Source organism: Mustela lutreola, chromosome 1 (assembly GCF_030435805.1).
Source record: "Mustela lutreola isolate mMusLut2 chromosome 1, mMusLut2.pri, whole genome shotgun sequence".
NCBI classification, from domain to species: Eukaryota; Metazoa; Chordata; class Mammalia; order Carnivora; family Mustelidae; genus Mustela; species Mustela lutreola.
Window position 1 is genome coordinate 258,642 of NC_081290.1, and position 143,149 is coordinate 401,790.

A 143,149-nucleotide genomic window follows, 5' to 3' on the forward strand; every position below is an offset into this window, starting at 1 on the left:
GATCAAACCAACTTATATCCAGGAGCCCCACACGCATCACATCTCAACCACAGACCATCATGTGTGCAAGTTGCTTTTCTTCGCTTCCTCATTTATGTTTTCCATATTAGTAACTTCTATGTGAACTGCATTGGCCCACATCTAGGATGTCACAAGGCCTCGTGGTTTAGAAAACTTGCAAAGATCCACTTTTCAAATCACTCAAATACTTGAAAGAAACTGTTGTGAGTTTTGTCTTTTGAGGTGGCATTTGGGTCAATGTCATGGCAAAGGCAGAGAAAGAACCTAGGAGTCTGCTTTCCCACCCCTGTGTCTACGGCCATATAATCTCCTGGTGACTTGGTGTTTACGTATGAGTTTTTTTCTTAGGTATTGTTTCAGGATATAAAGCTGATTCAGGTTGCAAAATAGTAACTGATAGACCCACACAAACTCCTAACTGTCGCTATATAGTTCACTTTTAAGCTGCCTGAGAATAGAGCTATGCAAATTAGATACACATCTCAAAACTATCCATTCTTAAGTAAGCTTTAGACCCAAAGTGGGGCTTGAACTCATGACCTTGCGGCCAAGAGTTGCCATACTCTACAGACTGAGCCAACCAGGTGCCCCCAGTTCATTCTCATTTATTGCTCTACAGGTGGTGCGAACTCAGTAAAAAAAAACCTTAAGGGTTTTGGAGTCCTTCGTTCAGTCCACAAAGGTGTACTGGGTGGCCACTAGGTGCCAAGCACGATGCCCGGAACTTTCGCGAGTGCACAAGGCGCGACAAAGGCCGTCTGCGCAGACGAGGCCAGCCTGAGGGCAACGGTCCCAGCGCCCACAGACCCCCGGCGCCCGCAGACGGCCCGGCCCCCGCGGGCTCGGGGCGCGGGGAGAGCCGCCCCGGGGCCTTTCGGGCACAGCCGCGCGGAGGAAGCTGCACTTGAGCCGAGACAAGCTGCCGCGGGCCCGGGGTTCTGCGTCCGTCAGGTCCCCGCCGTGGCCGTCGGACACGTCCCTGCCTCGGAGCCCGAGTCGGAGCGAGACGCGAGCGGCGCCCGCACCTGGCCGGGCCGCGGGAACCCGACGGAACGCGACGGCGGCCTCGGGGCAGTGCTGTTCGCAGCCGCGCAGCGCCCGGGGCGTCGAGGGGGCGTCGAGGGGGCGCGGAGGGGTCTGCGCGGCAGCGGGAGGGGACGGCGCGGGGGGGGGGGCGGGCACAGGCTCCGAATCCGGGAGGCGGGCGCTGCCCTAGGCCGGGCTGCGCGTCCGGAGAGCGTCGAGGCCCCGCGCCGTTCGCAGCCGCGCCGGAGGCCCTGGAGGCCGGTCTCTCCGCGGCGGGGCGAGAGGGCGAGAGCGGGCGGGAGGAGCCGCCGGGAGCCGCTCTCGGTCGAGGACGCGGGTCGACGTGTCTTCAGCCCGACGGGGCGGCGGCGGCGACAGCGGGGCGTCCGAGGACTCGGCGCCGCACCTCGTGCTCCGGGGTCCGTGCCCCGCGCTCGCTCTGCGGCGCTCCCGCGCGCTTGGCCCCCGGCCAAGCCCGCACCCTCCGAACGCGTGGGGGGGTCGTAAGGGGGCGGGACGGGCCGCGAGGGCAAGCGTGCCAGGAAGTGGGAGCGAGCGGAGGGGGCGGGGCGGCGAGGAGGGGGGAGGGGTGCGCGGTGCAGTGGGAGGGGTGCGGGGCAGGAGTGGGAGGGGTGCAGGGCGCAGTGGGAGGGGTGCGGGGCAGGAGTGGGAGGGGTGCAGGGCGCAGTGGGAGGGGTGCAGGGCGCAGTGGGAGGGGTGCGGGGCAGGAGTGGGAGGGGTGCAGGGCGCAGTGGGAGGGGTGCGGGGCGCAGTGGGAGGGGTGAGGCGCGCGAGAGAAAAGGGCGCCGCGGCGGGGCGGGAGGCGCGCGCGGTCTGGGCTGCGGGGCAGGGGTGCGGCCAGGTGAGCCCGAGATGCTGCTGCGCTGGAGACCGGGGCTGCAGCTGCTGCTGCTCCTGGGGCCGCTCGGCCCTTTCTCCCCGGGCGCCCTGGCAGGACCCGCGCAGGCCGAGGACGCGGTGGAGCTGGACTTGGCCACCGAGCGGCCGGTGCAGCGGGTGAGTCCCGCCTTCCTGTCCTTCACCATCGACGCCAACCTGGCCACGGACCCGCGGTTCCTCGCCTTCCTGGGGTAAGCGCCGGCCTGCGCGCCCCTTGGCCTGCCTTCCTGACATCCGCGCCCGCGAAGCTCGGGCTCCCTCCGTCTCTCTCCCTCCTCCACCCTCCCTGTCCCGGGTCTGCCGCCCCCAAACGGCTGTCCCGCCTGCGTTCGCCCAGCAGGTGCTGCCGGAGCGCCCGCCCGAGGGCCCGGTTTTCCGGGCAGTTTGGAAAGGAAACTTTCCACCTGCCCCAGAAATACGCCTGGAGGAGCGGACCCAGGCAAGTGCGCCTGACGGGCTGTGGGCCGGTTAGGACAGGTGCAGGACAGGTTAGATCGCGGCCCAGGCTTCCCTCTCGTAAACTGTTAGGAAGGTTTTAAAAAAAAAAAAAAAAAAAAAGCTGAAAAAGGTCTCAAGGGAAATAAGTGTGTGTGTGTGTGTGTGTGTGTGTGTGTATAAACTATGATTTTACATATGTTAAAATAAACTTCTGAAGAGCAGTTTTAGGTTCGCAGCAAAGCTGTACAAGGAGAGATTCCCAGTATTATACTTTTTTTTTTGTTGTTTAATCTAAGTATTAACTAAATGAGACTTAGGAGACGATTGCAGTGAACTCCTGGGCCTGAATAAAAAGATATTTTTCCAACATGAGGCTGCAGAACCAGCTGTGGTTTTGTTTCCTCGCCCAGGAAAGACGGACTGGTGCTTGTTCACTGGCCGTTGCCCCATGAGTACGAGCTGATCCCAGGACTGGATGCTGCTGCAGGGACGGGCCCAGGTCATCTAGGTCATGAGAGCCTCCAGAGATGGCCACACCTCAACCAGCCCAAACAGCCCAGAATCTCCTCTTTGGCAAACACCTGTGTGCTCTCCTGCCTGCGCCCTCCCTGCCAGGGGCCATTGCTAATTTTGCTCATTAATTCTGTAAAGAAAAGCAGGTAGCCTAGTGGTGAGGACACTGGAGGTCAGACCACACCAGCTTGATTCCCATCTCCACCAAGATGGGTGGCTTGGTTGTTACAAGTGGCTTGGCAGGGCCCCACTCCAGAGTGGGAGAATCAGGGCCCAGACCTCAGAGGTGTTCAACGGAGGCCTGAGCAGATTTCCTCAGATGGCATGGTTCTGGTGTCCCATGGTGGCAAACAGATGTGGTTTTTCTCTTTTCCACATTTGCTATTAGCACAGAACTTAAATGCCAGTGATAGAACATTCTAGAATTGGAAAGGAGCATCTTTTCAGTCTGCCTTCTTCCCGGAAGTAAGTAATCAACTACCCAATCAAAAATGCCCTGTGCTGGGGCGCCCAGGTGGCTCAGTTGGTTAAGCAGCTGCCTTCAGCTTGGGTCATGATTCTGGGGTCCTGGGATCGAGCCCCACATGGGGCTCCCTGCTCAGCAGAGAGCCTGCTTCTCTCTCTCCCCCTCTCCCTGACACTCTGCTTACTTGTGCTCTCTAACTCTCTGTCAAATAAATAAAATACTTAAAAAAAAATGCCCTATGCCTGACCGCGGGCGTGTTCATCCTCCACTTGCTTCAAGCTCGGACTGAACCTCCGCCTCACCATTCTCAGCCTGCGGCCACGTTTCTCTTTCCCAGAGCCAATGAAGTCAGTGGACAAGAACTTCCTCTTCTTCTTCCACCAAACCTGCACACATACCACGGCTGCGTCTAGCTTTCTTCCTTTCTCTGTCCTCAGGCCAGTGTCTCTACTCTCTGTCCTCTCCTGCCTCCCCGAGGACTTTGTTCTCTCCTTCGTCTTTAACCTCTCTGTTTGGACTGAGTCCTTCCTCATGATGTGGAAACCCCCTCAAGTGCTTCCCGTCTCCGCACTGTGCCTGTGTGGGAACTGCCCTCTCTTCTCCCCTTAGCGGCCTTCCTCACCACCCCTCCTTCCTCGATCTGCGACACGATGTTCCTGTCGTTGTGTCATAAAGTCCGTCTCTCCAGCATCACCAGTGACCTTTTATTGCAAAATCCATTGAACACCTTTCTGTCTGGTGCCCGTTGTGGGTTGCCTTCCTGGGTGCTGCCCCCACAATTCACACACGGAAGTCCTCACCCCTCTACCTCAGTGTGTGAGCTTAATTGGAAATAGTGCCATTGCAGATACGATTACTTAAGAACTAGTTGTAGTGAGGGGCGCCTGGGTGGCTCAGTGGGTTAAGCATCTGCCTTCAGCTCAGGTCATGATTTCAGGGTCCTGGGATGGAATCCTGTGTCAGGCTCCCTGCTGAGCTCCTCTGCCTGTAGCTCCCTCTACTTTTGCTCTCTCTCTGTCAACTAAATAAATAAAATCTTTAAAAAAAAAAAAAGTACTATGGAGTATTATGCCTCCATCAGAAAGGATGAATACCCAACTTTTGTAGCAACATGGACGGGACTGGAGGAGATGATGCTGAGTGAAATCAGTCAAGCAGAGAGAGTCAATTATCACATGGTTTCACTTATGTGTGGAGCATAAGGAATAACACGGAGGACGTGGGGAGATGGAGAGGAGAAGGGAGTTGGGGTAAATCGGAGGGGGAGACAAACCATGAGAGACTGTGGACTCGGAGAAACAAACTGAGGGTTCTGAAGTGGCGGGGGGTGGGAGGTTGGGGGAACCAGGTGGTGGGTATTGGAAAGGGCACGGATGGCATGGAGCACTGGGTGTGGTGCAAAAACAAAGAATTCTGGGACACTGAAAAGAAATTTAGCTGTAGTGGAATGGAGGTGGCCCTCATCCCTTCTGACTGACGTCCTTACAAAAAGAGGACATGTGGAGACGCCTATGCGCAGAGAGAAGGGGTGTGGAGACTGGAGCGGTGGGTGCCGGGGCTGCAGGGAGCCACGGGAAGCTGGGAGGAACCTGGGACAGGTCCTTCCCCCGGAAGTGCAGAGGTGGCCTGGCCTTGCCCACACTCGGTCTCAGATTTCCGGCCTCCACTCCCATGAGAGAGTAGGTTTCCCTGTTGAAGGCGCCACTCTGTGGCATTCGGTTCTGGAGTGTCTCGGAAGCGTTTGGCGAGGCTGACCATGAAACTTTCTCATCCCTTCGGGTCTGGGTCACTTCAGCTTCTGGGGGTTCCCCACCTCTCTCACACCTCGTCACCTTTCTCTAGCTTGTCCTCGATGTTTGGTGTCCCTCAGACGCCTGGCTTGGGCTTTCTCTCCACGTCACATAATCTCCTGAGGGGTTTCTCCCGCTTCCTGGCCGTGAATTGCTGCCCTGTGCGCTCCGAGCTGTTCCGGGGCTGGCTCTGGGCAAGAAGGGAGACGGGTTTGGGTTCGATTTTTTTCTTCTTTTCTTTTCTTCTTTTCCCTGATTTTTCTGGTTTCTGTGGTATGACCCTCCTACCCTGGGTGCTTTCAAACCGCCTGCAGTTTAACAGCTCCTCCTCAGAGCCTCACAACTGGCTGTCAGCCCGCAGCAGCCGGTGCCAGAAGGCGGCCTGCTTCGGGGCCGGGAGAAGCAGCTTATTTTCACACAGAAGGTAACACTGAAACACCCGCAGACTTTGCTTTGCCCTCACAAACTGCTCCGGGAGCAGCGTACCTGCGGCTGCTTTGATGCGGGTCTTTTTGTGTATTTCCACATGGTCCTGGTGGCGTGGATCCCCCCACCTCCCCCTCCCCTCACCTCCCCCTCTCCCTCCCCCCACCTCCCCCTCCACCTCCCCCCACCTCCCCCCACCTCCCCAGCCGCCCGCGGGTGCTGGAAGCCTGTACCTTTGATCAGTTCTCTATGACATGTCTAAGCTCTGGTTTCTGTCAGAGGGCATCGCCGTTGTATTCTCAAAACAAGAAAACGCTCCCTTGCAAAGGAGACAAACAAAACGGCCTTGAACACCGACACCTCTGAAACACGTGCTTTCCCTTACGTGGCAGGAGCCGGAGCACTGGGTTTGGGTTGTGTTCAGAGACAGACAAGCTTTGTCTGGGCCCACTTGCCCTTCCGTCAGGGCGGACTCGCTTGTTCATCCACTTCAGGAATATTCATTGAGCACCGGCTGTGTGCCCGGCTCTCGCCTAGGTGCTGAGGAGACTCTGCTCGCCGGAGGATGAGCACTTCGGTGGTGGCGGGGGGCGGACAGAGAGGGAACGAAGCGTGGTAAGGAGCGGACTTGAGGGAACGCTGAGTGATCGGAGGGACGTCGGAGCGGGGTGGTGCGACTGGGAGTGGGCCCAGCTGCTGCGGTCACTGCCTCTGGGAGGCGGGTTCCGGGGCTCTGGGGTCTGACCCAGGCTGGGCGCAGACACTGTCCCGAGTAGCACAGCCCCTGTGCGTGGTGCCAGTCTTCCTTCCGTTTCCAGAGAGCATCCGTCTCTGTGGCTGCACAGAACGTCTCCATGAGCTTCCTCTGTCTTCACACGCAGTCACGGTGCCAAGGACGCCTCGGAGCCTGACCAAGGGCAGGGGCCAGAGCCAGCCTGCGGGGACTCGGGGGGGGGGGAGCGCCTCGTATCCGCTGAGGGGCCGGGGGTTACCGGTCAGCTTAGACGAGGACTCCTCATTCTGCGTGTCTGACGTGTCCCTCAGCTCGGGCAGTACACACGCCAGGGCCAGAGGGCAGTGAGTTTTGGGGGTTGCTTTAACACGTCCAGTCCGACAAAACGGAGCCCTCCCCCGGCCCTCATCCCCGTCTCCCGGCCGTCACCTGTTCTTCACCTCAGCGAGTGTCACCGGCCTCCGGGGGGAACCTCGCCTCTTCTGTAACCCCGGTTAGACACCCAGTCCCGGGTTCCTGCCTCCGCAGGTGTCTTGAATGCACCCCCTCTCTCCTGCCCACAGCTGTCACCTGTCTCAGCCCGTCCCCTCCTGTGCACGTCAACGCGACCCCAGTCTGGGTCCTTCCGTCACTTGTCCGCACGGCAGGCGGACACTCTCCTCCAGAACAGAAGCCTGGCGAGGCCCTTTCACTGCCCCAAGTGCTTCCGGAGCTGCCCGTCGCCCTCACCTGAGGCCGGCCCTGGAGGCTCCGCCGTCCGCCCTCTCCGGCCGCCTCGGGCCCTTCTGCAGCCCCAGCTGCAGCTCCTGGTCGTCAGGGCCGTTCTCCCCCACCCCCGCCTTCTCTCCCTCACCTAGAACCTTCCTTCCGTCTCACCTCGATGGCTTCGACCAGGATATGATTTATTCCTTTTGAATACCGGACAGTGGAGCTACTTCCCCCCAAAACCTCTACGCAGCCCCTACCTCCAGCCCAGAGCTCGGGTTAGGGCCCCTTCATGCGTTCTCCTGGCACCGCTCCGGGACGGCCTGTGCACCTGTGTAAACATGTGTGTTTGCGGGGGGCGCCTGCGGGGCTCAGTCGGTTAAGCACCTGCTCTTGATTCGAGTGCAGGTCATGATCTCAGGGTCACGGGATCGAACACCACCCCCTTCCCAAACCGGGTTCCGTGCTGAGCAGAGAGTCTGCTTGGGACTCTCTCTCCCTCTGGCCCTCCCCCACTTGTGCAAGTTCTCTTTCTCTCTTTCCCTCAAATAAATACATAATACTTGTCAAATTAGGAATCAGAATATTATCTAACTCTCATTCATTTGACTGAAATTCAGAAGGATGGTTTTCCTTGAAAGCCAGAGTTAGGGAGAAAAGGAAGAATCTTAAATCATTTATGAATTTATCTGAGAACATAAACTTTTTTTTACATTTTAAAAAGACTTATTTTATTTCATAATTTTTAAAGATTATTTATTTCCTGGGCGCCTGGGTGGCTCAGTGGGTTAAGCCTCTGCCTTCAGCTCAGGTCATGATCTCAGGGTCCTGGGATCGAGCCCCACATCGGGCTCTCTGCTCAGCGGGGAGCCTGCTTCTTCCTCTCTCTGCCTGCCTCTCTGCCTACTTGTGATCTCTGTCTGTCAAATAAGTAAATAAAATCTTTTTTTAAAAAAGATTATTTATTTACTTACTTGAGTGAGAGAGAGAGATTGAGCAGGAGTGGGCTCCCCGCTGAGCAAGGACACCCCCCCCATGCAGGGCTCCATCCCAGGAGCCTGAGATCGTGACCTGAGCCGAAGGCAGGCACTTAACCAACAGAGCCACCCAGGTGCCCCAAGATCTATTTATTTTAGAGAGAGCATGAGCGCACGTTGGGGGTGAAGAGGGAGAGCATCCACAAATGCTTCCTTTCCCGCTGAGCATGGAGCCTGACGTGGCTCCAGCCCAGGACGCCGAGATCATGACCCAAGTCAAAATCAAGAGTCTGATGCTTAACCTACTGTGCCTCACAGGGGCCCTGGGAACATAACATTTTTGAAGACAATCTACTTTTCAAGAAACAGAGTCTTCTTCAGTTTCTTTCATGAGTGTTCTGTAGATCCTCGAGTACAGATCCTTTCTCTCTTTGGTAGGTTTATTCCCAGGCATCTTATGGTTCTTGGTGCTATAGTAAATGGAATCGATTCTCTAATTTCCCTTTCTGTATTTTCATTGTTAGTGTGTAAGAAAGCCACTGATTTCTGTACATTGACTTTGTATCCTGCCACGTTGCTGAATTGCTGTATGAGTTCTAGTAGTTTGGGGGTGGAGTCTTTTGGGTTTTCCATATAAAGAATCATGTCATCTGCGAAGAGAGAGAGTTTGACTTCTTCATTGCCAATTTGGATACCTTTTATTTCTCTTTGTTGTCTGATTGCTGTTGCTAGGACTTCTAATACCATGTTGAACAAGAGTGGTGAGAGTGGGCATCCTTGTCGTGTTCCTGATCTCAACGGGAAGGACGCAAGCTTTTTCCCATTGAGGATGATATTTGCTGTGGGTCTTTCATACATAGATTTGATGAAGTTCGGGAATGTTCCCTCTATCCCCATACTTTGAAGCATTTTAATCAGGAACAGATGCTGGATTTTGTCAAATGCTTTTTCTGCATCAATTGAGAGGACCATGTGGTTCTTCTCTCTTCTCTTACTGATCTGTTCTGTCACACTGATTGATTTGTGAATGCTGAACCAAACTTGCATCCCAGGGATAAATCCCACCTGGTCATGGTGGATAATCTTCTTAATGTACTATTGGATCTTGGAACACTAGAAAAATAAAATTAAGTTAAACAAGTAAAATAAACACAGAGTCCTCTTTCCTACAGTGCCCATTCTTTCAATCTCTTTCCCTCCATCACTCATAAAAGGGTTATGAGTGTTTTGAAAGTTCTGAACATTGTCCTACTTGTCAAACTAAAGTATAAGTTCTTGCCAGAGTCAGAGCTCCAAGTCGCCCGCAGGCACCTAGACGTGTGACCTTGCACTGAGAAAGATTCAGACTGAGAAGACTTCCCTGGTATAGCGTTAGGACTTCTCCCTCCAGGCCCCATACAGCTACATGTTAAGAGATAGATCCACCTCAAGAGTGAACATGTTTGACTGGATTGTCCTGGAAAACATGCCTTTGGTTTCTTGCTTGTCTCCTAACAGTTCTCCGAAGCTTCGCACTTTGGCAAGAGGTTTGTCTCCGGCATACCTGCGATTTGGTGGCACCAAGACGGACTTTCTCATTTTTGATCCCCAAAAAGAACCGACCTTTGAAGAGAGGAGTTACTGGCAGTCTCAAGTCAACCACGGTGAACTTTTAAAGATTCACAATATGTTCTAATTCACTTGAGTCAGTCTTGAGCGTTCTCAGAGCAGTGTTCTGGCTGACATCTAACAATTAGTAAGAAATCCAGGACTGCCCAAGGAGGCACTCTCACAAAAGGGGGGATCAGGGGGGCAGGTTTCCTCCTCCCAGTGTTTTCAGGAACATGAGACTCACACAAAAAATTGTCCTGGGCGTACCTGAGAGTTAATCGTGCTGTAAATAGAACAATGATTGTAGCTGAAGGACACAGCTGCTTGGTGGGAGTGTGGGGACAGAAATGTGTCACACTGAAAAGAGTATTTTCAGCTGAAGACACGAGCAATGGATTGAAACCCATTTATTCCAAAAATAGAATGTGAATGGAAGGTACAAGAAGAGGGTGTGGAGATACGCTCTGCTTCTTAGAACGAATTTTACGATTTGATTTGTCGGGCAGTGATTGTCAAACTTTGTGGACTATCATAGTCCCTTGGGGTGTGTTCAAGTATTTGGGTTCTGTGTTCCAGCCTTAGGTTATGAGTTTAGCAAGCTCCTCGGGTGATTCTGATATTTGGAAGCCTGTTGGCTCCCCCTGAGAACCTGCTTTAGGGAGCAACGAGGATTTGCCCTACATCTTTCATAAGTGCCATGCAGACATCAAGTGGAAGTTCAATCATTATTGTAGCAATTATGAAAAGTATGCTGTATATATAGTTGAATTATAATGATGTATGCACATATATTAGTGGATAATATTTCAATATTTCATATATTACATATTCTCCTCAGTTAGGAAGTGTCCAGAACAGTTAATCGGTAATTGGGCTAAACTTGATAGAAGAGTAATTAGAAAAAGTGAAAAAAAATGGGAGAAATCTCTTAAAACGACATATTGGAAAAATTTACGTTAGACTGGACCATTCCCATCGGTCATGTGTGTTTGTAGGGTCTCTTCAGTTCGGACATTTTCCTCATCCTGTGTGTATATGTGGTGGGTGGTGGGGGATGTCAAGTGCTTCTGAAACATCTTTTTGAGCACAAGGATGGACGAGGCACAGGCTGCCAGAGGCCAGAAAGTGCAGCTTTCCAGAAAGGAAGTTGTTGGCGGGTCAGCCTGCCCTGGCAGCCAGCGCCCAGCAGCTCTGCTGCCTTGTGATAAAGAAGCACGATCTGCCTGACAGCATAGTGGTTGACTTGTCCAGTTGTCCATGTTGTGGTCTCAGAAGCGTTGAGGATACCATATTTGAAGGGGAAAAAAAATCAGTATTTCCTGTCCCACCATTATGGCAAGAGGAAATTATCATGAAGCAGATAGAGTCCAGCAAAACAAATTTCTGTGTATTTTGAAAGTGAATCTTAAGAGAATTAAACTATGTTTTCTTTTGTGGGGTTGTCTAGAAATTTTAAGTTTCTGAGGAGCTTTCTGAATTGTTAAATAATTTGAAGTTATGTCCAGTGTATCTGTGTCCAGGATATGTTTAATGTTTCTTATGAAAACTGCCCTTTGGGGTGTGTGTGCGCGCACGTGCGTGCGTGCGTGCGTGTGGTGATCAATTAGCCAGCAAATTTGACGTGTGTAACAGAGTATATCTTTCTCTGACCTCATACCTAAAAACCAGAAACGTAATTATCCTGCTTTGGTCACATAAATAGGTAATAAAATAAATGTATGGGATTGCAGCCTTACCCCTGTGAAAAGAGATTCTCTACACTGTTTCTCCCACTTGTAGATCCTTGCGAGTCTGGATCCATCCCATCTGATGTAGAGGCGAGGCTGCAGATGGAGTGGCCCCTCCAGGAACAATTGCTGCTCAGAGAACAGTTTCAGGAAAAGTTCAAGAACAGCACTTACTCAAGTAAGAGATGACGTCCCCGCCCCCAAAATACATGGGTAGCTTGAACTCGGGCTTGAACCACGTAAGCCCTGTAGCAGTTGTGTCAAGAGTTAATGGGAAATCTTGAACCCAAAATTTCTGATTTTTTTGTTTCTTCCTCTGACTTTGCCTATTAGCCATGAAGTAAAATCTAGAAATCATACATTCACGAGCTGATAATGACCTTTACTGCTCTGAGCAACTAGGAAGCCAGAGGAAGACACGGATACATTCCACGTGTGAGAATAAAATACAAAAGTATGAAGAGCAAATAATGGGGTGCTTGACTACTTCAGTCAGTAGAGCCTGTGACTTTTGATCTCCGGGTTGGGGGTTCGAGCCCCATGCTGAGTGTACAGATTACTTAAAAGTAAAAATAAATCTTGAGGGGAAAAAAGAGCAAGTTGTGAAAACCATTCACACATCGTCATCCATTCCATGTCTTCTCCCAAAGCAACCCCTGTTACGAGTTGCTGTACCATTAGGCAGTGGAAGCCCCAGTCAAAGCGGACAGTGCTGGCCATCAAGCATCTCTCTCTTTTTCTTTCCACTGTGGCTTTGCAGACATAGACCTAGCTTGATGACCCACGAATTTATTTCCATTCACTGAAACAGTTATCGAGTCTTCAGAATGGGATAATGTTGTCATGTAGGGCTTTAAAACACCTGAAACAAGCGATCCTTATTTACCTATGAAAAATATTTCTATCTGCAAGTTGCTGTTTTAAACCCAACTAAGGGATGATGTTCCCCAGATCTCAGTTAAGGGAATAACCTGCTCAGATACCCTACAACTGTCTTTTAATTTTTGAAAAATAAATGACCTTGTAGCTAATCTGAGTCACTCGGCATCTCTAAGAGCACATTGTTGGAAGTAGATTATTTGTCTTTGTAAGGTTTTACTGTATACTATCTGGATTTAAGCATATCCAGTGGGTTTTTTAAAATATTTTTTATTTATAAAGTACAGAAAAGATGTGACACCTAGGAAATCAGAAAATGGTTTACATGTTAATAGATAATGCAGTCCTCTAAATGATTTATTGTATTTTAAAGGGGGAAAGGTGAACCACTCTGACACTTTAATAACATGATCTATGATTGAATGGAAGTTTGCAGAATGCAGGGCTGTCTCCATCCCATGAAGGGAATGACAAGAATACAAGAGACCCATAGCAGTAAGCCGTCACCTATAATAAATCATTACAATACAGGTCTGCTAAGAGAGGACTGCCTGGTGTTAGGTAATCTATTGATTTCTACTTTATTTTGCATCATGTTAAATGTTATACCAGTTTATCAGTTTCCTACCTTACACAGTCTTTCTGGAATCAAGATGGTAGGTTTCCACATCTTACCCTGCCGCTGGGACTAGGACCTTCATAGTTCCTACACCAGAAGAAAATTCCTTCACTAACTATGTAAGTAGGTCATTATAACTGCAGCCATCCTGTTGGCTAAAGTATGTATTTATTTTTTTTAAATTATTTTATGTTAGTCACCATATAGTACATCATTATGACTAAAATACTTAACAAATATGGATAGTTTATTTATATTTGGAAACGTTTGACTCCTGGTTTGAAGTTCTTCATCTAAAAATACATGTCTTAGAAACATAGATAGGAATGTCCTTTGTTTATTGTAGACACCAACTCATTATAGGGAGAAGTATCTCAGAAGCCCGTAGGTGTTCCTACACATTGTTCTGCCCTGACGGCGGAGGTTGGTAATGCCTGAGGAGCTTGAGCTGGCATTGTCCAATGGAGGAGATTGCAGAGGTCTGTGGTGGCAAGGACAGTCACTGTCCTCAAATGTGTCTATCATGGCACTGACTAATTGCTTAGTCAGTGGCCCACACCCTTAAATCAGGTGTCCTAGAAGATATAGGTAAATTTTCTAATTATACGACCCATTGGATGATGGGTTTCTCTTAAGTAGAAGATGACAAAAACATTTGTCACGAGACTAACCTGTGTAAGCCTGTTTAGGTAGGAAAAGGAAGCAGTGTTACAGATGTAATTCTGGGTGTGACTGCAGGAAGACACTTCCTTATTCAGATACTTAATGAGCTCGTTCTTTGCTCTCCTTCTTCCCCACCTGTCTTCCACATGACCTGACTCCTCCGCCTCCATCAGCCGCTCCCCACTGAAAGTGGACACGTTCAAGTAAACAGACATGGCATAACCCCAAGGACAGAATCGGTGCCACTTTCAGTTTGTCCGTTAGATTATCCTTGTCCCGGGGTCTTTCCGTCCTCTTGTACAATAAGGGTGATGACTGGGAGTTGGAAGATCAGCTGTGAGTTTTCTTTTCTTTTTGATTTTATTTTTTATTTGTCAGAGAGAAGGAGAGAGAGAAACAAGCGGGGGAGTGGCAGGCAGAGGGAGAGGGAGAAGCAGGCAGGCTCCCCACTGAGCAGGGAGCCCAGTGCGGGACTCGATCCCAGAACCCTGGGATCATGACCTGAACCAAAGGCAGATGCTTAACGGACTGAGCCACCCAGGTGCCCCTTAGCTGTGAGTTTTCATATTGTTCTTATTTTGAGGACAGAGTAGGCTGACTGGGTTTTTGTTTGTTTTTTTTTTAAAGAGTAGATTCCAACTCAGTAATATTTAGCCCTTATTCTAGATGTTATTATTCTGCTGTAGGAAGAATATAATAGTTTTTTAAGCCATATACATTCCAAGTGTGTTCGGAAAAATGAAATAGACAAAGAGTCAAGTATGAGTTGAATAAATACTCTGAAATGCAAGCATTCTAGGTTTTTTGAAAATGTCACAGAGGGACTAGGTAGTGATAGTCCCTAATATCTGTGAAGGTTTTTATGGTTCACAGTGAGTTTTGATCCATGTCATTTCAACCTCGGTTTTGTGAGTAGACACCTCCCGGTGCTAGTTCCAGGATCGTGGACCCGCGGTTGAGGTGGAGCAGACAGCCACAGTCACAGAGTGACACCGTCACACAGTGACACTGTCACTGTGTCTGTAAGTGGGGAGTGTGTCCTGGAGCTCAGGCCTTGGGATTCCTGGTCCGGGAGACTTCCTGCAGCGCAGTTTTGCAGGATGGATGTCCAACCTGGAGCTGTGACAGGACAGTCGAGTCACCCTTTACAGCAGGCTCTAGTGACGACGCTCCCACCAAATATCTCGGTGGCCTCGGGCAAAGCACCTCCTTTCCTTGGGGGGTCAGTTTCCTCGAGGGAAAATGAGGGTGGCAGTTTGGGGAGAGCTCAGCAGTCCCAAGGCTCTGTGCCTTCCCAGCCATGGCTCAGGATCCAGTAGAAGGCTGGGCCACAGGACTGGAGAGCTTTTCCACCCTGCCGTCTGTAACTGCGTGATCACAGACAGGCTCTGCGGATGTGGGTGACAAAGCACACACCTAACACACCTCAAACGCCTCGCGAGGGATGTTCCTGCCCGCCAGCCTCCACTGGCAATATTACACCGAGGGTCACTCTACGGCGCTTGCCCAGTAACTCACTTAGAATGTTTTAAACGAGGAGAGCTCAAGAGTGGATCTCCAGTCAACAAATAACTCCAAATATACGTGAAAATCACAGGCTTATTGTGCGTATGATACCCAACCTGAAGATGATATTCAAACGGACATCGCTGCCACTCTCAAGAAGTGACTTCAGAGTAGCCAGTGGTTAGAAAAGCTGAGCTCAAAAGTTCCCAAACCTTTATGGCACTTAAGTGACTCCAATTTTTAAAAATTTTTTTAATTTTAAATTTATCTTACCTAGCCCCATGTAAATACCTAAGAGTTTCTGTTATTAAGTTGTCAGGTCCAAGAACCTACTAGTAATAGTTCTTGTGTCCAACAAAGCCGATGTTTCCCTTGCGCATCTAAAGGATCCAGTGGTGCCTGTGTGAATAAGCTGCTTGGTTGAGTTTGAATTTGAGAAAAACTAATTTTTTTACTGTAAGTATTTCTCAAATATTGCATAGACATAGAGTAAAAATTATTCCTCGTTTATCTGAAGCCCAAACTTAACTGTTGTCTGTATTTTCATTTGCTAAATCTGACAGCTGTGTGCGAAATTTCATGAGGCTTGCCAGGATGTCTTGGCACGTTGTTTAGAATCCACAGATCTGTTGCCCTAGGCCAATTTTTTAATGTCAAATTTTACTTATTTAAGATTAATAAACCTAATACCTGAATTTTCCAAAAAAATGTTTTAAATACGGTTAAACTTACCAAAATATTTTGTGACTGAGTTTGTGAGCAGAGATGTTTCAGTTATGAACAGTGTGGCTTACGTTGACTAATGACTGACTGTCTGGCCTGGGCTTGAGTTCCCCTGAGGTCATTTGAACAAAACCTGAGGGCCAGACCGAAGTTTCTGATACTTTACGTGGTTCAGCATGGAAAGTTGAATCAACAGCTGAGGTAAATGAAGTCCTATTGATTTTTAACTATTTAATTTGCCTGTCCAAATTTGCCTCATATTTATAATTATAGTCATCACTCATTAGGACTGTAATTCCTTCAGTTTAACAACCAAAATAGTAATTCGCTGGAGAACAAACCTAGAGGCCTTCAATATTGTAGTGCTGACCCAGCCATTAAATTGCAATATTTTTCTTCTAGAAAGTTCCGTGGATATGCTGTATTCTTTTGCAAACTGCTCAGGACTGGACTTGATCTTTGGGCTAAACGCTTTACTACGAACAGCGGATTTGCAGTGGAACAGTTCTAACGCTCAGTTGCTCCTGGACTATTGCTCTTCCAAGAATTATAACATTTCTTGGGAACTAGGCAATGGTGAGTGTCCCCAGGAACATTTTATTAGCAAGGAGATTCCCCTTTGGCTTAGTTGTTCCTATTTATGACATTCTTTCTAACATTAGCAAACACACTTTTGGCTTGGCACACTTGCAGCCGTGCTCAACAACGCAGTTTTCGGAATTGCTTATGGCGGGACAGTCCTTAACATGTCCCAGAACCTGTTGGGAATCCTACTTTATGTCGCGCTTGAGCTGAAGAGAACTGGTTGGACGCAGACACTCCCCCAGCTCCTGGGCTCACTTGAGTTTCAGGATCACTTAGCCCTGTGACGGTTGGCAGGCTACACTCAGCAGCACTGGGCCCTTACCTCTCCATTTCTTTCTCTGTTTCTCATGTGTCAGTTAAATCTCAGCAACTCCCTCCCAACCACCACGCTGTGCTCAAGCTACAAGTTCCTAGTACAGAATGGGTCAAGCTCCCGATGGTTCCCTTCTCCACTTTTTGCGAAGAACTTGTCAATTCTAACTGAAGTACTAGTGATTAGCTGCATTCATTTAAACATGAGCCAATGGAACTGAAACTAAAATGGGAAATGAGATGCAGTAATACAATGGGCACATACTACATTCTAGGCACTGTTCTGCACATTTGATAAGTATTATTTTCTCTTTATAACCACCCTGGGGCAGATACAATGATGACTTTCATTTTACAGATGACAGAAGAGACACAGGTTAATTTTTGGTTAGCTACTTAAGTTTAGTTTAGTTATTTAGCTATTAGTTAGCTATTTAAGCTGTGTGATGCTGGTCTAACAACTGGAGGATTTGGGATTTGAACCCAGAAAGTCTGGCTCCAGAGCAAGGTCCCTGCTTTCTTGGGAGTTCCGTTCTAGAGGGAGGGAGCCAGACCGACAAGACAGCAAACAAGCAAGATACATGTCTGTAGTGCCATGGACTATAGTGATGTCTAAGGGCAGATCTGGGGACGAGGTTGCTGCGGGGAAGGGAACCGGCGAGGGAAGCACAGAACACAACATGGGGCAGAGGGGACTGTACCTTAGTGAGATGCTGAGTGACTTCGGAGAACACAGCCACATGAGTGACGGGTCACCTGAACCTGTCCGTACCCATCTCTCTCCCTCGGTCCCTCCTTCCTGCTATGCCCAGCCCCCACTCCTTCTGCTCTTCGGAGGAAGGGACAAATCCGTGCCGTCATGTTTCCCTCTTCCTAGGGCCCCCTTTGCAAGGAAAAGGTCTGCTTTCCAGAGAGAAAGAGGAGGGGCCAAGGGAGAGCCTGTACGAGGTGTTTGGGGAAGCAGACTGAGCACTTCTGTGCCTCCTCCATGTCTGCAGCTTGGCTGTTTCCCAGCTCACCTGCTCAGACAGTCTGTGAATGAACAGTCTCATAAGCTTTTAATGGCATTGTAGAAATCAGTTTTTCAACGCCTTCCCTCCTACCCAAACTTTTTCTCCTTTTTAAGGAAATCACTTTATTAAATACTGGATGTAGACTATTCCCCGAGTATCCATTAGTTGAATAGTAAGTTTAATAATAAATTTAATAATAATAAGATAATAATACTCCCTCACACTTTAGTAGTGTCAATTGCATTTGTGTTTAACTGAAATATCTTTTTCATAATGCAGGGTTTTCCTTTTCTTGCCTTTGAATTCTTTTTTTTTTTCAAGATTTTATTTATTTATTTATTTGACAGTGAGAGAGGCAACACAAGTAGGGGGAGTGGGAGAGGGAGAAGCAGGCTTCCCACTGAGCAGGGAGCCTGATTCAAGGCTTGATCCCAGGACTCCGGGATCATGCCCTGAGCTGAAGGCAGAGGCTCAAGGACTGAGCCACCCAGGAGCCCCTTGCCTTTGAATTCTAAGTTTTTGTAACTGGGAAATGTTTTTGTGCTTTTATATGCCATTTTAAGTTTGTTTTTAAATACAAAATTCTTAGGTACGTGACTACCTTGAGAACTGCTGTCTTTCAGAACCTAACAGTTTCCGCAAGAAGGCTGGTATTTTCATTGATGGATTGCAGTTAGGAGAAGATTTTGTCAAGTTGCATAAACTTCTAGAAAAAACCACTTTCAAAACTTCAAATCTCTATGGTCCTGATGTTGGCCAGCCCCGTGGAAAGACTGTCAAGATACTGAGGAGGTAGGAACCAGAGGAAGCAGAACTACTCTTTGTAAAAATAGTATTTCTCTCTGGTGGAGAATTCTCAATAGCCCGCCTCTTATTAAACCATTTGCACCGAAGCAGATGTTTTCCCAAAAGAGGAGACATTGACGGGCTCCGAATACCAAGGATCTGAGGGCCAGTGGAACCTTCAATACAATTTGTATCAGAGTTAGGAAGTTTGTGTTTGCCTGAGGCTAAGGCAGTAACCATATCTAGGAAATAAAACCCTGTGCATATGAAGATTAAGTAAAGGTCATAATAGACTTTTTCTTCTAGTTTCCTGAAGGCTGGGGGAGAAGTGATTGATTCGGTCACATGGCACCAGTAAGTACATCTCCTGCTCTTAGTGCTATGAAGCTAGTGCTAGTTTTACTTACTACTTAGCTTCAAAAAATTACTTCCATTTAACTGCTAACTGACATAGTTCAAGTAAGAAACAATCTCTCAAGCAACACTGTACTAGTCTTTTAATATTAGTAAAACAAAAATTTAAACTTTATTTTAAATAATGTGGTAGTCTCTATAAGATCAAGGCACACTATCATTGAAATCATGAAGCAGATAAGTAGCTAAAATCAGTGTGCTTGCCAAAGGACAGGGAGCCTACAAGCACCTGCCCTTCCAGTCTTTTCAAGAGGAATAACTGACTGGGGGGCTCAGTCCGCTAAGCCTCTGCCTTCGGCTCAGGTCAGGATCCCGGGGTCCTGGGATCCAGCCCACTTCTGGATCTCTGCTCAGCAGGGAGCCTGCTTCTCCCTCTACCTGCTTCTCCCCTTGCTTGCACTCTCTCTTTCCCCCCTCTCTGTCAAATAGATAAATATAATCTTTTAAAAAACGGAAAGAATACTGGATCCTCTTCCATCTTGGTCTCTTCTTGCTGGAACTGCGCCTTTTAAAGATACTCGTGCGTGTACCAGCGGGGTGGGGAGAGGTCGGAGGGAGAGCCAGATGGCCGGTTAACCTAAGAGCAGGAAGCAGGTTTGCTATTTTGTTCTGAATATTTTCTGAATGACTTAGCTACTACTTGAATGGACGAATTGCTACCAAAGAAGATTTCCTAAACCCTGATGTGCTGGACACTTTTACTTCATCTGTGCAAAAAGTTTTCCAGGTAACAGTCTTTTTTTTTTTTTCCTAAAGGAGGGAGATCCATTATCTCTAGGGGATATGGCCTAAGACCCTCAGCTGATGCCAGGAACCACAGATAATATCAAACCCTATAAATACTTTTTCCTACAGGTACCTTCCTATGATAAACTTTGATTTATAAATCAGGCACAGTAAGAGATTGACAACAATAGTAATAGAACAGAACAGTTCTAACACTGCACTACACTGGAAGTCACGTGCATACGGTCTCTCTCCAAACACCTTATTGCACTCACTCACTCTTCTTGGGGCCTGTGAGATGAGACGATGCCTCTGACATGCGAGGAAGTGAGACGCGTGACAGGCGTATTGTTTGCCATGCCTTCAGACATGAAGTGACCTCCTGGTGACAGGACAGAAGGAGGGCCATCTGCCTCCAGACCACAGCTGACCACAGGTGACATATACTGCCGTGGACGCGTTCCGTCCGTGGACGCGTTCCATGTTTTCCTTGACTCACTCCCCTGCAGTCCCCTGAGCATCAGGCCTCACCCATGTGTATTGATTAAAAATTAAAAACACTCCCAATAGCCCTTTGGTAGAATTAACTCTCCAAGGCCATAGGAAGGGGATGATTTAAACTCCTTCCACACTGAGTATTCTAACGAAAGTAAACTGCCCGAGACCTGAATGGCCACGAACATGTTCTGTCACCGTAGTGGACAAATCGGTCTGGGAATACAAGGTTTTGAGCGTCATTAATCTGCAGCACCACAGCTGGTCGGTTGTTCGCAAATACAATGGGGACTCTCCTGTCCGCAGGTTGTTGAGGAGACCCGACCCCACAAGAAGGTTTGGTTAGGAGAAACGAGCTCTGCGTATGGCGGGGGAGCGCCCTTGCTGTCCAATACCTTTGTGGCCGGCTTCATGTGAGTGCCTCGGTTCCACCGTGGGACAGGCTGCGACGTCTTCCCAGCCCTTTATCAAACAGCTTCTGCTGAAGCAGCTCATCACCAAAAAACTGATCAAAGATGGTTTTTATGGCTGAGACCCATAACTCATGCCAGATTTTGCAAGAACGTGTTTACGCATGTTTGTTGGACATCTCGAACGGGTGTCCCAAATTAATCACTGAATGAATGAGTTGCTTTAGAAGTGCTGTTCCTTAATTATGGCCCATAAATATGCCAAGGGTTCCATCCTCCGAGAGAGACCGTCAGAGCGCCTCTCGAGGTTTGAGTCTGAGAGGGATCCTTAGTGTACCTGTAGCTCTCTTCATAGATTCGCAAGGCGCTTAGAGTCGAAGTGTGAGGTCACCGCAGGGGAGCCTCCAGTGAGTCTGAAGACTAAACTAAATCACCCTCGTCATTCAGCCACCACAGACTTGATGCCTTTAAACAACTGGTTTACTTACATTCCAGAACTCGATCAACCGTCTTAATCAATAGTTCTATATCCCCACACAGAGATTTTTTTCTTGTCCCTCTCCTAACCTCATTCTTGTGAATCCAGAATAAAGAACAAGTCCTTTTTTCTCATGGGACCATGAGGTGGAGAGTTAAGAATCAAGATGTTTGTCTTGCCGTTAGCTGAAGACGGAGGGCGTGCAAGGAGATAGTCATGAAGTCTAGGTGTGATTCTACTAGCTTTGCGTTTTACTCCTGGTGACTACAAGCTGCCTTTTCTTCCTCAACATTTTCTTCCTCATGTGGGCCTTGGAGTGGGGAGAGACTGCCTGTAGGGTGAGAATTTGTCCACTCTGCTTTGCAGATGTTTTCTTACCCTGAAAGAAACTCCTGTGGCATATTAATAGTATTCGAGGGTTTGCTATCATGCTCGGGTGTGGGAACATGCGGGGGAAGGGCAGTCTGCATTTCACTGGAATGGCTTGTTTATAATCATGAGCACTGTTGTGACTTCCTGTCAATTCCTCCCACATAGATGAGTCTATCAGAATAGCCTGTAATTAGAGCTGGGTTTTTCTGGTTTCCAAACCTGAAGCGAGCTGGGCCGCACTCTGTTCCAGGTGGCTGGATAAGCTGGGCCTGTCGGCCAGGACGGGCATAGAGGTGGTAATGAGGCAAGTGCTCTTCGGGGCCGGAAACTACCACTTAGTGGAGGAAAACTTCGAACCTCTCCCTGTAAGTGACCGCCGTCTCCTCCTTGCCGCGATAGCCCGGAGTACACTGAGCACACTCGGTACCAGCCCCCAGGAACAGTCAGTCCTCTGGGTAGTTCAGCAGGTGGCCAATCCGCAAAATGACGAATTGGAGGAAACCTTAGTGACCATCGGTTTTCATACTTGTGTGTCCCAAAAGAAGAAACTGAGAGGCAGAATAATGTTTTTACTGTGGGCCACCTGGGATGTAGTATGGGATTTAAAATTCGATTTAGTTTTATTTTATTAAAGACTTCATTTATTTATTTATTTGAGAGGGCGCGGGCATGGAAGGGGGAGGAGCAGAGGGCGAGGGAGAATCTTGGGCCGACTCCACACTGAGCGAGGAGCCGAGGTGGGCTCCGTCTCACGACCCTGAGATCATGACCTGGGCTGAAATCGGAGTCAGATGCCCACCTGAATGAGACCCCCAGGCCCCCTACAGGTCTTTTCATGTTTGATTTGCATAGTCATCCTGGAAGCTGGCAAGGCAGTGTCTTAGATCCATTTTTCAGATGAGGGAGTTCAAACTGAGACAAGGTTGGGTAATTAGGGGAGGTCACACAACTGTCCCAAGTTACTCTAGAATCCCAGGCAAATCCCAGCTCTGAGGCCCAAATGCTTCCCACTCTAACAGTCACCAAACCACAGTGAAGTTCGATCTCCTTTGTAAATGCTTAATTCATTCTACTCCTCTCCAGTGAACGAAAAATTAGAACATCAGCAGAGAAACAAAATGTGATTGCCCTGTTGAGTCTACATTTCCTCAGCTGAAGAAGGAAGATTTGGGGTATAAACTGAGTAGCGTTCTTTAAAAAAAAAAAAGACACAATTTTTATTATGGAAAGTTTCAAAGTAGAGAGAAAAGCATATAAATCCCCACTCGTGTTCAACCTCTAGTCCTCCCCACTCCTCACCTCCAAGCCACTGCATTACTTTCAAGCTAATCTCAGCCATATCACCGTATCCGTCAATAAGTCAGTGGGTATCTCCTTTCCACAAACGTAAGGTATTATCCTACTGTACAGTACTCACACTCAACTCTCAGTATCACGGAATGGTTAGTGAGTGGGTGTTGCACATTTTTCTTATCGTCTCAAATGTTTTTAGTGGTCGGCTCGTTCACATCAGGACACAAACAAGGTCCATGTGTTGTTGCATTTGGCTGAAATAGTTCTTAAGTCTGTTGGTTTGCAAGTTTCCCCCCCCATCCCTTTTTCGGTCCTGTGGAATTTGCTAATTAAAGAAAGGTAATTGGGGCGCCTGGGTGGCTCAGTGGGTTAAGCCGCTGCCTTCGGCTCAGGTCATGATCTCAGGGTCCTGGGATTGAGTCCCGCATCAGGCTCTCTGCTCAGCGGGGAGCCTGCTTCCCTCTCTCTCTCTCTCTGCCTGCCTCTCCGTCTACTTGTGATTTCTCTCTGTCAAATAAATAAATAAAATCTTAAAAAAAAAAAAAAAGGTAATTTTTTCTATAGTGTTTCCCATGTTCTGGATTTTGCTAAAGTCATTCTCATGCTATCCTTTAGCAAGTTCCTCTGTTTCTTGTAAACTGGCAGTTAGACCTAGAAGCTTGAGCTCATTCAGATTTTTGGTTTTTGTTTTGGTTTGCAATAATTCTTCCCAGGAGATAACACATGCTTCCCACAAGAGGCGCGCAATGTCTGGTTGTCCCTCTCTCGCTCTTCCTCTCTCTCTCTCTCTGTTTTGTTTTGTTTTTATCTTGATAGCCAGTAATGACCATTGCCTCATCCATTACTTTACTCAGGAAGGGGGCTATAAGGTTCTAAAGTTATCTTAAAGCTGCCTAGCTGACTCAGTTGGTGGAGCGTGTGACTCTCGATCTCACGTTATGGGTTTGAGCCCCATGTTGGGTGTAGAGATTACTTAAAATTCTTTAAAAATCTTAAAAAACAGAAATTATTTTAATCTCTTAAATAAACTGGTAGATGTTTTATGGTAAAGACTTGCCTTAGTGTGTGTGTGTGTGCGTGTGTGTGTGTGTGTACACAGGTGTATCTAAAAGTTCTGCTTTGAGCTTTGCTTTGAATTCTTGGATGATAGGCAATAAAGAATATTTAAACTCCTTCAGCAATGAATTACATTCTTGAGGTATAGACCCTAGTGGTCATGGCCCTCTGAATTGTGCAGATCTAGTCCTCCAATGATAAAAAGTAGCAAACAAGAAACTGCTTTCAGGTTCATGGTGGGAACATGGATCAAAAAGATATAGTCATTTAAATACTCTAGGATAATCTTTGTAGGATTAAGTATTTGCTCATGCTATTTTTGTTAAATAAAGAAATTTAAGTAAAGATCTATTTTGGAGGATGTCTGGGTAGCTCAGTCGGTTGGGGTAAACATCTGCCTTTGGCTCAGGATCACAGGGACCTGGGATTAAGTCCCGCATTGGGCTCCTTGCTCAGTGGGGAGCCTGCTTCTCCCCGTGACACTCCCCCTTCTTGTGCACGTGCTCGCTCTCTCTCTCTGACAAATAAATAAATAAATAAACTCTTTTTTAAAAAATCTATTTTTATTCCTTCTCTACCCAACCACCACGACTAGGATTATTGGCTATCTCTTCTGTTCAAGAAATTGGTGGGCACCAACGTGTTTATGGCAAGTGTGAAAGGTCCAGACAGAAGTAAACTTCGAGTATACCTTCATTGCACTAATGTCAACCAGTAAGTATGTGACACACCCTTTACCAGTTAACGATTCTTTCAGTAATATGCTCTTCCTGATAGGATGATACTAAAATAATAATTCTAGTCAAAATAAAGCCACCCATGATTTCTGGTGAGTGGGAACTCTTGAAATACTGAGGACCCACTAGGAAGTAAGAGAATGGTTTGGATGGAAATTCTTAAAAGTGTCCATAGATTTAATTTTCTTACTTGTTTTAGTTTTATCATAAGGTTAGGAAAGGCTCCTGTTTACTGGCTTATAATTTGAATTCCTAGGAATCCACAAAATTTTTTGTTTATTATTTAACCTCTCTAGGTTTGAATAGGGTTGGGCTGACTAGCTTCCTAGCAACTCAGCGTGACAAAGCAGCAAAGACCTCAGAATGTTCTCACCCAGAAAATGGTAGCATGAGGGGCAGCTGTTTCAATCGTGTGTTCAAATAGGCCCACATTAGCTGTCTACCCTAATCATGAAAGGAAGGATAAAATGGCCCAGCATCATTACAGAGACTAATACTTAGTATCCATGATTATGTTTGTAACTGAGTTCATAATTGCTTAAGTTAGATAAATATTTTTAGGGAGTTAATCTATTTGCTTTTAGCCCAAGGTATAAAGAAGGAGATCTAACTCTGTACGCCTTAAACCTCCATAACGTCACCAAACGCTTGCAGCTGCCCCGTCATCTATTCGACAAACCAGTGGACAAATACCTCATGAGACCTTTAGGCCCTGATGGATTGCTTTCCAAGTGAGTAGTTTTCCTTTCTCATTTCAAACTTTTCACCAAACGGACTGGTATTTATCAGAATAGAGGGTGTTGCAAGGGAGGGGAAAAAAGTCAACTATTTCAAGTTCTAACAATTCCTAATATTCAGGAAGTTTATCTATGAATATTTATCAGTACACATATTACTCACCTAGAGTCCAAAGCAGAAGGATATGAACACAAGTTGCAGTTATCTTAGGGAACAGTGTGCATTTCGAAACAATTTGATAGGTCAAGATGCCCTCAAGGCATTTAGATTATCTCCTCTACAAAAACTTATAATTCTTGGTAACACAGTCACTAAAGCAAAACATACCTATGTTTTAATTGCTACTAAGGGTGTGGGGTCAGTATACATGTTACACCACGGGAGCTGAGTGTGACTCTCTCACAGTGTGACGGTAGTGTTTTTATCCGGTTAGAGAAAGAAAGAAAAAAATGCTCAGAAATGTAGCTTTTCGGTGGATTATTTGAAGTCAGTTGTAGCATATTTTTGTTTTTGTTTGTTTGTTTGTTTGTTTTAAGAGAAGCAGGCTCCCTGCTGAGCAGAGAGCCCGATGTGGGACTCGATCCCAGGACCCCGAGATCATGACCTGAGCCGAAGGCAGCGGCTTAACCCACTGAGCCACCCAGGCACCCCACATTTTGGTTTTTAAAAGCCAGTCATTGGATATGTCTTATAAAAGACCATATTCAACAGACACGGGGCTTCAACTCAGGACCCCAGAACCTGACCCGAGCCTAAACCAAGAGTCAGATGTTTAACTGACAGCCAGCCACTCAGGTGCCCCTAGAATATCTGTTTTTATTTTTATTTATTTATTTTTAAAAGATTTTATTTATTTGTCCGAGAGAGAGAAAGAGATGTTTTATAAAATACCATGGTTTACTTATCCATTTTCCTGCCATTTAAACCTTTTTTTCCCCCTAATGTAAATAATGCATATTTGGTTAACACATTTTTTTTTCTATTTGGGTTCTGACTTTTTAAATTGGGTACTTTTGCATCTGATGCTGACAAGGGAAAAGCTTTTCTGAAGTCACAGAGTAATAGTTGTAGAGTTGGAAGAGTGTTAGATATTTTAGTCCAACCTTAGATGGGGTGTTCAGGCCACTAAGCTCTGCTTGATTCTTGGATCCCGCTGGATCCACTCTCCCAGCAGCCGTCCTCTCTGGCAAGGGGAACGTCTCTCTCTGCCATTTCGTCTGCCGTTTTTAGTTCTGTCCTTGAGAGCAGAGGTCAGAAACTATGCCTCGTGCCTGTGCACAAGTGGGTTTAGAGGGCTTTTTTCTCTTTTTTCAGATAAGGGAGGTTGGCATGCACTAATTTTTATCTTTACTAAGTTGTAACTATTTAAAAATTGCTAACGAAGAAAGTGTCTGGATTTCTAGCTTTTCTTTAAAACAGATATTCTAGGGACACCTGGTGGCTCAGCTGGTTAAGCGGCTGCCTTTGGCTCAGGTCATGATCCCAGCATCCTGGGATCGAGTCCCACATCGGGCTCCTTGCTCGGCGGGGAGCCTGCTTCTCTCTCTGTCTCTGCCTGCCACTCTACCTGCCTGTGATCGCTCTCTCTTTCTCTCTCTCAGACAAATAAATAAAATCTTTTAAAAATAAATAAATAAAAATAAAAACAGATATTCTAGGGGCACCTGAGTGGCTGGCTGTCAGTTAAACATCTGACTCTTGGTTTAGGCTCGGGTCAGGTTCTGGGGTCCTGAGTTGAAGCCCCGTGTCAGGCTCCACAGTCAGCAGGGCATCTGCTTGGGATTCTCTCTCTCCCTCTCCCTTTGTCTGTCCCCTCCAAATAAATATGCAAATCATTAAAAAAAAGTTTTAAACAGATATTTTAGGAACTCTGGGCTTGTTTTCCCAAATAGATGGAGTTAAATTGTGGTTGTTTAGTTTAGACAGGTTCTCCTTAGTCCCACCATGACCCTGTTATCTCTGTGACCTTGTCCTCCTGCACTTGCACATATAAATTCCTTGGCTCTTGTGGGCACTTGAGTTTGCGGCCCTTAATGTGAATAATGCCAAATTCCTAATTTTCCCGAGAACAGCTCCAGTGTCTGCAGGACAATTAGATTGTTCTTTCCAGGCTTAATGCGCCCAAATTCTTCAATGATTCTTCTCTTTGCTGTATTTATCAGAGCCCATTGCATTCTGATCACACATTTCATGCTTAGTAATGGAAAATTGGTGAAATTGTGGATGTTTTATTACCCTAAGTTCTCTTTGATGAGGATACATCACTTATACTTTTCTCTCTTTTAAAGTGTTGTAAAAAAAAATAAAATAAAATAGGGGTACCTGGGAGGCTCAGTGGGTTGGACCTCTGCCTTCGGCTTGGGTTGTGGTCTCAGGGTCCTGGGATCGAGTCCCATGTCGGGCTCTCTGCTCAGCAGGGGGCCTGCTTCTCCCTCTCTCTCTGCCTGCCTCTCTGCCTACTTGTGGTCTCTCTCTCTCTGTTAAATTTTTAAAAAATCAATTAAAATAAAATAAAATGTTGCATAACTTACCCAGGTTAGTTTGCTGAGTGTTCACCTGCACACTTACTCATTCTAATGACCTCAGAGGGTTAAACAATGATCACCTTTTTTAAAAATTGTGTTTAGTTGAACAACTTGTATAGTGTCTACAAAAGGTCCTATGTAGTATTTAGTAAATATTTGAGGGAATATATCTTAAACAAAAAAGCAGTATTTTATATTTATCTCAGATAAATTTTGCCCAGAAAAATTTCGCTAATTCCTTTCAGCTCTGTTTCATCTGAAACTTGGCAAACATGTCTACTATTTCTTGTCACCATGTTACTAACTTCAAAATATGAAACAAGATACTACCCTTGAGAAAATCCTACCCTGATTTACCCAGCCTAACACAGAAATGATCCACGGCTTTAAGCTTATTCTCAGTGTATTGATACTACCTTTAGCTACTTTTACTGTTGATTAAACATGTTGCCAGATGGTCTTGTGTATTATCTTGCCTGTATTTCATCATCTGAACTCTGAACCCTAAACACTGTTGATGGACAATGATGAGATCACCTTTAAGCTCTGTGGCCTGTCCTAAATCATTCTTGCAACTTCTTCCCCCCCCTGCAACTTTTTTATGTACCCTCGAAAATAGGTCTCAAAATGCATGCAGAACAGCTCTGACTACTGGCATTTAGACGTATTTTCAAGGCCTATTTTTGTTTGTGGTTTCCTGATGACGGTCATGGTCTTTCTTCCCCCATCCCTTCTAAAAATGGGGGTAATGTAGGCACTAAAACAACTCATGCACGTGTGCACCGAGTGTAAATGCAGGGCGGGCTTCACGGGCCCCGGCACAATCATGGTTACCCTCTTCCATCCGCCAGCACAGAGCCCAGAGCTGGGCGGCTGACCAAGGTTGAATGGAAACCAGTTTTTCTGCTGACTGATACTTAGGGAAGATTGAGTTTGAGAGATTTTTAAAGATGAAAATTAAAATAATTCTGAATTGGAAACAACCAAATGTCTAACACTAGACAATTACTATCCTAATATGCTCACACGACGGGATCCCGTACAGCCAGCTGTTAAAGTGATGCAATGGGGGTATGTGAGCAACTGTTAGGATGTGCTCAGGGAAAAAGAATCAAGTTTTAAGAGACCATGTACTGTATGCCTGTTCTTGTTTAAATGAAAATATGAGTATATATACACAAAAAAGATGAAGAGAGATGAAGGAATATGTATCAAAATATTAAAAATGGTCATGATAAATCAGCAGGTTATTTTGATGATGATGATGACAGATAATATTTTTGCAGTACTCGCTATATGCAAGGCACTCCTGTAAGTGATCTACGTGTATACATGTATTATGCATATGACATACCTGTAAGTCTGACATTAACCAATTTTCAACAATAAAATTTTTTCATTATGTAAAAAGCACTTGAGAAAAAGATCATAGAGATGTAAGCATCATTTAGAACTATGGGATTAACTATAGTGGAACTAAAAGCAGACTAACAGTTTTCTTTATAAGCCCATATTTGTATTGGATTTATTTCTGTGAGCTTGTATTAATTTGATTTAAATAATAATATGCACAAAAATAACACTTGTCCTTAAAATATTTTTCACATTTTTGGGGCTCAGTTTTGAATTTGAATTCAAAGAAAACATAACATTTTTTGGGTATCTGTGGTTTAGTGAAACAGAATTATTTTTGTTTCACTCCAGCAATATACATTCTTCCAAAATATCTTAACAACATAAGCTATGCAAATGAATGCATATCACCCTGGGGAATGGGGAGTTAGAGGGTTTATGGACACAGTTATGAAGAGGAAATTTCATTGCCATCTTTAATGTTAAATTTGTGAAATTTACTTCAGTTCGGAATCTCTATTTGCCTTTTACAGGAACTTTTCCCGTTATTTACCATCAGATGAAACTGCCACAAATCAAGAAGTTACATCATGTTTATTTTTTTCGTACCTCTGTCATAGTGCCTCCTGTGTGTGCCATTTTCTGTAATGGGCCAGCCAGTCAGTATTTCAGGATTTGCAGGCCATATCTCTGTCACAATGACTCAGCTCTCCCGGTGTAGCTGAGATCATCTGGGTCAAATATTTACCTGATATAGCAGTAAAGCACGAGTTTTATAATATAAGCTGTCACACATTTTTTTGGTCTTAAAAAGACATCAGGACTTTTGTAGAGAAGGTGGAGCTCCCACAGTCGGCCTAACTTGGGTGTGTCTCTCCTCTTTGCAGATCCGTCCAGCTCAACGGCCGAACTCTGAGGATGGTGGATGGTCACACCCTCCCGGCTCTGACAGAAAAAGCTCTCCGTCCAGGAAGTTCATTGGGCTTGCCAGCTTTCTCTTATGGATTTTTTGTGATAAGAAATGCCAAAGTTACTGCTTGCCTCTGAAAATGAAAGGCATACACTAGCCCCGAGATAGAACTTTTCGAGTGTATTTATTGGTGAGAGGAAAGCAGAACACAAGCTACAGGAAGGCAAGGAGGTGCCTGACAAAGGCTGGTGGGAGCTCCACAGACCCTGGGACACTCTCTGTGCATGGCCCTTTGTTCCCTGTAGACCACTGCTAATGACACCCTGTGCCAAACACTAGCTTAGTGCTTTGCATGTTCTATTTTTATTTAAGGTTATTAAAAAGGTATGTGGACGCTCCCCAGCCAGAAGGCAAGTAAGTGAGGGCTATATGATTAATTTTAAGAAAGTGCTTAGTTGTTTTTATCTTTAAAAACAGTTATTAAAAGATTGCAGAATTCCTTATTCTGTACTCTATCTCTATGGGAAGAGTTTACTGCTACAATCTTCAAATTGTCCATAAATGAGAGACAGTCTCTTTCACCTAAACATTCTACTAAAATCCTACTACCTAAAATTCAGCTGCTGCTTCTCTTCTCTCTGTTCTTTGTCGACAATACTGTGAGACACAACAGACAGAAGTGATAGTACAAAAAAAAACTAACGACAATTCAGAGGGACTGGATTATGTTAAACATCAAGTGAAATTTTACAATGACTGTAAATGAAATTGATTTGCCGGGAAGAGAAAATGTAATTCAATACATTATAGCCGCCTGGTAATGTTTACTTTTAATCTACTTTTAGTTCTTGTTTTAGTTGGGAAACTTTTGGCTGCAAGTAGCAGAAAACTATCATGCAAATGGCTTAAACCATCAGGACTTTTATAAACCTACATAACAAGAAGTTCAAGTAGCAAGGGCTCAGGATGTCACCAAGGAACCAGGTCCCTTGCATCTCTCTGCTCTGCCACATTTAGTGTTGGCTTCAGCCAAAGCTGGTGGCATGATGGCTGGAGTTATTCCATGGATCCATTCAGACCTGGCGGCAGCGAGAGATGAGCAACTTTTCTGCCTCTCCTTCATAGACTTGAAGAACCCCTTCCAGAGTTCTCTCAGCAAACCTCCCCTCACGTCTCCTCATGTCTTATTGGTCAGGAATGGGTCACACGGCCATCCTCCCGTCACTGCCAACATCATTGAGAGCTTTGTAATTGCCTCCTCATAATCTTTTGGAATGAGAGGCTTCTGGGAATTCTATGGCACTGACCACTATAGTTTAGTGCTTTTATCAGTGACAGAAGGAATTATTTTCACCTGTGACTTAATTTTTTAGAAATATAATTCTCTTTATATTTATGCCTGCTAGGAATATTGTCCCAATCAAATTTAAGTACATTTCTAAGGAGCTAAAGACAGAACCTGGAGTTTGGATGTTTCAATACCCCTAAATTTTATATATAAGCAGTTTTTAAATTTTCACATTTAAAATAAAGTAATTTTATAACTTCAATATTGTATGATTATTCTTTTAATAAAACTTAAGCCTGAAAAAAAACCCTTAAGCGTACAGATCCCTACATTTACAAGCCTTATTTTCTTTTAGCACTGCTAACACCTGCTACCTTTTATAGGTACTTGCCACCTCCCCTATTCAAGAAGAGTTGACCTTGAAAAGAGATCTTGAGGTACACAGTTTCCTCCTTTATCATGTAGATTCAATCATGATCAAAGTCTGGTCCTTTTTTTCCCCTGTCCCCTTTGCCACTTAACAAATTTAAAGCCTAATTTCTCATTGTATTATTATAATAATCTCTTAACTGTTCTCCCTGATTTTGCTTAAAATTCTTAAATGGATCTCCAATTCTTATTGTCAAAATAAGGTGCTCCATAACCTGGCACCTGCCTCTTTCTTCAGCCTCTTACTCTTGCCAAAAATTTACTCTTACTCTTGCCAAAAATTCTGTTCTCCCGGGAACCTGGCAGGCTCAGTCAGTTAAGCATCTGCCTTCCACTCAGGTCATGACCTCAGGTTCCCAGCATTGAGTCTCACAACACATCTGACTCCCGGTTCAGCAAGGAAACTGCTTCTCCCTCTCCTCTTGCAACCGCCCCACCCATCCCCAGCTCATGTTCTCTCTCTGTCAAAAAAATAGATAAAACCTTAAAAAATAAAAGAAGTATCTGTTCTCCTGCCCCCACATTGGTTGGGGTCTGAACTTCCAGGCCCCTGTACCTTTGGTGATGCTCCGTCTTCTGTTCCTCACCCAGACTGATCCAACTCTCCGTTCTTGGTGGCAAACTTACACATTTTTAAGACCTTCTCGAACATCAGTTTCCATAATTCCCCTACCCTTTAAGGAGCTTTAGTTCCATTTCTTTGTTCCTTTAGCAGTTGTACATTGTCCATGGCGCTTCCGGAGCATTTAAATTGTAGCCTTTTATCTTTCTAACTTGACTCTAGGCGCCTAAGAATGAGGTACAATAGCTTAAGTCATCTTACTATTCCCCGTGCTCCCAGTCCTGTCTGGCACGCAGCAGCAATAATCAACCCCTGAGATGTTTCCTTAATGACAGCAAAGAACACATTTGAAGATAGCTTAGGTATTTTGATTTTTAATACGCAGAATAAGTTAATGATATTTGAACCTCAGAAGGTATTGTCCGTTACCTTTAAAGGGTCTTTTAGAAATTATCTCTAATGAGGCTCTCCCTCCGAGGTCGAGGGCACTCAGCTGGAGCAGGAGGCGGTCGGCTGCAGCGCCGCAGGGAGTGTAAGGACATGCAGAAGAGAGAATGACCTAGAGGGACACGCTGGTGCATCTGTTTGCTGAGGGATGTGGTGGTACAGAAGGAGCTATTTGGACATGTCCAGTGGAAGTTGTAAAAACACGGCTGCAGTCATCTTCTGTGACACTTTATATCTTTGAAGTTCGGGTGAACACCATGGCTGTAGTCAGTGTCAACCATGTAGTGTCTCCCGGACCTCTCCACTGCCTAAAAGTGATCTTGGAGAAAGAAAGGCCTTGTTCTTGTTCAGAGGATTAGGTCCCAATTTAGTGGGGGTGGATCCTTCCAGAGCAATATACTCTGCCACTTACTCAAACTGCGAGGAAAAGCTGAACGGTGTATTTGATCCGCATTCTACCCAGGTGCACATAATTTCAGCCGCAATGACAGGCATTTACTGTACATTTCTCCCGAGAAAAGAGTGAGACCGGGTCATCTCATGCTCCCCATCCACAGGTCACTTCCTGTAGAAATATGGACTAACTTAAACCTCGTTTTACTGCAATCACAGCGACCAACCCCATTCGGCTTGTAAAGATTGGTTACAGCTTGATGCCAGGAACTGTGGAGAAAAGCGAATGGGTGCTTTTGAAGATATTCATAAAGTGCATCGGACAGATGGACTTAGAGGATTTTATAGGGTGTGTCTGTTTCATATGCTGGCATATCAGACGGTTATCCATTTTGTTATTTTTGAAAGTATTAAGCGAAAGCTACTGGAATATAAGATTGCTTCTACAATGGAAAATGATGAAGAGTCTGTGAAAGAAGCATCCGATTTTGTGGGAATGATGTTGCTGCCACCTCAAAAACTTGTGCCACAGCTACTGCATATCCACATGAAGTTGTAAGAACAAGACTACGTGAAGAGGGAACAAGATACAGATCTTTTTCTCAGACACTGTCTTTGGTTGTTCAAGAAGTTTATGGGTCTCTTTACTGTGATCTAACAACTCATCTGGTGAGACAGATTCCAAACACAGCCATTATGATAGCCACCTCTAAATTGGTGGTCTGGCCTTCTCAATGGATAGCAACTTCAAGCTGCTGCCCTATAAAGAGGGAAGACCAAGAGATTACAGTGGACCATGCAGTATCGAAGCCAGCACGGTGGACAGAAGTAAAACGTTTGGGAACATATAACTACGCCTAAGTGGAAGTTTGGATGTAGGAATTAAAGTAATGATAACCACATTACTTGGTCTTTTTCAGTAATATGAAAAAACAAAAAAACAAAACAAAAAAAAATCCATAGGCTGCCTCTAAGAAAAAGCCGTTAGAAGCACACCTTTCTCCAAACTGCCATTTTCTCAACCATGTCCACAGGTCACAGTTGCATTTTGTTGATTTATGGCAGAATACAGTGTGTATTCCATGAGCATTTTTCCTGTCTTCTAAACAAAGCCATCCCTAATTGTATAAATATTAGAACTATCCAAAGATAGTATTGACAGTCATAAATGTCTTACCTCTGGCTTCTGTGTAATTCATGTAAAATTGTAAAATAACAGGAATAAGTGAGACCCTTAGTATTACTTTTTCATTTCCTTGAGAGGATCTGGAATATTTTAAAATTAATTATTTGGCATTAATAGTCACTAGTTTTGACAACTAATGAAATAATGTCAAAAGATCTTGCATATTTTTAGCTTTAAAAATGTTTTGGCTTCCACTAACGGGTGCTTGATGTTGAGCATGATGTGGACACTTAAATTGTTTATTAACATATCAAGCCCAGTGGTAATGGTTTGGGACAGAAGAAATCAGTGAAATGTTAATTCTTGGCCGTTTGAGTAACTTCAGCACATCCTCATATCTTCTCTAACTTTACAATATGTGAATGAATGTGGTTGTCTAGTCAGTGACTTAGTAGTTACAAACTTGAATTATCATCTATTATATCTAGATATTTTCTTAAAGTGGAAAAAATTCACCACTTCTGAATCTGTTTGCCTTCACATTAGAAATTTGAAGCATTAAATTATTTCCAGAAGATCAATATAGATTGCATTTATTTTGTAGAGAAAATGGTAATTTTCAGCTTTGCCCTAAGGTTTCTTTTTCTAAGGTGACATTATAAATATCTGGGGCAGGATAAACATAGAAGAGGGGCCCTCTGCTGTCTGATGGAGCAGGTAGTGATTCTAATTGATCACAGTTTTGTTAATGAACAAATAGCTTTTGACAAGAAATTTGTTATCCTCATTTCTTGAATGGTAAATCATAGAAAGACTCAAGTTAATTTAGATTAAGTTTCCTAACAGGATATAGCTTTTACGTTTCGCTGTTGAGTTTAACTGTACCTTTTAATATCTAAATGTATATATGTATGGCCCTTATGAAGATGTTTTCTGTTAATCTGTTAAGAGACTTTTGCTTACGTATGTTGCTTTACTGGTGTATAAAACATCTACAATTAAACTTTAGTGTGGCACTCATTCCAGTATAGATGAACTGTACATTTTGTGCAATGGCTTTAAGAATGACTTTGTGAATGCACTTTGTGGCCTTTTTTTGGAAGGGGTTGAGAGTAGAGTATTCCATGTTGAGATTTAAAAAAAAAAAAAAAAACAACAACACTGGTCATGTATTAGAAACCATGTTCAAAACATTTTTCTGGGTTTTAGATACGGTGTTTGGAGACCCTTAATAATATAAATGTTTTTGTACATAGAGTGTCTAAGTACACCCTAATGCCCTTAACACAGAAAATTGTAGCATGTCATTGCAAGCTTTCTCTGCTATCACCGATGAAACACAGTGCCTCTTAAATTCCTTCACCTTAACTCCTTATAATGAACACAACTAGATGTTTTTGAGGTGCTTTGATTGGGATTACAAAAATATTCCAATCTTTTTAGAGACCAAAGGCAAATTCAGTTTCATTACCTTTGGGATTATTCATACCTTTTATGGTGATTTTAGCTTTGACATTTATTGTGAAAAACATGCCAAAAAAAAAAAAAAATCTAGGGATTTCTAACTTAGAGCTGTAGAGAAAATCTCATCTATAGTGTCTGCCTTTTCAGGTGCCATTTATATTGCCTAATATAGTGCCATTTGCCTCACAAAGATTTGTAAACATTAGTTGTGTTGAATGTATGACAAGAGATTCTCCCTAATGGAAATATCTCAGTACACCACAAATGACTAAGAATGCTATGAAAACCAGCAGCTATGGTACATCTTATTGTTTAGTGTTAGCACATTCATAATAAATGTCCTTCAAGGATGAACATGTATTCTTTTCCTGTTTGTATTTACCAAGTAAAACTTATGCTGACCTTATATTCAGATTTTAAAAGTGAGTATTCTCTGGGGACTGGAAGAAAAGATCTTAGAGTCTTAGATTTTGTTTCTTTGTGCAACAACTGGAAAGAAGCAATGAAGCATATTTTAGTTTTGTTTTTTTTTTTCCCAAAGTACAATCTGCCATCATTTACTTTATGTATGACAGATAATTTTAAAAAGAAAATTTGCCTCTGAAACATTTCTTTGGAGACTTTTTTAAATTGATGCAAATGTTTAAACAGAAAAACACATACTTAAAGCACTGAATTTTTTTTTAAAAAGGTTTTATTTTTATTCATTTGACAGAAAGAGACCACAAGGAGGCAGAGAGGCAGGCAGAGAAAGAGGGGGAAGCAGGCCCCCACTGAGCAGAGAGCCCTATGCAGCCCGCTCCCAGGACCCTGAGATCATGACCTGAGGCGAAGGCAGAGGCTTTAACCTACTGAGCCACCCAGGCACCCCAAGCACTGAATTTTTTAAAAGCTGTTTTGTCATCTATTTTCTATCAGATGACTTCTTATTTCCAGTACAGAGATTGGCAGCACTCTTCAGATTTGTCTGTACTTTTATTACAGAATTTTATCAGGAAATTAAATTGAACTTACTCAAGTTAAAGCAATAGATATTGAAAGAGTATGCTCATAGAGCAGCAGATAGAACTTTGGTACTAGTGGCTCATAGACAGTTCACTAAATTTCAAAGTCCAGATCTGAGAATTCCCAACCCTGTGACTATGGGTGGAATACAGAGCTTTTGAATCCAGGAGGAAAAAAAAAAAAAAAAAAACAACTATCACCAAAGCTTTGTCTTGATTTTCATTATGCATGAATTTTGTGGAACCAGCGTTACTAGATGGGGGTCACTAGTAATTTATTTGTAATTTTGAAACCAGGATAGAATATAGTTAGATTATTCGACCCAGCCTTTGTCTCCTAAAACCTAATGACTGTTGTGGAATAGCATGAGTGTAGTGGGACCAGAGTGTTAAAAATAACGAGTGTTTATTCTTTTACTGGCGTATAAACATGTTGGCATTTTTTAGATTTAAGTCACTAAAAATACTGATTTGAAGTTAAAGAATTTAAGTGCTAGTAATCTATTTATCCTTTACTCTTCCAGCAATGCTCATGCCTGTCTTTCATTGTTTACACGCTCTTCTGCCCAGACTACTAGCACTGTAGGGACCCCTTTTCGGCTGATAAATAAAATAGTTGAGACTTTCTACCTACTGATCATGATTTAAACATACCTAAGAAGCACACTGTATGAAATATTTTCATATAATTAAAATTCCTTCTAATTTATATCATTCAGAAATAAATTAGAAGGAATTTTAATTATATGAAAATATTTCATACAATGTGCTTTCTACCCACTCAGTTCTCTTCTCCATCATGCACTTATATTTCTAGTTAATCTATACACTGCTTTTTATGCTACTCCTTTTAGAAACTGAAAATTCTAGTTTCACTCAGTTCTTTCGTTAATAAACACTTGAATGTGTACCCTTCATATGTGAACAACTAAATTATGATCTATTAGTCATACCTAAATAATCAACTTCAAAAGAAATGATATCTTTTGATCATTTATGTGAGGTTTGCTATTCTCCCATTTTGTGTACATGGCTGTAAATTATGTGCATTTATTCTATTTATGTTACCTAGCTGAATTTTATTTGAATTGTTAAAATAAAAAAATTGAAGTATCTTTAAAAAAAGTATCACTAATGAGCTCTCACCCATGGCAGATGATTACTGAAAACTGGGGGCATAGTTATATGAAGAAAGGAATGCTCCTAGTTATACATTAATGAACATTTTTAAAAGATTTATTTATTCATTTGGGGGAGGCAGAAGGTGAAAGAGAATCCTGACGCCAACTCTCCACTGAGTGTGGAGACGCACACAAAGGCTCAAACCCAAGACCCTGAGATCATGACCTGAGCCTAAATCAAGAGTCCGCCACTTAACTGATTGAGGCATCTAGGTGCCTCTATATTAATAAATATTAAATGAATATTAAGGTTTTGGGGTGCCCGGGGGGCTCAGTGGGTTAAGCCTCTGCCTTCAGCTCAGGTCATGATCTCAGGGTCCTGGGATCGAGTCCCGCATCGGGCTCTCTGCTCAGCGGGGAGCCTGCTTCCCCCTCTCTCTCTGCTGCCTCTCTGCCTCCTCGTGATCTCTGTTAAATAAGTAAATAAAATTTTAAAAATTCATAAAAAATATTAAGGTTTTAAATTTCCTTAGAGAAAGCTCTTGCCTGCCCTGTTAGTGAGATGTTTTGAGTCCACACCCTTCCATTGGTATTTAATTTGTCAAATATATTTACTTCCTCCAACTTATGATATTGGTTCCAATTTATTTTTGTCTTTTATTTTGGTCCCGTGGGTCCCTTCATCTCCTGGTATCAGAAAATTCTGAGTCATGCTGTAAGGCTTGTGTATTCAGTCATTTTGCCGCCTTCTTCTTCTTCTTCTTCTTCTTCTTTTTTTTTTAAACTCTGATGTGTCTCATCAGCTGTTAAATCACCTCATTCTCATGATTGGTGAATCTTCTAATCATCCTTCTAACCGGAATTTCGATTACCAACGGAACTGCCCTAACCCCCATCTGTCTTACCCGCCCGTGCAATCCAAAATCAAAATGCTGCCGAGGATGTGTCCACCAGCTCGTACGGTGGGCGCCCGAGAAAGACCTACCAGCAAGAATCATCATCCCCATCCTTGCTCTGGGCCCGGGTCGGAGATTTGGGTTTTCTTTCAACAATAAGATACTCAGTCTTGTCTTTTTCCAATTTTATTCCATTCTCAATTTCACTGACATGGGTTGGAAAACCCCGGAGAAATTTAGATACTTAAGAATTTAACTGTATTTTTAAAAAATCTTTTCTATTATTTGTCATTTTTATTACAATATTAAATGGCTATCAAATGTTGTCGCTTTTTAGGACACCCTTGATTTCAATCAACTTCTTTATTTCCACACATTTGACGTAGCCCCTAGTGTTTCACTGGTTTTTAGGTCACCTTCTCGGAGGGGGACAGGCTACTTGGTTAAATCCAGCGCATTTACTGAGGTTCGCGCAGACCCTTCACGGGAGCCCAGCAGGCCGGCCCGTGCCCTGCGCTTTAATCCGGCAAACGCGCGTGTCGTGCCGGGCACGTGCGGCGAGCGCGCCCGCGGCAGTGACCGTGACCGCGCCCGCGACCGTGACCGCGCCCGCGACCGCGCCCGCGGCAGTGACCGCGCCCGCGGCCGAGACCGCGCCCGCGGCAGTGACCGTGACCGCGCCCGCGGCAGTGACCGCGCCCGCGCCCGCGGCAGTGACCGTGACCGCGCCCGCGGCAGTGACCGTGACCGTGACCGCGCCAGCGCCCGTGACCGCGGCCGCGGCCGTGACCGCGCCCGCGGCAGTGACCGCGCCCGCGCCCGCGGCAGTGACCGTGACCGCGCCCGCGGCAGTGACCGCGCCCGCGGCAGTGACCGGCCGCTGTCCCGCTCTGCCCGTCACCCGCGCGCATCACGGGCGTCGGCGCCGCGCTCCAGGGCCAGACCCCGCAGAACCCCGCGGCCCCGCAGGAGCTCCCGCGCGCATCGGGGCCTCCTCAGGGGCGCGCGCTCGGCGGGTGGGCGTCCGCCCTGCGCTCAGGTCGCGTCCCGAGTCCCAGCCCCCGGCGCCCGCGGGCTCCGTGGGGGGCCGGCTTCGCCCTCCGCCCCTCCCCCTGCCTCTGTCTCAAGTAAATGAGTAAAACGATTTTTTTCAAAGAAGTTCGAAAAGAAAACGGGGGTCGCCTCTCCAGAAGGAACCGACGCAACCTGTCGCCTCCCGTGCGGGCCACCCTCGTACGCCGCCGGCCGGAGCCGACTCGGAATCGCCGCGGGGCCGGGGCCGGCGCCCGCCGCGGGACTGTCCGAAGAGAACCGGGGGACGCGGACGCCGGACGCAGGGGCGCGACCTCGGGGCGGGAGACTTTACCACTTACTTGCCGGAGACACGGAGACGCCGGCAGCAGCGGCGGGGCCGACCCCGGCCGAGCCCCGAACCTCCGCCGGCGCCGAGCTCGGCTTTACCTCACACGCGCGCGCTTCACCGGGAAGCGCCGCCGGCGAGCGAGCGTCCTGCAGGCGCTTCGAGGCCGCCCCTCGGTCCCGCTCCAGCTGCTCCAGCGAGCGAGCGCTCCTCCCGCTGCCGGTCCGGGGACCCCGCGGACACGGAGGATCCCGGGACCCGCCCCGGGGCCGCAGCGCCCACCGCAGCGCTCCCGCGCCCTCACCACACTCGCTCGGCCCGCGCCGCCCGGAGCCCCGTCGGACGCGCGCCGCCGCCCGCTGACGTCACTGCGCAGGCCCGCCGCGGCGTGACCCCGGGCCGGCGCGGGCCACGCCCTCCCAAGCGCCATGCTGGGCGCTCGCGGCGCGGCGCTCGCGCGGGGTCTGCGGGGCCTGACGCACTCGTGGCGGCGGGACTCCCGCGCCCTGGCCCTGGTGCGCGCGGTCGGCGTGTCGCGCGCGGGGCACGGGCAGGCTCCGGCCGGGCCGGGACCGCGCAGGCGCCGGCTCAGCCTCTCGGCCGCGGCGGTCGTGGACTCGGCGCCCCGCCCTCTGCAGCCCTACTTGCGCCTCATGCGGCTGGACAGGCCGGTCGGTGAGTGCGCGCGGGCGTGCGGGGGCTGCGGGGGCGGGGGCTGCGGGGGCGGGGACATCGGGCGTGCGGGGGCTGCGGGCGTGCGGGGGCGCCCCGACTCGCGGGCGGCCCGCCGGCCTTTCCGTCCCCGAGGCCGGGTCGCTCTGCGGTCGCGTTGGCGCCGGTGCCCGCGGCCCTAAGCGCAGAGCGGCCGCCGGAGCCGCCGCGGACCCCGCAGTGCGGACCCCGAGTCCCGGCGCCGCCCGCAACACGACGACTCGGTTCGGTGGAGTCCGGCGGGGTCAGCGCCCGCGGTCCGCCTGGCGGCTCGCAGTGGCCCCGAGACCTCCGGTCCCCGCTGTTGAAGAGGTCGCCCGGCGGCCTGTGGCTCCGCCCTGGGTCTCTCGTCGCGGACGGACGCACGGACGGACGGACGGACGGACGCACGCCGCGGCTGCTGGCTCCTCCGTGCGGTGCGCGCGCCGCGCCCACGAGCCGCCCCCATCCCGCGCCCCCGCCCCCATCCCGCGTCCCCGCGGAGCCTGGCGGTCGTGGCCGACGAGCTCCTCCGCGCCGCTGGTGTCGGGGTCGGGACGCCCGTCGCGGCTGCGGGAGACCGAGGGCTGCGCCGGAGGGTCGAGCTCGCGGCGCGCGCCGTGCACAGTGCGGCGGTGGAGCGAGCGGCTCGCGGGGGCTCCGAGGCGAGGACGTGTCGGGAGCAGACGGACCCCCGCAGGGCAGGGGTGAGAGCCCGGCGGGCGGGGCGGGGAGCTGGAGCGCCCGGGCGGGGGCTCGCCTGGGCCGGCGCGCGGTGCGGGAACGCCCGGGAGGCCGGGCCGGGCCGGAGCGGACCAGGAGGGACCGCCGGCAGCGGGGACGCGGCCGGGGCTGGGTCCGTCTGGCGGGGGCGTTTGCCGGGCGTGGAGAGCCCGTCGGGCCGGCTCTGCCCGGCCGAGGCCCCGAGTTGGTCTTGCTCGTGGTGCTCTAGGCCGTGGACCGCGCATCTGGGTCAGAGCACGGAGCGGGACAACACTGAGCTCCTAAGCTGCAGAAGCGGATGAAAAGGACAGCCCTGCCCTGTGACCCCTTGCGTTTGGGGCCGCGTTCAAGTTGGTACATCTCCGAGCCCGGTTCTCCTCCGAGGCGCCGCGGCCTTCGGCTCCGGCGTCCGGGTCCGAGCCGCGCTCTAGGCCCGCACAGCTCCGGACCGACGAGCGGCTGCGGGATTCCCACTGCCGGGACCTCCGGCGTCTGCATAGTGGCCGCACACCCCGCCACATGGTGCAGGCCACTAAGAGGTTACGACTAAAGGTCTGGAACCAGACCTCTAACTTCCTCAAACATAAGATGAAGACGCGGGTAGCGCGGACTCCCTACGCCGCCGTGGGACTCGTTTGCGTGTGCGGGGCCTTGCGACGGGCCTGCCCTGCTCAGTGCCCCGGAGGTGCTGGGCTTTGGTGAGAATTCAAGACCCGTTAAGAGTTCCGAATCTTGGGGAGGCACCTGCGCGCTTTAGTTGGGCACAAGACGGTGACCGCAGGGTCTTCGAGACAGTTACTGAGCCGCCGTCAGTCGTGCGGCCGGCGCGTTCCAGCCCCTGCTCTCTGCCGGGGACCGTAAATGGACAGTAGAACCGCAGGCCTGATGTTTCTTTATTTGAATTACTCTTTCATGGAGCAATTTTATGTTCATTGTTGTACTTTGTTGAAATTGGATCTCGTTTTATAAATCACAGTGGAATTCATTGTTTTTCAGAATGGATTACAAGTTTGTTCAAATTCCACAAACGACAGTATTTCAAAATTTCAGCAGGTGGCACTCTTTACACGAAATTGTGTAATTTAGTTGTAATTTCTGTTTTACTCCATTTGCGGGTGAGTATGTTGTCTGGAAGATAATATGTAATTAGTAAAGAATCTTAGGTTCCATATCCATAGGCTTTTTGGTCTGCCCACCTCTCAGAACGTGTTCGTTTTATTTCCTCTCCCAGAAAGTTTCTCCTTTTTCTACAACAGACCTTTCTTTCTGAAACCTGTTGGCATCCTTGTCCTCTCTGAACCCTTGACGGAGGAGAAGAACAGAAGGGCCATAGGGAAGCGAGGGAAGCCCCGTGGCTGAGAATCAGGGTGGCCGAGGAGCCGGGAGAACGTATGTGGAGCGTCAGGTGTACTGAGTGGCAGCCCTGGCCTGACACAGACGGGAGCGGGGCTACCGGAGTGTAAATTTCAGCTCGGCCACTTTTTGCCTTCGTGATCTTGGGCAGATTACGTCTTCCTCTGTGCTTCAGTTTTTGTATTTAAGTGGGTATCTACAAACTCTGCCTATCTCGGGTTTGTCATGAGAATCAAGTGTTTCATGACAGCACCTGGGACATAGTAACAGTTACATGTTTGCTCTTACTGTTTTTATTTTCGTTATCACTGGTTTCCTTTGCTCATAATAGTTCTGAGACGTAGATAGTCTTTCCTCTTATTTATATATGAAGAAGACTAAACCTTCAGGTTTAGTATACTGTAGTGTCTAGCATCACTCCATTTCTTGTGGCAGACATCGAACTGAATGTCTGACTTTTCCCTTCATGATAGGAAGCCCCCCCACCCACCCATGGGGTGCTCTACAGATTCCCCTGTGTAAATGAATATGGTTCCTATAACGGAGACTAATGGCAAAGGAAATGTTGCTGATGTAGAAATGCTGTCGGTGACTGCACTTCTTTTCTCTTCAGAATTTTTAGAAAACAGACCCTTCAGGTCTAGTTGCACCAGGAAAATAATGTCTTTGGAGTGGTGTTCTTTTGCTTCTATCAGAGCAGGGTCAGTCTGCCCCTCTGAGCTGTACTGGTAGATCCAGGAGAAAGGAGGTAGTTAAACACTTAACCTCTCTGTGAGTTTGTTTCCTCATTTGTATGTGAAACAGGAACAGTACTAGTGCCCACTCTGTAAGGGTGTGGGGGGGGATTGAATGAATTTGTGTGTATAAAGCATTTAGAACAGTAGCTAACACTTCAAGCAGTGTTAGCTGTTGTTGCGTTTGTTTTATATGGGACACACCAAATAGGAGTCTGTCCAGCACTCCTGAACCTGAATTCTAGTCTGAACTGGCCCTTGCTTGTTTTCAGTCTCTCCTTGCCTTTTCTGCTGTGTCCTCTCTGGTCCCTCCACCAGTGACTTGGGTGGCACTGTTTTATGGCTTTGAAGGACGCTGTATTTGCCCTGTTTTTGAATTGATCTATTTTATTGTTATTGTTTGTTTAACTGTGTTTCCTCCTTTTCATTTAGAAGCCTCTCTCCCTTAGTCACTGCTGTATTCTCAGTTCCTGTATGTGTTTTATAAATACCTGTAAATGAATAAAACTTGAACTTACAAAATTTAAATAGGATTATAAGCACTTTGTCATTTCAGCTGTTTTTGTATAGGATCTCATCTTAGCCACATCTCCTTTTTCTATGATGTGTCTAAATTGGGAAGTAAAGCTCAGAATTTATCATAATAGGCACCATTTCCAAACATTTGTTGAAAGACTTTCTTTTGAAAGTGGAATATCAAAGTTTACATGTGAAATCTCTTTTCTGAACAATCTATTTGGTTTTAGCTTTATTTCATCTAGTTTATAGGCTAAGGACCAAGAACAAATGCCATTTGATTGGCACTACATGGCAAAATACTTGAAAAACAGTAGCTTTATGTCCACCTTCCCACAAGACAATTTTATTTTATTGTACTAACAACAGAAGAAAGTTTTGCTAACTTTTTTTTAGCAGGGTAATATGTGCATATGATACAAAATTCAGAAATTGCAAAGGTGTAGAGTGAAAACTAAGTCTTCTCCCCTGTCTCCTAGCCACCCAGTTCCCTTCCTGAGAGGCAAGTATCCGTTTCTCCTGTATCCTCCCTGGCATGGCCTGTGAACATACGGACATTCAGATGTATGTGTTTGGAGTGGGGAAGTGCACACGCACTGTAACAGTAGTCTGGTAGCCCTCCATACGGGTGGACGGCTTTGTAACCTCACGGGCAGTGTGTGCGAATGTCATTCCCAAGGGTGTGTATGAAGAATGTTATCTCAATGTCATTTTGATGTGTATTTCTGAAAGTTTGATCTTTCATATAAAGAAGAGTCATTTGTATTTCTTTTTCTGTGAACTTCTATAATCCTTTGTCTGTTTTTCCATTGCAGTATTGATCTCTTTCCAGTTTCTAGGGTTCTACATAGGGCCAAAGAGTCCGTTGTGATACAAGTTGTTCATGTATTTTCCCAGTTTTGTCATGTGCTTTTGATTTTGTGTTCTTCTTGGGATTATAACGTTTGAACAAATGAAGATAGCTGACTAACTCGAATGTGTACCTTCTTTGTCTTTTTATTTTTGCTTAGGCACCTGGCTGCTGTATCTGCCATGTACTTGGAGCATTGGGTTAGCAGCTGAACCTGGTTGTTTTCCAGATTGGTACATGTTATCCCTCTTTGGCACTGGAGCTGTTCTGATGCGCGGAGCAGGCTGTACTATTAATGACATGTGGGACCGGGACTATGATAAAAAGGTAGTTTCTTCCTGGAAAGGAATAGGGAGCCCCCTCTCAATTCTGTACAGTGACATGGTGGCATCACTTTTGCAGTCCACAGAAGGCAAGGGATCTTTAGCAGACTCGCTGAAATCCAGCATGAGGAGTGCCGGTTTTCAGTTGAGTGGCTGGCATTGCACAGTGCGGCGCATCCCCTTTCTCCACACAAGAGCGGCCAGGCAGGCAGGACGTGTACTTCATTTTTACAAAATGAATTAGAATTTAGGCGGCCAAGGTAAGGACATTAGAAGCAAAGCAAAAAGATCATCCTGAGCCTTTGTGCATCCAAGAGGACTGTTGTTCTTTCCTTTGAGTTACATACTGGAGTTGTGACTATTCTTTGATGAAATCAAATCTTCATTTAAATAAGCCAGGGAAGCCCCGTTAGTGTTTGCTAAAATTATTTCATTAAAAAATGTAATTTTATTCCTTTTTTTCTCTTTGGAAAAATAGTACATGTTTAATCTGAAAAATTCAGACAGTACAGAAATACAAAGTATAGAAAGTGCAAGTCTTTCTTACTTGCTCTCCCAAACCCCCAGAGAAACTTCACTTAACAGTTTGATGCATTATATTTCTCCAGATTACTTTCTATGCGTATTCCAATGCATATGTGTAATTATTTCTTCCTCAACGGTTATTTTCTCAAGGGAAACATCCATCTTACTTGCCTTTTGTCCTTAGCGACTCTGCCACAAACAAGTATAAGATCATTCGTTAAATGCTTGAGTAAATAATAAAGTAAACTTTCAATTTAAAAGAAACCCATGCTAAATTATGTAAAATGAATAATCTTATATACATATATATAAATATGTGTGTGTGTTTTCATTATTTATATATATATAAACTCATCCCTACTTTGCCTTTCATGCTGGTCTGAATTTTTCTTTAGCAAGACACACCTGTAACGATTTTTAGTTTATAAGAACAGTACCACAATGTCTTTTTTAATTCAAAAAAATATTGATTATTTGCTGTGTGTGAGACACAGTGACAGGCGTTAGGAGGATTGTGTGGATGAAGGACAGCATTCCTGACCGCACAGTTTCATAGCTACACTCTTACAGCACTGTTGGGAGAATGGTATCTGCAGGGGAACTTAATTGAAGACCGCCTACCTCAGCCAAAGGGAGCAGAGAGAACTTTCCAGGGGAGGGACTGAACGGTGTCCGAATAAGTTGGCAGGAAAAAGATGGGCTGGAGAATGAAGGTCACTCTGGACGGAGGGAACAGCAGATAGAGAGTGTGGCTATGAGATGAAGTATAAAGCTTAACAACTGCCGGATGTGGTTTGTGTGTGGCTGGAGGATAGGCTTGTGGCAGGTGGCAGGAACTGTATGCTGAACACATCCCACCGCCCCCCTGCTTCTTGCCAGGAGATGCACACTTTCCTGATTTGGGGTTCATAACCCCTGTCAGCCGTTCATTCCGCATGACTGTATGATTGAGGCTGCTGGTGTGTATCACTTCAAAGTAATTATTGAACATGTTTGGAGCAGCTAATACCAAAATCCTGGTTGTAATATTTTATTGAACTGTAAAGTTTTGCGGATGTTACTTTTGGGGGAAACTGGATAAAGAATACGTGGGATCTTTATATTTTTTTAAAATGCCAAGATAGTCTTTAAAAGCTGCATTTGAATCTACAGTTATCTCAAAAGAAAAAGGTTAATTAAAAAAAATAATATATTCAAACCAACCAACTTATAATTAACAAAATATGACCATTTTAGTTTCCCCTGAAGTGATTTTTTTTCTCCTTAGGTAAAAGATTGCTGATGAGATACCTTTTATCTCCCCTATGACATTTTTCTCGATTAGGAAAGTCCAGATTCTGTGTACACATATAACAAAGCTCTTAAATGAGTGTTTTGTAGCTATTGAGGAGGTTTTGCTAACATGATTTAAAATGTTACATGCTTCTCTCTTTTTTAAAATTAATTTTTTTTTAAATTTTTGTTCAGTTTATTTAAATGAAAGAGAACAAATAAGTTCACCCATTTCTTTCCTGCCCCCACTGCTCCCAGCCCTACCTCTGGTAACCACCAACCTGTTCTCTTTTTTAATAATCTTGAGTTTTTGTTTTGTTTTGTTTGTTTTAGATTCCACATGTAAGAGAGATCATATAGTGTTTGTCTGTCTGACTTATTTCACTGAGCATAATGCCCTGGGATCCATCCATGTTGTTGCAAAATGGGAAGATTATTTTTAATGGTTGAATAGTATTTTGTGTATATGTGTAGGTGTACCACAGTTTTTTTTTAATCCATTCATCCATCAACGGACAGTTAGATTGTTTCCATCACTTGGCTACTTTAGGTAATGCTTCAGTGAACATGGGGGTGCATATATCTTTTTGAATTAATATATTCATTTTCCTTGGATGAATACCCAGATGTGGAATTCTGGATCATACAATAGTTCTACTTGTAATTTTTTGAGGGACTGCCATACTGTTTTCCACAGTGGTTGCAACAGTTTATATTCTACTAATAATGCACAAGGATTCCCTTTTCTTCCATCCTCACCAAAACTTATTTTTGTCTTTTTGTCAATAGCCATTGTAACAGGTGTGAGATGATACCTCACTGTGGTTCCGTTTGCATTTCCCTGATGATTAGTGATATTAAGCATCTTTCCATGCATCTGTTGGCCATCTGTATGTCTTCTTGGAAAAATGTCTATTCATGAGTTCTGCCTATTTTTTATTTGGATTTTTGTTTTTTGTTTTTTTAGTTACAGGAGTTCTTTATAAATTGGGAGATGTGTGTGTGTGTGTGTGTGTGTGTGTGTGTATCCCTTATTGGATATATGGTTTGCAGAAATGTTTTCCCCCCATTCGGTAAGTTGATTTTCATTTCACTGATGGTTCACATTGCTGTGCAGAAGCTTTCTGGATTGATGCAGTCCCACTTTATTTTTGCTTTTGTCGCTTTTACTTTTGCTGTTAGATCCAAAAAAATTGCCAAGACCTGTGTCTAGGAGCTTATTGCTATGTTTTCTTCTAAGAGTTTTATGGTTTCAGGTCTTTTGTGCAAGTCTTTAAGCCCAATTGAGTTAATTTTGGGTGTCCTGTTTATAGGCATCCCAGATGTATTCGTCTAGCTCTCCAGTTTTCCCAGCACCAGTTACTGAAGAGACTGTTCTTTCTCTGTTGTATAGTCTTGGCTCCTTTGTCATAAATCAGTTGACCATAAATGTGTGGGTTTATTTCTGGGCTCTCTATTCTGTTTCATTGATCTGTATGTCTGTTTAATGCCAAAATCATACTGTTTTAATTAGTGTAGCTTTGTAGTATAGTTTGAAATCAGGAAGTGTGATGCCTCCAGCTTTGTTCATCTTTCTCAAGATTGCTTTGGCTACTCAGAGTCTTTTGTGGTTCCATACAACTTTTAGGAACATTTTATTTCTGTGAAAAATGCCTTTGGAGTTTTGCTAGGGATTGCATTGACTCTCTATATTGCTTTGAGAGGTATGGACATTTTAGCAACATGAATTCTCCCAATGCATGAGCATGAAATATCTTTCCATATACTGTGTCTTAATTCTTTCATTAATGTCGTGTAATTTTTTTTTTTTTTTTTTTTTTTTTTTTTTTTTAATTTATCAGAGAGAGAGAGGGGGAGAGAGTGAGCACAGGCAGACAGAATGGCAGGCAGAGGCAGAGGGAGAAGCAGGCTCCCTGCTGAACAAGGAGCCCGATGTGGGACTCGATCCCAGGACGCTGGGATCATGACCTGAGCCGAAGGCAGCTGCTTAACCAACTGAGCCACCCAGGCGTCCCAATGTCGTGTAATTTTCAACATACAGGTCTCTCACCTCCTTGGTTAAATTTGTCTCTTTATATCTTATTCTTTACTGCAATTGTAAATGATATTGTTTTCTTAATTCCCTTTGAGGTAGTTCATTATTAGTATAAAGAAACACAACAGGGGTGCCTGGGTGGCTCAGTGGGTTAAAGCCTCTGCCTCCAGCTCAGGTCATGATCTCAGGGTCCTGGGATCGAGTCCCACATCAGGCTCTCTGCTCAGCAGGGAGCCTGCTTCCCTCTCTCTCTGCCTGCCTCTCTGCCTACTTGTGATCTCTGTCTGTCAAATAATAAATAAAATCTTTAAAAAAAAAAAAAAGAAACACAACATTTTTTGGTATTTTAAAGGATAAGTTACAGCTTGGCCATGTTGTATGCTTATCACAGTTTCTTAAGGACTGTATATCATTAGGGATGTTTGTGGCTCAGGATTTTGCTTAGTGTGTTAGATAATAAGTAAATTGCTGATACATTAAATGTTAAGTAAATTGTTATTCTGGTGCGAGTTAAGTGTGTTCTGTTGATTTTGTATAATATGCCAACCATGTGATAAGCATTAGGTCCATAAACATTGCAATAATCTCAACATACAGGCATTAATGATTTAGTTTTATTTTATTTTTAAAAATATTTTATTTATTTCAGAGAGAGAGAACAAGTTGGGGAGGGGCAACGGGAAAGGGACAAGCAGACTCCCCGCTGAGCAGGAAACCCTGTGCAGGGCTCCAGGCCCAAGACCCCGAGATCTTGACCTGAGCCGAAGTTAGATGCTTAACTGGCTGAGTCACCCAGGTGCCCCAGTGATTTAGTTTTATAAGCTATAAGCAAATGGTTTCATTAAAAATCACATACAATATGTTTAATCATCATATCATTCTTAGTGTTTTGATGGAGTGCTAGTTTTTTTTTTCACTTTTCGAAGTTAGCCAGGCGGTTATCAGTACTGAAGGGATGGTCTAACCTGTGGTTAGTAGTGTGGTCAGGGGACTGGACAGATTGTGCTCCCCCCCATCCGTTATTTGGGAAGTTGCCAAGCCTCTGCTGAAACAGAGACGGCAAGAACGTGTGAGTGGCTAAAAGTCAGTGTTGTTATGAGGATTCAGTGATGTGATGCATACGTAGCTCTTAGCATAGTGGCATATTGTAAGCACTCACGTAGTAGCTGGAATAATCATAACAATCTAAAACAAATACAGGACATAATATATTTCTAACTAAAACTATAGGGACCAAATCAAAGATAAAAGATCCAGGTCTGGCAGTCTAACCAAGGTGAGTCATTACAGTTTTTGACAAACTGTGTATTGCAGAGTGAACCATGCTATGAAATGGGTCAGCACATTTTTCTGTAAAGGAGCAGATAGTAAATATTTTAGTCTTTGTGGGCCATCCCATCTTTGTTGCAACGATTTGATTCTATTCAGCATGAAAGCAGCCTTATACAATATGTTAACAAATGGGTATATCTCTGTTTCAATAGAATTTTATTTATGTACACTGAAACTTGAATTTGATATTATTTTCATGTGTCATAATACAGTACCCCTTTTTTAGCTGATTTTCAATTGCCTAAAAAAGTAAAAACTATTCTTACTAGCTCACAGGCCATCTAAAAATAGGCAGTAGGCTGGATTTGGCCCATAGGCCATAGTTTGCTAATAACCCTTGATACAAATGAAAATCAAAATAGTTAACATTTATTGCATGTGGTTTTTAGACACTGCTCTTACTCTATGAGGCAGTGCTCTTATCTCTTGTCTTCTTTTTCCTCTCTCTTCCTTTTTTCTTGTAACAGGTAAGTAACCTAAGTCCAAGAGAGGTTAAGTAATTTGCTAAAATTCACACAGCTGGTAGGTGATGGAACAGATTCACATGCTGGGCTCTTGGGACCCAGATCCGGAGTTCTTCTAAAAATGTTGAAAATTTTGGTTATGCTCTTTTTTATGCTTCAGTTTAGAATAGTCACGTTTCATGATTTTTAGACAGGAAAAGAACAACTAATGTATCTTATTTGTCCACATAATGGCTCTGTCTGTTCATAATATTGAATCTGCCCTTTGTATTTGGGTACAGTTAATATTAGATTATAGACCCATCCTTAAATAGCCTGGCAAAAGGACTCCTGTTTTCAAACCCAGATAATTTGTCTTCTTTCTTTATTTACATTTGATTGCTGAGTGCAGGGCTTCCTGTCGTCAAAACATTGACTGCAGTTTCCTCTTTCCTGAGAATTGCCTCTCTTTTCTCTGTGGAAATTAAACGTATACTTGCTGATAAGCTGGGTACCTAATTAGCCAGGTGAGGAAGTTGCTCTATTTAGTGTATTCAGAAATGGGAGATGGAAAGAAAGGGGAATGAGTGGTGGGAATTTTTAGTGCTTTTTATAGCTGTTTGAAGGCGAAGTTTTGATTTATGGCAGTGCTTCCCATGTTGATTTCACATTTTAGTCATGGTTTTCACTTAGTGCCTACCTTGGGCTGTTCTCTTCATTACATGTTTAAATCCATGATTAAACCATTACATGAGGCTAAGGTTTGTGTTTTTCTTTATTAAGGTTATAAGAACTGCAAATCGCCCAATAGCTGCTGGAGACATTTCAATTTTTCGATCCTTTCTTTTCCTCGGGGGACAGCTGACGTTGGCACTGGGTGTTCTTCTGTGTCTGAATTACTACAGGTATAGTAAATATGTTTTTCAGAGTCACATATAAAATCTCTTTCTTTTGAAATGGAGAAAGTAGAAATAAATAAAATTGATGTATCTTTATCACAAAATTATTTGTTGGCTATCTATGGAGCATCTGTAAGTTAGCAAGTATAAAGAAATCACCACATGTCATAAAACCAAGAATGTTTTCTGCCAGAGGAATGAGAAGATCAGCATTTAATTTATTCTGAACCATGGTTACACTTACATTATGTGTTCCCCAAGAAAAACATGGCACTTTCATAGCTTTTCCAAATGCATACATGGATGTGTACGTATACCCTATCCTGACAGTGTCTCTAAGTTAGATGGAAGTGATTATATTCATTTTTCAAAAATATTAAGCAGGTCTTTCCTAGAGTCGTGCTCATAATCAATGACAGGGGGAGAAGTGGAAGGGTTCGTTCCTCTTTCTCTTAAATAGAGACAAAATCAAACTTTGTGCATCAGATTGCTCCTTACAAAGTATATAAATGAGGAAAACAAGACAAAAAATTAGTGTCACTTCATAGAGGCTAGACTTAATTTGCCCTGACAGCATCACATGAAAATGGTGTTAGAAGGTTTTTCCTCTAAGGGTGGTGTTGGGTGACTGGGAGAAACCTACGAACACCTTATGCTGTTATCCTTTTATAGATGTTCTGTCCTCTCCTAGAGAAGTTAACACCCATTGTGCATATCGGGAGAGGGGTCTGGACTCTTAATTCTGTTGGGACATTTCCGTTTATTATTAGTCCTGCTACTGCCTGGCTGTATGATAGTCAACAAGTTACTTAATCTCTTTGTGCTTCAGTTTCCTCATCTGCAAAAAATAAGTAGAATAAAACTGTCTGCCTCTTACGTTTTTGGTGAGGACTATAATGAGTTAACTAAGTAAAACAGAATAGCTCCTAATACATGAAAGCACTGTATGTATTACTACTTCGTTCTGTTGTGTTGTAACACTTAAAATATTTTCTAATCGTCTTTTATCCTAACTAAAGTCTAGGAAAATAATTTTAAATAACAAAAGTTATAACTTAAGAAAAGTCATTTTCCGATTAGTGTTACTACCATTGTCGTCTTTAGCATTTCTAAGAGATGGTGATACTAATCTTCAGTGGTTTTTCTTGATTTCAGTATAGCTCTGGGAGCAGCATCCCTGCTTCTTGTCATCACCTACCCATTAATGAAAAGAATTACATACTGGCCTCAGTTAGCCCTGGGTAAGCTTGAAATAACCACAAGTCTTTCCTTCAGTACCCTTAAACTTGTACTTTTGTGTGTGTGTATGTGTCTAATGTGGCAGAGATAAAAAGTCGGTCATGAAATTTTCTAAACCAAGAATAGATTTTCATATTTTAAGGGAGGGCAATTAGCCATTTTTATTGTCTAAGAAATTTTGCATACTTACTAAGATTCTCACCATTATTATTTTTGGAAATGCTCTTTTAAAAATCAAGGTATATCATGAAGAAAAAATTAACTGATTGGACCCTACCCTTCTCTTTAAGTCACCGACCTGGATGCCCTGAGGACTTGGGGGAGTCGGGTAGAAAGCACGGTCAGGCAAGAGAATTGGGGTTAGTATGTGAAAGCTTAGCTAGCCCATTCCTGTGAGGCCTTCCTTAGATGTTCCAGGAGAAAGTAAGCCAGTCTTGCCTCCAGCTCCCACTGCGCTCTGGTGTGGCGCTTACTTGTTTCACCGGCAGTAATCAAAGGAGAAGATGCTGAAGGCCGCCTCCATCCCCCAGTTGTAAATTGTAAATGCCTGACAGATAAAGCTCTCTTCGTGTGGAGGGCCCAGTGTCTAGCATAGCCCTTGGTATGTCCCCGCTATTCCATACGTACTTGTTGGCAGGGGGAGCCGAAGGCAAGTAGGTCACAAAAATCCCTACTCCTGGAATAAGCTAGTGTTCCTAGAGCTATTCTAGTTGTTGGAGCTACTTTTGTAGTGACTAAAAGAAGAGAAGACACGTGGGACCCACTGAGTATGAGGGACCCGAGGGACTTGCCGGTGGAAATGTCCAGCAGGCAGTTCAGTGTCCAGTCCGAAGGGCCACATGAGCAGACAGAGGGGCTGTTCACGTGGGAGTGTTTGTTGATAGTCTTCAGAGAAGTTGGGTTGTACCCACCTACACTCTCGTTTCTGTAGCATGCAGGAAGTCAAGTCATAAACGAAAAAACACGAGGTTCTGACTCAGGTAGGCCCGAGTTGAAACCCCCGCTTCTACTGCTTGTTGACTGCTCCAGGCACCATACGAGGTAGGGTAAATGTTCTCACAAGACCCCCTGTTTATCAAGGTGACATCATTCTTCCTGTTACCTGTTACTTTAATTGTCTGTTCACTTCTCTGAACCTGTCTCCTTTCTGTGCTGTAGCTAGTCACCACCACGGAGAGCTGAGAGAATTTCAGGAAGAGACATAGAATACAGTGCACAGAGCCTAATGCCTGGAAGTACTTACTGTGTGTTGATGCCCCTCCCCCCTTGGGAGTCTCAAGTGCATTTAGACTTGTCCTCTCTGTCTCACCACTTGTAGGGTTGACTTTTAATTGGGGAGCATTACTTGGATGGTCTGCTATCAAGGGCTCCTGCGATCCGTCTGTTTGCCTGCCTCTTTATTTTTCTGGAATTATGTGGACTCTAATATATGATACTATCTATGCCCACCAGGTAAAAAAAAAAATCTTTTTTCCTTAACTTTGGTTTAGTTATTGTTGCCATTTAGAAACTTTATGAACCACATTAAAGGGAAAGTTTTTTCTTCTGAAAAGAAAATCATTCACGTTTCCTTGGCTCCAATAAAATATTTTTATTTCATGTGCATGTGTTTATTAAAGAGATCAAGTCTTATTTACAAGCACTTAAACAGTATTCATATCCCAGGCATGTGAATACTTTTGTTGTTGTTACTGTTTTCTTTTAAAGATTATTAGAGTGTATATGAGTGGCTGGGGGGTCAGGGCAGAGTGAGGGAGAGAAGCAGACTCCCCTCTGAGCTTCCAGTATGGAAGGAAAAGCATACACTAACCCCATACTCGTTACTCGATTTGGTGTCGAGATAGCTATCAGATAGCGATCTGCCTGCAGGTCCCTGCGGGAGCTCCCAGCCTCTGATAACACATGACTCTAAGCCCAACAGTGTGTGGAAGTTAAGTTGCTGGAGGTGACCAGTTAGCTGGATGTGTGTGTCACCAAGACCTAGCTCTGCTTCAACAGCAGGGAGTCGATGGGAGAGGCAAGGGATAGATTGAGCTGGAGGAGAGCGTGGAAGGATGTGGGTAAGTGGCAGTTGAAGATTTTCTGCATCTGTGCGTGTAGCAAGATCGAAACTAAAATGTACAGGAAGTTGTCGCAATTCGAGAACTCTGAGGTGAGGAGAAGCCATGGGAACCATTAGACGTGAGTTTTACTTGGAATGTAGTCAGTGTGTAGTTAAGAGTCACTGGGGGGTCGTAAGAAATACGATGGCCCTCCTTAATACCCACCACCTGAGAGGGCACGCACTGCATGGGGCACGGCTTGTGGTGCATAAATCATGAATCTTGGAACACTGAAAAAATAAAATTAAAAAAAAAAGAAAAAGGACATGTGGAAATGGAGCTGGAGGATAACCTCCGCAGGGGCCTGCTAGTCAGCCTGTGTCTCTGAGTTAGTCGGCTTTCACAGCTTCCGTCCTTTGAAGGCCACTTTCTTCTGGGATTAGATAGCGGTGATGGTTATACAACCAAAATGGTGAGTTTTATAGCATGCCAATAAAAAGTGGACAGTTTCTTACTGCTTTCTGGTGTTAGGACAAGAGAGATGATGCCCTGATTGGTCTTAAGTCCACGGCGCTGCGGTTCCATGAAAACACCAAGCGGTGGCTCAGTGGCTTCGGTGTGGCGATGCTGGGGGCTCTGAGCCTGGTGGGAGTGAACAGTGGTCAGACGGCGCCCTACTACGCTGCCCTGGCTGCCGTAGGAGCCCATCTGGCCCACCAGGTTGGACCTTTTTCTTACTTTTTCCCCTTATTTTTCCTTGGTATAAATTTGTAAAAATTATTTAAACAAAACAGCCTCCGTGTTTACAGAGCAAGGTACTCCGTAAAGCAGCTGCTTGACTTGCGCTACCCTGAACCGCCCCCCCCCGCCAGCATGTCATCTAAAAAATGTTATTTTACAGAAATACTTTAAAACTAAACCTAGTGTCTTTTTGGCGCAGTAGGCAGTGCATCAGTCTCATAAAACTAAACCTAGATTTATTTTTTTTTTTCCTTTGATGTTTCTGGAATTTTTTCTGATTCATGTCTGGAAAAATTTCAGCAGTGTCTGAAGGTTTTGGGTTGAGTTGAATTGCTGTGAAACAAACTGACCAACATAACTATATTTTTACTACACCAAGCTTCAGTGATGGATATGGTAGGTAGTTAGCGAACTAATCATTCCTAAGGTTGGGTGCCCTGGCATTAGCAACCAAGGCCAGAAAAGACATGAAGTGCTAACATGTCTGAGTTCTGTCTGGATAGAGGGATTCCGGGATACCCAACGAGCACCCGTAAGCTTATATTGTGAATCTACATTAGTGACTTTCGTAAAATGAATGAACCAGATCTAAGCTTAATGAAATAGATTGCTTGTACATGGACTCTAGCTTTGTATCAGCATTACTTTTGTTTTCTTCAGATAGATCCAAAAACATGTTAGCCTATATGTAGATGATCTGTTTTATACAGATTATTGCAAATTACTTACCAGTGTAAGCCAGATTTGCATAGCAGTATGAAGGAGACTAAAATCCAATGTCCATAAAGTAAACCCCATGCCGTATCACCTTCATTGTTTTTCTCACAAGGAAAGCTAAGGGCAGGAATTGGTGATTCTCTAGGATTCTCTAGATTTCACCATTTTCCTCCTCAGAATTTCGCAGCATCTTGTCTTGCTCATAACTCAGCTCTGTGGGTGTTGTCACCATCAGTTGATTGTCTGATCAGGATAATGGTGTGTCGCCATATTTAATTAAGCACTGGATATTAGTGGAGGAAGGCAGAAATTACAAGGAAAATCACAAATACCGTAAGAAATATTTGGAACCCACCAAAAAATTCTAAATGGCATTTGTGGTCTTCTATCTAGTCCTTGACACCGTATTTTTATGATGGACTATATAGCTTTCTAAGGTTTGGGAAAAAAGGAAATCATGATGATTTTAAATCTGCAACCATATAATAAAAAATAGTTGGGAAAATGAGGGATGCTAATGCTTAATAAGCCTAGGAATGACTAAGACAGGGACATGGGGCTTTCCTGATAGATTTGTAGGACTGCTGTGGAGAAGAAGGAATGTGTTTGTTCTAGGTCAGAGCAGATCTAGGTTGCCAGATCCCCTTCTCTGTGGGGGGATGGGAAGGAGATTTACACATGCATAGGGCATTTTTGGTTATCACAAATAAACTGGGGAGGGGTCACCACAGCCATTTGGTGAGTGGGGCCAGGTATGTTAAATATCTTTCAACGCAGTGGAGAGCCCTGCACAATAGAGAATTGTCCTTCCCAAAGGTGACTTGTCAGCCTTTTGAGAAACATTGCTCCAAGGAATAAAGCTAGAACCGGAGGGTAGGAGTTAAAGGAGGCAGATTTTAGATCAGTGTAACTGGTTTCGAGCTTTCTAAATAGAAGTAAAAATAGCATGGTTGCCTCTCAGCATTCACGTGCCACTCAAGTGGACGGTTTTAGGACGCGGCTTGGATGGTACCCAGCGAGAGATATGGTAGGTTTTTCTACACTGGGAAACAGTTTGGGATACAATAAGGGCTTCCCATTGCTTAAAACCCTGTAACAAAGGACTATCTTCTCTATACTGATGTGTTTATTTGTGGTGCCAAAAAGTTCATACTAAGTGCTAATTGCAGCATTGTGGTCTTCTCTTACAGATTTACACTCTAGACATCGACAGACCAGAGGATTGTTGGGATAAATTTACCTCCAACCGAACACTAGGACTAATAGTTTTGCTAGGGATTGTCCTTGGGAATTTGTGGAAAGAAAAGAAGACAGATGAAGTGAAGAAAAGTATAGATAGTAGAATAGAAAGTTAGCAAATGACGTTAATCTAGGAATCTTTAAAACAGACTTGTGCAAAATACTCTCAGGTCTTATTACCGCATAATCAGACTTGAAGAAGCAGTCTTGCAGTTTGTTCATGAACTGAGAACCAGAAGATGAAAGCATAGACCATCTTTGCCTGGAATTAGTTCAAGCATTTACTAGCAGAATCGTCTTCATGTCTCAGAAACCAAGAACTCTTAAGGATTTGAGTGACCGTGAGTCTTCTGCTTATTAAGATTCCCATCTGCATGAGTTTGGGCGCTTTAAAAGACACCTGATCTGTATCTCACCTAAGTGAATGAATGTAGCAAAACAGACTTTGTCTTTAGGGAAAAACAAAAGCTGCTGTAGAAAGTTGGGGTTTATTGTTCTTTGTTGTAACCTTTACTCACTACCCAAAGTAGTAATTGAGGAAACCATCCTGTTTTTTATATCTTAGGAAAATTTAAATAAGTAAATAAAAATTTTTATCTACTGTGTCCATGTGTACTTTTGTTACCAGTCCTGACATTGATTTCGTACGTCCAGTGTCTGCACAGCCATGGTGACCAGAGGTCGTGGGTTGAACTGTTGAACTGAGTTGAACTGCTCTGAAAACAAACTGATCAACTTAGTACCAGAGACTATTTTAATTTCTGTTGATTTCTTTTTTAAATCTTCTCAGATTGTAATATGTAGGATAATGGCATGTCCCTTAAGTGTCCTAAGAGATTCTTCCCTTGTCCCCTTCAGAATGTTCTCAACATAGCAGCCAAAGTGATTTCCTTAAAATCTGTGTGAGGTTCTGTCATTTCTCTACTCAGAACCCTCCAGGATCTCCCAGGTTCCTCAGCACAGACTGAAAGTCCTGTCCCCTGCCAGGCCCTTCGTGATCTGGCTTCATCTTCCACGGCTTTCCCGTAAGCCTCTTGAGCCCCATGGGCTTCCTCAACTGCTGCTCAGCAGGGTGGTGGACTTCTGCCGCCAGGCGTTTGCATGTACACTTCCCCTTGCCTGGAGTGCTGTCCTGGAATTATGTCAGTCCTTCACAGCAGGTCTTTTCCTAAATGTTACCTTCTCAGAGGCTTTTTCTGGCCACTGTTTATAAAATTACATAACAAATGCTACCTATGCTTCCTTTTTTTTTTTTTCCTCTTCAGAACTTAACACTATTCATGTAAAATATACTTTACATGATTTAAGTGGCTCTCATGGATAGTGGGGTGTAGGGGAGGCAGTTGTTCGTGTGTATGGATTTGGGGCGGCAGTGAACACTAAATGGGGTAATGGTGGTGGTGGTGATGATGCAGCTGACAGAGCACTTGGTGTGCCAGGCCCAGATAACAAAGCAAAGGAAGGTGTAGTGAGCTGTTGCTTTGGCAAATACCGAATCACCGAGAGTGAGGGAGTGGATTTACAAGAGCAGAAGCAGCCACAGTTGTCTACTATAGCAGCAAGGAATTGAGGGGGAGAGTAGAAATGTACTCTGAGGGAAATACAGTTGGCTTCTATCTAATTCTGACATTGTATCAGGATAGATAAACTTTAAATCTGTTGATTTCTGGGTTGGTTTTTCTTTGGTTTTGTTTTTTTCTTTACAAATATATAGATTTTTCTTTTGGGAAAAATCATTTAGGAAAATACACAATTTATCTTGAGAATACAGTAATAAAAAGTTCAGTAATAATACAGAGTTTAAACAGATGGAGGGATGTCTTCAATAATGAAAGAAATGAGAAATGGAAAAAATTGAGCTTAGGAAAGGGTTATGCCTCTTAAAGAAATACCATTTTTTGTAGCAAAAAATGTTCATTTCTAAGTGCCTTTTCCCAGGTGTGGGCTCTAGAAGGACGTTGGCCAGGTTAAATGGTGGAGGAGCATGGCCAGTGGGGATCTGTACTTAGCACAGTGAGGCCTGGTGTGGCATCACCTACATAGTACCATAAAGGAAACCTTAGAGCAGAATCCCCTTTCCATTTAGGAAAATGTTCCAGTGTCTGAAAGGGCAATAATTCTGTTGAGGACTGGCTGTATGATTTGTCAAAATCTATATAAGCTCTTCTAGACTGGGTGCGTAATTTGCAGATCACCCTGTATTTTAAAATGCCTAAAATCTTAACCCATTAGCACTAATTCCAATTAGAGGAGGGTAAGTACTATGTATTTCAATTTTATTTTCCTAAGTTAGTTGATGAACATTAATATGGGACAATCCTAGAATCAGCAAAATGGCAGCCATTTATGATCAATGGGAACAGGAGAGAACATGGATTAAAATTCAGAGATTGTTTGCCTTCAAAAAGCCACTCAGACATAACTGAATTATTTTAGTTCCTTTTCATTTCATTTCTTCTTTCTTCTGTCCGGTAGAAAAGCTGAATAAGTAGTATAAATACTTAAGGGGCAGATTGAGGGGTTGAAGAAAGATGTAGATTATTAACCTCTGAGATCATGGACTTAATTTAGGGTTGGAAAGAGGTGCAGCTGCCATCCACCCAGTCATCAAGTGCCGGGGTGGGGGGTCTCTCTCCCACATAGCCAGCAGGGTACCACAGCTTCAGATAGTTAAAGTACCTCTTGTTTTGGGAGATCCATTCAATGGAGAGGGTCCTTGCCCTAGGTTTCTGCTGCAGAACCACTGTGAGGTGGTCAAGAGCATGTGAAAGAACTTAAACTGAACAGTTACCTCGTAGAAGTTCGTAGTGAGGGGCAACATGCGGTGGAAGATACAGGCAGAGTCAGAAAAAAAACCATCCCAAGCACTACCTCTCCTCTTCCTGGACTTCTTTACTAGATCGCCCTGTGCCTCTTCCACACGGTAAAACCTTCCATGGGTCACACCCTGCTCTTTCCCCCTAATCAACGTACACTCCCCCTTAGGCTGGTCTCTTCACTCTCTGCAGGCCACACTCTTCTGCCCAGCTCTGCCATTACAACTGTCTTGGCGGCTGCTGGATAGTGAGGGCTTGGTCTTTGGAGCAGGCAGCCCCATATGTGAACCCTGCCTGTCGTGCTTGCCAGCTGGAAACCTCTGGCAAGTGAACTGCCCTCAGCCACTGCATTCTCACCCAAACTGGACGGTTGGGAATATGAGACAGTTGGCATATGTTCAAGCCTGTTATGGACTGACTTACATTGTTTCCAAATTCATATATCAAAATTCTACCCCCCAGGAACTCAGACTGTAACCATGTTTGGTGATAAAGTCTCTAAAGAGATTATTAAATTAAAATGAAGCCATTAGACTAGGCCCTAATCCACTGTGACTGGTGTCCTTATAAGAGGAAGTCTGGACACATGGACACTTGCACCCAGGGATGACTGTGTGAAGGCCCAGAGAGAGGATGGCCACTTACTAGCCAAGGAGACTGACCTCGGAAGAAACCAGCCTTGTCCACACCTTGATCTCAGACTTCTGGCATCCAGAACTGAGAAAAACAAATTTCTCTTTTTTAAGCCATTCAATCTGTGACATTTTGTGAGGGCAGTGCTAGCGAACTTAGTACAAAGCCCCAGTAGCTAACTTAGCACAGAAAAAGACACGCTTCAAATACGGTTCACTGGAAAGCTCTTCCTCTTCCGCCCAGTCCTAGCTATTTGTCCTAAAACACAAATGTTAGCCCTTCTAGTAATTACAACAATGGTAGACTGAATAAAATCCTCCAAAGATCTCCCTGTTCTAATATCCAGAAACAGTTTATGTGTTACTTTATGTACTACATATATAGTATATATATATATATATATATATATATATATATATATAGCTGATTTCTGGATGGAACATTCAGTTCTTCCAGTATTATTTTTACTTTTCAATATTACATTTAAAAAAGTGGCTTTGCAGATGTGATTGAGGAGAAATTGAGATGGAGATTATCATGGTTATCTAGGTGAGCCCACTGTAATCACAAGGCTCTTTATAAGAGGCACGCAGGAAGGCCAAGGTCAGTTCCAAGAGGTGGAATGAGGGAAGGAGACCCCAACGGGACTCATGAGGTTAAAGTGATGCAAGGGGTGGGTGGTGAGCCAAGGAATGCAGATGGCTTTTAGAAGCCTAGAGAGACAAGGACACAGATTCTCCCCTCAGAACCTCTAGAGGGAACTAACCAGCTGACAAACTTGACTTCCACCCAGTGGAACTGAGCTGGGACTGCTGACCTTCAGAGCTGTAGGATTATAAATTCATGTTGTAAGCCAGTAAGTTTGTGGTACTATGTTATAGCAGCAACAAGTAAACTAATACAACAACTGTTCAAGCTCTGGCTGACCTCTGAACAGCCAGAGTGCATGGTCAGTACCAGCAGAGCAATTGCTAAGAACGCAAGTCCAGTACCACCTCACACCAGTCAGAATGGCTAAAATTAACAATTCAGGGAAAAGACGAGGTGTTGGTGAGAATGTGGAGAAAGGGGAACCTCCTACACTGTTGGTGGGAAAGCAAGCTGGTGCAGCCACTCTAGAAAACAGTGTGGAGGTTCCTCAGAAAGTTGAAAATAGAGCTACCCTATGATCCAGCAATCACACTACTGGGTATTAACCCTAAAGATACAAACGTAGTAATCCAAAGGGGCACATGCACCCAAATGTTCATAGCAGCAATGTCCACAACAGCCAAACCATGGGAAGAACCTAGATGTCCATTAACAGATGAATGGATCAAGAAGATGTGGTCTATATACACAATGGAATACTATGCAGCCATCAAAAGAAATGAAATCTTGCCATTTGCAGTGACATGAATGGAACTAGAGGGTATTCGGCTGAGCAAAATAAGTCAATCAGAGAAAGACATTTCTCATATGATCTCTCTGAGATGAGGAATTAGAGAGGAAGGGCAGGGGGTCGTGGGGAGTAGGGAGGGAAAAAATTGAAACAAGTTGGGATCAGGAGGGAGACAAACCATAAGAGACTCTTAATCTCAGGAAACAAACAGGGTTGCTGAGGGCGGGGGAGAGGGTGGCTGGGTGATGGACATTGGGGAGGGTATGTGCTATGGTGAGTGCTGTGAACTGTGTCAGACTGAGGATTCAGAGACCTGTACCCCTGGGGCAAATAATACATTATATGTTAATTTAAAAAAACAAACATACACAACTCTAGGAAATAGCTTGTGTGGATTGGAATCTCTGCTCTAACACCTGCCAGCTGGATGAACTTGAGCTAGGTATGTGATCGCTCTATGCTTCAGTTCCTCCAACAGGACTCATGAGTCCCCTTCTGGAAATCCTCAGTCTCCATCTATTAGAATCCAGACTCCATGGTAACTGGGGGCTTTCTTTGTCTTAGTCACTAAAATAGCCCCAATACACCATACCGTAGGCACTCAAATAAATATTTGTAATTTATCATACAGCAGTGTGCCTTTTTTTCATTTTTATTATGGAAGTATATTGACATGCAATGTTATATTAGTTTCAGGTGTACAAATAGTTGATTCAACAATTCCGTACATTATGTGATGCTAGTGTGCTAACATTTGAGTACTTGTCACATCTACTCTTAGGTGCAACAATTAGAAATCATTAATGCCATACAACACATTAAAAAATTCACCATGTGAGGCACCAGAAAAAAACACAAATTTTCATTTTCATGATTAAAACTGTAAAAATATATATAATGGAAATTTTAAAAATAAAAATAGAAGCTATGTCACAGGTAGTAAGTTCTTATAATTTTGCTTTATAATAAAATTGGGGGGCACTTGTCCTAAATTTCATGTTTTAAGCTGATTTATGAATGGAACATTCAGTTCTTCCAGTATTATTTTTACTTTTTAATATTACATTTAAAAAATAGACTTCAGCACAACCTATATGGAGTCCCTATAAAAACAAAGGGAAGAAGATTATTATTATGTTACTAACTTCTTTCCAAAATAAAGGATAGGATTACATACTATCCAAAGGTCTGTAACTTCAGTCTCAAGACTTCCATGCCTTCCTTGAAGTGATCATTGTTAACCCACGTCTGAAAAAGAACTACAGTTCTAACAAGAAAATCAACCCCAACACACTACCCAAGCTGAAACACCCTTCTGGCTACCAGCCAAGTCTATAAAGCAGTCACTTCACCATCTCCCCGTGAAGCTAACATACTTTCTTAATCCCTGAGTCCAAAGCCTTCTTGTAATTATGGGCAATGAGTCGCCACATCTTCCTCATTATCAGAAACATATGGCCAGGAAGGGCAACACCACCTTCTTGTCCTTGGGAATAACTGACAAAGGGCATTAATGAAATGTTGCCCACAGCTTGCTTTTCTTCTCTTTTCAAAGCAACATTAACTGCATTTTTTTTCCTAATGCAAAAGTGACACATATGTCATGGGAAGTCTAGAAACACAGAAAAGCACAAAGGGGAACGGGGAGTTGATTTTAACATCATTGTCCAGAAAGTATGTGCTATTACCAGACTGATACTCTTCTAGATTTTTAATCTTCATAAAAACATATTTTTAATAAAATTGGAGTCATGTTGCTCTCCTTTTTCAAAATCTACTTCTATTTTACTTAATATTTTCTCACGACATTAAGCCTTCTTTCAAAATATGAGCGGTTTTTGGCTGCATAGGTTATCATCACATTTCCCTGTACTATTTTTTAATTCTATTATTGATTCCGTGGCATTTTTACTTTTTTTCCGCTCTCACAAACATGAGTGCTACGAATAGATTCATGTCTTTAGGTGCATCTCTGATTATTTCTATAGAATAAATTGCTAGAAGCAGAACGTCTCTGTGTGCAGATGTCCAGGGAGTGTGGTGCAGGAGGAGAAGGTTGGATATGGTGGTATGCACATTTTAGAGAAAGGTCCATATTTTTACCGGCAGCACTTGAGGGCCTCTTTCCTCAGGTCTAATCAGCACTAAGACATCATTTTTTAATGTCTGCCAATTACAAGGTAAGATAGTACATTTGCACTGAGATACAGAGATATTTAGTTACTCTTCCTCACCTATTGACATTTTAAGCAGAATATGGGGAAAACTCCATAGCTTTCCTATCTCAGCGTTGAGCTAGAACCTGAAGAACACAGGGAGGAGAACAGCACGAGCAGACGCTGATCGCTTGTGGGGTGAGTAAATGGGACTGTCGGAGCAGGGAGGGGTCATAGAGACTACCTAGACCAGAGAGTTCCTCTAACTTGTTAAGGTAACAGAGAGGGCACCTGGGTGGCTCATTGGTTGGGCGACTGCCTTTGGCTCAGGTCATGATCCCGAAATCCCGGGTCGAGCCCCGCATTAGGCCCCCAGCTCTGCAGGGAGTCTGCTTCTCCCTCTGACTTTCTCCCCTCTCATGCTCTTTCTCTCTCTCTCTCGAATAAATAAATATAATCTTTCAAAAAATAGTCAACAAAAATACATTTTTTTCAGATAAAATCTTACATAAACACAGATGAAAGTGGAGGCATGTCCCTTTAACCTGGATGAAGGTTAAAGGGAACGCTCCCTTCTGAGCGTTCATTTCTCGTTGAAGAGAGCCCCTGGGGAGCCTTGAGATTCTCACACAACCCAGCTGGGAAACTATCCCCTGATTTTGTTTTTAAGGAAACTAAAACCTAGAGAAATACTTTACTCATAATCATAACAACTTACTGTCAGATGAGAACTGAAATAAGAATGACCGTTTAAATTTATACAGTTACTAACTGTATGACTTTGAACCAAATATTTAACTTTTCTGGGCTCAGCTTGTTTGAAATGAGGATTAAAACAGCATCTACCTTATGGTGGCAGTCTAAGGGCTGCCCGAGAGAATAAAATCTCCAGTCTCATGACTCAACCACGTCTGTGTATTGACGACTCCCAACTATGTGCCCCCAACCTAACCTCCCCCTTGAACTTGAACTGGACAGATTGGCTCTTGAACTGCCTACTCGATACTCCTCTCTGAGTGCCCAACAGGCACCTCTATCTTAACGGTCTGCAACTGAGCCCCGACCTCCCTCCTCGAACCGCCTCCCACCCTCCGGAACGTCTCGGTAAGGGCATCTGCTCATCCTGCCGGTCTGCCCAGAACCTTGGGTTTGTGCACGATGCCCCCATTTCTTTCACGTTCCATATCCAAGATCTTAGAAGCACTTCTTGGCTCTACCTTCAAAATACATGCAGAACCCCAGCTTTTCTTAGCACCTCCGCCATATCACCCTGGTCCCAGGACTACTTCCTCTCCCGGATTCGTGCTTCCTAACTGGTCTCCCTTCTCTTCCCTTCCCCTGTCATTCCATTCTCACCCCAAGAGCCGGGGGGATGCTGTTAAGACATAAGCCAGCCCCTGCCATGCCTCAGCTCAGAACCTCTCAGTAATGATGCAAACGCTAATTGGATTTCTATCTGATTAGTTAGTTTAAAACTCTTAAGAATCTTCTTTTAAAAATTAACTTTATTAATTAGCTATTTTCCTTAGGCAACACTGAGCATTGTACCCTGACTTCCTTTATACCTAGGCAGTAGAACTATGACACTGTATCTGTGAGAGAATTACTGGGATCCAGTGTCGGGTCCTATATCAGGAATGCCTCATAAGCACAAGCTGTTTCCCATTTACGTTATTTCCTGCAAGACAGATAAGGATGACTTTAACGTCAAGAGTGAATTTATGTCTGTGATCATCAGTATTTTAGTATTAAAAATAAACACTCCATATTTTAAATGCAGTTGAAAACGCTACAAATAAAGTTTTTTTAAATCACATTTTTTAAAAAATACTTTATTTATTTGTTTATCTGACAAAGAGAGATCACAAGTAGGCAGAGAGGCAGGCAGAGAGAGAGGAGGAAGCAGGCTTCCCACTGAGCAGAGAGCCCGATGCGGGACTCGATCCCAGGACCCTGAGATCATGACCTGAGCCAAAGGCAGAGGCTTTAACCCACTGAGCCATGGAGGCGCCCCAATAAGAAAGTTGTTTTTTTTTTTTTTAACACAAACTCATTTATTATTCATCAAAAATTGTTGAGGTCTCCGGATATGCAGAAGAATGTAGAAAAAGGTATGTAACTTTATAATCTCTCCCCATTCATGTTACTGGTTTTCTTTCTTTCGTTTCTGGCTGGTCTTCCTCGTGTGTGTAGATAGGCCTTCCTCTAAAGTCAACGTCAATGAAAGTTACAGTAACACATGTAAATGTGTTCTAGAAAGAAGGAACCACAAGTGTGAAGCCTTACAATATGGACAGATCAAACAGAACAAAAAGGTCAAATTTCTGATTGTATTTCCATAGCCATGCTACATTATAAAAAGCAGTAATGAGAAGGCCAATGGAAAGACAAAATGGTACTGTTACTTTGGAAAATAGTTTCTTATAGTTAACTCTGCATTTGCTATAGAACCTGGCGATCTCAAACATGCATATTAGAGAAAATAAAACTTGGTTCACACGAAAACCTGCACATGAATGTTTACAGTAGCTTGATTCATAATCACTCCAAACAGGAAAAAAAACAAGTGTCCTCCAGTGGTGAAGGGTTAGCAAACTGGGGTGGGTGGGTGGGTGTTGGTGTGCACATGTACAGGCATGAAATGGAACATCATTTATTACTCATCACTAAAAAGGAACAAACCAATGACATAGGCAGCCGCGTGTGTGGATCTCAAATGCTAAGTGGAAGAAGCCAGGCTTCAAAAGCAATGTACGGGAGGGTTTCAAAAGGCAAAACTACGGGGACAGAAGACCAGGCAGTGGTTGCCAGAAACTGGAGGTCGGGAGAAGAGTTGAATACAAAAGAGCATGAGGGAACTGGGGAGGTGATGAAACTGTTCTATATCTTGATTTCGGTGTTTTACAAAATTGTATGCATTTGTCAAAACTCAGAACTGTACACACACACACACACAGGTAAATTTTACGGTATGTTAATTATACCACACACAAAATGAATGGAACTCATTTTCATCAGCTTGCGGCAAGAAGACCAAAAAGGCAAACACGCTGTTGCTGTGCTCACTCAGTCAGGAGCTAGACTCCTCTGGCTGTGAATCTGTCTGCCCATGGATTTATGTCCCAGAAGAACTACCCTCTTCTGAGCCCTACCTTCCCAAAGTTGGCATCTGAATAAGAAATAAAGAAGTGAATAGGTAAATAAATAACTATACTGTTTAAAATAATATAATCGGACACAGTGGCAAGTTACACACTGGCAAGAAGAAAAACAAAGCTCGATGTAGGCAGAATTACAGAGAAGGGAGGGTGTTTGATAGAATGCCAGGGAAAGCGTTCTGAATGACAGCTGGACAGAGGGCAACAAGGGTGCCTGGGGAGCTCAGTCGTTAAGCATCTGCTTCAGCTCAGATCATGATCTCGGGGTCCTGGGATCGAGGCCTGCATTAGGCTTCATGATGAGCGGGGAGCCTGCCTCTCTCCCTCCCTCCCCCTGCTTGTGCTCTCTCTCTCTCTCTCTTTCAAATAAATAAATAAACTCTTAAAAAAATAACTAGGGGGCACCTGGGTGGCTCAGTAGGTTAAAGCCTCCGCCTTCGGCTCAGGTCATAATATCAGGGTCCTGGGATCGAGCCCCACATCGGGCTCTCCACTCAGCGGGGAGCCTGCTTCCCCCTCTCTCTCTGCCTGCCTCTCTGCCTACTTGTGATCCTCTGTCTGTCAAATAAATAAATAAACTCTATTAACAAAAAATAAGTAGAGCAACAATGTTGCAGATAAAGGAACAGCAAGACTGTCAGCCTTGAACCAGGGGTGAGTCAGATACAAGGAGCAACAGGAAGGGCAGATTGCTGGTTCCATACCTCCTAACCAGACCACATGACAAATTCAGATGATTTTAGTGAACATTTAACAAAATTATAAAATACGGGGAAAAATTTGGTCCCTCTCTTTCAAAATGATAACGTGAAGGTACAGTTACTCTCAAAAGAAAACTGGAAAACAAAACAAAACAATTATGTCAGTGTTCCTACTTGCAAACTAGTCAGTCTAGGCAGACTTATCAAGAGAGTATCAGGAAGCTCCCAGAAATGAAGAACTGGTGTACTAATTATTAATTTATTGCCTCTCAGCTCTCAACTCAGTCTTCATTGTCTGCTCTGCAATAATGGAGGTGGACCCTGTAAACCCTTCTCCTTGGCAATGAGCATGATATGAAGCTTTGTCAGTACAGCGTGGGGAGGGACCCTGCAGGAGGAAGGGCTCTTCCTCCTGATTCGGGTGTGTTTCCATTTGCTTCTTGCTTCTACCTGTGGCGACCAGCAGCACGTGGTGGGGACATCCCAGAATGCTCCTTCCTGGGTGTTAAGAACAGAATTGTGAACCCCCCAAATTCCTCTGTTGATGGCCCAACCCCCTGAGCCTTAGAATGTGACTGTGTTGGGGGTTTGTTACAGGAGCTCTAGTAAATGCATATCCCATGGGCGCACATTAGGGCCAGCCCTTAGCCCCATTGCCGCCCAGCGACCACCGGCGGCAACCACCCTGACATTAGGCTTCCAGACTCTCAGCTGGGAAAATGGGCTTCTTGATGCGCCAAATCCCTGCACAGTCCTGCCACCAGCCTTCATTTTCCTACACTCTGGGGTAGCTTGCCAGCCTTGCGCACATGTACCCTAGGGGTTGATCCTGCTGGTCAGTTCCTGGCCATGATTTCCTGGGCAGGCTCAGCCGTCCTGTCCTCTGGAAGGGTGTTCCCTGCTTGTCCGGTGTCTATAAACCAGGGTCAGCCAAGGGCCACCCAGCACCTGGGGCCCCATGTCAAGAGCGGAAATCACTCCTCCAAGCTGGTGTGAGTCCCATCTCCGGGAGAGGGACACTTTCCAGGTTTATTTCTTCCTTGGGTACTTTTCGCCACACTAGGACATTCTTCAGCATCCTTTCTATTCCTTATAGTCATTACTCTGTTATCAGTAATTCTTTTTAAAAAGACTTTGTTTTTTTTATTTATTCATAGGGAGCACAAGCAGGGGGAGGGGCAGAGGAAGAGGGAGAGGGAGATGATCTCCAGTAGACTCTGCACTGAGCGCAGAGCCCAACACGGGGCTCTATCTTGCCACCCTGAGCGGATGACCTGAACCCGTACCAAGAGTCGGCGCCCACCCCGCGGAGCCCCCTGTTGATACCTCTTTATATTGAACTTTCCTGCTCAATGTGTTTCAGACTCTCCCAGGACGCTCCGACGGACATAGATTTGGCCCTGGGAGCAACCCAGGAGGGAGCCCTGCAAAGGTGGAGTTTGGAGGTTGCTCGGCCACACCCTCTGGTCATTGCTGAGGGCGGAGCTCCTTGACCACGAGCGACAGGAAGCCAGGAGTCCCTGGTATCTCGGGACCTCAAAGCCACACCGTCCCCTGCACCTGGCTGTGAGGAAGCGGAATCGGAAGCCCAAGGGGTCGCCGCCTTTCACTGTGGAGGCAGTTGATTGTGAGGAGTGGGACACGGGTGTGACACGGGTGTGACACGGGCGTGGGGGGTGTGACACGGGTGTGACACGGGTGTGGGGGGTGTGACACGGGTGTGACACGGGTGTGGGGGGTGTGACACGGGTGTGACACGGGTGTGGGGGGTGTGACACGGGTGTGACACGGGTGTGGGGGGGTGTGACACGGGTGTGACACGGGCGTGGGGGGTGTGACACGGGTGTGACACGGGTGTGGGGGGTGTGACACGGGTGTGACACGGGTGTGGGGGGTGTGACACGGGTGTGACACGGGTGTGGGGGGTGTGACACGGGTGTGACACGGGTGTGGGGGGTGTGACACGGGTGTGACACGGGTGTGGGGGGTGTGACACGGGTGTGACACGGGTGTGGGGGGTGTGACACGGGTGTGACACGGGTGTGGGGGGTGTGACACGGGTGTGACACGGGTGTGTGGGGGGGTGTGACACGGGTGTGACACGGGTGTGGGGGTGTGACACGGGTGTGACACGGGTGTGGGGGGTGTGACACGGGTGTGACACGGGTGTGGGGGGTGTGACACGGGTGTGACACGGGTGGGGGGGTGTGACACGGGTGTGACACGGGTGTGAGGCGTGTGGGGGGACACGGGTGTGCGGAGGGCGCGCGCGCTGCTAATGACACACGCGAGTCCTCGCGCTCCCAGCTTTCTGGACGCGGCCCCGCAGGTCCCCGCGGCCCCCGAGGGCTGGTGGCGGAAGCAGGAGGCACGGCCGCCCGCGCTCCCGAATCAAAACAATGTCGGATTTCCAGCTTCTGAGCCGCTCTGTCCCGTGGCCGCCGCTGGCCGCCGCGTGGGGACCTTCGCTGAGGCCCTGGGCCGACCCCTCCCGCGGCTCTCGGGAAGGCCCGGACCCGCCTCGGGCTCGTCGCCTCCTCTCCCGCCGGCGGCACAGGCCGGGGGTGACACCTCTGTTCCCAGAGGCCGCGCTGACCGCGACCCCGACCCCGACCCCGAAGCAGTGGGTGCGCCGTCACCGCCGTCACCCCGCGGGAAGCGCAGCGGGGCCGGGCCGGACGCTCCGCCGCCAACGCCGACCCGACTGCGGGGGAGGCCGTCGAGCCTGGGGCGTCGGGGCTTGGCCTGGGGACCGCGGGGCGGGTCACCGCGGCGCCGCCTCCGGCCCGTGTCCCAGGAGAGCCCAGGAGACCGCGGCCCCGACGGAGGCATCTGCGCCTGGGGACGCCCGGCGGCTGCTCCCGCGCGGGGTCGGCGGGTTCCCGCAGGCCGCGGTCCCGGCCCGGAGGGTCCGTTTCTCTCCCAGGATCGAATTCCCGACGGGTTTGCGGAGCGAGCGCAGGAGCCCGAACAGAGGCGGCTCCCGCCGTGCAAGGAGCCGGGTGCGGGGCTCGTCCCGGGACCCCAGGCCGTGACCGGAGCCGGAGGCGCCCGGCGTGTAGCGGCCGCAGGAGCTGTGCGGGCCTCGAGGCGCGTCCGCCGTCGGGTCGCTTTGGCTCCCGGAGCTCCGGCCACGGCGAAGCGGCCGAACAGCCGCGGGGCCCCTACGGCTCGTCGGACCGCGGGGAAGACTCCGCCTCCGCCGCCACGAGCCGCGCCGAGTGTTTTACTGCGAAGTCGCCGCTGCTTCCTCGGTTCTTCAACTGCGAGAATCGACCGACTCCGGGGCGTCCTGCGGCCCACCCTAATCAGAGCCGCGCAGGGAAGGAATCGGGGCGCCCCGCCTGGTGAGGGGCAGGGCAGGGCCCGAGGGCCGGGCCGCCTCCACTCTCGGCCGCCCCGACCTCTCACCTCCCCGCGGGCGTTGGGAGCCAAAACCCTCAACCCGGCCCGAGGCGCACAGAAGTCCGGCCGAGGCGCACCGGGGCGGGAGTGCGGGGGGACCCGGCCCTCTAGCTCCTCTGCGATTGGGGGTGATGCGGCTGCTTTCCATCGTTTCTCCTTTGCGGAAAGAGGTCCGGGGAGCCCGCGGCTGAGGGACGGAACCTGACGCCCGTGCGTTCGCTCTAGTCATTTCCCTCTTGTGGCCAATAGTGGACGGACCAGCCCAGCCCCGCCGGATCCATAAACTCGGACCTTTCTAGGCCGGCACGCGAGGCCCCCTTACTCCTCAGCTAGGTCCCCCCACCCCGGACTGAGGTATTTCCTGGGAAATGAGACTTTCCGTGCTGCAGCTGGGCAGCCCCCAGGCAAACCCTCACCCTTATCATACCCTTGCGTGGCCCCCATTCCTGTCGCCGGGTTGCCTAGAAGCACGGGAAAACAGAAAAATGAATCGCTCTACCTGATTTGGCTCTATTTTAGGACCAAATTAAGTATGTCAATCTATGTGTGTTTTGTTTTGTTTTTTTTTGCTAAAGCACACTCTAATTTTTATATATATTTTAGTCCCTAGTATTGATTCCAATCAGATGGTAAAAATATTTACCGTAAACTCAATGGATGACACAGCCTCATTGCCCCAAATTACATAAACTTCAAAATAATTTCCTCAGAATGTTCAGCATATCAACACCAATCAAAACTCCAGAACATGGGCGCCTGGGTGGCTCAGTGGGTGAAGCCACTGCCTTCGGCTCAGGTCATGATCTCAGGGTCCTGGGATCGAGCCCCACATCGGGCTCTCTGCTCAGCAGGAAGCCTGCTTCCCCCCCACACCCTCTCTCTCTGCCTGCCTCTCCATCTACTTGTGATCTCTCTCTATCAAATAAATAAATAAAATCTTAAAAAAAAAAAAATCCAGAACATATGAGGGGAACACATCAGGGGAACAAAGAGCATATAGATAAACTTCCCGTACAGGCAATGTGGGGACTCCTTCAGGTTTTTTTTACATCTCAGGCGGACTTCGTGAGTGTTGGGACTGGTCTGGCAGATACCCAGCTCATTTCAGGGACCAGTTGAAACAGGTTCCCCTACTCCTCTGCCATGTTGCCGGCTTGAGCCTCTTTCAGACTTTCTTTCAACAGCTGCCCACGGAGCCTTTTTTCTTTAAAAGATTATTTCAGCGGTGCCTGGGTGGCTCAGTCATTAAGCATCCGTCTTCAGCTCAGGTCATGATCCGGGGAGTCCTGGAATCAACCCCCGCACTGGGCTCTCTGCTAAGCAGGGAGTCTGCTTCTCCCTCTCCCTCTGCCTGCCTCTCCCCCTGGCTTGTGTTCTCTCTCTCTCTCTCTCAATCTCTCTCTCAAATAAATAAATAAATAATCTTTTTTAAAAAGAACAAAATAAAAGAAAAGATATTTCAGTTCTCATTTTTTTTGACCCTTTTACTTCCTCATACAGAGAGACTAATAATCAGGTAAATGTTCAGAAGGCAGAGAAGGACAGTAAGGAAGCAGTTTTCTTTCATGCTGGAATCCCAGGTTCAAGCACATTCAACTTCAAAACAACCCCAGCAGCCTCTGCCCCGGGTACCGCCAGTCACCTAACAGAGAGGTAGGTGTGACATGCTGAGGATGAAAATTAAAGTATGGAAGCGCTTGTTACTGGTTTCCTTCTTAAAATAAAATAAAAAGTGAAGAGGACTAGGGGCACCTGGGTGGCTCAGTGGGTTAAGCCTCCGCCTTCGGCTCAGGTCATGATCTCAGGGTCCTGGGATCGAGCCCCGCATCAGGCTCCCTGCTCAGCGGGGAGCCTGCTTCCTCCTCTGTCTCTGCCTGCCTCTCTGCCTACTTGTGATCTCTGTCTGTCAAATAAATAAAATCTTAAAAAAAATAAGTGAAGAGGACTTAAGGTCTCTCCCCACAGGTCCATCAGGAGAAACTGATGTCACGAGCCCCACTCCTTGAGTGCCACCGCACCAGGACTCCGTGCATGAAGGATTTTGCACTCAGTAATTGAGTTTAGTGGAAGGAAGAGAAAGAGGGAGGCTGAGTAATGGCACCAGGTCGTCCAGGTGGTAAATGGTGATGCTGGGATTCTGTCTGTGACCAGAGAGTCCAGAGTCCTCGCGATCAATGGTCGTCGTGTGCCCCTTCCCAGGCATGAATGCGCTCACACGCAAGGGAACGGAGAAAGACTCAGTGGTCACAGACTCTTTTGAGCAAGAGTTGAAGCAAAAAAGCAAGACCCACTTTTATGAATACTAAAGACCCAGAACTAGGAAGTCGACATCCCTAAACTGTGCAATGATAGCAGTGTTAAAGGCCGAAAAGAGAATGCAGGCCGTCGGAAATGTTACCCCAGTGACGGAGGCCAGTTCCTTAGGGGAGAGGAACTGGAAATTGAATCAGGACCTTTAGGATTGTGTAAAGTGCAGGGTGGATTCAGTTGTTCTCTTTTGGGTTTTTCGTTTTTTTGTGTTTTTTTGTGTGTTTTTTTTTTACAGGTTTGAGGTTTTTGAAATTGAAGTATAATGAACGTCCAGTGTTATATTAGTTTCAGGAGGACAGCCGAGAGACTCAACTCTTCTCTACCTTTCTCAGTGCTCATGATGTCAAGTGTAGTCTTAATCCCCATCCCCTGTTTCTCCCATCCACCCCCGCAGCCCCCACACCCGCTCACCTCCCATCAGGAAACCACTAGTTTGTTCCAAGTAGTTAAGACTCTGGATTTTTTTTTTTAATCTCTTTTCCTCTTCGTTCTTTTGCTTTGTTCTTCACGTTCCAAATGTGAGGGAGATCACGGCATTTGTGTTTCTCTGACATTTCACTTACCATTATACCTACACACTAGCTGTGTTCTGTTGTTGTAAGTGGCAAGATCTCATTCTTTTTTATTATTAAATATTTTATTTATTTGTTCATGAGAGACACAGAGAGAGAAAGGCAGAGGGAGAAGCAGACTCCCCACCAAGTAGGGAACCCAATGTAGGACTCAATCCCAAGACCCTGGGATCATGACCTGAGCCAAAGGCAGCCACTTAACCAACTGAGCCACTCAGGCGCCCAATCTCATTCTTTTTTGTGGTTCAATAATATTTCATTGTTTTTATATACCGCATCTTTTTTTTAATCCGTTCATCTATCAGTGGATCCTGGGGCTGCCTCTATGTCTCGGCTGTTGTGAATAATGCTGCCGGAAACACAGAACGCACAGATCCCTCTGCATTAGTGTTTTTATTTTCTTTGGATAGATACCCCACAGTAGAATTATTGGATCATATGGAGATTTCTTTGGCTTCTCAGAGGCAAATCCTACGTGAAGCTTGCGGTTCCAGGATCAAAGGCAGGTCTCACAAGGGACTCCGGCTCTACCACATAGGGCAGTAGCGTTGGTTCTTGCCACACCTTACATTGGTAGTCTTTTTTTTTTTTAAGATTTTATTTATTTATTTGACAGACAGAGATGACAAGTAGGCAGAGAGGCAGTCAGAGAGAGAGAGGGAAGCAGGTTCCTTGTAAGCAGAGAGCCCGATGCGGGGCTCCATCCCAGGACCCTGGGATCACGACCTGAGCGGAAGGCAGAGGCTTTAACCCACTGAGCCACGCAGGCACCCTACATTGGTAGTCGACATCCATTAAGTGAGGTCCCAGATCCTTCGCCACGTCAGTCATTATCTCCATTTGAGAGACGTAGGATTTCTCAACTTGAAGTGTCCTTGCACTCAGGCCAGGGGACATGACAGGAGGCTTCTTTCCAATTTCTTAGGGGACACTCACAGCAGGATAAACCCACACTCGGTCGTGATTGGTCAAACAGCATAAACAGAGGAAACAATTCAGCTCCTCTTCCAGATTGGAGGCGGCCATCTTCCTTACCTAACGTCTACAGTCAAAACCTGAAATCAAAGAACAAAACAAAACAAAACTCTGAAATCAGCCTTCAGCAGTTGGCCTCAGTGGTCCCACACAGTTTTTAAATAATCTTCTACTGCTTCTTCCTTCCTCCTTATCAATGGGGAAATGGTGGGAGTTTGTGGGACAGGAGCCATGGGGTGACGAGTTTTCTGAGGCTTCGATTTCAAGGTCTATAGGCTTTACACTCGTGGTCTCGAAAGTCCCCCTTCGCCTCAGAGCATCATAGCCCAGCATAAAGGAGTTCCATGTTTCTTCATTTTTTATTAACTCAGAATCCTTATCTCTAAGGGCAAACCCTTTCTTTGCTCTTAGTCTTTTTGAAGGAAACAAAGGGAGGCATGCAGACTGTAGGACTCTATGTACAGGAAGTTCTGGAATAGGTAAAACTAATCTATAGTGACAGGAACCACACCAATGGTCTTCTGGGGGGGCTGGGCAGTGAGGCCCAGGGAACTTGGAGGTCATAGAAAATGTTGTCTCTCTCCTCACTCTCTCTGTCTCTCTAAAACAAACAAACAAATAAATAAAATCTTTGAAAACAATTCAGCTCTGTTTCCCAAAGTCTGGGATATATGTCCAATCACATGCAATCCTCCCTGACCACCATGAACCCTAGAATAACCGGATTACATTTTTCCCATGAGTTCGTGTCACTTCTGCTACTCTGACCAGTTCCTTTTGTGGCTAGCACTTGGTACTTACTTCCTCTATGTTCTGAGAATACCTCCACATTAAAAAAAAAAAAATTGCTGGCTCCCTAGGGCATGATAGTTTTTAGATAAAAAAGGCCTCTGAGATCAGTAACCACTACTTTACATGTTATGTGAAACATCTAAAATCCTTAAGGGTTGGGGCACCTGGGTGGCTTAGTCGTTAAGCGTCTGCCTTAGGCTCAGGTCCTGATCCCAGGGTCCTGGGATCGGACCCCCTGTTGGAACCCCTGTTGGGCTCCCTGCTCAGTGGAAAGCCTGCTTCTCCCTCTCCCACTCACCCTGCTATTGTTCTCTCTTTCTCTGTGCCTCTCTCTATAAATGAGTAAATAAAATATTTTTTTAAAAAATCCATAAGGGTTTAAGGTGTTTGTCCAACGTCAGGCAGTAAAGAAAACTGCAATGGAACACCATCTCCATCAGGCCACTGTGTCCCCGTTGGGCTGATGTTTCTTGCCTAGCAAGCAACCAGCCAAGAGCTGCGTGGGGACTGAATTTAGTGTGGGCTCCACTTCCTTTGCCAAGCTGTGAGCCCTGCTTGAGGCTCTACCCCTGCTTAGAGGAGACAGCCTCTAATTTTCATAAAGGTGCGATTTGGCTAATAGCAGCTCTGATCTGTCATCAAACTTCTTTCCAAATTATTTCAAATTTAAGCTTTTTAAAAAAATTTTGTCGGGAAGAAATTCAGCATCTTTATTTTTAAAAAATGAATATCCTGTAACTTTCATAGATCCTAACAGTTTTTATAACATCTTTTTCAAATGTTGTTTTGTGAATTCTTTTTTTTTAAGAGAGAGCAAGAGGAGCATGAGTGTGCGCTGCGGTGGGGAGGAGCAGAGGGAGAGGAGAGAGAACCTTGAGCAGGCTCCTCCCTTATGTGGGGCTCCCCCTCACAACCCTGAGATCATGACCTGACCTGAAATAAGAGCTGGACACCTAGCCAACTGAGCCACCCAGGAGCCCTTGTTTTGTGAATTCTGAAGCAACCCAGGACCTTCGTGGAGTTGATTTACTTCACTTCTGCAGAGCCAGGCCAGGGATCCGCTTGGAGTGAGAAGGTTAACCCTGAACTCTGGGGCAGGAGCAAAGGAAGACTTAAGCCTCAGCCACCCATAAGGCAACTTTAAGTCTGATATAAAGGACATGGCCCAAGGAAACAAGAACTGAGTCCCAAAGGAAAGTTCTGGAGTCAGAGACAAGCACAACAGAGGAGTTGAGAGGCAGAGCCTGGAAAGGCTTCCTGAGACAATGGGTGATGTCCTTTTGTAGGGTGCCTCCTGGGTGCCTTGGATGAGTAGGAAAAGTAGAAAGCCCTAGTGGATCTACAGAGACCCAGGTCAGCATAGAATTGCTACTGGTTGCCAAGAGGATTCAGTAAAAGCAGAGACCAGTGTCCCGGTCTATGTGGGATAAGGCAGCGCAACCAGATCCCCCAGTAAGGGCCCACTGGGTAAAACAAAATCCTGCCATGGGCCAGTATTCACGCCGCCCAGTGCCATAAGAATGGCTGCATTTTCCCCCTCCAGATGCCATTTTGGTCAGGCAGAGGAGGAGATAGGAAAACACCTGAAAGATAGCACTTACCCAAAAGAGATTAGGTTAACCCAAAAGTTGTCTCTAATATTATCTTTACCTCGAAAGTATATGCTCAGTGATCTACTGTCACCCCACCATCCCGTCTCCCCATCAGAGGAAACGGCACCTTCAGAACCAAAGCATAGTTACAGAGAAGAATGCTGCTTTTTCTACCTTTCAGTGCAGCTTAATCCATTACATCTGGTCCTTTCAATTCCGGAAGGCATGCTCTGCACACTCTCCGGGAGTCATGGAATTCAAATATTGATTGTCAGTGTGAGCTTGATGCTCTTGTGCATAGAAAAAGATTATTCAGAGGTTACTTTAAAAAATGAATATTTGATTCATTAGTGTTACAATTTAAAAACTTAGCTTCCCTTAAGGTTTTAAGTTCAACTTAGAATTCTTATTGTTCTTTTATAAATACAGAAAAAAAATTTTTTTTAAGATTTTATTTATATATTTATTTGTCAGAGAGAGAGAGCGAGCACAGGCAGACAGAATGGCAGGCAGAGGCAGAGGGAGAAGCAGGCTTCCTGCGGAGCAAGGAGCCCGATGTGGGACTCGATCCCAGGACGCTGGGATCATGACCTGAGCCGAAGGCAGCTGCTTAACCAACTGAGCCACCCAGGCGTCCCTAAATACGGAAAATTTTAAAAACCACTTTGAAGGTCCTTAAATATTATTTGATGCCATTTATAAGTGTTATTAAATAAACTTCCCAAACCTTTTAACGTACCTTTATAAATCTAATATTTTATTTTCCTCATAAATACAGAACTCTTTGATTAATATTAAAACTTTTCTGGGCATCTAAATAATGAACACAAATCTAACAAATGAAGCTTTTAAATATGGTGATTTTTAAATTAAGATATTTTATAAGAATCTAACTTAAAAGTGTAAATAATTACTCTTTTTTACATTTTACTTTATTTTTAAAAGATTTTATTTGTTTATTTGAGAGAGAGAGAGCACAAGCAGGCAGAGGGGCAGAGAGAGAGGGAGAAACCCACTCCCTGATGAGCAGGGAGCCCACTGTGAGGCCAGATCCCAGGACCCCACAATTATGACCTGAGTCAAAAGCAGACATTTAGCCCAGTGAGCCACACAAGTGACCCTCCTTTTACATTTTTTTAAAAAGATTTTATTTATTTATTTGACACAGAGAGAGATCACAAGCAGGCAGAGAGGCAGGCAGAGGGAGAAGCAGGCTCCCCACTGAGCAGAGAGCCCGATGTGGGGCTCGATCCCAGGGCTCTGAGATCATGACCTGAGCCGAAGGCAGAGGCTTAACCCACTGAGTCAGCCAGGTGTCCCCTTCCTTTGGACATTTTAAGATGGAAATGCAGTCAAACTAGAAGTTAGGTCTTAAGCCTTAATTTAGTTTGATCCAGGTTAAACATTTTGGAGTGAGATATAAGTATCTCTCACTTTCCGAAAATCCGTGTTATGCCACGTCACAAAAGACCTACAGTAGCACCTATTTTTGCAAACCAAAATAAGTCCAAAGAGGATTTTTGCTTTTATGAAAAAAGTTCGTACTATGCTGAGGGGCACCTGGGGGGCTCAGTGGGTTAAGCGTCTGCCTCCGGCTCAGGTCGTGATCCCCGGTCGAGTCCATCGGGCTCCCTGCTCAGCGGGGGTCTGCTTCCCCCTCTCCCTCTGCCACACTGCCACCCACCTCTCACTCACTCCTTCTCCCTTTCTCTCTCTCTCAAATAAATAAAATCTTTTAAAAAAGAAAAAAATTGTTACCGTGCTAGTTGTGTAGGTCTTTTATAAAGGCGAAGCAGCACAAGCTAACTTTCAGAAAGCAGGACATACTTCTTGCTTTACGCCATTTCAGTTTACGAAAGGTCTCATAGGAACAGTCTCCTTCCAGACAGTGGGGGAAACCTGTGCTACCAGCAGTGCCCTTGGTCAGGAAGCAGAAGATGCTGCTTCTCAGTGACGCTAAGAGCGGGCACTTGGCTAAGCTGGTGAGTGTCAGGTCTGCCTATGGTAACAGTACCTCTCCCCTCTGCCGTTAGTAAACCATCTGTGGGGCCATCCTTGGCCACCGTGGGGCTATCCTGTTCCCTAAGAAAGTTTCACCAAATTCATTGATGGTCATTGCCTAAATTTATTACTACAATGGAGCACAAAATGGTTTTTTAATTCTATTATTCTTTCTTTACTTTCTGACACAACAAAATGCTCCAGGTTCACATTGTTCTTTCCTGGTCCTGGACATGGAATTGGCCATTTCTTGAAGTCCTGCTTCTTTTTACTGAGAGGAATGTTTCTTAGAAACCAGGATCCACTGCTAGCCGTACTTCTTGCTATTGGAGTGTCATGGTTTCTAGGCTCTTCCAGTGGACAGACTTATGGAACATTTCATTTAATTAATAAGCTCCTGTGGATATTTTTTATTCAAATTTATATTTAAAGAAATTTTTTTCTTAACTGAACTTATTGCATCTTTGTATGTTTCCCCTTGCACTGAAAATCATGGTCCTAAAAACGTTCATGTGCTTACCTCCTTTTTGTTTTATAACATACATAAAACAATTTCAAAATTATGATACCAGTATTACTAGTAACGAGGCAGTCCTGGGAGAAGTCTAAAGCCTCCTTGCAGTTCTGTATACCCTTAGAGTACATCCCCTAAATGTATGGGGTCAGAATTCTGTCCTTCTCTTTGGGGGATTCTGTTACCCACTGGATATACAGTGAGAGTTCATATGCTCCTTTTTGTGCTCAATTTTAGAGCTTATTTTTCATTGCCTTTACTTAATTGTGTTTTTGAATATGTAAAACATTCACATGGTTCAAAAGTCACGATTATATAGAAAGTCTACATAGAAACATCTGCACGCCCTTCCTCTTTCTCTCTCCCCACCCCCTCCATCCCTCATGGGTAGCCATTTTCATTAGTTTCGGTCTCTCTAAAATTTTTTTTCCATAAATCAGTGTTTTCATGTAAGAGCCTGACATTAAGCTATGGAGTGTCTAGGCATCCATTTCAAAGCTCTCCACCTTGAATAAATACATCGCTAACTATATGCCAGCTACTAGCAGACCCACCGAGCCCCTCCCACACATGAATTTGCCCTTCGAGAAAGCCCACAGTAACCTAGAGAACTAACAGGGAGTGACCCTGCTTCTCCCTTCCCACTCCCTAATTCCTGCTCTTTATGTTTTAAATCCGTCAGTGAAGAGTGAACCCATGAAAGCCGGAACACACACCCTTGGACCCTAACAAAGGAAGAGCCCCAGGTCCAGACTTCCTCCCCTTCACTGCAAGCTTTGTTGTGTGGCCCCAGGCGTGCCGCGTACCCTTCATGACCTATGAGTAATAAATCTCTTTATTCACGATTCTCTGGTGGTTGTTTTTGAGGTGTGTCTCGCAATCCTAAGACCCACAAGGACTGTAGTCAGGGAAATGTCTATGAAAGCTTCGTACAGGTAAAAGGGGCCCAGGCATTCCTAGCTGATAGCACTGCCACGGCTGGGTTAGACTGACACAATAGTGTGTTATACACGTATGCACGCATGACACAATCTCTTTCTCCTTCACAAGATGTAGAATAGTAGATGCGCCGACTTGAACTTGCTTTTTTCATGTAACAATATGCCCTGGAAATTATTCTGAATTATTTCATAGAGACCTTTCTCTTCTCTTTATTTTTTTTAACTTTTTAAAAAAATTTTATTTATTTACTTGACACAGACAAAGAGAGATCACAAGTAGGCAGAGAGGCAAGCTGAGCAGAGAGCTGAATGTGGGGCTCAATCCCAGGACCCTGAGATCATGACCCGAGCCAAAGGCAGAGGCTTAACCCACTGAGCCACCCAGGCGCCCCTCTCATTCTCTTTAAACAGCTGCAAAGTCTCTTGCAATCAACAGGTTGTCGGAGCCTGCGGTATCTGAAGACTTGACTGGGGCCGGCTGAGCCACTTTTAATGATGACTCACTGCCATTGGAGTGAGGACCTCTCCCATTGGTGCTGGATGTTGATAAGAACATCTCCACTCAGGCTTATCTCCAGGCTGCTAGAACTTCCCTATGACATGGCGACTCAACTTCCCCTGAGCACATAATTCAGAGAGCTGGGTTAGAAATATCAGTGGTTCTTATGACTTAGGTTGGTCACATACTGTCCCTTCCAGAACATTCCATTTGTTAAAAGCAAGTCACTAAGTCTGGCCCACATTCAAAGGAAGGTGAATTGGACTCCACCCTTTTTTAAAATTATGTTAGTCGCCATACAGTACATCATTAGTTTTTGATGCAGTGTTCCGTGATTCATTGTTTGTGTGTAACACCCAGTGCTCGGTGCAACACACGCCTTCTTTAATACTCATCAGTGCACTCACCCATCCTCTACCCTCGTCCCCTCTAAAACCCTCCGTTGGTTTCCCGGAGTCCACAGTCTCTCATGGTTCGTCTCCCCCTGATTTCCCCCCTTCATTTTCCCTTCCTTCTCCTGATGACCTCCGTGCTATTCCTTATGCTCCACATATAAGTAAACCCATACGATAATTGTTTTTCTCTGCTTGACTTATTTCACTTAGCATGCCTTTTGAAAGGAAACGGATCAAAGAATTTGTGGACATATCTTAAACCCTCCATAAACCTCATTAAAGGAAGATTCTGGGGCGCCTGGGTGGCTCGGTGGGTTAAGCCTCTGCCTTCGGCTCAGGTCATGATCTCAGGGTCCTGGGATCGAGCCCCGTGTCGGGCTCTCTGCTTGGCAGGGAGCCTGCTTCCTCCTCTCTCTCTCTCTCTGCCTGCCTCTCTGCCTACTTGTGATCTCTCTGTCAAATAAATAAAAATAAAATCTTAAGGGAAGATTCTGTACAGGACACTCTTTACCTTGTGTTTAAAGTAATGTAAATTTTTCATTACAATAGTCAAATAGTGTTTACTTAGCTCTGGAATCAATATAATAATATGAAATGTTATTATGTATATTGCATTATATATGGGCATATATAGACATTTACATACATAATGAATATATCTATAGATAGATGATAAATAGGTAGATAGATTAATTCCTGGAGGAGCTCTTTATTTTCTTTATGAAAATAACAAGGATTTATTGAGAATTTTTACATGTAGACATCTCCATTTTATTATACATAACTCAAGGTCCTACTTCTCAAATTAGGGGACCTGTATTCCCTGGGATATGCAGTAGAAGACTAAGGTGGGAAGTGCACAGGAAGGGTCAGATCTTGCAGGAATGACTTTATGTGGTCATATGCAACATGAAAATGTTTTTATCCTGAAACAGCTGTAGATGTATTAGTGAGTAAATGCAGTGTCTATACATATTTTTTAAACCAATCATGATGGGGTGCCTGGGTTGCTCAATCCATTAAGCATCTGCCTTTGGCTCAGGACATGATCCTAGGGTCATGGAATGGAGCCCCACATCCAGTTCCCTGCTTCGCGGGGAGCCTGCTTCTCTCTCTTTCTCTGTCTACTGCTCTCCCCAACTTGTGCTCTATCTCTGTCAAATAAGTAAATAAAGTCTTTATTTTTAAAAATCAAGCATGAAACTGCAAGGAAATTTTAAACTTAGGGAGTTCAAATAGGCTACTTTGGCCTATTTCCTCCAACCTCCTGAAAGTGCTTTTCCAATTCTCTGTCTTTAATGGTGGGTCAGTGCAAAAGTCTGAGAAGTATTGACTTTAGAGTATGTATCTATCAATTTTGCCCATGAGGAACTGGTGGGAATCTTTCTTCTGGTCTTTTAGGGCATCTAAAGGGATCACCCTTATTCCTATGTGAGTTATTCCAATGCTGCTGTCTGCCCTCTCCCAATTTTGATAAGGGTGTTTGTCAAGCTATTTGAGGTTTATGTCAGATGCACTGGATGGGCCTCCCCAGCTCATGTTCTTATTACCAAAGCAGATTTTCTTGGACTTTTTTTTTTTTTTTTTTTTTTGGCCACAACTAGTGTGGAGCCCAGTGTGGGGCTTGAACTCATAACCCTGAGATCAAGACCTATGCTGAGATCAAGAGTCAGATGCTCAACCAGATGCTCAACCAACTGAATCGTCCAGGCCCCCTTCTTGGCCTCTTTCAGTTGACTGTTCCATGCTTAACTTAGCCGCCATGTATCTGTTGATTTCTATAAAGTCTGTGCCTTTGGAAAACATGTGTCCTGATATCTTTCTTATACCAGGAACAGCACCTCATGCTAATGTGTGCTCTTCCTGGATCAGCTCTCCCTGTCCAGGCAACCCCGCAAATCACTGATCCAGGGAGAGGACACATTACGGCCAGGTGCCGTCACTGGCACCCTCTGCTCCTTAGGGCAGGGAGCTTGGTTGGACTCCAAGATGAAAATGGATTTCCCTCTTTGGCCGTAACCCAACCAGAGCTGAGCTACCCAACAGATGACTAATGCAGAGACAGCCAAACAATGTTTCGGGTAAGATCATTAAATATTCATCCCCCAAATCAAAACTTTGCCTAATAATTATTTTATGATTTGGCACAGTTTCAAATTTTAATCACACAGAGGGGGATGAAGGAAGAAATAATCTCTTCAGTCTCAAGGTCTCTGCTCGTCTTAATAGGGCTCTGGCCATGAAAGCCTCTTTAACACATCACACACCCTTCCCTTGCTGACCCAGCTCAGGTTACGCCTGTGTGATCAGTCTTCGGCATCCTATGAGAAAAGTCACACATGTGGGAGCATAGTTACAGTTCCCTCCTCTGTAACCCTTGTTGGAAAGACACTTGGGGTCTACTACCCTTGGGGCTACCGTGGTTGGGTATTTCTGGCTGTGAGGACTAAGCTTAAGGGTAGCTCTTGGCCGGGTTCCTAACCATGGGAAAGGAAGTACGAGTGGCACGGCTAAAAGGCAGGGTTCTCAACTGGGGTCCCGGAACAAGGATGAGGGGACACATACATCTTTATTCTCACTAGCCTTCAAGAGAAATTTAGCATGTCTTTCTATTACGAATGTAAGCAATAAGTTCCAGCCATTCTAACAGAACCCAGGACATTCTGACCAGTAGAAGTCAAGATACTCTCATACCCAATGTGGTCGTTAGAACTACCTGTTCGCTCACTCCTGCTTCAGAGGTACGGAGGTGTCCAGATCCCTAAAGCTCCTGTGTGGGGCACTATTCTCATGTGTCATTGCTGTTGAGCCATTATGAGCCCAGATGTCCCACATCCCTCTTCTGTGGCACAGAGACAGACATTGCTTCTTGGCTACTCCCTATCTACGAAGTTCTCTACTTCTTTAAAAAAGCAGAACATCTGAACTGAGCTGAGAACATCTAGAAACACTTAGAACTTTTTGCAGAACTTATTTCTATCATAATGGCATCAAAGTTGACCATGAATTTACAATCACTTTCTTTTTAATATAATTTGATCTATCGATCCTTTGATAATCTACTGACATTCATCTATTGATCTTTGACCAACTACTTATTTCAAATAGAGTTGTACTCCAGCCTTGGATGACTCTGGTGTTCCTTGCAGGAAGCCTCCCATGTTTGTTCTGTAAAATGAGATATGCGAGGTTTCATTTCCTTTGCAATAATACGTGTTTGTGAAACAGTGTTCTTAGCCCTCGTAATATCAAAACAAAAAATTAAAATGCACTGAAACTCTAGTATGCCATGCATATTGCCTTGTTGTTTTAAACTACGGGCTTTACTGTAATTCCGGTACGGCAGGCCAGGAGATCAGGAGACCACTGCCATTGACAAGATAGCTGCTTACTCTATCTACCTGCTCAGGCTGCTGTAACAAAGCACCATCTGGGTGGCTTCGGCAACAGAGAACTTATTTGTCTTAGTTCAGGAAGGTAGAAGTCCATAAACAAGGTGTCAGCGGTTTTAGTCTGTGGTACAAGCTCTCCCTCTGGGGTGTGGACAGTCCCCTCCTCCTGTGCGCTCACAGACAGTTCCCTGGGAATGTGCACAAGGAGCAGAAAGAACGAGAAGGAGTGAGAGAGAGAGAGTTTTCTGTCTTCTCACAAGGATGCCCTCAGATACTAATTCTATCAGACCAGGGACCCAGCCTTATGACCTCATCAAACATTACTTCCTTAGAGGGTCTGTCTCCAAATAACCCACTGGGGGGTTAGGGCTTCCACGTTTGAATTTGGGGAGACACACACTTTCAGTCCATAATACTTCTACTCATGTCTCCCAAGAGAAGGGGTACATCATACCATAGGGTCCCAAGGGAAGTACTGGGATCTGTCAGGAGGCAGATTAAGTAAGGGGGAACCTAGACGAGAGCCTTTTGTGGTGTCCAGGGGAAGGACCAGGTGAGGCAGGGCGAGCAGGGCTAGGACTGGCTAGTTTGAGTCAGTTCAGTGGTCTCTGGGGCATGGGTCCTCTCCCTAGTTGTCTCGTACCTGGCCGGGGGTGATTAGGGCCAGTGGATGGAGGACAGCGGACAGTGGAGTGGGAGAGGGCATGTATAGCCTCTGCAGTGATCAGTTTGCACACGAAAGACATGTCATTTACCATCTCTGGGACGGGGCTAAGCCCAGGAGGGGCAGACTCTCCAGGGTCACAAGGCCCCATATAGCACAGCATCAAATACAGAAACTAGAAAATGTGGTTATGACACGTGTCAAAGTGTGCCCCACTTTTTAATGTTCTTATTCAAGATAAAGAACAAAGCCTCCATATTGATGTCTTATAAAATATACAATCTTAGCTTTAAAATGCCTATATTGGAAACATACTTTCTCATCACTTAATACCCCACGTATATCCCGAATTTGTTTTATTTTAATGTGCTGATGTATTAGTTACTCATTGCTGCATAACAAGTTACTCTGAAACTAGTGATTGAAGCAACAAACCCTGATTATTTCGTGGTACATGTGGTCAGGAATTTGGGTGCCTCTTAGCTGGGTGGTTCTGGGTCAAGTACTCTCATGGAGAAGGAGTCAACGTGTCAGCCAGGGTCTCAGTCTTCTTGAGGCTGAATGGGGAGGAATGTGCTTCCAAGATCATGCATGTGTCCATGGGCGAGTCTGAGTCCCTTGCCACGTGGGCCTCTCCAGGAAGCTGCCGCGGCCGCTGGCTTCCTGCTGTTCAGTTAACCGGAGGGAGAGCAAGAGAAAACACCCAAGAAGCCAGTCTTTTTATAACCTAATCTCACAAGTGACATCCCATAATTTCTGTCATGTGTTGTCATTAGAAATGAGTCATGAAGGGCGCCTGGGTAGCTCAATCGGTTAAGTGTCACTTTCGGCTCAGGTCATGATCCCAGGATCCTGAGATCAAGCCCTGTATGGGGCTCCCTGCTCAGTGGAGAGCCTGCTTCTCCCTCTCCCTCTGTCTGCCTCTCTGCCTACTTGTGATCTCTCTCTCTGTCAGATAAATTTTTAAAAGATTTTTTTAAGAAAATAAAAGAAGTGAGTTGTGATAGTGGGGAGAGAGTTCACCAAGGGCACGAATACCAAAAGCAAGATTACTGAGGGTCACTCCCAAGCCTGCCCACCACAAAAGATAACTATGCTTCGATACAACTGCTTTTCTTGGCAAGCCTTTGTATTTTAGTTTTTGAATTTTTTTTTAATTTAAATACATTATTCTACAACGAGGTCCAAGGGCTTCTCTAGCTATACATAGTACAAGTAAGTTAAGAGTCCGGGTTCTAGTGCCAGACAGACTGGTTTCAAACCCCCCTCAGGTTCCAACAATAAAACGGAGATGCTCACAGCCCATCTCCCAGACCTGCTGTAGGGATTCAATAAGATGGTGGGTATAAAATCTTAAATTCTGCCTGATTCTATTAAGCACCCAGTAAAAGGAAGCTTTTGTCCATGGATAAAAGAATGTGCCTGAATTTCACACATATGCATGCTTTTCTGCTTCACAAAGCTACAGAAGCCCAGAGATCATGTTTATTAATGGCCGGTTCCAGTCTTTCCCCCGTGTATACCTCCCATATCTTGAGGAATATATGTGATGAAGCCCAGTGTCTCTACCTGCTCCCTCCCCAAAAAGCCCCACAGAAAATACTAAGCATTACTGCAGCCGAAGTATTAACACAAATGACATCAGCACAAGAGCAGATGCTGGCCAAGATCACCCACAGGGAGGGGACATAAAACTCAAGAAATCTCGGGTGACTGACAGAACCTCGGCCCTGGCAACACCGGCCATGAAGGACGTGCGCACACAAGGAGGATCAACCCCTTTTCAGCTTCAAACTGGGTGTCCCTTCCTGCCCATCCAGTTCAAAAAGGAGGAGACAGGGAAGGGACGGGGCAACCCTGTTATGGTTTTGTGATTCTTTTATGATTTTAACAGAGGGGATGCCTTGTTTAGGAATCCGGTAACAGTTCAGAAACAACGTGGAAAACTGAGAGCCGGGAATCGATGGATGCCTACACCGGCTTGTCGCTGTGCATCTGGAAATCAGAAAGACGGGATTCCAAGAGCCAGGCTCGCTTCCTGACCGGGAGCCCAGACAGAGGTAGGAACTGCCCGTTCACTGCACGAGAGAAACCCTCTGCTCCCGCTGGCGCGCCTCACCTGGCAGCACACACGGACAGAACACGGTGACAGAGAGGGGCAGCACCCGTCACCATGAGGAAGCAAGCACGTTCACATATTAGTTTTGATTTCCCAGCAACCACGTGGGGAAACTGAAACCCTTGGTTCCCCTCCACTCCCCACCCCTCCCAGGCAAGCTCACTCCCACGTCCCAGGCACAGTTTTTCAAAACCTGCTGTACCAGAGAATTGAATTTGAAATACCTTGATTAGCACCAAAATTAAAATTAAGACCTACCGGCAAAGGGTGCACGAGCTCTCTTTATGCTCTTTCTTACAACTGCATGTGAACCTACAGTTTTCTCAAAATAAAAAGTGCAATTTTAAACATCGAGCTACTCAAAATGTGCTACAACAGGAAGACAGGAAGAAAGAAAGAGCAACGCCTACTCACTCCTCCAAAAATTAAAAAAAAAAAAAAAAGCCCCATTGTGAAAATCAACTTTTTGGTTTTTTATTAGATGAACTTCCTCAATCAAGCGGTTCCCATAGAGTTTCCATTCTGTGCCCAGTGGAAGGTGCCGCAAGAGAAAAATGACACTTGTCCCTTTTTGCTCCTTTCCCCTCACCAAATGGACCATTTCTTAATAGCAACTGACGGAATATTCCGGTAGCATAAACAAGAACGGGTAAGACACATTTGCTTCAAAGGAGAACAGGGAAAGGGGAGGGAAGAGACACCTTCCACAACAGATACTTTTGGACTTTTGAATTGATATTGTGTGTCCATGTTGCCTGGTCCAAAACACGATTCCCCGAATTCTACATGTCCCCTGAAGGTCTACGCGAACACACGCGGACACAGCCTTCTCTGTGAGCTTGTCTCATCCTACCAGCTGGAATGCACCCTTTCCTCCTGTGTGTTCCTTCACTGCCCGCTGAAAAAGTGACAGCTTTAAAAAAAATACCCATGCTCAGCCCCTTCCAGACTGACTGAATGAGACTCTCAGAGAGGAGATCAATAGAGATGTTTAAAAAAAAATTCCCCAGAAGTGTTAAATATGTACTCAGGACTGAGAACTTCTGCCCTGGCATTTTATGGAGCCCAGATTCCAGCACTCACCCTGTAAGCAAACACTGAATAAGTGATTACAAAAATGGAATAAATAAATAAAGAAAAAACCCTTTCACATTGAGCTCATTTTGTCTGCACAGCCGCCCTGTGAACTGGGCATGGGCTGGCACCGCCCAGAAGAGGATAAGAGAGGGTTGAAGTACGAGAAGTCACAGAGGGTCCCTTTGGGCTTCTGGGTTCTAGACTTTGTTTGACCTGATCCCCTGAGATTGAAACTGAAATCTGTGCTCCCAGTCATGTTCTAGCACACTAGGAGGTGTTCAACAGCGAGTTAGCAGCAGGGCAACAACCCAGGGCTCCCGCAGGGCGGCAGGAAGTGTCTCAGAGCTACACCGGGGGGACTCATCCTCCAGACAGGGTTCCGAAGTGGGAACTATCAGCCATTAGCTGGTCAGGTTGCTTTGAGGTTCCATATGAATTTTACCATAGATTTTCCTCCTTCTGAAAAAAAAAAAAAATCCATTGGTATTTATATAGGGATTGCATTGAATCTCTACATTGCTTTGGGTAGTATTACCATTTTAACAATACTAAGTCTTCTGATCCACGAAAGTGGATGTCTTTCCATTTATTTGTGTCTTTTAAAATTTCTTTAGCAATGTTTTGCAGTTCTCAGCATACTAGTTAAGGTTAAGTTTTTTCCTAATTATTTTATTACTTCTGATGCTATTGTAAATGGTATCATTTTCCAAGGGTCTTTTCAGGATATTCACATTAGTGTATAGAACACCGACTGATTCTGCATATTAAGTTTGTATTCTGCAACTTTGATGAGTTGGTTTCTCAGGTCTAACAGCTTTTTGGTGGTGCCTTTATGGTTTTCTACATATACGATCATGTCATCTTGAATAGTGTTAACTTTACTTCTTTGCAATTTGAATGCCTTTTCTTTCTTTTTCTTGCCTAATTACTCTGACATCTAGTACTAGATGTCATAGTTGAATTGAATTCAACTATACAACATTGAATAGAAGTGGTGAGAATGGGCATCCTTGCCTTGTTCCTGACCTTAAAAAGAAAGCTTTCAGCTTTTCACCATTGACTATGACATTAGCTGTGGGCTTTTCACATACAGTCTTTATTATGTTGAGGTAATTTCTTTCTAATCTTAATTTGTTGAGTAAATGAAAGATATTGAATTTTGTCAAATATTTTTCTACATCAGCTGAGGCAAACATTGTGGGTTTTTTCCTTCATTCTGCTAATATGGTATATACCTTGACTAATTTTCGAATGTTAAACCATCCTTGCATTCCAGAGATAAATCCCACTTTGTCTTGGTGTTTAATCTGTTTAATGTGTTCTTAAATTCAGTTCGCTGGTATTTTGAGAATTTTTACATCAATATTCATCAGGGATATTGATCTGTACTTTTCTCTTATTGTTGTCTGATTTTAATCTCAGGATAATGCTGATTCATTAAACAAATTTGGACATGTTCCCTTTTCTTTAACTTTTGAGATTTCAAAAAAGGTTGGTGTTAATCCTTTTTTAAATATTTGGTAGAATTCTCCAGTGAACCCATCTAGTCCTGAGTTTTTCTCTGTTGGAAGGTTTTGATTACTGATTCTATCCCCTTACTAATTATAGGTCTATTCATACTTTTTAACTCTTCATGACTCAGTTTTGGTAGGTTGTTATGTTGATAGAAATTTATCCATTTCTTTTAGGTTATCAAATTTGTTAGTATATAGTTGTTGATAGTAACCTTAGTCTCTCTTTTAAGATTTTGTTTATTTGAGAGAGAGAGAGAGAGAGAGCATGAGACGGGGGAGGAGCATGTAGAGGGAGAAAGACTCCCTACTGAGCAGGGAGCTCCATTCGGGACTCAATCCTTGGACTCCAGGATCATGACCTAAGCCAAAGGCAGTCGCTTAACCAACTGAGCCACCCAGGTGCCTAGTAATCTTAGTCTCTTATGATCCTTTGTATTTCTGTGGTATCAACTCTAATATCTCCTTTTTCGTTCTGATTTTTGTTGGTTGGGTCTTCTTTCTTTTTTTTCTTAGTCTAGTTAAGGGTTTGTCAATTTCATTGATCTTTAAAAAAAATTCCTAATTTTGCTAGTTCTTTTCCTATTGCTTTTCTACTCTCCATTTTATTTATTTCTGCTCTAATCTTTATTATTCCTTCCTTCTGGTAACTTTTGTTTAGTTTGTTCCTTTTCTAGTTCCTTGAAGTGTAAAATTAGGTTGTCTATTTGAAATCTTTCTTTCTTTCTTTCTTTTTTATAACTTTATTTATTTGACACACAAAGATCACAAGTAGGCACAGAGGCAGGCAGAGAGAGGAGGAAGCGGGCTCCCCCTAAGCAGAGAACCCAATGCGGGGCTCGATCCCAGGACCCTGGGATCATGACCTAAGCCGAAGGCAGAAGCTTTAACCCACTGAGCCACCCAGGTATCCCATCTATCTATCTATCTATCTATCTATCTATCTATCTAGGCATTTTTCATTATAAAACTTACCTCTTGTGTTTTGCTGCATCCCACAAGTTTCAGTAAGTTGTGTTTTTGTTTTCATTTCTCTTAAAATATTTTCTAATTTCTCTTGTGATTTATTCTTTGACCCATTAGTTCAAGAGCTAACAGCCTAATTTGAGGTTGGAGGGACGTTTCTATCCAAATGATTGGAAGACCAGGTGCAAACAGGGCAGCGCTCTTCTCTTGCACAGCATGGACTCGGAAGATGCAGGCTGTGAAATGCCCAATTTAGAGAAGGGTCATCAGAACCAGCTGTGGAAACCATGTTGCTTATGGAGCATCTTGATCAATGTCTCCATGCGAGGCTTTGTGTTTATCTGTGGTTCTGTCCAGATAGAGCTTTGGTTTGTAGAGCCCTGACTTTCCCAGTGCACAACACAGATGTGTCTGTAGCTAATCTTGTCCCCAAGTTCAGGGAGAACTAGCCACAGATAAAGAGATAGTCCATTTAGTCTCCTCATTACTTCCTCTACCTACCCGTTCCTTGGAAACAGCTGCTCTCCTTTCTTCTTTCTACTCCCTTTCCTCATTCAAAGGGGGAGAAAGAGAGGAAATAATATACCATGTACTTCATATGAATTGTCTTACTGAAGCCTCACTCAGTATTACTGTCCCCACTTTATAGTTGAGAGAACTGGGGCTCAGTTAAGGAACTTGCTCAATCACTGTTAACTAAATATACAGTAAGAGGAAGAGATTGGACCTCAGAATAGGTGCTTCTGGATCCAACACCCAGACTCTGACCATTGCATCTCACCTTTCCCATTCATTCAACAAATACCTACCAGGTACTTGCCCTGTGCTAGGAGCTCTGGTGCTACAAAGGAAAGCAAGACATGGCTCCTGGTCTCCCAGGAAACCACTGCTAGTGGAGAGGACCAATACCAAACCTGTAAATAACAAAGATTTTTTTTAAAGGTTAAAGTGGTATAAATACTATGGGAGCACAGAGAAACAGGGATCCTAGGGTATAAGTAGAGAGAAATCTCACATTTAGGGCAGGATTTCACTAAGAAAAAAAAAAGGAGGAAGAAGGACATTTGGGAGTTTTGAAAAATAAATGCCAGATAGCAATATTGTAGGTTCTGCAGGCTACATGATCTCTGTTACACCCACTCGACCCTGCCACTGTAGCACTAAAGCAAATGCAGACAAACATAAACGAAAGAGCATGGCTGTATTCTGATAAAACTTAATTTACAAGAACAAGAAGGCAAATGGATTTTGCCTGGAGGCCCTCAATTGCAGACCCTTGGAAAACCAAAAGTGATTAAGGCAGGGAAGTAATCAGATTCCCATTCTCAAAAGACCACTCTGGACAATGTAGTGGAAAAACTGTGTCTTCCCTATCTTTTCCCTTGGAGTAGCTCAGATAAATGTGCACCACGGTGGCCATAGGCTTTGAATTTTGTAAGATAAGGAGCCTAACGGGTCTGGGAACTCTCACACGACTCTCTTAATCCTCCATTCTGTTCATCGCCCAGTTCCATTTCCTCCGATGTATTTTTATCTGCCTCTCCTTTTGGGTGTAGATTTGCCAGATTTAACAAATAAAAATATAGGATATCCAGTTAAATTTGAATTTCAGATAAACAATAAAATGTTTTTTTGGTATAAGTATGTCTCATACAATATTTGGCACATACTTATGTTAAAAACTTATTCATTATTGATCTGAAATTCAAATTTAACTAGGCTTCCAGTATCTTATCTGGCAATGCTACCGGGGGGGGGGGGGCACCTTTATTACCCAAAACTGACTCCAGCTCTTCATGGAGGCTGAGGTGGAAGACACAACCAAATCAAAGAATAGGAAAATGAAGGGTTTTATTTGCAACAAGTAAAGGAGATATTTTCCGAAGCAGAATCTTCCTAAACAACAAAATTGGGAACATTTTAAGCTAAGAGTGCATACATATTCGTGGAAGGACCTAGCAATGGGTACTACAAGGGAATGGGGCAGAAGTCATCTTAAGGTGACAGAGAGAGTCCAAGTTGAAGTCATGAGGACTCGGAAGGGTCATCATTATCAGTTCTCAAGTTTCAGTTGGTTGAGTATCTGAGGGTTCAAATTGGTTTAGACACTACAAAGATGACCTAAGTGTGTGTGTCAGGTCGGCCTTAACTTTGGACCAATACTGCGAACTTTACTACTTAATTTTTTTGTCCCTGATATGATTAGGTTGTCTCCTATTTGTTCACAAGATGGCTGGGGCCCTAAATGATTCTCTTATGTCAAGAAAGCTAAGTTTGTCTTTCTTTTTCTGGGAACCCCTAATTCTTTCTGCTTACACCTTCAGGCTAAGTTACTCAGAATTCTAACACAGGAGATGGGGATCAGGGCATCCTGATGTCCAGACTGGATTGTGAGTGATGGGCATGTGCTTGGCAGCTCCCTCCAGGTAGGGCCATAGAGTGAGGCCTAATAGAGTGAGTATCAAGGTAGATTCCAGCCAAGTCCAGAGCTTGAGAGGAGGGGGTGCCATTGAGATATTGCTCTGGGGCCTGCAGAATAAAGGCTGGGCCAGGAAGTGAATCAACTGTAAGGTGACACCTTTTATGACCCCTTGCATTTGAATAGAAGGTTAACTATCAGCAGCATTAACATCCTCTAATCAGAATTCTTCCACACCTTCCCCTGACTCACACTAGGTCTTTACAATGGCCTGTGAAAGGCTTACGTGAGCTGAAACCACTTATCTTCTGCTTCCGTCACTGCACAAACAACCCTGACCTCTTTGCTCTTCCTTGCAAGGGTCAAGCATGTCCCTGTCTCATGCTGCGGTGCACAGTCTCTCTGCCCAGAAGGTTCTTCCTGGGTTTCCAGACAGCTCACTGCAAAACTCCTTCCGATGTCTACTCCAGTGCCGCTGCCCTGACTATTCTGTCAGAAACTGCGAAGAGCCCCCACCATGCTTCCCATTTCCCCTCCCTGTGCTGTTGTTCTGGGCCATCAGCCTCACAAGGACCGGGATTTGGGGGGGGGGGGGGGTTGTTCCCTTCCTCTGCCTCCCCAGCTCCTGCAGTGGTGTGTGGCGCAGACCCCGCGCTGTAGCTGTTCACTCAGCACGTTGGCCAGTGAGCGACACCCCAACGTCTGCGGCCTCATTCGATGCCCGTCACCATCGTGGGGACTCTGATTTCTGCATTGTCGGACACACAATTCGTCTATTAAGTACGTGTAATATGCAAACACTCTGAACGAGGGAACAAAACAAACTTGTTCCCTTATTGTTTTGTTTTCATAGAAATGAATTTCCCCTGTGTCCGTGTGAACTTCTGCAGTTGGGTCTGACCAGAGGCTTCCTGTCCCCTCTCCCTGCAAGTCAGCGCGGGGAGGGAAGGTTTGTAGGCAGAAGCGGTTCGACAAGATCGGCATCAAGTCGACGGCACAGTCTCCGCACACAGCGCAGGGGTGGCCGTCCCTCGCTCCAGGCAACCCCAGCAGAACCCCGGGGCCGGGTCCCCTCTCCCCGCCCGGGGCCGGTTCTCACTCGCTCCACACTGCGTGTTTCCGCAGACGCGCGTCCCGGAGCTGCACCTCCCGGCCGCGGACACCCGGACAGCGGGTGCAGGGGGGACAGCGGGTGCAGGGGGTCCGGGTGGGGACCAGCCGCTGCACCGCAGCCCCCGAACCACCTGTGCAGGAGGCGACGCCTCGCGTCTGGCTGCAGCCCACAGCGGCAGGACAGGGGCCCGAACCCTTCGATTTCAGAGGAAATCGCCCTTCCCTCCCCCACCGCACCCCCACCGCACCCCCACCGCAGGCTGGGCGCGCTCCTGGGTTTTATTCTGCCAAAGCAGCCGGTTGGTTGAGGCTTAGCATTTGGGAGGGTTTGGGGTTTCTGTCTCCTGCACTGGTCAGCGGGGGAGGGACCGGCTCCCCGGGAGCGCTCGGGCACGTGCCGGACGGAGCCTGGCGCAGGGAGAGGAGGAAAAACGCTCCGAGGACCCGGCCCCCGACCACCCTCCGGCCTCCAGCAGCTGCGGGGAGACCTAGACCTAGACCTCTGACCCCGACACCCGAGGGGCCTTGACTGCAGCTTCTCTAGCTCCGGGACACTGGGAACGTTCCCTGCGCGGCTTGCGCTTTAAACCGCGCATAATTGGGGCGCCGGGTGGCTCAGTGGCTTAAGCCTCTGCCTTCGGCTCAGGTCGTGATCTCAGGGTCCTGGGATCGAGCCCCACATCCGGCTCTCTGCTCAGCAGGGAGCCTGCTTCCTCCTCTCTCTCTGCCTGCCTCTCTGCCTGCTTGTGATCTCTGTCTGTCGAATAAATAAATAAAATCTAAAAAAAAAAAAAAAAAATTAAAAGGAGCATAATGCATGAGACTGTCCTCCTCGGGCATCCTCAGGAGCCGCTGCGAGTCCAGGCCGGAGCGGGTCGACGCTCACACCCGCCAGAAGGAGTTACGGGCCCGCGCGTTCGCGCTGGTGTCGCAGAGCTGTGCGGGGACCAGAGCACCAGAGCGCGGACCCCTCCTCATTTCCGCTGCTGAAAGCGCTCAGCTCCTCGCTTCCTTTGGGGAAAGTTCCTACTCGCGGCCTCCGGAGGGTTTTCTCTTTCTTCCGCCTTCTCCGGCTCCATCCTGCCCGGCGCCCCGGTTCCTCTGCGCGGCCTTTCGGGAGGGTCTGCAGGGGCCCAACTCCGCACTCCCAGAGGGAGTCAAGCACGCGCCGGGCTGCGCCCTCGGGTTGTTGAAGGAAAACCACAGGCCCAAGGTAGAGTCACCAGACTGAGGCTAAATACTCGAACTACAGGTCCCAAGCCCCCCCGAAATGTCATCTTACCTGCTCAGTGAGGCATCTTCTCAATGAGGCAATCCGTGGGACGGGCCCTCTGGATCCCACAGAGGAAGATGAGGTCACCCATGTGATAAAACTCCTGTTTCTTCCGCCCTTCGCCCTTCCAGTGGCCCGAACAAAACAGCTGAGGGAGACCGCCCTTGAAATAATTCGGTCTTTTGTCTTCCTAATAACGCCCTTGCTTCAGGAAGTTGATAAAACTGTCCTTTTTTTACGACTCCTCGAGCATCTCTCTACTTAGGAGGTGTGGTGCTGCCTGATTCCTGAATTTGTTAATAAAGGCAATTCGATTTTCAAATTTCCTCAGCCTAATTGTGGTTTTCAGCAGAGTCCCCCAGGGGTAGAGAGACAGGTGAGGACCCAGTCACCGCAGCAATCGGATTTGCAGTGACAGCTCGTGCTGGGGACCCTGGGCCAAGCCTGGGGGACAGGAAAGGTCACGAAGCAAATCCGTAGGAGCAGTCTATTCAGGAAACGTTTAGAGTCGTTTTCAGTAGATTTTGACTGAGCTATCTTCTTACTGTTTCTAGCGTGTTTTTTCTATGTATATCATACATTTCAACTTTGGCCTTTATTAATTCTAGTTTCCTCACTTATTTTTCTAAATGTTTAAGATGAGCATTTTGTTCCTTTAATTTTTGGTTTTACTTTTAAATCGCTAAGGCTTTCTGGAAGTCTGAGTGCTCCTCTTAGTATTGCGTTCAGTAGAAAGTGGTTTGCTTTTTCATTGGTTTCTGGAAGGAATGGATTCCCTTTTATTTTCTCTTTGATCTAAGACTTACCTAAGAGTTCATCCCTTCACTTCTAACTATTCAGAGTTTTTATATCTTCATTATGTGCCTATCATTTTTCTTTTCTTTTTTCTTTTTTTATTGTTTTAAAAGATTTTATTTATTTATGACAGAGAGAGATAGCAAGAGAAGGAACACAAGCAGGGGGAGCTGGAGAGGGAGAAGCAGCCTCCCCTCTGAGCAGGAAGCCCATTCCAGGGCTTGACCCCAGGACCCTGGGATCATGACCTGAGCCAAAGGCAGACATTTAACAACTGAGGCCCCCAGACACCCTCCTGTGCACCTCCCCTCATGCAACCCTCAGCTTCTTCCCTAGAGTAAGAGTCTCTCGTGGTTTGCTTCCCTCTCCGATTTCCTCTTGTCTCATTTTTCCCTCCCTTCCCCTGTGCTCCTCTCTTTTGCTCAGAAGAGGCCCTGGACAGCACAGACTTTGAAATCAGGCCCTTGGCTCAAATCCTAACTCTGTCTTTCTTTGTAACTTTGGGCTAGTTCCTTAATCTGCCTCAGTTTTCCCACTTACCTCATTCTTGCGACAATCACAAGTATCTACACACACACATAAGTTAGGACAGGGGCACCTGGCTGACTCAGTCTGCAGAGCATGCGCCCCTTGATCTCAGGAGCTGAGAGTTCAAGCCCCGCATTGAATGTGGAGCCTATTAAAAACAATTAGAACAGTACTCATGATACAGTGTGCAAATATGGGTGTAAAGGTTGTCATTTCCTCTTGCCCCAGGACCTGAGAGGACAAGCCCGGAGCTGTTGGCTGCCCAGGACATAGGAAGGCTGAGGAGTGGGGTCCAAGAGGAGAGTCAAGGGGAGGACAGGCCCAGGCCCTTCACAGCCTCGAGCCCTAGAACAAGTTGGTCCCAGAGCTGGTCGCACCCAGGATTTTTCAGACATCAGGCAATAAGCCCCATTTTGTTTAACATTCTGTGACTGAGTCAGAAACGTGGGAGCCGTCTTGATTCTCCCTCACTGCTCACGTACTATGTGGCAAGTCCGCACATTCTCCTTCCTCAGTTTCTTCTCGCTATGACACCTTTTCTGGACTTCCCTAACTCAGGGTTGAAGAAAGAAAATCACTATTTGCGAATACCTGTTATGAACTTACAGACTGTGAGGACATGTTGTCTTTCTCTCTCTTTTTTTAAAGATTTTATTTATTTATTTATTTATTTGAGAGAGGGAGACAGCATGAGTGGGGGGGAGGGGCAGAGGGAGAGGGAGAAGCAGACTCCTCGCTGAGCAGGGAGCCCGACGTGGGGCTTGATCCCAGGACCCCGGGATCCTGCTCTAAGTTGAAGGCAGATGCCCAACAGACTGAGCCACCCAAGCGCTCCCATGGTCACTCTCTAATCTGGACAAGAACTGGGAGGACCCGGAAGCCTAGAGACAGTGACTGACTAGTCCAATGCTGCCCAGTGAGCCACTGGGGATTCCAGGTCCAGAGGCCTCACTTAGCATCCTCTGCCATACTGTTCTGATGAGCATTTGCTGAACAGCTGCCCGAGGAGCAGGACTGTAGAACCCACTCCAGGCAGCACCTCACATGGCACAGGCCAGGGGCTACTTAGTCCTTCTTAAAAATGGCAATGACCCTCACACACTTTGCTCGCATCACGAGTCGCACACCCTGGTCCTGTTTCTCAGGGAGTGGGTCATCAATCGCTGCGTCTCCCCATCCTCGGCCCCAAAGCTTGCCGAGCCTGTGTGAAGAGAAACAACAGAAGCTAGGTTGTGACCAGTGGCCCCTCCTTTAATCCGTCTTGAAAAGACTAACACGTGGCCCGGTGATTTTCCCAGCACGAAAGCACACACGCGTGAACACACATGCATGCGTACAGTCTGCCCATCTGCTTTAAAATACAGCATTCCATGGAGGCTTTCCTGAAGAGTCCTGTGAAACTATTTCCAGTCCATGCCTGGGCTCCTCCTACTGAAGGAGAGTGTTCATTTCTTGTCCTGGGGCACCTGCCTCTCAGTTCCTTAAAATCCACTGGGCTCACGCTGGGGCTTCTGCTGTCTACTGGGATGCTCCCCCACCGTCCCCCACCTCCTGCACCCATCGGCACCTGCTCTGCCTTTGGCTCTGCTTCAGGGAGGCCTTTCTCGCCGCCCCCCCCCCCCCCGCCCCGTCCAAGGTAAGACCTGCTTTTTACCACGCCCTTAGTCGGAAGCTCAGCCCCTTGACAATTCTGAGACCCTTAGAACAATGTGCAACATTTTGTGCCTGTGTGTGTTTACTTGGGTCTCATTTTGTTTGCATGGGTTTTTCTTTTGTTCTTCTCCTTTATCAGGATGAAACTGAATCGGCATCATGACCGCAGGCATCATGGTCGCTGCTCTCCTGCCGATAGCGTTTTCCATGGGCCTGATGCATACAACACACTGTCGATAGGTATTTGTTGGATAAACGGTAAAAGGAATGAGAGACCAGGGCATGGTTCCCAGTGGGGAGGCTGCTTCCACCCTCATCCCACAGGACCTGGTGTGGCTCTTTTAACCTGCTTGATTGGTATAGACGGACAAAATGGGAAAAATCCCCCAGACCTGGATCTTTCTCCACTTGATAGACGGATTCTCCTGTCCATGGGCGGCTAAGACATTCACCGCAAATTGTCGGGAAATATTTTTGTGTTACCCCACGAGACCCTGAATTTCATGCCCCTGCCTGGCTTGGCCCCAACTGTCGAGTCATGCTGATGACAAAACCCCACCTTCTTCAGAGGGCTCAGCGCCAGCCAGGCAGGTGGGCGGTCCTGCTGCCGATGGGAGGGGACGTAGGGGACAGAAGTGCCGTCTGAGGAAGAGTGGAGATGACAAGGGAACGGGAACATGGCGCTCTATTTACCGCACACCTTTCCAGTATCCACATTCTCTCCCATGTTATCCTGTTGGAGCTCAACAGTCAGCGCAGCTCTGGTTTTTACCACCATTTCATTGTTGAGGGTAGTGGCGGAACGTGGGCTTTTGGGTCGGATAGGCCTGGGCTCAAATTTCACCCTCCGAACTACCCACTCCTGAGCTTGGGCAAGGCACTTAGGGTTCTTCGTCTCTGGTAGGAGGATAAAGACAATTAGGATTGTTGTGAATATCAAGTGGTAAAGACAAATATTGATATATTCCTTGAAATGAAACAGTTTTGTGCTTGGCAAATACCAAGTCCTTGGTAAGTCACAACATTTTTTATGAAGAGATTTGCCCAAGAGCCACAGGGTCAGTGGCCGAGAACTCGCTGACCTCTCGCTTTGTAAGAGGTTAATGATATTTTCTATACCCGCCATACAGTTTGTCTCACTTCCTAGGCTGTGAGCTCCTCTGGGACGGGGCAGTGGCCTGTGTTTACTGTGGCTACTGCTCACACACAAGGGTCCTGAAATAAGGCGACATTTATTATAGCAGCACCTGGGTGGCCTAGTTGGTTATGCGTCCGACTCTTGATTTTGAGTCAGGTCACGATCTCAGCGTCCTCGGATGGAGCCTGCATCATACTCCCCCTCCCCTGCCCTTCCTCCTCTTCCTGTCAAATAAATAAATAAACTGTAAAAAAAAAAAAAAAGGTAGTATTTATTATACCAATAGTGGTTTTTCTACTTACTGGTACATGTGAATGTGAATAGTGTAGGCAAATGTCCCTTGGAGAGAAGTGAGCGCCCAAGAATCCGTTCTCACTTATCGTGTGCCTCCAGGAACAACTCTCTCTGTACACATCTCTAATCTGGGGGAACAGAAAACAGTTTGATGAGTCACTCGAGATTTCTGTTCAAACACCGTGAGAGAAAATACAACTTGCTAGGGTCACACTGATAGGAACGAAGGACATTTCAGCCTCTGATAAGCTAACACATTCTTAGTTAGCAACCTGGAAGCAGTTAAGGTTTCACATACAGTGTTGTGTATCTATGGGCTTATCTAACCATTCAGTGAGTAAGTCATCCCCTCTTCCGAGCCTCTGCCCAATTCTGGACAGCAATCATTTCCTATAGATTTCTGGTTAAGTCCCTCCTCCGGCCCTCAGTGTCTCTACTCACTATGAAAGTGCTCCCACCGTGGGCTCCTGGACGTCGTCTTGGCCTCGCAGAAGACCCTGCACACTGGCACCAGCAGGCGTCACCGAAATGCCACTGACCACACCCTGCTCTGCCCCCTGCCCTTCAGCATCCCCTCTTGTCCAGGCCACCCAGCTCCTTAGCTCAGGACCGAAGTCCCAGCTGCCTGGCCAGGGCAGGCACATTTCTGGGCATCATCTCTGTAGCATTTCCTCAGCCCAGCTGCCCAGGGCTTATTCTTAAACACATTTCATGCCCCTTAAGTGCCTTCGGGAGTGAATACATTAGAGAAACCCTAAATAAATACACAAGCCTCCAACCTTCATGAAGCGTGCCACTGCCTAATCATAAATAAATCTCGCTGTCCAAGGGAGCAGTGGCATCGGGCACATGTCACAGAAAATAAATATAATGAGATAAACTGCAGTGTCCATTTTCTTAAATGGAAGAACACTGGCAGGAGGGACGTTTGGATCCAGCCCCACGCCCTGACTTACCCCACCCCCAACCCCACCCTGGCCGACTGGAGGACTGGAGCCCAAGGCCGCCCGCGGAGCAGTTGCCGTCCTGAGCCTTCTCCTGTCAACCCCGGGCTGCCGCCTTCTCCGCAACCAGTGTGCGGTGAGTGTTCTGCGATACAAAATAACCCTTTCCGTTGTGTGACCTTTTCTCTTTCTTTCAAAAGCAAAACAAACTATTAAAGACATAAACCATAGAACCCTGAAAACCTTACCGTGTAATTAACACAAGTCAGGGCAGAATTGAATAGTAGGTGTTCTTCATTGGTCTCCTCGAATTAAAAACTACCTATATGTCTGCAGCACGCAGTTGTCTTTTGAATTAAATTTGGCAGCAGTGATTGTAAAGAGCCTCGGTGTATCATAGACTGTTAATTTTTTTTTTTTTTTAAAGATTTTATTTATTTATTTGACAGAGAGAAATCACAAGTAGATGGAGAGGCAGGCAGAGAGAGAGAGGGAAGCAGGCTCCCTGCTGAGCAGAGAGCCCGATGCGGGGCTCGATCCCAGGACCCTGGGATCATAACCCGAGCCGAAGGCAGCGGCTTAACCCACTGAGCCACCCAGGCGCCCATAGACTGTTAATTTAAAATGTGCTACTGGAGATACAATTTTAAGAGGAAAAAAATGTTCTTAATCATTACAGAAGAAATCATTGTATTACCATTAAGACTGGTGTGTTTAAACAATATTTTAAATTGCTTCTAGAAAGTTTCTTATCTTTTTTTTTAATTTTTTTTTTTAAGATTTTATTTATTTATTTGACAGAGAGAAATCACAAGTAGGCAGAGAGGCAGGCAGAGAGAAAGGGAAGCAGGCTCCCTGCTGAGCAGAGAGCCGGATGCGGAACTCGATCCCAGGACCCTGAGATCATGACCTGAGCTGAAGGCAGCGGCTTAACCCACTGAGCCACCCAGGCGCCCAAGTTTCTTATCTTTTAATTGGTTTTGGGAATTGCTATTGGAATTCGTTTTAATAGTAAGGAGGCGCAATTTCTGCTTTCATTTTGAGGTTTATTATTATTGTCAGAATTAAGTCTAACTGCCTCTGTTTTCATATAACAAAAACAAATTATTTGAAATCGTGATGCTCCGGCCACTTGTTACCTTTCCCGATGTGTAACATTGTTATCATCAGCAATAATTAAACTCTTTCTTAGGGGCACCTGGGTAGCTCAGTGGGTTAAAACCTCTGCCTGGGGCTCAGGTCATGATCTCAGGGTCCTGGGATCGAGCCCCACGTTGGGCTCTCTGCTCAGCGGGGAGCCTGCTTCCCCCTCTGTCTCAGCCTGCCTCTCTGCCTACTTGTGATCTCTGTCCATCAAATAGAAAAGTAAAATCTTTAAAAAAAAAAAAATGAAAATGAAAATGACTCCAAATAATTCTGAACCATAAAATTAACAAAGTTTAAAAAGTATGCAAAAATAAATAGGGCATGGTGAATGGTCAGCCTTAAATAGTTCAGTAAATTGATACTAACTACAAAGTGAGTTGACAATATCCTTATAAAGCTTTATGATATATCTTTTTGACTAAGCATTTTCCATTTTAAGAATCTACCATTGGGGCGCCTGGGTGACTCAGTGGGTTAAGCATCTGCCTTTGTCTCAGATCATGGTCCCAGGGTCCTTGGATCAAGCCCCACATCGGGCTCTCTGCTCTGCAGGAAGCCTGCTTCTCCCTCTCTCCCTGATTGTGTTCCCTCTCTCTCTGTCTCTCTCTCTCTGTCAAATAAGTAAATAAAATTTCAAAAAAAAAAAAAAACCAAAACGCTCCTTCTTAGAAAGAAAGACATTCTCTGCTCTTTTACACCAACTTGAACATCTTAGTAGGGGTCCTAACTAATCAGATGACAGTTCTGAGTTGGAGCCAATGACTGGCTGTCACTTCCCAGACAGACAAATCACAAGAGCAAGGGAGCAGCCGTCTCTACCTGGTAGGGGAAATGGCTTTATTGTCATGTTTCAGAGACTCTTCACTAAAACGTGGTCCTTTGCACGAATTATTTTCTTATGGACTAAACCTAAGGACATACACAACAAATTTCAATGAGGTTAACTTTGTATGGTGAATTTATGAGAGATTTTTTTCTTTTGTTATTTTGTGGCTTTTAGAGTATCTTCACTGAACATATTATTTTGGCTAAACTTTTATAACTGCACGTTTTTGCAGTAAAACTTTAAGTGTCAGGAGAAATTTGAACTGGGGGATGTGTGTTTTATTTTTGTGTAAAAGAGTTAACTCTGCTACTTCAGTTCTCAAATCATCATTTTGGCCAGACTTTCTTTAATACAGTGATTTTTCAAGCCTCACCACACTTTGGATTCACCTGGGAAGCATTAAACATACCTGCCCCAAGGCCACTAACCAGCTCGCCCAGACCAGGGGGTCAGAATCAGAGTGGGGCAAGTGCCACATCTGCAAGGCCAACCCCTCACGCTGTCTGTCTGCAACCCCGTGTTGCATTCTTTGATGTCTACAACACTGACCAGGAAGTTCCTTACTTAAAACTGGACTCCCAGGGTATTTTACTGTCCTTTTTTATTGTCGCAGTGGGTGGGTTTTGCTGATACCCACTGCAGATATAAGCATTTTCCAGGTTCTATGGTGCACGTCTTTGGGACTTTGATCATTCCAATGGTCACATGCAACTCATTAGTACATGCAGAAGGCGTACCTCTTAACAAAACACTATCTGCATCTTTTGAATCATCACTGAAATGTCAGGTGTATCCTGTACTGGCCATTTTCCTTTCTCGGTTTCCCTTCTAGTCACTTGCTAAAGCAGGGCCAGAACTGGTTTCTGGGGAAAACAGAGGTTTTCTCACAAATATGTGTTTAGCTTCTCTCCATGTTGAGTTAGACTGGCCGTTAGCTCACCCCCATGCTGCGCTAAGGTGCCTTCCATTCAGGTGGGTGGCCTGACGGCATCATTTGATTTTTATAACCATACATTTGGCTTATATGCCTTTCCTTCTACATACCTGTTCCTACACGTAATAAGCAGCCGTCGTGGGATTCTGACCTTGGGTTCTCACCAAAGACTTCTAATTCAGCCCATTGCTACCCATTTTTTATTATGCCCTGGCTAGTGGAAATACTACTCATGGAGGGTTGTCCAAGAATATATACCCATGTGTCTCTCTGAACAATCTACATTTTATTTTATTTTTTAAAAAAGATTTTATTTACTTATTTGACAGAGAAAGAGAGATAGCAAGTAGGTGAAGAGGCAGGTGGGGGGTGGGAAGCAGGCTCCCCACGGAGCAGAGAGCCCGATGTGGGGCTCGATCCCAGGACCCTGGGACCATGACCTGAGCCGAAGGCAGAGGCTTTAACCCAGCGAGCCACCAGGCACCCCAACAATCTACATTTTAAATCTGAATTTTAATCTTGAATCATCCCGATGATTAGAGAGATAAGCAGTTGGCTGGGATCATTTTAGCTGTTCATCGATCCCTCTGAGGGATTCTACTCCCCCATTGCACTTTAACAGTATAGTAGGAAATAAATTCTTGGAAGTCATGGTTCTGTTTATTGTGGAGATAAAGGCTTTGACCATCCCATGTCATATACTATATATCATCTCCCTTTTGAGGACTTTGATGAGAAATTTCTCTAGGTCTCAATCTGTTTTTATTTTATACACTTGGTCAGTTTCCCAAATGTTTGTGTTCCCTCTTTGCTTTGCCTGGCAGGAAGCCCAAAACCTCATAGACAGCCCATGTCCAGCACCGTAGAGGAAGCCTAAAGCTTGTGCTACTTTTGCCCCAGACTTTACTTTCCCTGTGACCAATTTCTTCATTTTTCATTTTGTATCTTGTTTTATATGGAGGTTTGTAAGCTGCTCAAATCTTAACAATAAGATGAAAGTATGAATCAGAGTTTCTCAGCATTGACACTGTTGGGGCAAATAATTTATTATTGGCAGGAATAGGGGATTAAACAGAGGATTCAGCTTAATAATATTCAATGTGCCAAGCCTCCGTAGTTTAGGGTAGTTTATCCTAAACCCCAATAATTAGCATTTTCTAGGCTATGTGCAAGTCACGGTTTTAGGGGGACCCAGACAACTAAACCCACTTTCACCCTCAGAAAAACCTGCAAAAAGAAAACAAAATAGAAATCTAAGGGCTCAGTTTGCACATCTCTGAAATTAGTGTAGCAAGGGCTTTCCTGATGACCTTGGGAAAAGGAAGTGGAGATACTGTTATTGGCATTTAGACAAAAGGGGCACAAAGATAGCCAAGTACCTAGTGTAGTTAGTGTCCAGTGTGCTGACCCCCACATCCAGGAGGCTCTCCACCACATCATGAGAGTGTTGAAGAAGTTGAGCAAGAAGACAAGCAAATCCAACATGGCTTCACAGAGGAGGTGGCATTTGAGATGAGATGTTAACAGGTAAGCAGGAAAACAAGGGGCAGGAGCTCCGGGCAGGAACAGGATGGAGGGAATTCCTGCAGACTGGTGAGCACTGCGGCCTGACTTGATACGGGATGGAAAAGGTGATCAAAGGACTGAAAAAAATAAGGTGGGTCCTCTTCTGGGGGATCCTGAGATGATTCAGAAGTGAACAGGCGTTCTTCCCCGAGAGCCGTGTATGCCGGGCAGCAGATAAACAAATTTTAAGGCAGAAGTGGAGCAGAAGCTGAATTCATTATATCACCCGAGAGACGAGTGAGGAGAGGGGACGACGGACCTGCGAGGATCCGATGTGTCCTGTGTTCCCGGCCCTCGCCCCGTTAAATGTTTCCGTGAGCAAAACCTTTACTTCTTTGATGAAAATAGGATAAAGGACTCTCTGGTGTCTGCAAAATTCCCGGTTGAGAACATCAAATACGCAAATACTCCGGAGAGAGCTCTGATTTAGGGGTGACCAAGCACGAGCATCATTTTTAACAAAAGGGGAAATGTTTTGGGGCAGCTTTTTGGTTATAGAAATTATTTAGCCTCAATTAGGAAATGCCATAACTTCAGTTACACACAATTGATTTTAAATTTACATATAACACAGTTTTCATTGTTTTGCTAAAATTTCACAAAATTATGTGATCGGTGGCACATTCGTCAGGAACCTATTGGGATACGGGCAAGCAGGGCTCTGTAGGTGACCCGGAAAACTGGCTCCAATGCAGATCAGAGCCGGGACCAGCAGCAGGCATGCTGTGGCGCTTCCGGGTGCTGGAGAAGCTCAAAGAGGGAGATTTGGGGGGGAAGAGCAGGATCCGAGTGTGTCTGGGGAGGAAGGGAAGCTTAGAAGCCAGATACCGGAAAGTGAGGAACCTCCTTTCCAATCTAAGTCTGTAAAGATTTTCTATAAAGACTTTTCTGTGGAGAAAAGGGATGCGTGGGCTCAGCTCAGCCCCACATGAGGGCGTCACTAAGTTGGGCAGAACGCCCCCCTCCTACTACTGCATCACTCTGGACAGTGACCAGAGGCTTTTTGTTTTCAGGTATTATTTAGTTTAAATGAAGAAATGTCATGCTTTCAACTATGCATAATCATTTTTAAATTTCCTTATAACTGAGAATTTTCATGGTTGGGCTAAATTTTCAGAAATGACTTGGAGGAGAGAAAAAAATAATTCACCCTCTACACTTTCAAGTTCTCACCTAGGGCCCCTGAGAGAAAAGACAGATTAAGAAGAGAAAAACAGAAGCTGATTACACATGTATCTCATACACATGGGAGATATGCAGGAAGAAGAGAAACTTTCAAAGGTGGCTGAGAATTCGGGCTTCAACGCCAGCTTCAGCTAAAGGCACTGGAGAGAATGTGTGGTGGGAGCCATGACTGGGGAGGAGAGCAGGGAATAAGGTTACGATCTGCAGGTTTAAGTCCGTGAGTTTTACACTGATTAGCGTCTCCCGTGGTATAGAGTCCTTCCTGTCTTCCTGATAGGAGAATGGAACACTTATGAATGGAAATTTTCCATTAAAGGGTAACTTTGACTCTGTTTTCAGAGCTTCTCCTGTGTGTGCTGCTTCTCAAAATAATGGACTCAAAAATAATTCTTATGCCAAAGAAGCCTCTCTTGGAACGGAGCTTTCTGGTCTGTATACAACAGGTACACCGAGAGCGTCCCTATGTGATGCAGAGAACGCAGAATTCAGCTTGAGAGGCAGGGCAGTGGGACAAATAGCCCCAGAAGCAGACGCAGACCCAGCACTGAAACATGGGCTGGGGACGCTTGGGTGATGGAGAAGCTCCAAGTGACTCGAAGCAAGGTCTGCCCAGTTGGCTTTATTCTCTCTACTTTTCCAGAAATGGGTGGCATATAGCCCGTGGGGTGCTCTGGTGGAAAACTGAAAGCCGGAAAGAGGTGGGCCGAGGACACAGGAGGGAAGGAAGTAGGGGAATAAGGAGTCTGGGGAGGCCCAAGGGCTGACATTCAAGAGCTTGGTAGATTGGTTGGCACAGCTGAGCCTGGCCGAGAGAATGGAGCCCATGCAGGCCCCAGGCGCATCAGTGGGACTCCTCCAAGGATAGGACTTGGAAGGTAGGACTTGGTAGAATGGAAGAATATGGACTTTGGCTTCAGCTCACCTGCCTGGGAACCTGGCTACACTGCTCTAGCTATTTGATTTCAAATTAGGAGAAAAGGTTGTTATGAGGCTAGAATCCCACCACATGCCTGAGATTGCTTAACGTGGAAACTGGCAGTAGAAAGTGTTCGAGAAATTTGAGTTTCCTTCCTTGATCCATGAATAAACAACTGCATTCCCAGAGGAAATGCTCTTCTAAGAATTTAGACAGAAATCATAAATCGTGGCCTCCATCAGTGTCTTTTGGCCTCTGTTCACTCCCTGAGGGGTGGGAGACAGCTTCCTGCACGGCCTAGGAAAGCTCCATAGTTTTGGCCTCCCCCACACCAGTCCCATTCCTGTAAGCTGGGAGGCAGAAAGTGCTCCACCCAACATGATACTCTCTGATTCCAAAGTTATTTCTAGAACCTTCCAGGTAAATAGAGAATGCCCAGTTAAATTTGAATTACAACTAAAGAATGGAAAGTGTTCTAATATAAGTATGTCTCAGATATCACTTGGGACTTACTTATTCCAATTTAAATCTCCTTTATTTTTTTACCCTAAATTCTATTTAATCATTTAACCATAATTTCTGTTTTTCTCAGTCTCAAGCATAGGCTTCCATTTCCCAGATTCTTGTAGCACCCTCTGGGTCAAAAGAAAAATGGTGGCATCACCAGGTATTGACAAGGACGTGAGGCAAGGACATGGAGCAAATGGAACTCTCATCCACTACTGATGGGAGTGTACACTGGCACCACCACTAGACAATAATGTCTGGCACTATCTGCCAACCCTAGGACCCAGCAGGTCTACTCCTGGCAGACACAGCAGGAACACGTGCCTCGTCCACCTAAAGATACGTGCAAGAATGTCCATAGCATGAGGTGACCATTCCTAATGGTCCAGACTGGAAACCGTACAATGGCAGCATGGGTAAATAAGTTGTACTTCATGTGTGTGATGATTTATTATATGTTAATGAGAATAAATGAAGTATTGCTGTGTGCTCCATGGTTGCATCTCACAGTCCTAACTTTGGACAAAAGAAACCAGACACAGAAGAACACAGAGTGCGCATAATTGAACAGACGTAAGGCTCAAACACAGCAGAGGCAGAGGGACTTCCTAAGACAGTGAGGAGAGCTTCTGTGGTGCTACTCATGTCCTTCTTGAGTCAGGCTGTGGTCACAAGGACAGAACAGTTCACGTTAAATTCACCGATCATGCTGATGAGTTCTGCACTTCACTAAATGTTTACTGGACTTCGGTGGGAGGTGTGCCAAAAGAGTTGAGGTCTATCCCGATGGTGCTCCTTCTGTAGACCCGTATGATTGGAAACACCTTCTGGAGTATATGCGTGGTTTCTTTTATTCACAGAACTTTGTGTTAAATCTGTGGGAAGGACCTGCTAAAACCATGTGAAGGACCTCATAGTCACATTTTTAGATCTTGGGTATTGGGGTATCCCAACAATCTGTACAAGTCTAGGATGTGATAGTTTAGGGGTAAGCAGGATTTGAATGCATTCGTGTTTAGAGGGTGTCTGAGAACCAGGCAGATCCCCCTACTCTGACCCTAAACATTGCCCTAAAGTAAAGAAGTTGGATCCCAAAGATTACAGGTAGGGAATTTTTGAACTATGTCCATATTCAAATGGAGATCGAAGACATCCCACTGAAGGAAAGAATTCTACCATATTGAACAAAAGTTCTTTTTAAAAGGGCTATTTTGAAGATTATGATTCTGATTTTGGAAGAACTACAGTGATTGGCATGGAAGGAATCACGTGTAAAATTTCTTAAATAAATATTTATTGACTTTAAATTAAAAAAAAAGAAGTTTATTGAAAGAGGGAAAAAAAAGTAGAACTGGAGAGCTCTGCTGTCCACATAGGAACAAGAAGCAGAAGAAAAAGAGACAGGTGGGCAGGATGGGAGAGACAAGCAGGACCTGCCACACAGGAGATGGATTTCAGAACAGGGTGTGAACAAATCCACGGGGAAACCGGGACATGCAACGATCACCGGGTTCTAGCCTTTGAAACATGTGTGACTAGGAAACAATGTGTTAGGTCCCATTCCTCACAAGGACGGCCTGTCTGGCTGCTGTGGACCCCGTTTCTACATCCCTGGGAAACTGAATCAGACGCCGTTAGAACCTTCCAGAAGCTCAGGCTTCCTGGTGCCCTTGATGTTTTTGAACCACGTTTTCTCATTGCAGCACTGTTGTTGACATTTGGAGACAGAACGTTAGTTGTTGTGGGGGCTGTCCTGTGCTTTGCAGAGTGTCTAGCAGCATCTCTGGCCTCCACCCACGAGAATGACCATGGCACCTCACCCCCAGTGGGGACAACCAAAAATAGCTCAAAGCATTGCCAAATGTCCCCTGGGGGCGGGGTGCAAAGCAATCCTGGTTGTGAACCAGTTACCTGAACACACATGGTGGAACTCTAGAGGAAGTTTCTGAGCGTCTGGGTTCAAGACCCTAAAAATACTTACCTAGATAAACACACACAAGCACATACATGCCGACTGACAGGCAGACTTAAGAAAGCGAAGTCAGTCTCAAACTGTCAACCTTTGGCACACCCTACGAAGTGCTCACTTTCCTTCCCGAGCGGGTCTGCTCGCTCTAGCTGGCCGAGATTCATAATCCAGGTGGACAGACTCTGTGGAAACAAGCTTAAGAGCCTTGGAGTCCCCAAAACTGAATTCAAATCCCAGCCCTGCCACTCTGTCTCCCTGGACATGTGACTTACTTTCTGTTTCTCTCCCCTTCCTCTGCGGCTTTGTGGAAGACGTGCCTGTGCTCCACAGTGTATGGAGCGTGTGAGGGAAGGCCATGGATTTTACCAATTTCCCTCAAGGGCCTTTTTGTAACTGCTGCTCATGAAGAATTTACCCCATGCCAGACATCCCTCTAATCACTCAAATCACTCAAATATTGTTCAGTGACCCTGACGGCTTCATAAGCTACCATTGCGCACATCCCCACTTCACAGGTGAGGACAGAGTCACAGGGTCGTTCATTAGCTAGTGACTGGAAGGCTGGGAGTCTGTGGCCAGTGTCCACAATGGAAACCACTGGATCATGCCGCCTGGTCCACTTTTTTATCTTCGGGTTTTATAATGTGATATATATATATATAATTTCCCCCCGCCCGACGAGACCGGGAAGAGGGTGCCGGCCAACACTCAGTCTTCGTCCTCATGTCCTTATTATAAATTAAGGTGTTGGACTGGCGACCGTGACTTTCCCTTGGCCCTGGCGTATCACTCTGCCTCAGTTTCCATGTGTGCAATAGGAAGCGTCTTATCAGCCCCCTTCCCCGCATGCTGCAGTCTGCTGGGAGTACGAACGGGATGGACATTAACCAGAGTGCAGACGGGAGCACGTTTAGAAAGTAGAGTGCTCCCGGCCACTGTCACGTCGGCAACAGATCACACTCAGGCTTTCCACCTGCTGTCCTGGCACTTAGACACTCTGTAGACTCTCTCTTCCACATATATGGTGATTGGCAGTTTTCTTTTTTCTTTTAAATATTTTATTTATTTATTTGACAGAAAGAGACACAGCAAGGGAGGAAACACAAGCAGGGGGAGTGGGAGAGGAAGAAGCAGGCTTCCCGCTGAGCAGGGAGCCGGATGCAGGGATCGATCCCAGGACCCTGAGGTCATGACCCGAACTGAAGGCAGGTGCTTCATGACTGAGCTCCAGACTGACAGTTTTCAAACTGTCTTCACGTAATGGGATCTTCCTGGGTCTTGCCAGATCAAAGCAATGGCGTCAGTCCAAGGTTTCAGATCCACACCCATTGCACACCGCAGCCCCGCTATGTTAGCTTTCGGGAGCTGTGATTCCAGGCATGGCCCCGCACTATGAAACAGTCACAGGACCCGCTACTTAACGACCTTTAGTCTCAAATAGACACGGGGTGCCTATGTCAGCTCACCGACATACAAGAAACAGTGTTGAGCAGACATGGTCTGCCGACCTACTCTCATCACAGTAACACAACAAACCATGAGAAGAATGCTACTGCACTCATTTTAAAGTTGTCAAAACTGAGGCACAGAGAAGTTAGGTTATTTGTCCAAGAACACAGCGGGTGGAAAATAGATTGGAACCCAGTTTCTAATCACAGTCTAGACCCTGAGGAGTCAAAGTGCGGGCCAGATACCAGCAGAACTGGCACACGCCCAGAGTTTGTTAAAAAGCAAGGCTCAGGGGGCACCTAGGTGGCTCAGTGGGTCAAAGCCTCTGTTTTCGGCCCAGGTCATGTTCTCAAGGTTCTGGGATCAAGCCCTACATCGGGCTCTCTGCTCAGCGGGGAGCCTGCTTCCCCCTCTTTCTCTGCCTGCCTCTCTGCCTACTTGTGATCTCTGTCTGCCAAATAAATAAATAAAATCTTTTAAAAGCAAAGACAAGCCTCAGGTCCCATTCTGGACCCATTGAATTAGGTTCCACACGCTAAAGGATCCTAAGTGAGTCCTGTGCATGGTGTAACGTAAGAACCACCGCTGCTTAGTGTACATCCAGCCACATAGAGAAGCACAAAATGTACAAATAGCTCTACAACACGTGCATACAGTACAGAGTGTTTTTAAAATGTGCTTCTTTTTTTTTAAGGTTTTATTTATTTGACAGATAGCAATCACAAGTAGGCAGAGAGGCAGGCAGAGAGAGAGGAGGAAGCAGGCTCCCCACTGAGCAGAGAGCCCAGTGTCGGGCTTGATCCCAGAACCTGAGGCCATGACCCAAGCTGAAGGCAGAAGCCCAAATCACTGCACCACCCAGGCGCCCCTTAAAATGTACTTCTAAACACCTTACTTCAAGGAAGGGAATTCAGAGTTTGCAGAACAAGCGGCAGGAGTCCCTGCGTTAGATTAGGAATTTAGTTAATCGAATTAACACACACAGTACAATCTAGGGTAGATGTGATTTGCAGATGGGACAATCACAACAGATGCCTGTTTTAGGATCCCTATCAGAACTGATTTTCCAGCCGGTTTTTCTGTTTTTGTTTTTTAAGATTTTATTTATTTATTTGACAGACAGAGATCCCAAGTAGGCAGAGAGGCAGGCAGAGAGAGCAGGAGGAAGCAGGCTCCCCGCTGAGCAGAGAGCCTGATGTGGGCTCGATCCCAGGACCCCGGGATCATGACCTGAGCTGAAGGTAAAGGCCCAACCCACTGAGCCACCCAGTGAGGCCCTGATCCCTGGCATTTTGTTTTTACACCAAACACAGCCAACTGTAAACCACTGACCACAGCAAGTAGACGTTCCCAGGCTGCACAAAGGGCAAGGAAGCGCTGGAAGAATTGTTGAGATCAAGTCTCTGCCCGGGAACAGTTGTTAGGATTGGGTCTTGAACTTTCACATAGTTTTCCATTTCGATACGTTGGCTAGACTGATTGGTTCGGTTATGTGACTCTTTTCATCCCAAGCATTGATTCTTGCAAGAAGTAATTTTCTACTAAGAATACAGCCTTACTGGCATATTTTTTTCTTGAATGATACACCCGCAGCAGCAACAGCTATGTGTACCTTTTGTGTTATGCTTTTCCCAGTAAGTATTTTGAAGGTATTGGGTCATTCATCCTTGAGGCCAAAGGTGTATCTCTAACACTCAGTGTTGAACAACATATTACCTGTGCAATTTATTCAACTTCTGTAACTATTCCGCAGATAGTAGATCGAATTCACATCATGTGCCCACTATGATTACATGAGAGTAAGAAAGCTATCGCAGTCCTCCTAAATCATCAGAGAGAAGGACCTTTGGACTCCAACGAAATGTTTACCCAGCTGTAGAGTTTCAACCGTAGTTCCTGGAGCGAGGTGACAGTAATCACAGAGCCTTCTCGGTCGGCTGGTTTTCCCTCCGTGTGGTAAAGCAGATGCTTGATGATAAATGCTAGAGGCAGCCTTCGAGGGTGGTCGGAGTGCCCTGCTCTTATTGTTCCAGAACACCTCCACCCCTTTTGTGAGGACTCATCTGGTGGGGAATCAAGTGATCACAGCCACGATCTCAGTGGAGACAAAATCCATCCGGAGAAAGAGCAGGGCAGGGAAGAGCTAAGAAGACCAGCCAGGAAGGGCTGAGCGAGACTGAAATGACCTGTACTCAGAGTTCGCAGAACCGTCTGCATCACAAGAATTTTACTTACCGAGGGTCCACCCCAGCTACTGAGTCGGAATCAAGTAACTGTGTTTTCAACCGTGCACAGTCCAGACTGAGAAGTGCTCTGGGAACACCTTTGATTGGGCCTTCCCGGCGACAGGGAAGAGAGGGGATGGGTAATGGGGCTGGATGTCCTTGCACCTGGCTAAGGGGAGTGTGAGAGGCGAGCCAGGGTGAGGACCGCAGAGCATGGCGCAGGGTCAGATGTGAAGTAGTGAAGAAGAAAGTTTTACATTAGCCGTTGTGAGGCCAGATGCATCCTCTCCCCTAGGAGTCCCGACTGGGTAGAGCCCAGGAGACTTCGCTTGATCGCTGGATGAAGTCTGAGATGCATGTAGGCACCACTTTGTTCAAGGGACACTGTTTTTAGTGGTTTTGCCACTACTGGATTTTTCTGTGGAAGCTTGAAGTCCAGCCCCCGCCCCCCCACCCCCAGATTCTGGCCTGATGATTTCACAAAAAGAAGTTAATTGGTTTTGGGTTTTTTTTGACTTTTGACTTTTTTTTAAGTAACCAGGGACATCTGTTAAAACTCCAGCTACCAGGATATGACTAGCAATTATGCAATGAGGACTGGTGTTATCTAGAAGCATCGGTGTGACGAGAACTTTCTTGCACAAGTAAAGAACTCTGTCTCACAAGGCTCGATTGAGGGACAATTGAGGTGATGCCTGTGCAATAGCGTCGTAAAAGTTATTACAATCGCTGTTAAATAGAACACTGCATGTGCAAGAGAGACTTTGTTTAGGAAGGTTGTCTTGAAATAGAAGGAAAAAAATCATCCTGCTGATAAAAAGGATCAGAGGAAGGGGCAATAAACCCCCAGAAAACCTGTGGAAGGAACCCCCACCCCGTGTCCCTGACGTCTCTCATTACCGAGCACAGACGATAGTCTAGAAACGTCTTGCTGAGTGAGTGGAGGGCGGCCACCGTGATCAGGAGAGGTGGTTTGAGAGGTCTGCTCAGCCGGCTTCACGATACCCTCCCAGAGCAGGTGGGTGTCTCACACGGCGCTGGTTTGTTTTCACAGGCAGTGCCCTCTGGAACTCGCCGTAGAAATGAATCCAGTTGTTTCGCAGCCGGGATACGGCGCGGGATACGGCGCGGGGGGGGTGATGAACAGTGACTGGCAGACCGGCGTATTTGACTGCTGCGACGACCTGGGGATTTGTAAGTAATCACTCTCCTCCCCGGCTCCCAGAACGCAGGCTCCTGACCTAATAAAACTTGTCTGCTTCTCCTGTCACCGAGCTCCCACTCTGTGGCCAACTCAGAGTCACAAGTTGCAAGCCCATGGGTGGGTTTAGCCACCAGATGTGTTTTGTTTGTCCTGTACATGATGAACTTGCTTCATGTGGTAATTTTAAAATACCAGGAAACACCTCAAAATCAGATTTCACGCATACAGAAAGATCTGGCTTTCCAATCTAGATTTCCAACTTCTCTCAAAAATTGGAAAATTTGGCAAGATGAGCCTTCATCACACAGGGCAGAGTTCAGCTGCTTCTTAACATGAGCCAATCCCATTAAAAGAGAGTCTCACTCTCTAGTTGGCCGTATTTGCTCATGCCTGCTATTGGCTATTTTGTGGGGTTTTTCCAGTCTATTCCACTCACTTTACCTGCATGACCTTGAGTCGGTGACCCTTGTTGAGATCCTTCGCCGTCTGCCATTTTTCAGCTCTTGGGCTCACCGCCCTCTGGACGCGTTGCTCCGTCTTCTGCTTCCCTCTCGCTGCTCCGTGCGCTCTGGCTCTCAAGGCCGACTCCTGTCACTGCCTCACTTCAGAAAGCACCACAGGCTTTTAGCTTTCCCGACTTCTACTTCTTTCCCACCACAAAGCACACTTTGGAGTGAGAAGACTTTTTCCGGAGCCATCGGGTTGCAGACGTTCTCTGTGGGGCTCCTCCTGACCTCAGGCGTGAGGAACAGCCTCCTTTTTCCGGGGGTGATGGAAGTTCCCAGATCTTTGGTTTTTTGCTTAAAAACAGTCATCAAAGAACTGCTGACTCTCTCATCGCATCTAGGGTACCGCACACCACAACTCCACCCCGGCACTTTTCAAAATAGACTTTCACTCAAAGCATATCTGAGAACAGTTTCCTGTTTGTTGTCACTTTCTCGAGCCCTTTCTGGGCCTTGCAGGGCGTCTCTAAAGCGGAGCCGCACTCAAGTCTGTAAACGGCCCGAGAGCAAAATCCCGTCCGTTCTGGGCGTGTCCGTCCTCCTAACAGTGATGGGGTCCTTTTGCCCGAATGACCTTCTAGAATCTGTTTTGGCTCATTGTCCCTAATGATTTGTTCACTCGGTGTTTTGACACTCAACACACCCCCCATGGCTTTAGAGGGCTTCTCAGACATCCTGACGCCACAGATTTCCTCCCCAGGCGGGACCCTATGTCACAGGGCAGGGCAGAAGGATCATGCGAAGGAGCTTCTGCAGTTAAATCAGACCCGGTGCAGTGACTCACGAGTCACCCCCAGTTGCTGGACGGAGGGCCCCAGAAGCCAGGCAGAAAAAGCCAGACGACAAACGCTGCTTTCTCCGGGGCCCATTAGAGCCGTCTCCGGAGCCAGCATCTTTCGGAAAAACGTGATTTCGTTGCCAGCGAGACGACTCTCACTAACTCCTCTTTGTGGCTTCCCCTTGCACGCAGGCCTCTGCGGCACTTTCTGCCCCCTGTGCCTCTCGTGTCAGATCGCCTCCGACATGGACGAGTGCTGCCTGTGCGGGGCCAGCGTGGCTATGAGGACCTTGTACAGGACGCGCTACGGCATCCCGGTGAGTCCCCGTGCCCCGCTGCACGAGCCACACCCGAGGGCTCCCTGCGGGCGGACCGCAGCTGCGACTGCCCTCCTCGCCTCCTGGGCTTGACCCTAATCTTCGCTCCACTCCCATCCTAAATTTTTTAAATGATGGACAGGGACCGCGCCGCTGTTCATACCAGGGAACATGTTTGTAATAAAATCTTGCGTTCCCGTAGATGCGTCCCTGAGACAGTGGCCGCAGGTGAGGGACGGAGAGCTCTCACCCTCTCCCCTTTTCTCCGTCAGACCCAGGACCCCGCAGATCTGTAGGCTGGATGACGGTGTGTTAGGAAGCCGGGGGTGGGGGGGAAACGCGCCTGCGGTAGATCCCTCGCAAGCCAGCACGTCTGTCTCATAAGCCAGTGCTCACTCCTTCAACGAAGATGTGTCCTGCGCATGGAACACGCCTGGTCCTTTCCAGATGCTGGAGGCACCTCAGTGCATGTGGCTTACATCCTGTTTCTTTTTATTTTTTCAGACCTCTATTTTAACATAGTTTCAAACTTGAAGAGAAGCCGCAGAAATCATAAATGGGAAAAAAAGGAGAAACGATACTAGGGCTTCCTGAGTACCCCCACCCCCACGCCCCGAATCCTGAAACCCTGCCTCTCCTTTCATTTCCTCGCCTCCACCTGTTTGTCTAGTCTCTGTTCGGGAACATCGAGAGGAAACGACAGACTTGACGTCCGATAGCATCTCTATGGCACTACGCATTTCTTAGTGACAAGGGTCTTCATTTCTGTAACCATAATGCAATGATCGAAATCAGGAATTTAACACGGATATGGTACTATTCGCTAATTTGTGGGTCTTATTTAAACTTTACCAATTAACCCAACAACATTCTGTGGATGAAAAGAAAACCAATCCGAAACCACAAGTTCTGTTCGATTGTCATTCCTCTTTAGTCTACTACAATAGGGAATAGTTTCTCAGTCTTTCCTTGCCTTTTTCCCCCCCAAGTGTAGACCATTTATTTTGTAGACTGTCCCTCAATTTGGTGTGTCAAATATGTCCTCGTGGATATATTTAGGGTTTACGCTTTGACAGAACCTCCACAGAACTGATGTAATAGTCACTGTGCTTCCTATCAAGATGCACACGCCATCACTGTATCCCATTATGGTTGTTTCCTTTGATTACTTAGTTAAGGGAGTGTCGCCGTAAGGTTCTCCACCTTCTGGTGAAGTTCTCCACCGAAGGTTGCCATTTTCCCCTTCGTAACGAGTAAGGACCTGGTAGAGAGACGTGAACACCCTGTTCCTCATAGTCCTTCAGTCACTGGGACTAATGTCCACTGAAGCTTCTCGCCTGAATCAATGATTACTATGATGGCTGTCCACGGCAGAGCTCGTGCTCTACTGGGAGAAGATTGCTACACTGTGACTCATTAAAAACCTTATAGGATGCTAATAAGTGGCACAGAAAAAAATAAAACAAAGAAGAGGAATAAAGAATGTTGAAGCATTCTAATTCTATTTTATTTTTTTCAGCATTACAAAATTTATTTTTATCCAAGCAAGGTTTATCCCAGGAATGCAAAGACGGCTTAGTATCAGAATACTGTCGTTACAGATTCAAAAAGAAAAACCATCATCATCATTTCAACTGATGCAGGAAAAACAGTCAACAAAATTCAATGTCCATCCACATTTTTAGAAAGGGAGTTCCAGTGTTAAATAGGGCGATGAGGGAAGGCTTTCTTACAAACGTGAAAGGGTGAGGAAGAAGTTACCCATCGGGGGAAGAGCTGGGCAGGAAACAGAGTATCGCCCAAGGCTTTAAAGTAGAGTTTATCTGGAAAGTTCCAGAAACTGGAAAGGGCCAGAGAGGCTGGAATCGAATGAGTGAGACGGTTGGGGCAGGATGTCACAGAAAAAGGTGACATTCGAGCAAGATTTAGAAACTCTAGGGCCTTGAGAACCATTGTAAGAACCTCAGCTTTACTCCGAGTGAGCAGGGAAGTCCCTGAAAACGGTTTAAACAAACGGGTGATACGACGGATTCTGTTCCTAGAAATGTAGCCTCTGCCCCACTCACTGCTCCCACTGGACCGGGAGCAAGTTGCTCGTCTCCCTAAGCCTCAACCCCCTCATTGATAAATGGTCACACCGATCCTCCCCTTTAATGGGGTAGCAAGAGTCATGGGAGATAATGTACGGAAAGGGCTTAAACAGGACCTGGCACGTAATACGTGCTCAGTAAACAATTACTTCTCTTTTTGTTCTTTTCTCTGAGAATTGCTCAGCTATTTCTCAGGGCAGAGGTGTGTGCAGGGCCCTGGCCTCATTTCTCCTGCGTGCTCGCTCAGGTCCCTGATGTCGCAGCACTCGAGGCTGCCCTCATTCATGCTAACCCTAACGTAGCCCAACACACATGGGCTCTTAACTCCATGCCTGGACTGGGACTTCCTGAATCGTGTGCGAGGTGTCACGCATGTGCACTTCCGTACGTGATGTGATGGTAACGTTCTCAACGCAGCCCAAGACCCAGACACGGTATGTAGGAAGGGGTCCTTAGCTGGATCCTGGAGATGAGGCTTTGGGAACAGCTCGGCATGTTCTCTGATAAATCACATGGTGGCATCAGTTTTCTCATCTGTCATAAGGAAGTTGTGCAAGGTGATTTCTAGGTCTAGGATTCTAGCTATAGGTTTCCTCAACATACAATGAAGCAGAGTATTTATAGACAGTGTATCTCTATTTCCTCCTTTGAACAGACCTAAAAATAATTCCTAGGACTGGTTTATATTGTTCAGGCTCTCTGCTTTGTTTCCCTTTCATATCTATGCAAATCTTTGTGGGGCTGCGACAGTACACCTCTCTTATCTACCCCTTCTTTTGTGGACGCAGCCAGGAGAGCATCCCTTCGCCAGGCACAACCTGTGCAGGAGAGAAGGAGGAAGAAAAGAGACAACCACTGTTTGTCCTACCGTGAGCTGAATATTATTCTGACGTGCAGTTGCTCATGTACTGCCTGCAAACTCTTGTGCTGTGGGAAGTGTTACCTCCTTTTATAGACATGGGTGGGCTCTTTGCCCCAAATGCTTACACTGTAAGATGGTGATCAAAGCACTGTAGCAATAGAAAAAATTTCTTTTCATGAAAAATAAAATCACTCATAGTCTCACTGTTTAGAAGCTCCTATGTACACACTGCTGCCCCCCACCCCACCACACGAGCTCACACTATAAATTGGGAATTATATTAAACTCAAACCTTAAGAACATAAGTGCTATCAAATAATGGATTCAAAATTCTTTCAGTCTGTCAAGACACGCAGTAATAACACTGGGTTATCAGACTAGAACTCCCCAGTTCACTCGGGCCTCCTGCGCCAGAATAGGGATCCCTTCAAGGGCACGTCACCCGGAAGGTCATTGAGGACCCGGTTGGACACTTCCATTGAGAGGGCCCTCAAATCTTTGTGAAGTCCCCCATCCCACGGCTTTCCAAACAAATTCTTCCTCTTCTTTCTTCCTTCCCCCATAATTTGTGTATCTACCCTTTGCTCCAAAGTTCTTCCATTGCAGAACTTGAGAGATGTCCATGAAAATGGCTAGAGGGATACAATGTGGGGCCCCATCTGGCTCTGCTCACAAACTACAGAAAAATTGGTGCATTTTATAACTGGCTTTAAAGGGAAGCCATCTCAGAATTGATGGTAGAGGATGAGGGCTGTAGTCATACCCTGCAGGTCAGCTGAAGTCATGTCATATACGGTTAAGGGCACAGGCTTCAGAAAAGAAAGACCAAGTGCCGCTACCAATTTGTTATGGGATCTGAACAAGTTATTTACCTTCATGTGGGTCATCAGAAAAATGGAGATAATGAAAATCCTCATGCTAAACCAGTGACATAAAATGTACCTTTTAAAGAGTTTTTGAAAAGCTACGAATGCAAGGACTTGTGTGACTCTATTTATAGCCTATGTGTGGACCCGCTGTTGGTTTTTTAACAGGGATCTATTTGTGGTGATTTCCTATGGCTGGGATGTTTTCCTCTGTGCACCCTTTGTCAACTCAAGCGAGATATTGAAAAAAGAAAAGCAATGAATGCTTTCTAAAAGGTGCTTGGTAAGTTGTTGGAAATTCTTTGATTTAGTTGTATCAAAACAAACGCTCAATAACACCCTTTACTTCCTTGGTCCTCTCTCACAAATACACGAAACATCGCTTACAAAATGGAGGACAAAGGATTTTTCATTGCCAGCCGACACCAGCAGGCGGTAGTCAGCATGCATAGGTTGAGAGCGGGAAACCTGGAAGGAGAGGAGAGAGTCCCGAGGCTTGTGGGGTTGTCTGCCGTGTGCCGTACCCGCGAACAGGTCCCAGGCCACGCTGCATATCTTCACCAGACCATGATTGGAGGTAGCTGAGGTGTACGTGTTACCATTCATTTCCCCAAGTCTAGTTCCTAGGTGTGCCGCTACCACACTAACCGATGAGCTGATATACTAAGTATGACTGTGTGATGTGCCTACTTCTGTGTTCTTGGCAACACCAGAATATAAGAATCCCTCCTCCAAAGCTATGGGAAGCTACTTTAGTTTCTATAAATTCAGCATGGATATTTCACCCAGTTATCCAAAATTCCCAAAGCCACTTCCCACTATGAGAAGTTACGGATGTTTCGGTGGCAGTGTTGTCAGAGTTGGGTAGCTGCTCATTTCCCTGCTTCCTAGCTCCCCTAGTCACATTTTTCATCTTCTGAGCAGCTATTTCTCTCAAACAGGTGCGTAATAGTTTACGTGTCCTATCTTTTGATCTCTTATTGCCAGTCCGCATGGAATTTGCAATCAAAGCTTAGTTTTCCCCAGGAATGACTATTATCTGTACAGTCCTTTCCCGCCCAGAGGTCTTTGTGCGTGTTTGATCAAGGGGGAACATTCAAGAGTGTAAGTTGTCACTGGCCCAATCTCTCTCTTTCCTAGTTACTTCTTTGCCACATACCCCACAAAATGATGTCTTCTTCACGAACATATTGGTTCGTCTCATGTTGCATTTTTGTATCCTAGCATTTGTCTTCTGATTGTTTCAATGGCTTCCTGAAATGACTAACATGCATCAGTTTCAGGCAGAGTCATGATAGGGAGTTTTCTTATTATTCCTTTTCCTCCTTATTCTACCTCCAGAGAATTGGCTGTTGTCTCTCTTTTCAAGCAGTGACATTTGTTAAAAGTCCTATATTAACAACTTGGCTCAGAATTTGATGCCTAAGTAGCCCTGAGGGAAGGAAGATGTGACAGTGCTGGTACAGTCCATGAAAAAGACTGTTTGTGTTCTCTGCCTTTTGGAGACCCTTACCTTGACATGGTGGATGATCCACTGACATTTGACAACAGAAGTCGACTCAGGCGATCTACGGAGCGCTCCATTGTTTCCCTCAACCACATAGCAACAATGCTTGATACCTAGCAGGCACTTAACAAATATTGTGGGAGAATAAATCAGTGCAACTTTCAAGCAAGGAAGCATAATGAGGGCCTAACCTAGGAGACTTGAGTGACTCTTACCTGGAGATGGTGACTTTCTAATGGATTATACTGAACCAGGGGCCATGATTTGGTATAGATCTCAAAACAGGCCAAAACACGGTGGTAGGGGATGGGTGGAATGAAAGTTTTGATACTTAGAACAAGATACTGTGAAGACAGATGAAACTGATAAATCCTAATTTGTTCATTCATTTATTCTCTCCTTTTTCCTTCTGGTTTCTACAGGTCACATTCACAATGTGGTGAAAGAAATGCTAGAATCACATACTGCATCTGTTGAGTGCTATCTCACCCCACATCTTAGAAACTAATTCAACCAATCATATGGTTTCCAATGGCTTCAAGGCACTTTTAATTTCTAGTTTATTTCAAAAGAAATACATTTCCAGTGCTGTTCTCTAAAATGACTGCTAATAAAAAATTAATATCCTCAACATTTCTTGTGTCTTTATTTTTTTTACTTAAATTCCATGAGCCAACATATAGCACATCATCAGCTTCAGATGTAGTGTTCAATGATTCATCAGTGTCTTTGGATATAGCTTTATGAAAAACTATAACTTTTTAAAAACAAACCCAAATTTGTGAAAATATTAAAGCTGAATGATGGGCACATGGAGAATCTTTTTTTTTATTATTATTTTGAAAGGTTTTTTTTGAAGGATGATTGACACATAAAGACGATTCCACTTTCCTATCTTTATATATGTTTGGAAATGTCCAGAATAAAAAGTGTTTAAATGTTGTCAAGACTTTTCTAATTTTAGACTTTTCCACCACTGGTAGGCAAGGAATCACTCTGGGCATTCCCTCACTCCCAAAAAGGGTGGTACTTTGACCTACCTTGGGCCTCCTTTTGGGAGCCAGGATGACCTTCGACACTCCTTACAGCCCCGCTCAAGGCTAAAATAACTCCACTCGACGAGGAATACTGGCTGAGCGATGTGGAGTTTACTACAGATTCTATGGACAAAGGAGAGGATTTCTGTCGTAAGCCACACAGCAAGACTCCTAACTGAAACTGGCATTAGGCATTTCCATCCTCCCTAAAGCCATCGGCAGCGAGCCAGCCACAGGAGCTCCACATACCTTTCTTTCTCCACTCCCCCTCCTTCCCTGCACCAAGGTTAATGTGGCATTTTCAAATATTGAGATATAATTGAGTTATTGGGGTACAATATTATGATACGACCCATGTACATATTGGAAAATGATCACCACAATAAGTTTAACTATCCCTGAACATAGTTATAATTTTTTCTCATGTTGAGAAGTTTTAAGATTACTCTCTTCTCAACTTTCCGATATATAATACTTTACAATGTATACTACCATGCCGTACACTACATCCCCATAACATATTTATTTTATAACTGGAAGCTTGGACCTTCGGCTCCCTTCACCGTTTCACCTACCCCACCATGCCCACCTCTGGCAACCAACAATCCAACTGTCTATGAGTTCAGGTAGTTTATTTCTCTATCTTAGATTTCCACATAAGCAACACGATGCAGTGTTTGTCTTTCACAGTCTGACTTCTTTCACTTAGCTTAATCCCTTCAAGGTCTGTCCATTCCCATCCCAAATAACAGAACTGCCTTCTTTTTTAATGGCTGGGGAATGTTCCATTGTGTATATAGACCACATCTTCCTCACCCATCCGTCCTTCGATGGACACTTAGACCGTTTCCATGTCAGCCATGCAAATAACGCTGCAGTGGACATGGGGCCGGTCCACAGGCCTTTCCTGTGCAGAGCAGTTTGGTTCTACCTCAACTTCCCAGTCCAGGAACCACACCTCCAAAGGTGCAGGATGGGGGTGAAATTCTGCTGTTAAATAAAAACCAAAAAATGTTTTCCAGATCGCTTACTTAAAAGTCACAACATATTTTATGCATATTTGCACATAAAATTCATGGCAAATAGGAGTTTTCTTATAATGTTTGATCTAACTGAGATGTTTTATTATTCAGACTCATTCTCCCACTCTCAACATCATGTCTCTTCTGGGCATGAGAAATGCCTACGGTCTCCTGGTACCAGGCTAGTTGCCTTAATTAAATCAAACCCTCTTAAATGCTACCACAAGCTAAAGGTCAATTGCTAGAGCCAAGAAGCAGCGACTCCTGTGAGGAAGGTGAGGCTAGAAAGGGAGATGTGTAGGTGATTTACAAATTTCCAAAGCAAAGAGCAGCAGAAGAGAATTCATCTCACCTTCCAGGGAAGGAAAGATTATCTGTGGATCCTGCTTCAGACTTACCTGTGGCTGCTTCGTGGCTACAGTCATTTCTTCTACTCAAAGGTCAACAATTCAGGCGGAATCCCCCATCTTTGTTCATGCTGTGTGGAACCGGGCGGCTCACCTCGGGCTGGAGGAGAGCCTTCGGGATGGCACCCTCACGGCCACCTGCTGCTGCCCCTTGGTTAGTGGTTCATCCCAGGCTGGGGCCTTGGACTGCAGTCCGTATTAGCGACAAAGCTGCTTGGTCGGCCTCACAGATGGTTGTGGATGGTCCGGGGGAAGCAACATGGAAATGCACAGCATCTCAATGACCTGGCTTCGGAGGTCGCAGAGCATCCCTTCTGCCGAACTCTCTCGGTTGAGGCAGTGGCAAAGGTCCACCCAGGGGCGAAGCAAGGAGACATGGAAACTCACTTTCCCTGTGCTGTGGCAACGTCCCTGAAGAGTCTAACCGACATGGAATCCTGCTGCCGCCCTCTTCTGAGAGTCCAACCAGTCACCACTGCTGGAGCGGCTCCGTGTTGTGTTGTCGGCCTGTAATCGGGTCTGTGCCCACCTGTCCCCAGGGAAGCCACTCTTGCGTTGTCGCGGCGCAGTGACGGTCGCCTGCCCTGCTCAGGCTACCGGGGACAGCGGCGTCCCTGCTGTGACACCGGCTTCATCTCTCTGGTGACTCAGAAACATTTTTGATCACCAACGTAGTTGAAGCTTGTCACAAGAGCCCACTCACCTCGAGGCTCCGATTCACACCTGTGCTGGATCCAGAGGTCCAAACTCCACGATTTATTCTACAGAAGCTGCTTTCCTCTCTAGAGTTTTCGGGTCTCTCGCTGTGGAAGAGGATGCTGTAGGTCCTCTTCCTGGGCAGCGCCCCTCCGACCCTCCTGCCTGGAGGTCGTTGCCGAGGTCATCTTAAAGCCTTTTGCAACTGCTCCCTTAGCCTGCCTTTACTCGGTTCTGGCTCTGGTTTTCGTGTAACGTCTAGAGGCAGTAGATAAATTCCATTCTGCCCCAAATTTCCATGCAGCAGCAGGTTCTAAGTCTGCTCCTACTGTTTCTTTTTCCACAGTGTTTTCTTTTGGTAAAATACACATAAAATAGAATTTGTCACTTTTGAGTGTACAGCTCAGGGGCTTGAGCTACTTTTATATCGTGCAGCCCTCGTGCTGTCCACCCTTGTCATCCATCTTGTAAAACTGAAACTCTGGCCCATTAAACACTAACTCCCCATCCCAGCCCCTGAAAGTTGCCATAATACTTCCCGTCCTCAGGATTCATCCGTGTTGTGCATATTCAGAATTTTCTTCCTTTTTAAGGTTGCATGATACTCCATTGTATGCATACACCACATTCTCCTTATCCTTTCTTAGGTTGATGGACACTGGAGTTGCTTCCACATTTTAGCTACTTTGAATAATACTTATACGAACATGGGTGTCCAAGAATCTCTTCAAAACCCTGTTTTCAGTTCTTTGGGGTATGTACCCAGATGAGGCTGTGCTAGATCATATGTAATTCTATGCTTAATTCTTTGAGAAACTGCCCTTTTATTTTCCATGGTGACTATACCATTTCACAATCCCACCAACAACACAAAGGGTTTTAATTTCTTCAGATACTCACCAACACTTGCTATTTTCTCTTTCTTTGATTATAGCCAACCTAATGGGCGTGAAGCACTAGTTTCAATGTGCCTTTCCGTAAGGATCAGCGATGTGGAACATCTTTTCCTGGGCTTATTGGCCATTTATATCTCTTCTTTGGAGAAATGTATTCAAGTTCTTTGTCCATTTTTAAATCATGTTGCTTATTCTTTTAATGTTGAGTTTTTGTAGTTCCCTGTATATTCTGGATATTGACCTCTTAGCGGATATGATTTGCACATATGTTCTCCTATTCTGTCGGTTACCTTTTTCTGCCAATGTAACCTTTGTCTGGGTGGGAAAACAGATTCCTGGTGCTTCCTACCCTGGCTCACCTGAGTTTAGTAACAAATACTGTGAATGGGGAAAGGAACTATGCTCCATAATCCAGTGCTTACAACACAACACCCCTAAAACACCACTGAGAAGTGGCCTTATTCATTGGCCAAGAGGGGAGAGAAGACAACAGTAACAGAGCCATGTATGTAGCCAGAAATCTGTTTATCATTTGGAATAAAAGTCATAAAAAAGAATGTCTTCAGGAGTGGTGGAGCCCGGCAGCATAGTGGGCTTGGCCTGCAAAGTAATCCCTTGGGTTATTTCCTCTATTGGTTTCAGAATTTTTGGTTGGTGATAGAGAAGAAAATTAAATTGCATAGGATGTCGGAGCGAGGACTGAATATTTGCATCTGGAGGTGAATTCAGGCTGATCCTTTTGTCACAAAACCACAACACTCAGAGAGGGCATTGCAGAATAATCATACACACATGAGCTGGTACGTGAGCAGGTGGACGGCCATGTAGTTTCCCAGAAGCAGCCAGTGGTGGAGCACGTGCTCTGAAGGCCACACAACACATAGGACAAGCTTATGGATAAGCAAGGACACCAAAGGCTAAGTCATCCAGTGTCACTTCTTGTCTTCAGAAATAACCTCAACACGGAACTGTTTAATGGAGAAAAAAGCAGGCCCCCAGCAACCCTATCCTTTTCTTGGAGCCTTTTTTCCCATCTGCTCTTCTCTCTCAACTCGGTACCTCCAAAATATGTCTTTCTCTCTCCCTTTGCCTCATGCCATCTTATGAAAAATATCTGCTTCCTTCCCCTGTCCACCATGTCTCCCACACCACCACCAGGGAACCAACTTCTAGATATTACGCAATATTATTATTATGACATACTAATCTGATCTATTTGCCTTTGGACAGCTTCATCAAAGTCCAGATATTCCCAAGATAGTGGTGGCAGAGGGTGGCTATCAAAGGAGAAGACAGCAAAGGGGGACACTGGCAGAAGACTGGTCTTCATTAGTATGCCCCCAAATAGTCACCTCATTGTTCATCGTTTTGTTTTTATTGATTAACACAAAATAGAGAGATATTTATCTGAGTACCTGAATCTGATGAATCTCTAGTTTCAAATTTGAGGAAAGAAACCCATGTGCTTTCCCATAAATGATTACCCTTTTATGATCCTTTAGTCCCTTTCCCCACGCTATCCCAGTCTGCCCACTCTCAGGATACAGGGCATATCAAGTCTTTCCAGTCTGTTCCATACCAATCCAGGAATGGCTGATGAAGGGAAGTACTTCCTGTTTTGTTCGCTCAGGTTCAAATATGACTACTGAGTTATTTACATTTAGAACCAAACTCTTTTCCTGGAGTCAAGAGTATCGTCTGATTTGTCTCCCTCTCTGATTTCTTCCTATTCAGTTTTCCCCTGCACCCCTCTTGTTCTCTGCACTAGTCCTTATATTCTAATTATATTCTAATATAATTGTGTCTCTCTGATTGTCTTGACTCTGGGAAACAAACTGAGGGTTGCAGAAAGAGAGGGGCATAGGGAGATGGGGTAACTGGGTGATGGGCATTAAAGAGGGCATGTGATATGATAAGTGCTGTGTGATATATTCAACTAACGAATCACTGAACATTATATCAAAAATTATGATGTACTATACCTTGGCTAATTGAATAAAAAAACCTCATTAGGTGCTTCTAATCAGTCTAGACCTGCATGTTAAAGATAGGCTTTTAAAACACATGATGATTAGTTCAAATCGAGAAACGACCTCTTCTTTCTAAAACTGAAAACAAAATTGTTTCTCCCAGAACAAAAGAAGAATGTTTCCTACAAATTTGTAATTTTCACTGAGTGAAAAATATACAAATTTCTGGCAGTTAAAGGATAGCTATTTTTTAAATGTTTCTAGCCTTCAAGAGTACATAAGTCAAAATTCTGAGAGACACAATCAAGAAAACTATACAATAATGAATTAGTTTAGGGGTGAGAGGAAACTTTTCCCTTCTTGGCTAGACTAATAATTAAATTGACATAGGTTAACAGAAGAAAAACAAAATTTTATATATACAGGAGTTCTTAAAAATGTGAGATTCAAAGAACTGGCCAATAGCAGACAGATTCTATACTTTTTAGACAAAACAGTAGTAGCAGTAGTAGTAGTAGTAGTAGTAGTAGTAGTAGTAATACATTTCTGAAGAATCGACAAGACTGATATACACCCCTAGACTTTTGGTTAAAAAAAAAAAATCTACTTGGACTGGAACCTTAGCAGAGGGGAAGGCTTCAGGTTTACCATATGTTGAGTCACTACAGAAGTGCTCTCAGGGAGTACAGGCCGAGGGAATGCCATTTTGGAGCACTCACCTGGCTTTACTATAGCTTCTCCCAGAAAGGAGCTTACTTTTCTGGAGCCCCAAATTCTGCAGTTGTCACTAAGGGGACACTTCTAGATCATTTGTTTGGTAAACCAGCATGGTCTACAATCATAGTGTCACAGCTATATATATTTGCATACTTTAAGGCTCTAGCTTCCAATCAGCCTAAAACTAGGTGCTGACTGAAATGCTTTCCTCTGAAACACTCACAGGTTTCAGCACATTCTCAACAACTGGAATTTATCGAGAATAAATCAGACTGCTTAGGCAATCGCAAAAGATTAAGAGACATCTAAGAGGGAGGGCAAGGTTAAACTGGTTTATCTCCTACATACGACCACTCCTGCAAGACTAGAAGAAAGAGCTGTTTTGCCTACTACACAGAAGCAACATGAGAGTCAAGCAAAATAAGGAAGAAAAAAAATATGTTCCAAATGAAATAAAATCCCAGGGGAAAAAACTTAATGAAAGAGAAATAATGAATTACCTGATAAAGCATTCAAAGTCATGGTCATAAGCATGTTCACCAAATGCAGGAGAAGAATGGATGAACACAGCAAGAATTTGAACAAAGAGATAGAAAATATAAGAAGGTATCAAACAGAAGTCACAGAACTGAAGAATACCATAGCCAAACTGAAAAGTACAGTATAGAAGTTCAACAGCAGGCTAAATGAAGCAGGAGATAGAATCAGTAAGCCAGAAGACAGGGTAATGGAACTCACCCATTAGAGCAAAAACAACAACAACAAAAGAATTTTTAAAAGTGAAGATAGTTTAAGGGACTTATAGGACAATATCAAGCAGAATCACATTTTCATTATAGAGATTTCAGAAGGAGAGGAGAGAAAGGAAGAGGCAGAAAATGTATTTGAAGAAATAATGGCTGAAAATTTCCCCAACCTAAGAAAGGAAACAGATCTCCAGATCCAGGAAACCCACAAAGTCCAAAGAGACCCACAGCAAGACACACTATAGTTAAAATGTTGAAAGTTAAAGATAAAGAGAGAATCTTAAAAGCAGCAAGGGGGAAAAAACTTGTTAGATACAAGGGAAACCCCTTAAGGTTACCAGATTTCCCAACCAAAACCTTGTGAGCCAGAAGGAAATAGATGATCTATTCAAAGTGCTGAAATGAAAAAATTTCCAATCAAGAATATTCTACCTAGCAAGGTTATCCTTCAGATTTGTAGGAGAGATAAAGAGCTTTCAAGACAAATGAAAGGCTTTCAATACAAATGAAAGATAATGGAGTTCCCCTAGGGTTTCCAGGGTGGCTCAGTCAGGTAGGTGTCTGCCTTCAGCTCAGGTCATGTTCCCAAGCTCCTGAGATCAAGTTTCACATCGGGCTCCCTCCTCAACAAGGAGCCTGCTTCTCCCTCTGCCTGCTGTTCCCCCTACTTTCACTCTCTCTCTCTCTTTATCTGACAAATAATTAAATAAATAAACCTTAAAAAAATAAAAATAAAGGAGCTATACAGGGACGCCTGGGTGGCTCAGTTGGTTTGACGACTGCCTTCGGCTCAGGTCATGATCCCGGAGTCCTGGGATCGAGTCCCGCATCAGGCTCCCAGCTCCACAGGGAGTCTGCTTCTCCCTCTGACCTTCTCCTCGCTCATGCTCTCTCTCACTGCCTCTCTCTCAGATAAATAAATAAAAATCTTTAAAAAAAAAAAAAAAAGAAAGAAAGAAAGGAGCTATACAACACTCAACTAGCCTTACAAGAAATATTAAGGGACTTCTTCAACCCGAAAAGCAAGGGTAGAGATTAGTAATCAGAAAAAAATATGAAAGTATAACTCTTACTCGTAAAGGTAAATATGTATTAAAGGAAGCAGATTAATCACTTCATAAAGGTTAAAAGAAAAAGATAGTAAAAATAACTATAACTATAATAGTTAGTTAAAAGATACACAAAATAGGGGCACCTGGGTGGCTCAGTTAGTCAACATCTGACTTTTAATTTTGGCTCAGGTCGTGACTTCAGGGTCAGGAGACTGAGCCCCATGTTGGTCCCCATGCTGAATGTGGAGCCTGTTCAAGATTGAAGGAGTACAAATGACTCACCTTCCTAGGGAGTCCTCAAGCCTTGGTTGAGGATGTTTTAATCAAATATTCTTCCCCCCTCCCCAGATTGAGAGCTTCACATGTTCATTAGTTTTCTAATGCCTCTATAAGCTTCCACCATAGCTACAATTTCTCACATACACCTTAGTTTTCTTTCCTATTGGAATGGGGAGCAGGCTGAGAGGAATTAGGAGGCCTTCTTAATATTGGGGAAGAAGTTGAAGATCTCTTAAGGGTCTGTGGGCACAATAAGAGAGCTGAGCTAAAAGCTCTTAGAATACTGTGATCCCCATGAACCCAGAAAGACACAGCTAAGATCCTAGGTTCCTACCAAGCCATTACCCAGGGAGTAAGAGACACACTGGAGCACCGGTGCCTTCCCCTTGCTTCTCCCAAGTGCCAGATAATCCTGAGCCGCCACTGTTGCAATCTTCACAGTTTCTGCTCCAGCCTTCATTGAGGAATCCCACTTTTTTTTTAAAGATGTATTTATCTGTTTTTAAAGAGAGGGAGAGAGAGAGAGAGAGAGAGCACAAACAGGAGGGCAGAAGGAGAGCGAGAGAGAATCCCAAGCAGAATCTGTGCAGAGTGCAGAGCCCAGTGCCGCGCCCAGTCTCACACCCTGAGATCATGACCTGAGCTGAAATCAAGAGGCGGCCACTTGACCAACTGCTCCCCCAGCGCCCCAAGGAGTTCCATCTGTTTCATACGATTTCTGTCTACCCAGAGCCTTGTGACCACTCACTATTTCAGAAAATACCAGCTTGCATAAAAAAGAACAAAAATGACAAATAGAAAGAGATCTCAACCTTGTTCAGTTCCTTGGTTCTGGCTATTTCTAAGGACTATTTATATCCCTACCCTCAGGTTCTTCTTTCTTTTCTATTTTGCTTTGTTATATTTGGGGATGAGGGGCAGGTAAGAGGGTTCCTTCCGTTACCTGTAGCCTATACGTGGTCCCTCCCTAATAAGAATTACCAAATTTCGTGAAGAAAGCTGGCCTTATTTACAAGTCCATAGCTACTCAGTATGGAGCCTGTGCCCCCAAGCAATGGAGAGTCCTTTATCCAGATACAGAACAGGAGTCTGCAGGAGGAGCCCCACAATAAAGATATGGCTTTTTGAGGGAAACAAATCTCACAACCTTTCCACAATACCAACTTTTCATTGTAAAACCTTCTTCTGGGTTATAACCTTCTGGGACTGTATTTCCACCAGACATAAGTTGACTTTAGTTGCTGGCATAAGCCTCAAGTCAAAGAGGCTCCCACCACAGAAATATATTTCCGCAGACACTAGTTTATGATACTTGTCTTCTCCTTTAACAAATGAACCATTTGGTCTTTGTTCATTTCATGTTCCTTCCCACTGGGAGAATGTTTGGTCAGGGAAATCACTAGAGAACTTGTCTTCTCTGCACTCTGCTTATTGTTAACGCTGGTTCCTTGACATTCAGAGGGTGTAGACTCTTCAGCCTTCCATTTCCCGTAAGCTTTATGATTTGTATGTAGTTTGCATGCCTCAACTAAAACACAAGGGACATAAGCCAAAATGAGCTTTGCCATCAGTTCTTTTAGTATGTTACTTCATCTGGGGAAATGCCATGATTTCCAACAACGTTTACAGCAAGGGCCCCAGAGTATAAGCAAACAAAATTAGCATTCATTTACGCAAGACTTGATAAAAACCTATCAATGAATATGAATGCTTTGTCCTCATTCACATCTGGAAATATTTACTTTTTCTATGAAAATACTTATGTAATGGCCAACTTCCTATTTAGAAGAATATTAACAATTTCACAGGAATATTAATTTTACAAGCAACTGGCCATCTATTTGATATGAATGATAGATCTCGTTTTTCCAGATACTGATTAGAAAAATGTGTTGAACAAAGAGTTTAGCTCCATCTGTTAACTTTCTTGTAATACAGGAAAAGAAGAGATGAGGGGCTCCTGGCTGGCTCAGTTGACAGAGCATGCAACTCTTGATCTTGGAGTTGTAAATTTGAGCCCCACATTGGGTGTAGAGATTTTTTTTTTAATTTAAAAATAAATGTAAATAAATAAATAAATTTAAACTTGGAAAGAAAAGGATTTCCAACTCACAGCTTTCAAAATGTTGACATATATACTGTTTGGGTGGCTGTCGTTAGGCATATGCCTTCAGTTCAGGTCATAATCCCAGGGTCCAGGCATTGAGTCCTGCATTGGATTCTGTGCTCAGTTTTCTCTCTGCCCCTCCCCAACTCATTCTCTCTCTGTTTCTCTCTCTCTGTCTCTCTCTCAAAAACAAATAAATAAAATCTTTAAAATTTTGACTTACAATTCACATACCATAAAATCGTTTCCTTTAAAGTACCATTCAGTAGCTTTTGGTATAATCATAAAATTATGCAACCATCACCACTATCTGATTCCAGAATGTTTTCTTTTTTTTAGAAAACCTGTACTCGTTAGCAGTCATTTCCCATCTTCCTTTTCCCCAACCTCTGCCGACCACTGATCTACCTTCTGTCTCAACTCACAGTTTTTTGTTTGAATTATCTTCTGATCTATATAAGCTACCAAATTAAGCATTACCTGTTTGTGTGTGTGTAGATTACAAACCAAGAGATTAAATAAATTGCTGAAAAACTGAAAAAAACAGCATCCATACATAATATTTACTCATTTATGCATTCATCATTTAACAAACATTTATTAAATCCCCTTTCTCAAGAAAAGGGCATACTATTTGTGGGGGCACATATGAAGACATGCATTGGAGAAAAGAAGTCAATAAATTAAAATATAATGAAAACAGTACATTAGAAAAAAGCATAGAAATATAGCAGCCACCTACTCACCAAACCCCTTTGCACACAATCTACTACTCAGGGATAAACTCTTATTAATAATTCGTTGATTTTAGGGAAAGCTAGGTGAAAGATATATGAGAATTCTACCCTAGCTGCAACTTTTCTGCGAAGTCAAAAATTATTTCAAAACTTAATTTATAGCAATACAATCAATACCTCAAAAAGAAAGAAAAATCTCAAATAAACAACCTAACTTTATACCTGAAGGAGTTAGAAAAAGAAGAAAAAACAAAACTCAAAACCAGTAGAAGGAAGGAAATAATAAAGATTGAGCAGAAATAACCAAATAGAAACAAAAACAATAGAACATATCAAAGAAATGAGCCAAAAACCAGGAGCTGGTTCTTTGAAAAGTTCAGCAAAATTGATAAAGTTTTATTCAGATTCATAAAAAAAGAGAGAGGGATGGAGAGAGGACTCAAATAAATAAAATCAGTAAAGAAAGAGGAGAAATAGGGGCACCAGGTGGCTCAGTGGGTTGAGCCGCTGCCTTCGGCTCGGGTCATGATCTCAGGGTCCTGGGATCGAGTCCCACATCGGGTTCTTTGCTCGGCAGGGAGCCTGCTTCCTCCTCTCTCTCTCTCTGCCTGCCTCTCTGTCTACTTGTGATCTCTCTCTGTCAAATAAATAAATAAAATCTTAAAAAAAAAAAAAAGAAAGAAAGAGGAGAAATAACAATGGACACCACAGAAATACAAAGGATCATAAGAGAATATTATGAAAAATTATATGCCAAAAACTTGGACAACCTAAGAGAAATGCATAAATTCCTAAAAACATATAACCTCCCAAAACTGAGTCAAGAAGAAAAGAAAATTTGAACAGACCAATTACCAACAATGTAATTGAATTAATCATCAAAAAACTCCCAACAAACAAAAGTTCAGGACCAGATGGCTTCACAGGTGAATTCTACCAAACATTTAAGGAGGAGTTAATACACATTCTTCTCAAACTATTTCAAAAAATAGAAGAGGAAGGAAAGCTTCCAAATTCATTCCATGAGGTCAGTATACTCTGATACCAAAACCAAATAAAGACCTACCAAAAAAGAGAGAGAGAGATCAGCCCTCAGGCCAATACCTTTGATGAATATAGATGCAAAAATCAACAAAATATTAGCAAACTGAATATAATAACACGTTAAAAAAATCATTCACCATGATCAAGTGGGATTTATTCCTGAGTTGCAAGGATGGTTCAATATTCACAAATCCATCAACATGATCCATTAGATCCGCAAGAGAAAGAATAAAAACCATATGATCATTTCAGTAGTTGCAGAGAAAGCATTTGACATAACAAAACATCCATAAATAATAAAAAATTCTCAATGAAGTAGGTTTAGAGGGAACATACCTCAACATATTAAAGACCATATGTAAAAGGCCCACAGCTAACATCTTACTCAATAGTGAAAAACTGAAAGCATTTCCCCTATGTCTACTCTCACCACTTTTATTCAGCATAATACTGGAAGTCCTAGCCACAGCAATCAGACAAGAAAAAGCAATAAAGCACATTCAAATTGGTAAGGAAGAAGTCAAACTTTCACTATTTGCAGATAACACTATACTATATAGAGAACCCTGAAGACTCCACCAAAAAACTACTAAAACTGATAAATGAATTCATTAACTTTTCAGGATACATATATAGAGAAATCTCTTGTATTTCTATACACTTATACTGAAGCAGTAGAAAGAGAAATTAAGAAAACAATCTCATTTACAATTTCACCAAAAATAATAAAATACCCAGGAATACACTTAACCAAGGAGGTGAAAGACCTGTACTCTGAAAACTATAAAACATCGATGAGAAAAATTGGAGACAACACAAAGAAATGGGAAGATATTCCATACCCATGAATTAGAAGAACAAATATTATTAAAATGTCCATACTACCCAAAGCAATCTACCGACTTAATGTAATCCCTATTAATAACATTTTCCACAGAGCTAGGACAAACAATCTTGAAATTTGTATGGAACCATAAAGACTCTGAATAGCCAAAGCAATCCTGAAAAATAAAAACAAAACCGAAGGTATCACAATTCCAGACTTCAAGTTATATTAAAAGATGTAGTAATCAAAATAGTATGGTACTGGCTGAGGGCGCCTGGGTGGCTCAGTGGGTTAAGCCACTGCCTTTGGCTCAGGTCATGATCTCAGGGTCCTGGGATCGAGTCCCGTATCGGGCTCTCTGCTCAGCAGGGAGTCTGCTTCCTCCTCTCTCTCTCTCTGCCTGCCTTTCTGCCTACTTGTGATCTCTCTCTATCAAATAAATAAATAAAATAGTATGGTACTGGCATAAAAATAGATATATAGAACAATGGAACAGAATAGAAAACCCAGAAATAAGCCCATGATTAAATGGCCATTAAATTAATCTATGACAAAGGAGGAAAGAGTACACAGTGGAAAAAAGTCTCTTCAACAAATGGTGTTGGGAAAATGGAACATCAACATGCAAAAGAATGAAACTGAATGACTGTGTTACACCATACACAAAGATAAAATCAGAATGGATTGAAGACCTAAATGTGAGACCTGCAACCATAGAAATACTTGGAGAAAACACAGGCAGTAATTTCTCTGACATCAGCTGTAGCAACAATTTTCTAGATATGGTTCCTGAAGGAAGAGGAAGAAAAGCAAAAATGAATTATTGGGACAACATCAAAATTTTAAAAACTTCTGTACAGCAAAGGGAACAATCAACAGTATTAAGTGGGAAAAGATATTTGCAAATGAAGATAAAGGATTAGTACCCATTATATAAAGAACTTATATAACTCAATACAAAAAAAAATAACAAAAACAAATAATCCAATCAAAAATGGGCAGAGGACATGAACAGACATTTCTTCAAAGAAGACATCCAGATGGGGACACCTGTGGGTTAAATCCTCTGCCTTTGGCTTGGGTCATGATCCCAAGGTCCTGGGATCGAGCCCCACATTGGGTGCTCTGCTCAGTAGGGAGCCTGCTTCCTCCTCTCTCTCTGCTTGCCTCTCTGCTTACTTGTGATCTCTGTCTGTCAAATAAATAAATAAAATCTTTTAAAAAAAGAAGAACAAGAAGAAGACATCCAGATGACCGACAAACATATGAGAAGATGCTCAACATCACTCATCATCAAGGAAATAAAAATCAAAACCACAGTTAAATATTACCTCACACTTGTTAGAATGGCTAAAATCAAAACTCCAAGAACAATAACTGTTGACAAGGTTGTGGAAAAAAAGGAATCACCCTACACTGCTGGTAGGAATGCAAACTGTTGCAACCACTATGAAAAACAGTATGGCAATTCCTCAAAAAACTAAAAATAGAATTACCATATTTACCTAAAGAATACTAAAATACCAATTTGAAGATATATGCACCCCTATGTTTTCTGAAACATTATTTACAATAACCAAATTAGGGAATCAATTCAAATGTCCATCGACAGATGAGTGGAAAAAGAAGATGTGGTATATTATATATATATATATAAAACAGCTATAAAAATAATGAAATCTTGCCATTTGCAACAATATGCATAGATCTAGAGAACATAATGCTAAACAAAATAAGTCAGTCAGAGAAAGACATATGTCATACCATATGACTTCATTCATATGTGGAATTTAAGAAACAAAACAAATGAACAAAGCAAAAAAGAGAAAACCAGAAAAAGACTTTAAACTCTAGGGAACAAACTGTGATGGTTCCCAGAGAGGGGTGCATGGTGAAACAGGTGATGGGGATTGAGAGCTTAACTCGCTGGGCACCGAGTAATGTGCAGAATTGTTGAATCACTGTGTTGTACACCTGAACCTAATATAATACTGTATGTTAACCATACTGGAATTGAAATTTTGTTTTATTTTTCTGTTGTTATTGGAATTGAAACTTAAAAAGTACTTTAAGACTTAAAAATATTTAGGGAATTAGAGCAAGAAAAAAAATCTCTTATCTCTGCAGCACACATTACATATACTTATCCTTAACCTTAGTAGCCAGTAACCACTAAAACCTTGAAAGTAGAAGCTAAAAACAATCTTCCCTCGATGACAGTTTTGCTGTTTATTCGGGAGTGCAAATCAGACAAGAACTATTCTTTGTTGATCTCTCAAAGAGTAATTTTCCACTGTTAAGACATTATAATTTTAAATAAATTATTACTCAAGAGGTTTCGTTTTAGCTGTAAAGTGACAGTAATTAAATTCAACTTAAGCTTCTTTAAGCAAATTAAAAAGGGGAAGGATGGGTATTTCTTGGCTCACATAGGTGGGAGGTGTACTGGGGCCTTAGACTGGAATCAGTCTAGAGGAGTGCTACCAGAAGTCAGGGCGGGCGGCGAGGAGTAGAACCTCAATGCTCCTCCCATTGTCTCTGCCCTCTGCCCCCCGAGCCGGCACAACGCTCGGAGAATCGGAATCGTTCCCTCCTGCTACGGTCAGACTTCCTTCGGATAGCCAAGGAGGACAGCTGCTGGCAATGCTAGGCTCTCATTCCAGTTGAACAATTCCAGCAGAAAAGAAAGAGCTTTTATTTCCAGCTTGTTTACAGCAACCTTCAGAAAGAATATGAGTTGGCTCTACTTGGGGCATAGGCCAATCTTTTGTCCGATCATTATTTCCAAGGATATAGAGCCCTTCGATTGGCTAAGCCTGAGGCACTGCTTTCGTTGGCATCGCAATGTCCCACCTCCATTCCCTTCAAGAAAGGACTGGCTGCCCAGCTGTGAAGAATGTGGTCCGCTGATAGACAGATTCTGTCAGGTGGTGGTCTGGTCCTTCCTCTGCCCAGTTCTTCTTCCTCTTTTCTTCTCCCAGATGTTAACCTCCCAGTACACTTTCTTGAGCCAGGACTCCTTGGAGAAATGGTCTACTCCAGATCTGAGAAAATATCTTTCTCAGAAAATATGTAAGATAATCTGGGAACATCCTGTCATAAAGAAAGCTCAAAATCCAACTTTTTTTTAAAAGATTTTATTTATTTATTTTTTTGTCAGAGAGAGAGAGAGAGCGAGAGCGCAAGCGCACAGGCAGACAGAGTGGTAGAGGGAGAAGCGGGCTCCCTACGGAACAAGGAGCCTGATGTGGGACTCGATCCCAGGACGCTGAGCCGAAGGCAGCTGCTCAACGAACTGAGCCACCCAGGCATCCCTCAAAAACCAATTTGAGCATCAATAAGAACATGTGCAATAGAGGCACCTGCCTGGCTCAGTTGGTGGAGCAAGTGACCTTGACCCTGAGGTTGTGAGTCCAAGCCCCACGTTGGGTGTAGAGATTATTTTAAAATTCATAATAATATCTGCAACGGATTGAAACATACCAAATGTGTTTCTTGGTTCATAATGATACACATTTTAACCCACTGGATACTTGTAAAAGTTCTAGGCAGTAGCACATCATTTTGCAAACTGGGAAATAAAGGAAATAAATAATATATTTGCTCTTTTATAGGAATTATACCTTAAGGTAAACAAATAGTTGATGAGGAGAATTTTCTTCTTTTAGAAGATTTCCAACTAATAAGTGAAGAAGGAATATGTGTCAGTCCTTGTCCCCTGAGAAGCAGATGCCAAAACTGGATGAGAAGTGCAAGGTGTTTTCTTAGGGGAAGTGATTATGTGAAAAGAAGTAGAGAGTGAACAGGAAAAGGCCAGGACATCTGTTGGACCGCGATGCAAATCCACTGGGAGCGAAGGACAGGGAAAGAAAGCTGACTGAAAGCATTCTAAGGGGACATGCAGTGTAAGGAAGGTTGGCCAAAGTCAGCTTATAAAGGAGTCCATAATAGGGTCTGCCTTAATGCCCTACTGCACTGTCATAGGGAGAGCTGCTGCTGGGAGGCCTGGCCCCAGTACCAAGGCAGCGCTGGGTTTCAAAGCGCAGCAGCTGGACCCTAGTGAAGTACGCTCCGTGGACTAGAAAGTCTCCAAGGCACCGTCTCAAGACTGCCAGAGAACGGTAAAATTAGAATACCACCATTTTGTACCCTCTAATGAAAGAATGGGTCTAGGCAACGATCATGAACCAACATCAGAGCAAGAAAAACAGCTGAATGTCATGCGCCTTGTTATGGAAGTATACAGCGATACTATGAATTGTTCTAGCCAAAAAGTTTTTACCTGAATCTGGTCAAGCTTCCAGACCTACAACCATTTTACAGAAAATACAGGGGACAGAGGACTATGTTAGATCACATCATGAGGGTATAATCTGCCAAATCTAGACTCTTAGGACACACCCCAGACAAACAACTAGGTTTATCTCTCACAAAAGCATATGTGGGGAGGACGGTAAGGAGAGTCGGGAATGAAGAGAGGTAGAGGTACCTACAGATGTAAAATGCCTCGATATTCGTATCAACCAGTGGCAATGGAGACCTCTTATTTGGATCTTGATACGAGCTAACTTTTAAAAAGCAAATTTATAAAAGTAAATAAATAGTAAAAGGCAGATTTATGAAATAATCAGAACAATTTGAACACTGAGTATTTGATGGTACTAAGAAATGGGAAGCTAGCTATATAGCATTTGGTTTATGATTTTTTGAAGAGTTTCTTTTAGAGATACATACTGAAATACTTACTGATGAAATAATATGATGTCTGGAATTTGCTTCAAAATTATCTAGGGGAGAAAGAAGTTGTAACTGGATGTGGATATAAATAAAACAATATTGGGAATGAGTTGATTATTATTGAAGCCAGCCAGTGGGTCCATATGATTCTCTCAACTTTATTGTAGGTTTTAATACAATGATACAATGATTTTAACAATTTGTGAAAGCCAAGCAGTCGTATGAAGCCTTCCCTCCATCACAGTCTATAAACCCCAGAGAGAGTTAGGTAGGGTGGGTGTCCCATGTCCATGTTCTTCCCAGGCTAGAGCACTGTGACATAATAAAAAACATAGTTGGTCTTTGTCCCCAGTTGCTGCTGCAGAATCTCTAAAACCCTGGTAGTTTCCTAAGGGGTAGGGGTGAAAGAAGCATCTTCTGAGGACGCAAATCCAAAGTATCTTTTTTTTCCTTAAGATTTTATTTATTTATTTGATAGAGAGAGAGAGAGAGAAAGAGGGGGGAGGTCTGAGGGAGAAGCAGACTCCCCACTGAGCAGGGAGCCGGATGCAGGACTCGATCCTGGGACTCCCAGATCATGGCCTGAGAAGAAGGCAGTCGCTGAACTGAGCACCCCCCCCCCCAAGCACCCAGGAATCTGAAGTTTCAATGAAGACATGTTAAGCTTGAGATGCCTATTAGACATTCAAGGGTTGGGTAAAGAGAACGGTTTTTCTGCTTATTTCAGTGCATCCCATTATCCCTGTGAGGTCTAGGACCTGGGTCAGAAAAGTGGTCCTTGACTTTCCTGATGGTCCCATCTTGGCCCATTCTAGCCCACCTCTGCCTCAGGACCAAGTCACATCCCACCCTTCAAGGTTTACTTCCCACAGAGTTAATTTCCTTTCCCAGCCCACAGTGAACCTTGCTCATAGTTCCTCCGAATTGCACTGCGTTGCGCCCGCATTTTCTGTCTGCCGTGTGTCCTGCTTTCTTGCCCGGCGCAGACAGCGGCTGGTGGTTGAACTCATTCCCCACTCTTTTTCCCCAACACAGATGTGACCTGATTTGACCCTTCCCTTCAGTGTATTCATTCGGGCTGGGACCAGGCCGCGGCAAACAAAGTGCCTATGGGGGCAAAATTTAAGAAAACACGCTCTCTTAGTGAGATTACAGGGCCCAAGGATATTTTCAAATTCTGTTATCTATTGTACAGTCGATACTGCTTCCTAAAAGAGAGAGTACCAATTTATAATGCCACCAAAATCAACAATCTATCGATTTTGCAAAACTTTGTCAAGACTGTATGTCATCTCTGTGGGGGAAAAAAAATCAGGGGGTCAGACGATAGCCAGCATCTCAAACATCTTTCAGCGGTATCAACTAACATCCAGGACCGCACACTCCCGTCCGTGAGTCCTTAATGACGGGTAGGGTAAGCCTTATTTCTCTAATTTTATTTGAGCTTAATTTTTTTAAAAAGATTTTATTTATTTCTTTGGCAGAGAGATACACAGCGAGAGAGGGAGCACAAGCAGGGGGAGTGGGAGAGGGAGAAGCAGGCTGCCGGCTGAGCAGGGAGCCCGATGCGGGGCTCCACCCGAGGACCCCGGCATCATAGTCTTTGATCTCTGGTTCCTAATTTAAGA

At 45.0% G+C, this 143,149-nt stretch overlaps 3 protein-coding genes, 1 long non-coding RNA gene, 1 other non-coding gene and 1 pseudogene across 7 annotated transcripts; 5 read left to right on the top strand and 1 right to left on the bottom strand.

Annotated features, from left to right (window-relative positions):
* The first annotated feature begins 1,819 nt into the window (after window positions 1–1,819).
* HPSE (heparanase) lies at window positions 1,820–31,455 on the top strand. The gene is made up of 12 exons (XM_059146418.1): window positions 1,820–2,138; window positions 9,493–9,638; window positions 11,365–11,490; window positions 16,105–16,278; window positions 18,236–18,404; window positions 18,705–18,752; window positions 19,446–19,539; window positions 20,340–20,446; window positions 21,544–21,658; window positions 24,238–24,356; window positions 24,964–25,110; window positions 29,883–31,455. The coding sequence occupies exons 1-12, from the start codon at window positions 1,921–1,923 to the stop codon at window positions 30,040–30,042; spliced, it is 1,623 nt and encodes a 540-aa protein (XP_059002401.1). The 5' UTR covers window positions 1,820–1,920; the 3' UTR covers window positions 30,043–31,455.
* A 1,283-nt stretch (window positions 31,456–32,738) lies between these two features.
* On the top strand, window positions 32,739–35,198 carry LOC131814969 (solute carrier family 25 member 36-like; annotated as a pseudogene).
* A 5,189-nt stretch (window positions 35,199–40,387) lies between these two features.
* On the top strand, window positions 40,388–58,264 carry COQ2 (coenzyme Q2, polyprenyltransferase). 2 transcript variants are annotated; one of them, XM_059146663.1, is made up of 7 exons: window positions 40,388–40,670; window positions 45,022–45,188; window positions 51,575–51,696; window positions 52,846–52,931; window positions 54,248–54,381; window positions 55,503–55,691; window positions 57,620–58,264. In XM_059146663.1, exons 1-7 carry the CDS (start codon window positions 40,424–40,426, stop codon window positions 57,782–57,784), a joined length of 1,110 nt encoding a protein of 369 aa, XP_059002646.1. In that variant the 5' UTR covers window positions 40,388–40,423; the 3' UTR covers window positions 57,785–58,264. The 2 variants fall into 2 exon arrangements, with proteins under 2 accessions (XP_059002646.1, XP_059002723.1); XM_059146740.1 differs by lacking the exon at window positions 55,503–55,691.
* Window positions 58,265–102,376: 44,112 nt separating this feature from the next.
* Window positions 102,377–123,879, top strand: LOC131815148 (placenta-specific gene 8 protein-like). Of its 2 annotated transcripts, XM_059146845.1 has the most exons (5): window positions 102,377–102,531; window positions 116,173–116,312; window positions 117,799–117,923; window positions 121,910–122,024; window positions 123,671–123,879. In XM_059146845.1, the coding sequence occupies exons 2-4, from the start codon at window positions 116,201–116,203 to the stop codon at window positions 122,012–122,014; spliced, it is 342 nt and encodes a 113-aa protein (XP_059002828.1). In that variant the 5' UTR covers window positions 102,377–102,531; window positions 116,173–116,200; the 3' UTR covers window positions 122,015–122,024; window positions 123,671–123,879. The 2 variants fall into 2 exon arrangements, with proteins under 2 accessions (XP_059002828.1, XP_059002890.1); XM_059146907.1 differs by lacking the exons at window positions 121,910–122,024; window positions 123,671–123,879 and adding an exon at window positions 118,428–119,422.
* Window positions 110,246–110,376, top strand: LOC131823033 (small nucleolar RNA SNORA18). Its single transcript, XR_009350481.1, has one exon. It is a non-coding gene; the product is annotated as a small nucleolar RNA SNORA18 (small nucleolar RNA).
* LOC131815260 (uncharacterized) lies at window positions 122,020–129,796 on the bottom strand. The gene is made up of 4 exons (XR_009347636.1): window positions 125,706–129,796; window positions 125,102–125,275; window positions 124,289–124,408; window positions 122,020–123,371 (listed from the first exon to the last, which is right to left on the bottom strand). It is a non-coding gene; the product is annotated as an uncharacterized LOC131815260 (long non-coding RNA).
* Window positions 129,797–143,149: the final 13,353 nt, after the last annotated feature.

Bases quoted from the DNA above. Each gene is read 5' to 3' on its own strand.
- HPSE (XM_059146418.1), top strand. From the start codon at position 1,921: ATGCTGCTGCGCTGGAGACCGGGGCTGCAGCTGCTGCTGCTCCTGGGG. The intron at 2,139-9,492 runs GTAAGCGCCGGC...GTCTCCTAACAG, and splicing joins CGGTTCCTCGCCTTCCTGGG to TTCTCCGAAGCTTCGCACTT. The intron at 18,405-18,704 runs GTAGGAACCAGA...TTTTTCTTCTAG, and splicing joins ACTGTCAAGATACTGAGGAG to TTTCCTGAAGGCTGGGGGAG.
- COQ2 (XM_059146663.1), top strand. From the start codon at position 40,424: ATGCTGGGCGCTCGCGGCGCGGCGCTCGCGCGGGGTCTGCGGGGCCTG. The intron at 40,671-45,021 runs GTGAGTGCGCGC...ATTTTTGCTTAG, and splicing joins GCGGCTGGACAGGCCGGTCG to GCACCTGGCTGCTGTATCTG. The intron at 54,382-55,502 runs GTAAAAAAAAAA...TTCTGGTGTTAG, and splicing joins ATACTATCTATGCCCACCAG to GACAAGAGAGATGATGCCCT.
- LOC131815148 (XM_059146845.1), top strand. From the start codon at position 116,201: ATGAATCCAGTTGTTTCGCAGCCGGGATACGGCGCGGGATACGGCGCG. The intron at 116,313-117,798 runs GTAAGTAATCAC...CCTTGCACGCAG, and splicing joins CTGCGACGACCTGGGGATTT to GCCTCTGCGGCACTTTCTGC. The intron at 117,924-121,909 runs GTGAGTCCCCGT...GTTTTTTAACAG, and splicing joins GGACGCGCTACGGCATCCCG to GGATCTATTTGTGGTGATTT.